We start from the raw sequence: 144,179 nt of genomic DNA, 5'->3' as shown, positions 1-144,179 counted from the left end.
AAGGCCTTATTTGCGCACAGACTGGCAAACCTGGTAAGGAGGGCTTTAAACTAGGTTCGACGGGGACAGGTGAGCAAAGCCCACAGGTAAGTGGGGAACAAGACCTGGGAGATGGGTTGGAAACAGGAGGGAGCACGGGCTATAATGGCAGAGAGGAAGGAGGGTCAGGGCAAAGCTGGGAGGCAAAATCAAACCAGTATCTTAGATGCCTTTATACAAATGCAAGAAGTTTGGGTAATAAGCAGGAAGAACTGGAAGTGCTAATAAATAAATACAGCTATGACATTATTGGCATTACTGAAACTTGGTGGGATAATACACACGACTGGAATGTTGGTGTGGATGGGTATAGTTTGCTCAGGAAGGATAGACAGGGGAAAAAGGGAGGAGGTGTTGCCTTATATATTAAAAATGTACACACTTGGACTGAGGTGGAGATGGACATAGGAGACGGAAGGGTGGAGAGTCTCTGGGTTAGGCTAAAAGGGGTAAAAAACACAGGTGATGTCGTGCTGGGAGTCTACTACAGGCCACCTAATCAGGCGGAAGAGGTGGATGAGGCTTTTTTCAAACAACTAACAAAATCATCCAAAGCCCAAGATTTGGTGGTGATGGGGGACTTCAACTATCCAGATATATGTTGGGACAATAACACCGCGGGGCACAGACTATCCAATAAGTTCCTGGACTGCATTGCAGACAACTTTTTATTTCAGAAAGTTGAAAAAGCTACTAGGGGGGAAGCTGTTCTAGACTTGATTTTAACAAATAGGGAGGAACTTGTTGAGAATTTGAAAGTAGAAGGAAGCTTGGGTGAAAGTGATCATGAAATCATAGAATTTGCAATTCTAAGGAAGGGTAGAAGGGAGTACAGAAGAATAGAGACAATGGATTTCAGGAAGGCGGATTTTGGTAAGCTCAGAGAGCTGATAGGCAAGGTCCCATGGGAATTAAGACTGAGGGGGAAAACAACTGAGGAAAGTTGGCAGTTTTTCAAAGGGACGCTATTAAGGGCCCAAAAGCAAGTTATTCCGATGGTTAGGAAAGATAGAAAATGTGGCAAAAGACCACCTTGGCTTACCCTTGAGATCTTGCGTGACCTACAAAATAAAAAGGCGTCATATAAAAAATGGAAACTAGGTCAGATCACGAAGGATGAATATAGGCAAATAACACAGGAATGCAGAGGCAAGATTAGAAAAGCAAAGGCACAAAATGAACTCAAACTAGCTATGGGAATAAAGGGAAACAAGAAGACTTTTTATCAATACATTAGAAGCAAGAGGAAGACTAAGGACAGGGTAGGCCCACTGCTCAATGAGGAGGGGGTAACAGTAACGGGAGACTTGGAAATGGCAGAGATGCTTAATGACTTCTTTGTTTCGGTCTTCACTGAGAAGTCTGAAGGAATGTCTAGTATAGTGAATGCTTACGGGAAGAGGGTAGATTTAGAAGAGAAAATAAGGAAAGAGCAAGTAAAAAATCACTTAGAAAAGTTAGATGCCTGCAAGTCACCAGGGCCTGATGAAATGCATCCTAGAATACTCAAGGAGTTAATAGAAGAGGTATCTGAGCCTCTAGCTATTATCTTTGGGAAATCATGGGAGACGGAGGAGATTCCAGAAGACTGGAAGGGGGCAAATATAGTGCCCATCTATAAAAAGGGAAATAAAAACAACCCAGGAAACTACAGACCAGTTAGTCTAACTTCTGTGCCAGGGAAGATAATGGAGCAGGTAATCAAAGAAATCATCTGCAAACACTTGGAAGGTGGTAAGGTGATAGGGAATAGCCAGCATGGATTTGTAAAGAACAAATCGTGTCAAACTAATCTGATAACGTTCTTTGATAGGATAACGAGCCTTGTGGATAAGGGAGAAGCGGTGGATGTGATATATCTAGACTTCAGTAAGGCATTTGATACAGTCTCGCATGATATTCTTATAGATAAGCTAGGAAAGTACAATTTAGATGGGGCTACTATAAGGTGGGTGCATAACTGGCTGGATAACCGTACTCAGAGAGTAGTTGTTAATGGCTCCCAATCCTGCTGGAAAGGTATAACAAGTGGGGTTCCGCAGGGTTCTGTTTTGGGACCGGTTCTGTTCAATATCTTCATCAACGATTTAGATGTTGGCATAGAAAGTACGCTTATTAAGTTTGCGGACAATACCAAACTGGGAGGGATTGCAACTGCTTTGGAGGACAGGGTCAAAATTCAAAATGATCTGGACAAGTTGGAGAAATGGTCTGAGGTAAACAGGATGAAGTTCAATAAAGATAAATGCAAAGTGCTCCACTTAGGAAGGAACAATCAGTTTCACACATACAGAATGGGAAGAAACTGTCTAGGAAGGAGTATGGCAGAAAGAGATCTAGGGGTCATAGTGGACGACAAGCTTAATATGAGTCAACAGTGTGATACTGTTGCAAAAAAAGCAAACGTGATTCTGGGATGCATTAACAGGTGTGTTGTAAACAAGACACGAGAAGTCATTCTTCCGCTTTACTCTGCGCTGGTTAGGCCTCAACTGGAGCATTGTGTCCAGTTCTGGGCACCGCATTTCAAGAAAGATGTGGAGAAATTGGAGAGGGTCCAGAGAAGAGCAACAAGAATGATTAAAGGTCTTGAGAACATGACCTATGAAGGAAGGCTGAAGGAATTGGGTTTGTTTAGTTTGGAAAAGAGAAGACTGAGAGGGGACATGATAGCAGTTTTCAGGTATCTAAAAGGGTGTCATCAGGAGGAGGGAGAAAACTTGTTCACCTTAGCCTCCAATGATAGAACAAGAAGCAATGGGCTTAAACTGCAGCAAGGGAGATTTAGGTTGGACATTAGGAAAAAGTTCCTAACTGTCAGGGTAGTTAAACACTGGAATAGATTGCCAAGGGATGTTGTGGAATCTCCATCTCTGGAGATATTTAAGAGTAGGTTAGATAAATGTCTATCAGGGATGGTCTAGACAGTATTTGGTCCTGCCATGAGGGCAAGGGACTGGACTCGATGACCTCTCGAGGTCCCTTCCAGTTCTAGAGTCTATGAGTCTATGAGTCTATGACCTTGAAATTGACCAAAACAGACTGTGAAGTTGGTAGGGCGCTACTGATGAGGTGGGTATCAATGACTGAAGAAAGACAGCAAAGCTCATCTGATTTGAACTCATTAGCTATCAGATACACACCCACACCCCTTTATCCAGTTCATACTTATTTCAATAATGTTGTACTCTGCAAAAAAAAAAAGTCATTGGTGATGAGACGGGAAAGGTAAAGTCATCAAAATAGTTGTTTCACAAAATTACAAAGTTTCTATAGAAAGTTTTATTATTTATATACCAGTAGCACCTAGAGGCCCCAACCAAGGTCAGAATCTCATTGTAGTAGCTGGTGTACATAATGCTTAGTAACTCTCCCTGTCCTGGAGAGTTTGCAATCTAAAAAAGATAACACAAAAAGAACATATGATAATCCTCATTTTACAGATGAGGAACTGTGGCAGAGAGATTAAGTGACTTCCCCAAATACACACATGGAATCCAGATCCCATGGCTCCCAGTCCAATAAATTAAGCATAAGATCATCCTTTCTTTCTCAGCTGTAATTTATCCTTCAAATTGGGGTGGAAGGTAGGGAAATACTGTGTAAATATTGTCCCTTTCTCCAAACAGCTCAATCCTGCTATCAACATTATTTTATATGTAGAGTGCGGAAAACTTTAAGGGATAAAAGAATATAAATTTCTGCCCACTGTAAAATTCAGAAAAAGTGAAAAAGAATTTAGTTTCAAATAAAGTAAGCTCACACTGTATCATGCTACAAATAAATAAAAAGTACTGCTGGCCATTTGTTAAAATGGACCAAACTTGAACTCCCTGGACTGCTCCATAAAGTTACATGGATCTCTAAAAACAAATATAAATTAGCCTTAATATAAATATAAATGAAATAGGAATATATACTGATCTATGAAAAGGTTTTCATTCTCACACTTATGCAGGAAGGTAAAACAAATTCAGAAAAATAGGATGTTCTCCCCAGAGCCATAATTTATTACACTGAAAAATATTAAGAAATTCAGACTAGGTTTCAAAGTAATGTATGTAAAAAGAATTCAAGAAGTACCAGTTCAACTGTGGGTTGGGACCTCAAAGTGGACCACCACTCTGTTTTAACAGGTTCACCGGGGCTGGCATTAGACTTGCTGGGGTCCGAGGCCAAAGCCGAAGCCCGAGCCTCACCACCCAGGGCCGAAGCCGAAGTCTGAGGCAGAGTTCTGGCTTTGGCTTCAGCCTTGTGTGGTGGGACTTAGGCTACAGGCTCCTTGCCTGGGGCTGAAGCTCTAGGGCTTGGGCTTTGGCCATTCCACCTGGGGCACCAGAGCTAGGGCTTTGGCCCCTCTGCCTGGGGCAGCAGGGCTTGGGCAGACTCAGGCTTCGGTCCCCCGCTTCCTGGTAGTGATTTTTGTTGTCAGAAGAGGGTCAAGGTGCAATGAAGTTTGAGAACCCCTGAATTAGATCAACACCTGCAGCAGAAAGCCTAGAGAAGGGGCTGAAGCTATCGGGATTCCCACCATTGAATATATAAGCAACTTGGCACTTTTCATTTACACCATCTACAGGTATAAGAGTGGGCACTAATAGAGAACACTGTCATAGGATGTAGAACACTTCAAATTTTACTCCAAAAAACTTATTTTCATGGCAACTTGGTAAGGACAGCAGTCATGAAAATGTACAACAGCCATTTCATACTCTATACCTGGAGACTGGCAATTAAACTCCTTTGTCTTCAGGATTGATAAGAGTACTAAATAAATGCTCACCATCTTTAGCATACAAATGGTGGTCCAAGGATTAATGAAATTAACTCATTTATTAACTGTGCTGGTCATAGCTACCGCAGATCTCTCTTAGGACAAACAGAGCATCTCAGTATCTAAACACAAAACAAAGAATGAGCAAACAGTATTGCCGTAACATTTACAATGCAGAGTTTGAATACAAAAGAAACAATAGACTCCATAAAAGAGAACGTAAAATGATATTCTTCAGCAGAATGCCTTAATGACAACCACATTAGGTTTAGCATCTGCAAGTCAGCATTAAAGGCTCAGCCCAGATGCGCTGAGAAGCATGTTGCATAGCCAAATCTGTGGTGAAGACAAGAGTGACATCACAACTGAAGATAACTGCTGTAAGCAGTAAACTGAGAAAACTTCTTAGACTAAATATATACTGTGAACATAACACACAGGAAGAAAGACACTTGATAATGTTACAACTTCAGTTTTTATGAAGGCCTGGTCTACCCTACGTATTTAAACCGAATGTAGCAGCGTTAAACCAATTTAACCCTGCACCCGTCCACAAAACGAAGCCCTTTATATCGATATAAAGGGCTCTTTAAACCGATTTCTGTACTCCTCCCCAACGAGAGAAGTAGCGCTGAAATCGGTATTGCCATGTCGGATTAGGGTTAGTGTGGCCGCAAATTGACGGTATTGGCCTCCGGGCGATATCTCACAGTGCACCATTGTGACCGCTCTGGAAAGCAATCTGAACTCGGATGCACTGGCCAGGTAGACAGGAAAAGCCCCGCGAACTTTTGAATTTCATTTCCTGTTTGCCCAGCGTGGAGCTCTGATCAGCACGGGTGGCGATGCAGTCCCAAATCCAAAAAGAGCTCCAGCATGGACTGTACAGGAGATACTGGATCTGATCGCTGTATAGGGAGACAAATCTGTTCTATCAGAGCTCCGTTACAGAAGACGAAATGACAAAGCATTTGAAAAAATCTCCAGGCTATGATAGACAGAGGCCACAGCACAGTGCTGCGTGACAAGCGTAACAGAAAGCCAAAGAATCAAATGGATGCTCATGGAGGGAGGGAGGGGGTACTGAGGACTCCAGCTATCCCCCAGTCCCCCACAGTCTCTGAAAAGTATTTGCATTCTTGGCTGAGCTCCCAATGGCTGAAGGGTCAAAAACATTTTCCCAGGTGTTTCAGGGTATATGTCATCAATTTACACTCTTCCCCCATCGAAAGAAAAGGGAAAAAAAAACGTTTCTCACCTTTTTTCAGTGTCACCCTGTGACTACTGCATGCTGCTGGTAGACGGGGTGCTGCAGCGCTGAACACCAGCATCCCCTTCCCGGTGGTAGACGGTACAATATGACTGCTATCCATCGTCATCATCAGCCCGTGAGTGCTCCTGGCTGGCCTCGGTAAGGTCTGCCGGGGGCACCTGGGTAAAAATGGGAATGACTCCCGGTCATTCCCGACAGACGGTACAGAACGGCTGGTAACCGTCCTCATCATAGAGCTCAGCCTCCAGTTGCTATCAGCTCCCCCCCTTTCATGTCTAAAGAAAAGATTCTGTACTCCCTGGCCTATCATAGCACCTGGAAGCTTCCTCCCCCTCATTTTACCTCACTAAAAAGTCAGTGTTTCTTATTCCTGAATTCTTTATTACATCATCACACAAATGAGGGGACACTGCCACGGTAGCCCAGGAGGGTTGGGGGAGGAGGGAAGCAACGAGTGGGGTTGTTGCAGGGGCACCCCCTAGAATGGCATGCAGCTCATCATTTCTGCGGGATGTCTGGGGCTCTGACAAGGAGTGGCTGTGCTCTCTGGTTCTCTAGTACACTTGCCCCATATTCTAGGCAGGACTGACTCTTAATTTTAGACAAACCATAAAGAAGGGAATGACCCGGGAAGTCATTCCCATTTTTGTCCATGAACGCCCGGCCGACCTCAGCGAGGCCAGCTAGGAGCACCCATGACAGCAGCAGACGGTACAAAACAACTGATAACCGTCATCTCATCACCAATTTACAATGGCAGACGGTGCAATAGGGATGGTAACCGTCTCTGCTATCTTGCAAAGGCAAATGAATGCTGCTGTGTAGCACTGCAGTACCACGTCTGTCAGCAGCATCTAGTACACATACGGTGACAGTGACAAGGCAAAATGGGCTCCATGGTTGCCATGCTATGGCGTCTGCCAGGGCAATCCAGGGAAAAAGGGTGCGAAATGATTGTCTGCCATTGCTTTCACAGAGGAAGGATTCAGTGACAACATTTACCCAGAATCACCTGTGACACTGTTTCTGCATTGGGATCTCAAGCCAGAATTCCAATGGGCGGGGGAGACTGTGGGAACTATGGGATAGCTACGAGATAGCTACCCACAGTGCAACGCTCCGGAAATCGACGCTAGCCTCGGTACATGGACGCACACCGCCGAATTAATGTGCTTAGTGTGGCCGCATGCATTCGACTTTATACAATCTGTTTTACAAAACCAGTTTATGTAAAATCGGAATAATCCCGTAGTGTAGATATACCCGAACAGTGCTGCTTTAGGCGAAATATTTAACTATAGTGGGCAGGGTGGATGGGGGAAGACAGAGAAACTGAATTTCTCTTAAAGTTATGACTAGAAATTCTGTTTTGATCATGTACTTTCTACTGTGCTCTGTCTCCTGTCAGTATCGTGTATTCTTCAATGAAGATTTGTTCACCTCTAGTCTGCCCTGTGATGTGATTTCAGGACTATATTAGATACAATTTTAGGACTCAAGTATCAGAGGGGTAGCCGTGTTAGTCTGGATCTGTAAAAGCAGCAAAGAATCCTGTGGCACCTTATAGACTAACAGATGTTTTGGAGCATGAGCTTTCGTGGGTGAATACCCACTTCTTCAGATGCATCTGAAGAAGTGGGTATTCACCCACGAAAGCTCATGCTCCAAAACATCTGTTAGTCTATAAGGTGCCACAGGATTCTTTGCTAATTTTAGGACTGCATCAGATTAGGATTGTTTCAAACTGGTAAATAAATTCTGTTCTCAGGAGCCAAAATATCTTACCGCGTTATAGGTAAAACCATGTTACCGTGTTATATCAAACTTGCTTTGATCCACCGGAGTGCACAGCTCCTCCTCCCCCCGGAGCACTGCTTTACCGCATTATATCCGAATTCGTGTTATATCGAGGTAGAGATGTATTGATATAGCTTTTAGACTATGCAAAATCTTAGGTATCACTGCATGCTGATTTGTGCCCTGTCTTAATCAAATAATAAAGCATCCCTGTGTATGGACAGAAACAGCTGATTTACAAACAAACAGCTCCTCCTAATAATGCCACTTCTGCTGCTTGAGACACGTTGCGGTTGATGCTTCTGCACCTCTCTGAGCAGTAACTCAAGGAATGGATTTCATAACTGCACAATTCAGTAAGAAAAAGCTCCATTTCAACAAACTTCATGAGAAAAGGAAACTCTTTTCATGGATACTTTGTCACTAGAGTCTTAAGGAGGCACCACTGACATTTTTTAAAGTCACACAACTTAAAAAATATCTGAAAAGGTTTAATCGTTATAAGTTACGTTTGTTTACTTTGTGCATATGACAGCACTTTATGTATAGTCCGTTTGGCATGTTATTGATATGCATCTTTCACAGAGGAAGAGAAAAGAAAAGCATTTTTTAAAACAGATCATTTTCTTGTAAAAATAATGCATATTGGCAGGGGAAGGTTTAATATTTTTAACACATTTAATGAAATGTACTAGAGTTCTAATCAATTGCATTTGTTGTTGTATTGTTATGAAACAAGATCCACTACTCTGCTGATATTCTAGCTGGCATAACTGAATATTATATACACAAGAAATCTCAGTGGTCTATGGCTTTTACTTTCTACTATCTATGCAGTTATGCATGATTATTTTTTTACTTGTCTGCTGATGAAAGAAAGAGATCTAATATACTGGAGAAATTGTTCAAAAACTACTACTGCTTGCAAAAGTTAATACTTCTCCTTCCCCTGTAATGCAAGCATGGGTTACAGGTAGTATAAGTTTTGGCCAGGTTCATAGATTCATATTAATAACTTCCACGGCCAGAAGGGACCATTGTGATCATCTAATTTGACCTCCTCTCTAATACAGGCCAGAGAATGTGCCCAAAATAATTCCTAAAGCAGATCTTTTAGAAAAATTTCTAATCTTGATTTAAAAATTTTCAATGATGGAGGATCCATCACAACCCTGGGTAAATTGTTCAACAGTTCATTACTCTCACTGTTAATAATTTATGCCTACTTTCCAGTCTGAATTTGTCCATCTTCAACTTCGAGCCACTAGATCATATTACACCTTTATCTACTTCACTGAAGAGCCAATTAATATTTGTTAACTATGTAGATACTTATAGACTAATCAAGTCATCCCTTAACCTTCTCTTTGTTAAACTAAATAGATTCAGCTCTTTCGTTCTATCACTGTAAGGCATGTTTCCTAATCCTTTAATCATTCTTGTGGCTCTTCTCTGAATTACTAGACTGGGGCCTAAATCCACCCATTATTCATCAAGAAACCTACTTTTTAATTTATGGCAGAATTGAATACAATCAGCTAAATGTTCTGACCTTCATTTTTATTCACAGCCTCTTGTAAAAGGGAATGTGACAAATTATCTCATTGATATAATCAAAACACCACAATTACTAGTGAGGAGACCATTCCATGTAAACAACTGTTTTAGATGTTCAAAATGTTCTCAGACATTTCTGTTTCAGTCTGAAATGTTTGGCCTTAGATCAAACCTGAAATTGTTTTTTTTTAACTGTGAAGAAAATCCTCCAGCTGCTTTTTAGCTAGGCAAGTATGAAAAGAGCACTCGTCTGCATCAAAAAGTTTTCTGAATGTTGTTTTACATAGGGATCCCCTATACACTGGTTTCCTTACTAATCTGAATATGCACTAGCCTGCAAGTGTGTTCAAACTTCCTGACATCTGATCTGTTTCAGAGCTTGAAGGGATTCTAGAGGACTTCACATGAAGGAGACAGACAGATATGAGTGAGGGGTATCCAGCAGTTTTAAAGACCTGCATATGTTTCTGGATATGGTGAAAATAAGGCATAGAAACATTAAGTAACTTGTTCAAGGTTATTCCATGAGTTCTGCCAGAAAACCCAGGTCTCCAGATTTTTAAGACTTGTATTTAGTCCATTAGACAACAGCAGTCCAGTAAACAGTATCTATATTCTTTAAAGATCTTGGTCCTGTTACTAAGAGGGAGCACAGTGCAGTGCCCTTACCCTGCCAATATAACCCTCCACCATGAGGCATATAGAATTCTAAAGTCCATGCTACGACAAATTGAAAAAAATCATATTGCAAATATAGAAGCACATAATGAGATGGAAAGACTATCGGGGTCAGAAGAAGTTTTATAGAGAGAGAGGAAATAATTTATGGTTGAGCTGGTCTGAACATATTTGCTCTCACCTGGTTGTGAAAGCTACAGAAAACTGGGTTTGGTCTGAATTTCAACAAGATGACATTTTAAAAAATGAATACGTAGATCATTAATGTCTTCTGTGTACTGCCCTATTGCTTAAAGGCCTCTAAAAGAACTTATGTTTAACACAAATTTGATTTGCCTTTAGCTCAATATGTAACCTTATTGCTTTGGGATGCAGAGACCTCTGGTTCAGTTTCTTGCTGGAATGGAAAAACCACCAATATAACTAAGCCTTTGTTTGTTATTTAAGTTTTTTGGCTCCAATCCTGCTTCCACTGAAGTCAGTGGGAGTAGAACTTGGCACTTGGATACCCTTTTTCCAATGTGTAATCCGTAGTTTCTCTTTTCTTTTTTTCCCTTTTATTTTCCTTTTAAAAAAAAGGGATAATTCAAAGAAAGGTACTATATTAATTGAATGTTAAAGTTGAAAGTTTAAATGCATAAAAATGAGGGAAAATAAAAATTAATGTAATCACCATATAGACATAAAGGCATACCTCTATCAGATTATTCAGTAATATAAAGCATCATCTAAGCACAAAGAAACCAACAATGCTGCTGTGAGAATTTAATTCTATAAATACTTGAACTGGGTGTTAAAATTCTCAGCCGAAACCTTCATTAACTTGTGGGTTTTTTTAATTTAACAACATTATTTGGGAAAATCTCATCAAGCAGAAACACAATTCAGAACAATACAATTTAGAAGGAAACTAATGCACTTAACTAAGCTCTATTGTTATAGGATTTTTTTATCAAGTATAATCTGAAACTGAATGCAGCACCACAAACAATAAATAGAAACATAGTTCTGTCAGTGGTGCTGGGACCATTTTTATAGTAGAGGTGCTGAGAGACATTGAACCAAACTGTAAACCGTGCATAGGACGGAAACCACTTCAAGCCAGTGGGTGCACCAGTACCCCTAGTTCCAGTACCTATGAGTTCTATATATTGTTTCCTTAATATTATGCAATAATCCATCAACCTGCAAATAAAAGTAAATGCCTGGTATAAAGGGGTCAGATTTTAAGATCCCTACTCTGTACTAATTTCTTCACTATGTGAATAGAAATGTGGTTGTGTTCTGGTGCCTTGAAAGATGTTTTCTATTTTTTAAACTAAGAGCAAGGAAAAAATCTCTCTCCTTTTTTTTTTTTTTTTTTGGTTAGCTCATATCTGACATGTTTGAGTGATCGCACTCTCTTTTCAGAGGCAGCTGCTTACATAGCAGCTGCTTCTGATGAGTGAGAGTACTATCAACACCAAGGCAGAGGCACAGTCAGTAACTCTGTAACCTCCCTCTCTCCCTGGCATTTTCAAGCTTTTTACAACATAGTTCACAGACTGCTAAGCTACATGAATCTTTGCAAGATTGACAGAAAGTCAGTTTTTCCATCTCTCCAAACAGTCTCTCTGGTTAGAAATGTTCTTCTAACAGATCTGCTCTAGAAATTGTTTTGGGGAAGTTCTATGGACTGTGTTAGACAAGAGGTCATAATGGTCCCTTCTGTCCTTGCAATCCATTAAATAAGCTGAAATTTCAAGATCATCTACTGTAAATAAAAGCATTCTTTACATATCAGCCAAGAAAGTCAAATATAAACCATGAACGACATTCTAAGATTTTCTAGGTCTGAGGATTCTTTTGTTAGTTTTTTATTGACTGCACATCTATTACCACCTCATTGCTTTCATGCTTGTGTAGCTTAATTGCATGGGAACACTCAGATACTCAAAGTTAAACTTCCTGTCCCAAACAGGAGTTCTGCAACAATTACTGTTCTGTGTGAAATTTTACAGTTAACTTATTCAATCATAAATTCATTTACTCGTTAAGACTGATCTGCTGAGAGTTATTACAAGCTAAGTTAAGTTGATAGACTCCATTAAAGTGCAGTACTGTCATGGAATTTGTGATCTTAACTGTAGTGCCTGTGATGGATACCAATTACGTTGCCATTTTCCACAAAAAGTCTGCATGACATAGAAGTTATTATGAATGACTGATAAGATCACTGAATATTTTACATCATGATTTTTCAAACGATTCATCTCTAATCATGGAGTGAGCAGAACTACTTATCTCTTATATTATGATCTACTGTATGCGGGAGAGTCAGACTAAATCAGTCAACTCTCATCAGTATGAGCTAATTATTGATGCTTGTGGAAGTTGGCATCTCTCCTCACTATTGTAGGATGCTTGATCATTTTAACCATCTCCCCTTCAGAAGCAATAGCCAACTCACTGGGAAAGAAAGCCTCTTTTCCAGACAGTAAATTTTTATTTATGTATTTATTTTTGATATCACATTAGCTGTGAGCTCATTTAGTTGCCTCCATGTTCAGTTCCTTATGGAGTTACTTGTACAGATACATATTAACATTACAGGATTTGGTAAGGTCAAAAGGAGTATACCACTATGTCAGAGTCTGCTATTTGTGGAAATAGTTAATTTCTGAGAGAAAAAGAGTATGAAGAAATAAAATTACTTCACCCAGATATTACTGCATATAAGAATTTTAAAAACAAACCAAAAAGCATTCTGAAATCACCAAATTATTTACATTTTTGTTATGAACTCTATTTTTACCACTATCTAGAAAACTGGAAGAAACAAATAATAATAGAACTCTCTTCTGTACTTAACTGAGGCCACTGCAGTAAATATGAGAGGGTAGAGCCCAGCTCACACATTCCATACAGATTTAATGCTCTTATTACATGAAGCCAACTCTCAAACACTGTGATTGCTAATTTTCTTCATTACAGAAAAATAATACAAACAATGCTAGTAAAATTTGGAAGACATTTACAAATATATCAAATGTTTGAGTTCTACTGCCTACAAGTAACTCAGAACTTCATGATGCATTCATTAGAACAGCCCCGCTCAAAGCAAGCACTGCCTCAGTTAAACTCACGTCATTACTTCAATGAGATGACCAGGAATAACAGAGGGTAGAATATTATGCCTAAATAACAAGGGTGAAAGTTCTGATCTCCTTAAAGTCAGTGACAAAACTCCCATTGACTCTCGCTGGCCCAGGATGTCACCCCAGACTCTTACTATGCCTTTTCTAAACCTTTTATTTGTACTCACCAACCATGTGACTTACAGAAGGTTAGGAAGCCAAGATCTAGGCCTCAAAAGTAGAGACTTAAAAGTTAAGCTCCTAAGTCCTTATTTAGGCACATGGGAGAAAGCAAAACCATAGCAGTTAAAAAGCTTAACTTAATTTAAGGCTTAATCAACAATAACATAAGTAAAGCAAAGTGATCATAAAGCTATCTTGCTCTTTACCCAGTTCTGGTGCGCAAACAGGCTGTTTTATCTTCATCAACTCCATGTTGGTTTGATCTGGTGAGGGGCCTGCACTGCTCCACAACTCCTCCTTTTTTAAACATGCATCCTTTATACATCTTGTCTTGTAACATTACACTGGTGCAAATTATGAAAACTACCTAACCCTATAAATATTCTATTCAAGAAATATTTTCCTACGCACTAACCCAAAATCCTTTTAATGGATGCATTTTTACCTAACCTGATAAAACTCTAATTGGTACCTCCCTATCTTTATTAGTCATTGCTATCCTCCTCCTTACTCATTTTCATTGCTTTCATGTATTTCATTATTTCTTACAACAGTTGTCTTATTCTTACTTATCCGTTTCTTGTTTGGAGTGTTGTTGTAACTGTATTGGTCGTAGGTTATTAGAGAGACAAAATGGGTGAGGCAATCTCTTTTATTGGACCAGCTTCTGTTGGTGGAGTAGACAAGCTTATGACCTTGAAGTTACTGGCTGGCTAGTTTTGCACAGTCAATATCCATCCTCCTTAATGTGTCAGACCAGTGAGATCTACACCTGGCTATTAAATCACATATTTGTCTGATTTGTTTTGGCCTGTTAATTACACAGACAAAGAATCCACGGTAGATAAGACACAAACCAACTCTCTGATTTTCACAACATTTGAAATTGTTTTAGTAGAGTTTTAAAAGCTGTATCAACAAATACTTACACACAGCAGAAAAGTTCCCTTTTATATATTTAAGAATGCTATAATAAAATATATCTACTTCTCTAACATTATTTTTAGGGCTATCAAATGATATTAAAAATTGCATTTAATCACAAGATTAAAAAATAGTCACAATTAATCACAGTTTTAATTGTATTGTTAAACAATAATAGAATACCAATTTAAATTTATTATAAATATTTTGGATGTTTTTCTACATTTTCACATATATTGATTTCAATTACCGAATAAAAAGTTTACAATGCTCACATATTATTTTTATTTAAAATATTTGCACTGTAAAAAGATAAACAAAAGAAATAGTATTTTTCAATTAATCTCATACAAGTCCACTGGCTTCTACTTCTTGTTCAGCCAATTGTTAAGACAATCAAGTTTGTTTACATTTACAGGAGATAATGCTGCCAGCTTCTTATTTACAATGACACCTGAAAGCGAGAATAGGCATTCGTGTGGCACTGTTGTAGCCAGTGTTGTAAGGTATTTACGTGCCAGATATGTTAAACATTTGTGTGCCCCTTCATGCTTCGACTTGTAGGCTCTAAAGCAGGGGTAAGCAACCTGCGGCATGCAAGCTGATTTTCAGTGGCACCCACACTGCCCAGGTCCTGGCCACCGGGCTGGGCGGCTCTGCATTTTAATTTAATTTTAAATGAAGCTTCTTACACATTTTAAAAACCTTATTTACTTTACATACAACAATAGTTTAGTTATATATTATAGACTTATAGAAAGACCTTCTAAAAACATTTAAATGTATTACTGGCACACAAAACCTTAAATTAGAGCGAATAAATGAAGACTCGGCACACCACTTCTGAAAGATTGCTGACCCCTGCTTTAAAGTTTTTTGTTTTGGTTTTGAGTGCAGTTATGTTAAGAAAAATTCTACATTTGTACATTGCACTACAGTACTTGTATGAGCTGAATTGAAAAATACTGTTTCTTTTGTTTAGCTTCTTTTACAGTGCAAATATTTTAAATAAAAATAGAGTACTGCACACTTTGTATTTTGTCAAGTATTCACCCATGAAAGCTCATGCTCCAATACATCTGTTAGTCTATAAGGTATCACAGGGCTCTTTGCTGCTTTTGTATTTTGTGTTGTAACTGAAATCAATATATTTGAAAATGTATTATAAATATTTTAGAATGTTTTTCTACATTTAAATCGTTATTTTTATTAACAGTGCGATTAATCGCAACTATTTTTTAAATCTAGTTAATTTGTTTTGCATCAAACACATGCATTAACTGCGATTAATTGATAGCCCTAATCTATTTAGCACAGTTCATTAAACATATCTTTACACACAAAAAAAGGCTGATTTTCCAGGTGCTGAGCAGCCAGAAGCTCCCATTCACTTTTGAAAATGAGGCCCATTACTTTCTGTGCCTAAATAAAGACTTAAGCTCCTAACTTTACACTCTATTTTTTAGAATTTTGGCCAGGGCTTTATACCAGGCTCATCACCTATGACTCTGGTACCTGCTCCATAAAGCTCACCACATAAACAGCAGTTGTATCTAAATATGTGTTGTACAGTCCTCTCCCTTAAGAGATATTTCCACACAGTCAGAGGTCTTTGCTTAGGGAATGGAAACAGACTGGACGTTGGCAGATGGCGATACACCTTGTCCCCCTATAACCCTGTATAAACTGGAAAAGATAATAGAGCTCCAACAAGGGTCTAAGGGCACATGTCGTTCTGGGACTGACATGCTTTGAGGACTTGGACAAGTCACAACTGCTGTTCTTCATTCTCACCATCAATAAAACACACATAAGTGATATTTAGATATCCATCTACTGCACAAAGGCGTTGTGAAGATTAGTTAAAGCACAATATAAGTGCTAAATGTTAGTATAAGCACTTAAATACAAAGGTGATCAGTGCCTTAGTAATACCCATAACATATATGTAGTCACAACAGCTCTGTAGCGTGGCTCTGAAACCACTGGCTCTTTTCATATAAACCAGGGGTAGGCAACCTATGGCACGCGTGCTGCCTTGATTTTCAGTGGCACTCACAATGCCCAGGTCCTGGCCATTGGTGATAGACAAATGTCCACAGGAATCAAGAGTTAATGTAAACCTCATATTTGCAAAATCAAGCCAGAAATCTTGTGAGAAAATATTCTGGGACCTCCTGTTTCAGACGGAACTAGAAATATTGCAAAAACACTCTCTCATGGTATTTTTTTCCATTTCCAGTCAGAGCTAGAAAAGACAGATGAAGGGGAAAAAAATAATGAGAGGAAAGGAGGTTAAGTAAACTAAATGTATCTAAACTACAAGAAGGTTAATTTTAATGTAGGTTCAGGTAAGTTTTATTCTACATGACCTGGCTCCCCCATCCGAAGTCTATGTGAGATGCTTTGCCGATTTTCCAGTAACCTACAACCACATCCAGAGGGTCCCCTTGAAGATGTGTATTTGTTCTATGGCCTGCATTAATTTTAAGTGGTGGAATATGTGACAAAGCTCCTCCTCTACCTTGGTGGGTCCTGCGCTTATTGGCAGATTTGCTCACCGCAGCGATCTTCCCCACAGTCTGGATCAACTCCTCCTGTGTCTGATCAGGAATTAGGAGGTTTGGGGGGAACCCGGGCCTGCCCTCTACTCAGGGTTCCAGCCCAGGGCCCTGTGGATTGCAGCTGTCTATAGGGCCTCTTGTAACAGCTGCATGACAGCTACAACTCCCTGGGCTACTTCCCCATGGCCTCCTCCAAACACCTTCTTTAGCCTCACTACAGGACCTTCCTCCTGGTGTCTGAAAACACCTGTACTCCTCCAGCAGCACAGCCTCTCACTCTCAGCTCCTTGTGCCTCTTGCTCCCAGCTCCTCACACTCACTTCCTCTCCTCTAGCTCCTCCCCACCTGACTGGAGTGAGCTCCTTTTTAAACCCAGGTGCCCTGATTAGCCTGCCTTGATTGGCTCCAGGTGATCTAATCAGCCTGTCTGCCTTAATTGGTTCTAGCAAGTTCTTAATTACTCTAGTGCAGCCCCTGCTCTGGTCACTCAGGGAACAGAAAACTGCTCACCCAGTGACCAGTATATTTGCCCTCTACCAAACTCCTGTACCCCACTGGTTTGAGTCTGTCACAAATAATATTTTGTTGAAAAGTAAATCCAAATGTTTTAAAGTAACATTCACTATCAGCTTTATAGTTACAGCTGTTTATAGATTTGGCAATATTTTAAAATACAGAAAAATGTGCTTCTCTCTTTTTTTGTTCTAGGTTAAATTATATCCATGAGATAGATGGAAACATCTAATATAGAAAATCCTGAAGAAACATTTTTTTATTTGTTTGTTATCAGGAAACAGTCATCGCCTGGAAAGAGAGGCTTTTAGATGGAATTGGAGATGGCACAATGATTAATTCATCACTTTTTGAGTTGTGAAGAACCAGGTTTGAATCGGTCTGAGATTCCAAATAAACTATGGTTGGTAGTCTCTGCAGATTTTGGCAGCAAGAACATTACGCCAATGACTAAAGTGGACAATATTCCCACTGACAGAAAGCTTTTGTATAATTTAAATCCAAGAGAAGAGGAATTCTATAAGAATACCGCCTCACCGCTTACAACAGAGAGGTGACCAACCTTCATTCATACATACCAGGCTCTTGGTCTAGCCTTAAACAGTACAGGCCTAGCTTCACGTAAGTGACTTGCCTCATTTCTTAGTGCACATAACTGGGAAGGTTAAGTTGTAAATAGGGGCCTGACAAATGGTACATTGCAGTCAGGCGGTCTGTGCTAAGATAAACAGCAACACCCTGATGCTAGGGACTATGGACAAGGTAAACTTGGAATGTAAAGGTCAAGTTCCATGTGAATGGCACATGGACAGAGCATGCTGTACAGGAATTGGTTCCTGCAGCATGACGAAGCCAATCAAAAAATGTGTGATTTAACGTATAGAAAATGAAATGTAATGTGTAAATGTATATAAAGAAAGAGGTTGTCTGTGTAACTTTGGATGTGTGGTACACCCGATACCCACACCCTAAGTTTGAGTCTGATCAACTCAGCATAGGTTTGTTGTATGCCAAATAAAGGAACCTGAGTCGAACTGAGTGTTTTGGATCCCAGAACTGGACAAGGTGTTCTGGATAAGCTGAGTGGCGAAGGTCTCAGAGAAAATCCCAACGCATGGTTTAACAGAGTTGCCAAGCTGCTCCAATTTGCTTCTCCATATAAAGAGAAGAACTTCTTAACACATAGATGGAGAAGTATTACAGGAGTTGTCCAGGTTATTAGAACCATATTTTTGATCATGGATTTTCATTATTGCCCATTTACATTATTGTCAGAGTCGGCTGCCACCAGAGCACCCTCCTGTGGCCTGAGGTTGCTCTGCAGGCCCACTGCTGTCAATATTCCTCTTTTTCATGGCTCCCCAACGAAACTCAACACAGATCAGTTACCCCTGAGGGCAGAGATGAAGGCACTGAGAGTCTCCTCCAAACTACTGCCAGGGTTTCTGTCTCTGGCAATCCCTCCCTTTCTCTGCAGTTCCTCCCAATCTCTGAGCTCCACTCATCACTTCCACTTCCTGCTATTATTTACAGGGAGAGAAGTGATTTGACTCGGGTGTGCCTCTTCAGTAACCAGGGTTGTCTGGGCCAAGGCCTTTGGCCATAAAAGGTACAATTACAGGTACTGTTACAATTATCGTCACTGAAAACATACTTAAACAGAAAACATTTTAAATTCTACAGTGCTAAGTAGGGCTTTCCCCTGAGTAGTGACACACACAAGGCATATCTGCTGACATCTGTCCGCAGCAAGGTTACAATGGTATGGTCATACATACTATACATTCTTATTTCTTGTAAAGATGTGGATGGCTAGAAACTTATCTCTGGCCCTACTATCCTATGTAAAACAACTTTGCCTAATACAATTTGAGAAGAGAACAAGACAGCCATCTAGAGGGCAAGCAAAGGAAATTATCCTCCCTAATTCACAAGTGATCCCACTAGAACAGTGGCCCTCAAGTTATACCTCACTTAAAACCTACTTGCTTACAAAATCTGACATAAAAATACAAAAATGTCACAGCACACTATTACTGAAAAATTGTTTACTTTTTCATTTTTATCATCTAAATATAAAATAAATCAATTGGAATATAAAATATTGTACTTACATTTCAGTGTCTATAGTATATAGAGCAGTATAAAGTTATTGTCTGTATGAAATTTTAGTTTCATACTGACTTCTCTAGTGCTTTTTAGTTAGCCTGTTGTAAACCTAGGCAGATATCTAGAAGAGTTGATGTACCCCCGGAAGACCTCTGAGTACCCCCAAGGGTATGTGTACCCTGATTGAGAACCACAGCAATAGGAGCACAATTCACAACTGAAAAAGATTAACAAGACTAAGCAGAAGCAGCATTAATGTGCTAATCCCATTTGAAAGATTTTAAGAGGAATCCTACAAGTCTTTTTTTTTCTTTTTAATAGAAGTTAAGGTAAACAACTTTCAAGCTGCCAGTATTTTTCTATTTCATTTTACAAACCTTACCTGCTATGTTTAAATAAATTGTTTGATACCTCTCAGTATACGTGTTAAAAGTCAAACTACAAAGTAATTGCAGAAAACCTAGTTTGAAATATCTAGAGCTATAATTGTACACATTATAAAATACTGTGAAAGAAAAAATAAAGATCTAACAAAAAGAAATATGAGGGAATTCACTCAGCTTTGGTATCCATTTTTAAAAGTGTATAAGAGAATGGAAAATTTAAAGAATATCATCATTAGCTATACAAATAATTAAAGTAATTTCTAAATGATCTTGACAGATTCCCTGAATAAACACTTAACATAAACACTTTTTAAAACAACTCAAACATTTTAAACAAGCTTAATTAGTATACAAAAGTGAGTAGATGCTCCACAGTCAATGGCGCTAGGAATTATCATAGAAACACTGAACATTTTTAATTAGATGCTTTACTATCTTTTTTTGGATTCCCCTCAGCACCTCTGCACCAACCCAAGTAAGAGGACTACTTAGTAATACATGACTCTTCTAAAATAATCTGCAGCAAAACCTTGCAATGAATCCATCCCTGTGATACAGCTCAAAATATTGGGGCCCACATGTCTAAGGGTTCACGCCTTGGAAGACTGTGTCAGTAACCAAATAATAGTTTTAACAGGTCATAGCTAGGTGTGTAAAACGGTTCTTTGTAGCATTCAACAATCAAGAAAACATTATATCAGATTTACACAAAAGCTTGCAAACTTATACATAGTTTAAAACATATGTACATTGCTGGGAGGGAGGATTGTACATTAACATTTTAAAGGTTTATTTGCATTTAGTTATTAATGTATAAGATAGTAAGAAAAAACAGATAATATAGTAAACATAAGGAAGAATTTTTCAGCTTTCACTCACAGGTCGTTTATTGTAAAAAGAAGCAACTGGATCCCTGGATGACCACCTCAGCAGAGAGGTTACAGGCTTAATAGACTAAGTGCTGAAACCCCAGGTCACTGCAGAGCTGAAATGAAGCACAGCACTGGTGGCAGTGGCAGGTGTATGGGAATCTTCACAGCTGCTTTCTAGCCTTACCTATCCAGTCTACCAGACTGTTAATTTGGCACCCTTCAAACAGGATTAAATCAAGTGAATTTCATTTATTTAAATGAGAAGATTCTTCTCTCTCATTTACTGGTAAATTGTAGAAAATAGATTGTGCAGGAAATGGTTTCTTTGGGTAATATTTAAATGCAAGATGAACTGTCATCAAAAAGGAAAAAAATCTAAAAAATTATATAGGGTTCAGTGGATATTACCTGCTCAGGTGCCAAAAATCTTTAATTTCTAAAACAGTGTTGTCCTAACATGGACAATTATAATGGGTTTAACACTATTTGAGCCAAAGTGCTGTGGCTCTCTCTCAGAGAGAAAATGTTTTAACAGATAGTCTCCAAAGGAGGCAGCCAAACTGAATACAGTAAAAAATAGCTTCATAAAGGCTCCGACAGACACACATCCATGTAATGGACAACACTTTGCAAACAAAAAACAAATTATAAAAAAGAAACTGACTCAGAGGTGTAAAGTGAAATGATAGGCATCTGACTGAAAAGGATGTTAGAGTAATACTTTACACACACAATAAAAAAACCTCACTTATGTGCGCATTATGTATGTGTATGTAAGATTTTAACCGGTTAGTCATTAAACAGAGCAAACTGGGTTATGCTTCTCAGTTAATTAATGCTCCTTTAAATCTTATTTTAATATCTGTAATGCCTTTTTAAAAATACGGAACATCAAAGGTACCTTTTAAGTTACTTTCCAAGGTAATCTTTTGCTTGTTCAGAGTTTGTGACCTATGGTTCCCCTTCGCCTAGCACATTTGGGGCTCATTTTAAGTTCATTTCATGTACACTAATCACATTTGTTACACTTGACAGTAGTTTACTAGAAAATTCATAGTCTTGTGGATTAAAATTATATTTATACTTCTCAGTTTTTAATCCACACTATACAAATATTTAGCTTACATTTGAGATAAATTATCCATAGAATGATCTAATTTCACTATCAAAACTGAAGAAAGCAAAACTACAGAACAGCTGGTGAACTCTGATATGGCATCTGTTTGAATGGGACACCTCAAAAACAAAGCATACATACATAAGAGACTTGTGCAACCATAATGCCAATCTTTCTTTGCAAATATAATTTTTAAAAAACAATAAAAATCTTAAAAGCCCATTGTATTAATCACTGCTTTATATAGTAAGTTATGTCTGTCAAATGCATAACGTGCGTTTAGTTTCTCACTGACGTTACTGCATGAGAATCTAAACTTTCATTCAATAATAAGTGGGGGTGGAGTGGGGTGCGGGATTTCTAGCCCTCATGGTGGTAGAGAAAATCCTGAAAACATGGTGTGGGTGTATTCTAAAGGTTATGAAACTAAAAGACAAAATTAAAAGAACACCTCATTTATATATTTATTTTAATATGATTTTTAGGACCTATCTCACGACCTTTGAACAGCTGGTTTTGGCAGTGCTGACATTACTGATGTTGAAGTGTCATCCATGCTTTGCAAACATATGGTACATATAGGTCCTCATAATTTTTAGAGAGTATATTTTACCTTAAAGACAGTTATTGAACAATAGCACTAATTCCAGACATTCACAGGAGATTAAATTTTATACAACAACAATGCACTTAAATCATCACCCAAAATGCTAATCAAACCCAACCCTTTTATGAAATTCACAGTAGTATGGCTCACTCTTACCTGTTAATGTTTATGCACTTTCACCTCCTGGGCAAACTAGGAAATGCAAACATATAAGCTGATCTACTGTGAGAGTGGCTCTTTTGAAGAATTTCTGGTACATTCAAAATAAGAAAGTTCATGTGAATCAAAGGGATGCAGGGAAGCACCATCTAACTTCCTGTGTACTTATATAAGCCAAAACTTTCTAAACTATTTAAGTTCACCCATCCCCAGTATTAATCCACCAATCAGTATTGAAAAGAAAATACTTAGATCAAAAGAAAATTTTAACATACAATCAGAAAATTACGGTCCAACACAATTTTCACATGAAGTTTTCCCTGCTCATAGAAAACAGTTGAATTTAATCAAAAGTATATCAAAATCTTATACTGTACTGCATAATCCAACAACATATTATCATTAACAGATGATTAAATAAGTCATAACAAAACACCTTTGCAGAGATATGAAATTAAAAAAAACACACCAATTTTGTTTGTCTTCCCCTATAAAAACACTTCCACTCAGACTTCTGTAGCAGGAAAAACTCAGTTTTATGCCCGGATTTATGTGAATTTATTTAGATCTCTTTTATTTTTATTTTTTTTAAATTAAGAGCTACAATTAAGAGCTATAACTTGCAAGCCAGCATCAGCTATTTTTCAGATTCTAGAATTGGACTGAAATGAACATATTGCATGTTCATTCAAAATCACATTTTAGTTTATTTTTATTTAGTTAGTTACATGTTTCTAGGAATACTTTATGCCTATGTATTAAAGTTCAATTTGTAATATTATACACTTTGACAAGGGGTCTTCTACATTCTAGAAGCTACATGACACAAGGGAAAGGTGAGAAAAAGGCATACAAAATAAGGGACTCAATTCTATTCTCAATTTCTCCGAAAGCCAATTAAAACAAGAAACTTAAGAGGAATATATAATAAAGTAATCATTCTATTATTTGTTTATTAACTCACAGCTGGAGATGGTAGTTTTATGTTGGTAAAACAAACACTTTTAAAAACTAATTAAAAATGTGTCACATTTAGATAAGGGGAATGTTCCAACCTACAATACTGACAAATGAAGATTTTAAAGGACAAAACACTTCAGGCCTTACTCAGTCTGAACTCTCACACCGGTTAGCAGGAGCCTTGACTAGGTAAGAACTGAAGGTTCAGACCCATAATTAGGAACAAAGCAATCTGTAGTATCAGGGTATGGCTACATTTGAAATTTCAAAGCGCTGCCGCGGCAGCGCTTTGAAGTGTGAGTGTGGTCGGAGCGCCAGCGCTGGGAGAGAGCTCTCCCAGCGCTGCACATAAACCACATCCCTTACGGGTGTAGTTTGCAGCGCTGGGAGCCATGCTCCCAGCGCTGCGGCACGGATTACACTGAGGCCTTACAGCGCTGTATCTTGCAGTGCTCAGGGGGATGTTTTTTCACACCCCCGAGCGCGAAAGTTGCAGCGCTGTAAAGTGCCAGTGTAGCCAAGGCCTCAGTAACACAAATAAGATGTTGGTCATCTGTTCCCACTTCTCTAAAACTGCCACTGGGTGCACCACAAAATACAGCACAAGAAGAGACATAACTACAAGGAGAGCGAGTTCGGGCTTGGCTACACTGGAGAGTTGCAGTGCTGGTGGTGGGTTTACAGCACTGCAACTTACTCACCATCCACACTTGCAAGGCACATACAGCGCTGCATCTCCCTGGCGGCAGTGCTGGCTGTACTCCTCCTCTGCCTGGGGTATAAGGATTGCAGAGCTGGTGATGCAGTCCTGCTCTGCAAGTGTGGCCACCAAAAGTGCTGTAATTGGCCTCCGAGGTATTCGGAGGTATCCCAGAATGCCTGTTCAGCCACTCTGCTGTTTTGTTGTGAACTCCAGGCTCCCAGAGCTGCTTATCTAAAAAGCAAACACAGCTCATTTGCTAGAGCAGAGGCAGGGGGATTTCTTTGGAATGTTCACAGTTTGCTTGAAGAGAGAAGCAACACGCGGGGGGTGGAATCCGTTTTGGAGCAGCTGCTTATCTGGTCTGAAGGCTATTTGCATTTAGTGAATAAGAGAGGGGTGGGGGAAGATATCGAAACTTTTAAAATGATTGAAGATTGGTGCTGTGTATCTTCCAGTCCTTAGAACTTGCAAGGCAGGGAGCTGACACAGTGTCAGCTCCAACAATCCACTCTGTCTCCCCCACGCTCCCTGTAACACTCCACCCCACCCCCCTCTTTTGAAAAGCACGTTGCAGCCTCTTGAACGCTGGGATAGCTGCCCATAATGCAGCACTCCCAACAGCGCTGCAAATGTGGCCACGCTGCAGCGCTGGTAGCTGTCAGTGTGGCCACACTGCAGCGCTTTCCCTACACAGCTGTACGAAGACAGCTGTAACTCCCAGCGCTGTACAGCTGTAAGTGTAGCCATACCCTAAAAGACCAACTGTGGCCATGGCTACACTGGCACTTTACAGCGCTGCAACTTTCGCGCTCAGGGGTGTGAAAAAACACCCCCGAGCGCTGCAAGATACAGCGCTGTAAAGCCTCAATGTAATCAGTGCTGCAGCGCTGGGAGCGCGGCTCCCAGCGCTGCAAGCTACACCCGTAAGGGATGTGGTTTACGTGCAGCGCTGGGAGAGCTCTCTCCCAGCACTGGTGCTCCGACTACATTCACACTTCAAAGCGCTGCTGCGCTCCCGCAGCGCTGCCATGGCAGCGCTTTGAAATTTCAAGTGTAGCCATACTCTGTGGCTTTAGTTCCTCTAGGCAGCTCATTAGTAATATGATGCATAAACCATCAAGTAGCCCATAGGGGTAGGAGCTATGACTTGTGCAATTTATGCATGCAAGTGACCACTGTCACATTTCTTGCTGGTGAGGTCCAGAATTACAGTCCTAGTAATGAGTAGCTATTTCTAGACACATCAGAGAACTGAACAGTTTTAGGGTCTAGTGGCCTTTGGGAAGGGAACGCTGTGTAAAATTTTCTGCTCATGCCCCCAGATCAATTGCTGGCATTATGGAAGCTTAGTGTAATTTTATTAGTATTGCTGCTTTCAAGCAGATGTTACAGACCAATAAATAAAATGAGGAGATGAAAGAGAAAAAAGTATTAGTCCCACAGAGTATGGAGAGAACTTCTCTAGAGTCTGATATCAGATTTAGAACTTGCTTGACTTGCCAAGACCAGAAACATTCACAAGTTTTCTCTTGTTCCCAGCAAGTTTCTCTTTTTTCCCCTCTCACTTTCTCTTCACCTACTATCTTTTCAGAGAGCTAAAAATTCTAAAAATAGTGAGAACATTGTGACTACAGCAAACTCTGTGTTTTAAGCTTACTGCAGGTACCCAGTCCATTTATTTTTAAAGGCATAAGGTCAAATATATATGCAAACTCTCTTACTTCTCATGCCATTTCCGTAACACTGACAAAAGAATTTATAAAAACAAATTCCTACTATATAGTCCAGAATAAAAGAATAATGTATAGAAGATTGTATTCATTCTGAAGTAACATTTCCCTTAATTTCTGGATTCCTGTATGAAGCTAAAACATGCTTCCTACCTTGCCTGTGTTTCATTTCAGAGAGCTGAAACACATAGGGTCTGCTTACTGATACTAGCAAGATATAATTGTTGCACTAAGCCCAGAAATGCTTTAGAGCTTCTTTTTACTGGTCTTCTAATGATGACCTCTTCCTTAAATTTGTGATGGTTTCAACTGGCTTTTCAATCTTCTGTGTAGCTATAAAAGGGAAAACACCTCCTCCTAACCCCATTAGGATGAAAGCTGAGGATTTTATTATTCATTTTTAATAGGAAGAAGCTAAAACTCCCTCAAGAAGTGTAAAAGGTAGGTTCTTGATATATCAGATACTGAGAGGTTGCTACAAAGTCATGCCTTTCCTAGACAGTCTGATAAAGAGCATACTTTGTAAGAAAAAGAAGTTGTCTTTTTCCCCCTCGTTTTTAAACAAAATATAATTAAAATTCAATTTGATAGGCCTAGTTTTATTCACTCTTGTTAGTCTGCTGCACAGTATTTAAACAGAGGATGTACCATAAACCTAAAATACAGCACAATGTTCAGGCCAACACATTGTCTCATGATAACTGTCTATTAAACAGTAACATCACACTACATAAAGGTAACTAAATATAACATATCCCTCCAGCATTCTGCAGTTCATAATTGCAAGAATGACACTGTCTGCAGCAGGGGTTTTGTCCAAAAGACATTAAAATCAATATTAGTATCAAACACCATCTGGCAAAGGAGACTGCAAACTGGAGCAAAAACTAACTGAAAACCTGGTCAGCATAGTGGCTAACTGGCAATAAAAGGAGATTTCAAGAAATGCTGCCCTGTAGCTGTTACGGAAGAAGGTGATGGTCTGAGATGTTGAAGCACAGAGCACTGTCTAAGCACTGGGCATTGTCTGAATCCTTTTTTTCCTCAGCCAGGGGTTGCATCCCTCAGAGGAGTCATGAACGGCATAAGGCACTGAAACTTAAAGATTTATTAGAATCTGAGGCAGAAAAAAAAACCTCAGTCCCCAGTCATCCTTACCCTTCAAGTATTTTCTGTCATCTTCTTGAAACGCACACAAACAAATTATATAAAAAAGAGTATCATTATCATTTGATTCACTTTTTAGTAAGGGCGAGTGAACACTTTTTACTTTAAATAATGAATCGCCAATCTGAAAATGTTGAGAAATACTGGCCTAGAGTCAAAGTCATAAGCAGAGTATGGGCAAAGCATTAGAGTAGCTTAATCTCTCCATGTGTAAAAGAAAAAGAAAAAAACACAAACAAGAAAAAATCCAAGTCTAACTCTACTGACTATTGTTATATGGCAATTCCATTAAAAAGCAACAGAGTCCTGTGGCACCTTATAGACTAACAGAAGTATTGGAGCATAAACTTTCCTGAAATACATGGGTATTCACCCATGAAAGCTCATGTTCCAATACTTCCATTAGTCTATAAGGTGTCACAGGACTATCTCGCTTTTTAAGATCCAGACAAACACGGCTATCCCTCTGATACTTAATTCCATTAACTTAAGTATACATAGGCCAATTACAATTTTATCAAAGAAAACATATAGATTAACAAAACCAAATAGTTACAAAAATGTGCGCCTACATTTAGCTCCATACATGCATACTAGGCACATAACTAAGTGGTCTAGTTTTCATAAGCCCTGAGTACCCGGTAGCTCCTATTAACTGCAGTGATCAGTCAGGGGAGGTGCTTGAGTCGGAGACCTTCGCTGTAAGGAAGAGGTTTTTGGAAGGCCATTCTCCAAAAGAAGCCTCTATGAGTTTGAAACCCTTGGTTCACCATAGCCTATAACCCAGTCACATTATCTGGTTATGTCCCAGGCATTTGAGAAGGGGATGATCTGTAGGAGCCTAGGGGCAGAGGGGAAACAAGCAGTCATTGTTATATGGGATAGAGTTGGGAAACCGCCAATGTCAATTGTTGTTTGCAGTGTTGTTATAGCCATGCTGGTCCCAGGTTATTAGAGAGACAAAAGTGGGTGAGGTAAAGTCTTTTATTGGATCAACTTCTGCTGGTGAAAGAGACAAGCTTTCAAGCTCCTTCTCCAGATGAGTTTCAAAAGAGCTCTGTGTAACTTGAAAGCTTGTCTCTGTCACCAGCAGAAGTCGATTCACACAATGCACAGTCAAACTGTGGAATTCCTTGCCAGAGGGTTTTGCGAAGGCCAAGACTATAAAAGCATTCCAAAAAGAACTAGATAAGTTCATGAAGGATATGTCCATCGATGGCTATTAGCCGGGATGGACAGGGATGGTGTCCCTAGCCTCTGTTTGCCAGAAGCTGGGAATGGGTGACAAAAGATGGATCAATTGATGATTACCTGTTCTGTTCATTCCCTCTGAGGCACCTGGCATTGGCCACTGTCAGAAGACAGGATACTGGGCTAGATGGACCTTTGGTCTGACCCAGTATGGCTGTTCTTATGATTCAATAAAAGATATAACTTCACTCACTTTGTCTCTCTTATGTCAATTGTTGTAGGACAGACCCGTTAATGGAATTACAGTAGAACCTCAGAGTTACGAACACCAGAGTTACAAACTGACCAGTTAACCACATACCTCATTTGGAACCAGAAGTACACATAGGAAGCAGCAGGGACAACAAAAAAAAATAAATAAAGCAATACAGTACACTGTGTTAAACGTAAACTACTAAAAAAAAAAAAAAGGAAAACTGCATTTTTCTTCTGCATAATAAAGTTTCAAAAGTGTATTAAGTCAATGTTCAATTGTAAACTTTTGAAAGGACAACCATAACATTTTGTTCGGAGATACAACCTCCATTCCCGAGGTTCTACTGTACATTGTTTATAAATTTGAAAGAATATTTTTAAGAAAGTATCAGTTGCTAGAAGATGGTCAGCAACATCACAAGATTAAGGGGCCTGATCCCTGGTACCCATCACCGTGGTAAGAACAGAGAGATCAGACAGGGTATAGCTGAGATTTTCTCTTTTCACTTAGAATTTTTCCATTACATGGAACTCTCACAACAGTAAGGTGTCAGGCTCCACAGCAGCTCTCACCAAGCATCGCAAACAAGTACAGAAGAACTTCAAAATGACTGAGTCATACTGTACTCCAAATTCAGCCACTAAGTGCTGGGAATTCCAAGTGTCCAAAGAGCATTTTCCCTGTATTCACCCACCCTCCATCATGGCATGTGCTCACAAATATCCAGTAGATAAATATTTTCTGACTGCTACTCAGAAATATTTAGCTCAGTGAACAGAGACAATCTTCATGCTATCTGGGATGCATCCAGAATTAGAAAACAGCCGTTTTTTCTGTGTATTTGTACACTAGATTGTAGGAAGTATTTCGTAATTTGTTGTGTAACTAAACATTGGGCTATATTTCATTTGTTCTACTTATTTAATATAGCTGACATTTTCATTCTGAGATTAACATGGTCATAACTATGTTGAAAATTATGGCGTAAATTATAAACTATAGTAACTTTATTTACTTTTTTTTAAAGTACCATAAAATTATTCTCAGGCAGGACCTAATCAATGTTATAGACTAAAAATATGCCACTCTGCATGAAGCTATAAAAAGATTAATGTACTTTTTTTTGGCAAGAAATTAGTAGCTTAATGAAGTGGATAAAAACGCTGTCACAATTTTTATTGGCTCTAAATTGCATAGTAGTGGAAGTACAGTAAGTGCCTAACACATAATGACATAATGAGTCATGACTTGAGCTGGAAGGCTAATTTGCCCTTAACTGACACAAAACCAGGGAATTAACATCACAGTAGTTTCAAGCCAATATAAGATGCATTATTTAATTTCATAGCAGGTTTTAAACAGAACTGTTAAATGTAGAAATATTGATCTATTCTTCTGTGAAATTATGGAATTGGTTTTTTTTTTAAATGTACATCTTAAATTCTTGCTGCTGCAATGACATCTCTTTTCACAGCATCATGTGTTACAAGTGTATTCAACACGCCAAGTTTGGATATGAACAGTCCCTGTGCATCAGTCATTCAGACTTAAGAGGGTTTGCTCAAAAACAAAAAACAAACTAATGCTAAGTTTATGAAGTGAATACTATCAAATATCTGTGAGTCTGTTATAAACAACTTCACGCCAAAGACTATCACTTGAAAGATACCATATGTGAACAAAAGCACACTTATGAGCCAAAAAGTGATAACTTTCAAAATAAGAAAACATCTTGTTGAACAATTGATGGGAAAAGGAAAAACGGACAGCAAAGGAGCTGAACTTCCAAGTAATAAAGCAGCAAGTGACATTTGGTTATATAAACTGTGTCTCGGGCCTCAATGATGTTTCTTATTTAAAACTTTTTTATTCACAATCTACTGCCTAACTGAATCTGGGAAGGGTCTATGAATACTAAAGCAAGGGCATCTGGATTCTGTATTCGTATGTCTATCACAGAGCTCTCTTCTGTTTTACAATGGGTGCATCATTATAAAATTGCTATTTATAAAGGTGCACAACTGGAGATAGAGATATAATAGCTGACACCATATATAGATAGATAGCATGGGTTTCATTCAGGACTTATCTGCTACACCAAGTTACGAACCACTATTTGAGTTTACATCTGGCTTAAGTCACAAGTAAAATTAGCAGTTTTTTCATCCTAGCACATAGTGGGCATTTGTCCACACATAAAAAACCAAATAGTGCAGCATGAGTGGCAATGAAACTCAGGACCAGTCAAGAACTGGAATGACAAAGGGTTTAAACAAGTCCAGACTGAGATGTGCTAAACATACCTGTGGTTGTGGGGGGAAGAGCTTGACAGACTTACCTTATTCTAGGTAATATTACAACTTCTAGACTTTAAAGCAGGGGTAGGCAACCTATGGCACGTGCGCCGAAGGCAGCATGCGAACTGATTTTCAGTGGCACTCCCCCTGCCCGGATCCTGGCCACCGATCCAAGGGGCTCTGCATTTTAATTTAATTTTAAATGAAGCTTCTTAAAAATTTTAAAAAAACTTTATTTACTTTACATATAACAATAGTTTAGTTATATATTATAGACATATAGAAAGAGACCTTCTAAAAATGTTCAAATATATTACCAGCACGTGAAACCTTAAATTAGAGTGAATAAATGAAGACTCGGCACACCACTTCTGAAAGGTTGCTGAACCCTGCTTTAAAGAGCATAAAATTCACTCATTTAAAATACTACATATGCATTTTGTACCTTTAGAGCGCCTGATCCTGTAAACACTTGTGCAGAGAAGTAACTATTCTTGCAAGTAGTCCATCCACTTACTTGTGTCTTCATTTATGGCCCAGTTATCTCATACTCCTTTGCAGAAAGATGTTTGTTGAATCACTTACAAGGATTCTGACAAAAACACCCAGTAACAGAAGCTTGAATAAAATGGTCCAGAATAACTTACAGAATTTTAGACATAACATTAATGTTAATGGGGAAAAACCTTTCCGAATACAAATGTATAGCACAGATCAAATGTCTGTTTCTAATGTGCCCATTATCAAGCTGTCTGAGTTCGCTGCCCCCACGGACATTCTCTCTCATTCATAGTTTGTATTCAGTTCAAAACGCAATAGTGCACCTTCTGTCTATAGAATTTTCTCTTCACTGGTAGCCTTAGAAAAATGTGTTCCTGTTTACACATACAGTAAAAGAGAATAAAAGCTTACAAGTTATGGGAGTTACTTGCAGTTGCAGAACAAGGGTGATGAGACATGTTCAGCACAAGGAACTGTGTTGGGATCTCTAGGCCATCTAAATGCTTTGTGTCTCCTTTTATAATGCAGAGTAAAAAAGCCTAACATGATGGATACTAAGAAAAAACTTTTCTTAGGCAGAACTCTATATTAGGGATGCCAAGCTATTTAAAAGGTCAATCACACAATTAATCGCTCTGTTAAACAATAGAATACCATTTATTTAAGGTTTTTTGGATGTTTTCTACATTTTCAAATATATTGATTTCAATTACAACACAGAATACAAAGTGTGCAGTGCTCACTTTATATTTTTTATTACAAATATTTTCACTGTAAAAAATAAATAGTATTTTTCAATTCACTTAATACAAGTACTGCGTGCAGTCTCTTTATCATGAAAGTAGAACTTACAAATGTAGAATTATGTACAAAAACAACCTGCAAAAACAACCTGCATTCAAAAATAAAACATAAAACTTTAGCACCTACAAGTCCACTCAGTCCTATTTCTTGTTCAGCCAATCAAGTTTGTTTACATTTACAGGAGATAATGCTGCCCACTTCTTGATTACACTGTCACCTGAAAGTGAGAACAGGTGTTCGCATGGCACTGTTATAGCTGGCATCACAAGATATTTACGTGCCAGATGCAATAAAGATTTATATGCCCTTTTATGATTCACCCACCATGGTGTCCCTAGCCTCTGTTTGTCAAAGGGTGGAGATGGATGGCAGGAGAGAGATCACTTGATCATTACTTGTTAGGTTCACTCCCTCTGGGCACCTGGCATTGGCCACTGTCGGGAGACAGGATACTGGGCTGGATAGACCTTTGATCTGACCCAGTATAGCCATTCGTATAGCCGTTCTTATGTTCTTATTCCAGAGGACGTTTCCGTGCTGATGACAGATTCTGCTCAATAACATCCAAAGTAGTGTGGCCTGATGCATGTTCATTTTCATCATCTAAGTTAGATGACACCAACAAAAAGATTTTCTTTTTTTTTTGATGGTTCGAGTTCTGTAGTTTCTGCATCAGACTGGTACTCTTTTAAGACTTCTGAAAACATGCTCCGCACCTCATCCCTCTCAGATTTTGGAAGGCACTTCAGATTCTTAAACCTTGGGTCGAGTGCTGTAGCTATCTCACATTCATACCTTCTTGCATTTTGTCAAATCTGTAGTGAAAGTGGTCTTAAATCAAACAACATGTGCTGGGTCGGCATCCAAAACTGCCATAACATGAAATATATGGCAGAATGTGCGTAAAACAGAGCAGGAGACATATAATTCTCCCCCAAGGAGTTCAGCCACAAATTTAATTAATGCATTATTTTTTAATGAGTGTCATTGGCATGGAAGCATGTCCTCTGGAATGGTGGCCACAGCATACGAATGTTTAACATACCTGGCATGTAAATACCTAGCAATGCCTGCTACAACAGTGCCATGCAAACACCTGTTCTCATTTTCAGGTGACGTTGTCAATAAGAAGTAGGCAGCATTATCTCCCGTAAAAGTAAACAAACTTGTTGGTCTCACTCATTGTCTGAAAAAGAAGTAGGACTGAGTGGACTTGTAGGCTCTAAAGTGTTACATTGTTTTGTTTTTGAGTGCAGTTATGTAACAAGAAAATCTACATTTGTAAGTTGCACTTTCAGGATAGGGATTGCACTACAGTACTTGTATGATGTGAATTGAAAAATACTATTTCTTTTATCATTTTTACAGTGCAAATATTTGTAATAAAATAAAATACTGTGAACACTATACACTTTGTATTCTGTGTTGTAAATTGAAATCAAATATTTGAAAATGCAGGAAAAACATCCCAAATATTTAATAAATTTCAATTGGTATTCTATTGTGTAACAGTGCAATTAAAACTGCAATTAATCATGATTAAAAATTTTTAATTGCAATTAATTTTGAGTTAATCGCAAGTTATCTGCGATTAATCAACAGACCTACTTTATATACACGTATACTGTGCTTGCGATCGTCTCTGACAAAGAAGTTGTCTGTAGCAATGTAAGTTGCTATAAGTGATCGAGTGCCATTTCCTCCTTGCCAAATCATGTGAAATTTCCCGATACTATACATCATAAATTCTTAACCCTTAGAGTGATTTTTCTCCTACCTGAGAGATGACCAACTCTGAAGAGTTTTGTGGAAGCCAGTAGGTGGTATAGGCTGAAGATCATGGAAGACTTCTGGCAAATGGGAATCAGGCTGGGTAAAGATGCACTCCAACACCTTCTCAGCTTCCATAAAACCCACCTCTTTCTCTATTCTCCTAAGATGACCCCACACTCCCACCATCTTCTCTTGCTACCAGATTTGAATCCTCAGGGTGAAAACTCGCCAGAAGGGGTGGAGAGGGAAGGAGAAGGGAGGTGTGCTGGGATTCAGGCAAATGGATGAGAAGGTACTGGAATGGAAAATAACATCAAGGTGGCAGGGCTAGTGAAGAGCAGCAATAGGCACTTGGCCCAGGGTAGGGAATGAGCAGTAACCAATAATCATAGAGAAAGGTCCTGGAAATAATTTTATTCAGCTGCACTGTTCTAAGGATCAACATAGGCACTGAGGAAAAAACTTACAGACAGTGCTGATCTGATCTTTTGGTACATCAGCTTAGTGTGCAGATGGCACTGAGAAAATCAACTTGATGTAGAAAGCGAAGGAGGACAACCTAAAAAACAAAACAAACCAAACCAAACTTACTGGAAAACTCAGACATACTACAATAGTGCCATCTAGTGAGAGAACAAGGAACAGCAAGAATAACTCCTCAATCAAAGCAATAGTGTACATCAACTGGAAATAGTTAGAAAACCTAAGACAAATATTTCCCATCATGGACAAAAACTGGAATTATAAAAGGTTGTATCAGTGATTTTTAAGAATTTGGTGGAAGGTCAGGGGTATGGAGGGAATGGAAAGTTATATAAATCAAAATAAGGTCCCTTTGAATTTGAAGAGTAGTCATCTATGCCTTTCTGCAGGCACACTTAAAGAGATGGGTGGACGGTGAAACTGTGGATTTTTTTTAAATAAAATGAGACAAGGACATGCATTCCAACAAGAGGACTTTGACAGATGTTTATATTATGAAATACTCAGACTGACAGGACCCTTTTCAACAGACAACTTTGTAAAGCCAATGAGGTCTTAAACTCAGAGCAGGAGGCTAGAACTCCTGAGTTTTTATCCCAGCTCTTACACTGACTAGATGTATGCCTTTAGTAAATCAACTTCTCTGAGTCAGTTTCCTTACAAGGGTGAGGGTCCAAACAAGGGTTGGGGTGAAGGCACAGATAGTCAGATACCACATCTCTCTCAGTGTGTTGCGAGGATTAAATATTTGTACAATGCTTTGAACTTGCCAAGTGTGATGTAAGTGATTAGAATTATTAGTAAAACAAACATATGTGATGGCTGCTACTGTCAAAACTTAAGTGTAAATACTGCACTTTAGAATTAAGTACTGCAGAAATGGATTAGGATGAAAGGCAGCAGTTCTGGCCACCAGATGGCCAAAGCAATTGCTAGAATTCTGTATAGTAGATTTTAAAAAAATAAAACAAAAAAAAAAATCACAAAATCAATGCTACAGTAGTAATGAACAATAAATATGTGGGCAACCAGCAAACATCAGTCAGAATATACAGGCAGTAAACATATCAGGTATATTATATCAGCAGCAATAATCATTTAATGCAGGTGCACACAGTATTTAGCACCCAGACACAAATACATGCCAGATAAGTATATTTGCTCTTTAGACTCCACATAAGGAAAAGGCAAACTGCTGTTTTTTCTAGTTCTTAGTGTCCTTGTTGCAGGTTCCTTTCAGCCTCATTAGTGAATGCAGGCCCCAAGCACACTCATTTAATTCTCTCTATTAAGTCCTCTCCGTTGTTTGCTTATAATTTACTACCAAGCAGCGTCAATAATTCAGAATTCTGGTCGCCTAACATTGTCTTGTGCCATTCCATAATATGGAATATGGAATATGGTGGCTGAATTTAACACTCTGAACACCAGGAAATATAATCTTAACTTCGTGTCTCCCACATCACACACCCCTTGCAACCTCAACTCCTAAGCCTTTGAGCAATGCCCAAACCCATGCCTGTCAGATATCACAAGACCGTAATTCTCCTAGACTCTTTGTAATATTGGCTGCACTTGAGGCAAAACTTCCTAAAGAAGCCCCTACAGAAAGCAGGCTGACTGAAGTAACGTGCACACCAAATAGTCTCAGAAATCTGCCAATGGCAGGACTTTAACTCATACTATTTGGTGGTGCACAGGTTTAAGGTTTATGGCTTGGTTCTCTAAACCACGAAGTGCGTCTGGAAGTGTCTGAATTCCTCTACACCATAAGATGCTACAACATACCAGACTTGAGAGAGCACATGCACAAATTGCACATGAAGTCTCAGGGCACATGCACAAATCACTCTCTGACATGCATCCTGGATGAGTGCCAATTTACAGAGCTGGGAAGACCCTCTAATAGCTTCTCTGATGAAACTGGATGCTGGGCACTAGCAGAGATCAACGCTAAACAAGTAATCTCAGTTTAGCATAGATCAGTCCCATAATTTGAGCCACAAATCTGTGCAAACACCCCCCCCCCCAAAAAAAAGATACATTTTACTGACAGGTCCTTCTATGTCCAGAACCCCTTGATCAAATGCTAACCCTGCCTGAGATCCTGAGGCGGCACACCACTTTACAAGGCACATGAATTTAAATTAAAGCACTCTGAAAAGTGTTGTAACAAAAAGCTCTCCTCAGTGTTAATTAGAGATGCTAGCCCTCCTCCATAATTCTGAGACTTCCCTGTTATTCCTATACAAGCAGGGCTGCTTCTGCAATTTCTGATGCCGTGTAAGAATTTACAGGTATCTGGGAGGAGCCCCATTTCTATAGACTCTACCACTTTTGTCCAAAAACACATCAGACCTTCCAACTACATTAAAAAGCCTCCACCCCACACACTTTTCCTAAGGCCACATCTACACTACAGCATAAAATTGAAATTATTAAAACTGGTTTTATAAAATCGATTTTACGCGTCCACACTAGGGCACATTAATTCGGTGGTGTGCGTCCATGGTCCTAGGCTACCATCGATTTCCGGAGCGGTGCACTCTGGGTAGCTCAGTAAAAGAATGAGTCCAATAACTTCGATTTCCGTCCACACTAACGCTAAATCGATATAGTAATATCGATTTTAGGGTTACTCCTGTTGTTGGGGAGGAGTACAGAAATCGATTTTAAGAGCCCTTAAAATCGATTTAAAGTGCCTTGTAGTGTGGAGGCTGTTTAAATCGATTTAACTGTGTAGTGTGGACCAGGCCTAAAACAGGCATCTCTCTCATTCTTGTGTATTGCTACCAACCTCACAGCTGCACTCGCTTCAGCCTAAGTACCATGTACTCCTGTTCTTTTTGCGGAACCATGTTGGTGTATCCTCCCTTCTTCCCAATCTTTTAATATATTTTTTCCACCCCTGCTCTCACAACTCAAATGCACTCTCTTTTACTCCATCCAGCCCCTTTTTTGTACTATACACCCTGGTGATCCTGGCTTCAAGTCCAGCTGCTCTTGAAGCCTCACCCGCTCCTCTGCCCTAATAAATGCAAAGCAAAAGTGACAACTCACCTTAGAAGCCTGTTTTCATCTTCCTGTTGGGGCAGGCCAGCAAATCTCCGATTGTCTCTTTCCCATCACTTCCAGCAGGGATGCCTCCTGCCTTCAGTCAGTGGGAATCCCCAGGTTAGTGCCCAGGCTGCAGACCTGCCAAGATTCGGGCTGCTCTGTCCATGCATGGAGCTCCCTAGGCCCTGAACAGAGGGACCCTGGGCCTATTCCCCACATCCAAGGATGAGAGGCAGGAAGGCCCTTCCCCAGGGAGCCCCCCTCTCGGGAGGCCTCGGGGCACATGGAGCAGGAGTCTGGGTCTCCTGGCGTGGGGAGACACAGGGCAGGTGCCAGAGTGGCTTGGCAAGCAGCTCCCCTCACCTGCTCTTTCTGGGAGCCAGCACAGGAAACAGAGACCAGGGAGGGGGAGGTCAGGCAAAGGGCACTTGCTCAATGGCAGAGCAGACTCCCTTCGCCTCTGGTGGTGGGGAGGAGGTACTACAGGCAGGAAGTCCTGATGCTAAAAGCATGGGGATCATACCAGTGTCTGATGCTTGGCATCTCTCCAAGAGCACAAAACAGGGGCACCTTTACATGCCTCAAGGTTATCCAGCATGCTAAAACACTCAGTGAATTAAAACACTCCGGCCTTGTCTGTGTCGCAGCTTCCCTCACTGGTTACACCACTACTGAGGCTCACAGTTCTCCTGGTGCACAAACCTCAGAGGGCTGTTTTGCTTGCAAAACATAGTTCAGGGTGTTACATTCCATGATGGGTCAGGGGAATGAAGCAGCAGCTCCCTTGGCCTCCTTCCTCAGGGTGTCAGACTTCTTGTGGGTTAGAATGGTAGTTCCTAAGCACAGCAGGCTGTTTGTTATCTTGCAGAAAGAGAGATGGGAGCTAGAAAACAGAAAGCCAACAAACAGGGCAGTTGGAGTGAGGGAGGCCCAAAAACCTGCAAAACCAAGATGGCAAACAGGTTGGCTTAATTTACACTTTGATTGGAGAAGTCCACTGCCTGTATGTAATGTTACAGAAATTGTTGAAGTTTGTATTGCACATTAGTAAAGTAGATAGAAACCATGGAGGAAGGGAAGGATGTGATACTCTCATGACCGGCCTCTTATGCTAATAGTTCAGGTATACAGAGTGGGAGACTAGGTTGATCAGCAAGGAGAGCCTAGAATGACCTCAAAAGGCTGACAGCACCCAGCATATTGAACAAATTGGCTCATATCAATTTAGAAATATTATGTGGCCTAACACCCTTAAAAAGAAAATGCACACACTAACGTGAACACTATAATGGAGGTCTCATGGAAATTAGATCTGGAGTGTAATCTTGTGGATAAGGCACTGGAGTGGGACTCAGGAGATATAGATTAAATTCTCACCTCTGTCAGAGACTGCCTCTTGACCTTAAGCATGTCACTTCACCTCTGTACACCCCAGTTCCCCATTTATAAAATGGAGAAAAGGATTTTTCTTTCTACCACCCTTTTTCTCTTTTATCTATTAATCCTGTATGGTCTTTGGGGCAGGCACTGTCTCTTACATGGCACATATTACATTAGGGACTTTAGGCACTAAAGAAAGTTAATTCAACAGCAGCTTTTTTTCTCTTTTTATATTTATTTTTGACAGCTCCTCCACCTCTCTCTCCAACCAAGCATTAGATTGAGTCTCAGAGGTTTTTAAAAGGTGTTGTACACTCATTTATCCTCCAGCTGTCTACCTGCCTTTTCCTCCCTCATGCTCCTCCAGCTGTCCTATCTTCTCCATTTTCCTATTTCTTTTACCATTCTGTGACTCAATTTAATCCACCTGGCAAAGAATTATACACTAGCTCCTAGTCAGTCATTAGAAACCAAATGGTCTACAAACTTCTAAAAGCAGGGCTTGAAATTCAGGAAAAAGGTACCTACCATTAAATACAAAGCAATTAATCACAACAGCATCATCATTCCACAAACCCAAGGTATCTGTCCCATGTAGTCTGATTGTTCTATTTTCTTTCCCCCTCTACCCCTTGTAGAACTTTAGGACTTTTCCCCTGCAAGCATCTGTAAATCCTCTGTTACCCTGCAGTTTCCCTACATGGCATCTGTCAAGAAAATACAATTTAAAAAGACAAAACAAAACATGAAGCACAATCCAAGCTTCACTTTTCTTCCAGTCTCTCCTCCCCCATCCCTGTGGAGGTACTCCAGTCCCATTTTTTATGTATTCTCCCTTTTTTTAATTGGAGCAGCATCTCAATCCCCTTGTTTTCTGTCACATTGTTCCTCCTCAGTGCTGTTGCTTCCCCAACCTTTGTTCTGCAAGATTTCTTACTGCAGCAAGCCCGTGATGGGGAGAGATGTTGGTTCCCAGAATGGGGGAAATGGAAACATTTTCTTCCTTCACATTGGGGAAGATATTGTTAATGCAGGCAGAAAGTCAGACTACTCGCATTATAACTAAAGGAACTGCAGTTCTAGAAGGAACCAGGGCAGCCACTTGCTCAGAAGCAATCCTATTAAGCCTGTAGAGTTGCTGGACTTGTAGAGTGAGGCTGGGCTTACGGAAAATACATTCCTGAATTATCTGACAGCAGCAAGAGAACTTTTGGAGCATCTGAGATTAGCACAGGCATATGCTTTTTGTATATTTTAGCAGGAAATGGGTGATTTTATTTTCTTTGATACATTTATTATGCCAAACTACATTTCACCATCTTGGATAATTAAATACCTGAGTATATTCAAGAGCTCAGTTACAATTCTTACAGCCTAAGGAAAGGGGGACAGGACTAGAGAGCAACAGAATTCTATGTGCAATTTTAGATGTTTTAGTCTTATCAGCTCTGAGTAAGAGTAAACGAACTGATTTAAGCAACACCTCCACGCTGACAAACATGTTTTAGAAAGGTTGGCATTTTTTTTCTTTATTAGTTATTAACTCAGAAGTTCACTTTACTTTAATAAAGCACCCTTTCTTCTCTATTAGGTCCAGTTAATTTTGACAGTTAACTTTAATAGAAGCAGTGTTTACTCTCAAAGGAGGGTGCTAGTAATAAGTTCGTTGTCATCTCACTTTATTTGTGCAGTAAGGTGGAGAGATCAAAAACATCTCTCTGCTTCCACTGTTGAGAGACCAGCAAACACCCTGGAATGATATCTGCTACCATGCTCCACTGCTGGTTAAGTGGGCTGCAAAGTCTGACCATATGCACACACCACAGTAATACCGATGATGGATTATGCTGTAGGGCTCTGCTGCCCGTCAAACCACTTACACATTATTTTTTGGAGTTAACTGCACCCCCCCCCCCCCCGCAACTGCAATTCTATTGTCAACATGCACCCAATATGATTTTGGCTGTATGTTTAGAAACTTACTAAGGAGCCTAATCTAATCGACTCCCACCGTCCCTGATTTGAATGGGCTTTGAAACAGATCCCTTTATAAAAATGCACGCTGGGTGCAACATCCCTGAAGTTATGAGACAAGGTAAACGTCATATGCCAGATAAACACTCACTGGAGTAAATGCATTTACTTATACACATTTTTAACAGTTCAGGGAAAAGGGGTTCTCTGCCCTTGACAATTTGCAGAAATCATTCAAGTCACATTTAAGTATATAGAACTTCATATATATATACACATTTTACAGTGGGCACTTGTATGTTTAAAAGTCACTGGACCAGTTGAGTACACAAAGCATTGGGTATTAGGGAGAACGAACTGAAGGGAACAGGGAGAGGACTTACCACTCATTACATGACAGATAAAGTTACACACTATGGAAGTCTGAAGTTATCAATAAATTAGATTAACAAATTCACATATGCTGGTTTTCATACTATGGAAACTGTTGAAAAGATCAAGGAGACACTCAGTATTTAAGTAGGTCTGATGCAAAAACAGTATCATAAGCTGTTTATTCTGGAGGGGTATCAGTACAGGAAATGCTCAAACTGCCACTCTCATGGTCATGTGTGTCAATGCCATTGGAAATCAATTTTCCATTCCTACATAGATTGTGCTTATTGCCCCATCCTCTAAATTAGAATGGGATGAACTGTAGAAAATCCAGACTCCTGACATCAAAAAGTGAAGGATTTAAGGTGTTCCCTCCCCCCACCCCCCCAGGAAAGTAGCTTTGACAAGTATAAAAATGTTATTTTAAGTGTCAGATATTAGGCGAGACATTTAAATCGCTCTCATCACTGGGGCTGAGTAATCAATTCAAGGTTGAGAATGTTTTAATTTAAGCCTCTTCAGATAAAAGCACAGTGATAGGTGATGTTTCTTGCATTTATCTTCTTTTCAAATATGGTGAGAAATAGTGAAAAAAATGCTATCTGAAGCTAGGAAGGTAACTTGTCTAGAACAAAGCTACAGCTCAGTCTTAACTGGACTGGAACAAATGAGAGCAGGCAAACCTTGGCCTTACCTCCATTTACCAAGATAAGCAATTTTCTGGGATATTCTGAAGAGCAATGTAAGTACATCAAAAGGAATTTTATGGAATGTTTGGGTTTTTACTAAAGTTATAGGCCACAGACCTTTACAAAGCAAGAAGCATGAATTTAAGATGTTTCTACATAGTATCCACACCACTAACTTCTTTGAAAGGCAAAAGGTTCAACTTAAAGAAAACTGGATATTTTACAGAAAACTAAAAATGAAGATGAGCAAACCACGGCAGTAACCCACATTACACTCAAGCATTTGTAAGCGCCACCAAAAGGGACATTTCTCCCATTTATATTATATCCGCGCTCTTAAAATAGGACTTTGAACAGGAAACGCCACCATGATCAGGCTAAAGCTGGTTTTCAGTTGACAATTCTAACTCCACCGAACTTCAGATGTTTTATAGTAGTTTCAGTAGTTCAACATCAGTTAACAGGCTGCTCTTCCAAAGTTAGTGTTGCTCTTCTCTTGTGGAACACACACACACACCCCAGACTAAGACAGTACTCTTATCCTGTTCTACAAAGTTAAACTTTGGAGTGAAGAGCTAGTAAAAGTTGGTCCAACCAGTTTTTAATCTTCACCTAGACTGCATTTCTAGGTGTGCCATTGTGAGTCACTGCTTTCAAGTGTGGGGTGGTTGCTTGATTGCAGGTTCTATGGGAGACAACACCTACTTCAAAGACTTCATGAATAGCTTTGCGAAAACAATGGAAGTTGTAGTCTATCAAACCTGGGGGAGAGAAGAGGTAAAAAAGGTTCTTCAGTTCAGTATCTCAAATACCCAATGAAACTTAAGTTAGCATAAAGTACTTGTTTAATTTAAGAGATTTCTGAGCAGTGAAAGACCTTGTATAAATCAAAGGAGTCAGAGTAAGTTATCGTGCAGAATATTTAATGAATAGTGCCAATATTTATTTACGCTGTTTCACTTTTTAGTATGTAAAGGCATCTGTTAGGAAAGTACAATAAAAATATGCCAAAACAGAAGATCATGACGGAGTTGAGAATCTACCTAAGAATCCTTCAAGGACCTGTTTCAAGCCACTGTCACTTGTAAAGCTGTCTTCCTCACCAATGTTAGATCTGTTTGGTCACTATTTCAGCATTGCTATTTGCAAAAAAAAGCGTTAGCAGTGATTTTTAGCAACTACTAGTAAAAAGATCTTATATGTCAGAGTTTACAAGCAGCCACAGAGGTTGAATAAAATGATGAACAGTGTAGGAAAAGGAATCATGTAAAATTAAATATGGCCAGAAACAATAGTAAAGTAGAACCTCAGTTACAAACAGACCAGTCAACCACACACTTCATCTGGAGCCGGAACTATGCAGTCAGGCTTCAGCAGAGGCCAAAAAAATTAACGGAATGTTTAAAGATTTGACAAGGTAAGGAAACTGTTTCTGTGCTTGTTTCATTTAAATTTAGAGGTTAAAAAGCAACATTTTTCTTCTGCATAGTAAAGTTTCAAAGCTATATTAAGTCACTGTTCAGTTGTAAATGTCTGAAAGAACCACTATAATGTTTTGCTCAGAATATCAAAGATTTCAGAGTTACGAACATCCATTCCTGAGGTGTTCATAACTGAGGTTCTACGGTACACTACAAAAGCAGTATTAGGGATGGAATTGAACTCCTATTCAGTAAATGATGTTGTGAAAACTGTTTAAATCTACGTTCAGATCAAAAGGCTCAAATTGGAGTAAGAACAAAGAACCACTAACCTTCGTAATTATTTTCTAGCATAAATACCCTTACACTATTATAAGTGAATATTAAACAGTAGCTCCTACTGATGTTTTTCCTCCGTGTGTTGCTTCAACTGATGTAGTTGTTACAGATGCAAAATTACTCAGCCAAAAGTTAGGCTATCCAGCCCTTATATTAGTGGGAGCAGAGATCAGAATTAAAACTAATTTATTTCCACATACTGCAGAGAGAATGAGATGTCTTCACACTCATCTCTTTTGGAAGAAAAAAGTTAACTCAGAACGGAAGGCACAAAGATATCCAAGGTTTATCTTATCTGAAGGACACTAATGATGGTCAAGTTGCAAATCATTTTTAATTAGACCTTCAGTTGCTTCATAAATCAACATAAAAGATCTTAAGTGACAAAATGCTTTTTCCTTTAAAAAAAAAAAAAAAAAGCTGTCAGTCAGTCAAAGTGCTTACCTTTGCGCTCAAAGCTTTCTTCTCTAAGAATGCAGACAAGTGCCAGAAACTTTGTCACTTCCTTTAAATATAGGACAGTTGTATTATTGAGTTTGATAATCGCCATAGACTCTTTATCATAAGCACTTCCACTGCCATCTTCCTTTAAACTACAATAATGAAACAATGGACTATTCAATATACACTGACAATTTAGATAGCTTTTCAGAAAAAGAACACTCTGTGAATGCCCTACCCCACATGGCTTTATATGAGAACGAAACATGAAAAAAAGAGTAGTAACTCAGCAGCAAATACATTTAGCAAACCCTGATACACTTATCTCAAACCAGATGTGGGCACAACATTTCCTTAATGTCAAATTAGCAACATTAAAATCATACCTCCAATCAATATCCAGTTAAGAGAGTAGGTTTGAAGCTAAGCATTTCATTTTACCTTTGTATTAGGGAGATAAGGTGGTCACGTCTTCATAGTTAAGGTTGCCATTCAGATCCATCAGCTACCTGTAACTTTGGCTAAAACTAGTTTGGTATCAAAATTGCTAGTTTCACTTAGTCAAAGAAAATTGGTCAAAATGCAAGTTCAAACATGAAAATATTGAATTTTGTCTCACTGGCTCCTCAATCAAAGGCTGCTTATTACTACCCTTTAAACATACCATTAGTTAAATCTTATACACAGGCTACAGTTGAAGAAGTTGTGTTGTAATTAAATAATAATTGACATATAAGTGTGTGGTGACTACAGAGAAAAGTACAGCAAGGAAAGATTAAGTTTTAAGACCTTGTGAGGACATGCAGAATTATTTCACTGTCTCACCCTGATAATTAAACCAGATGGGCCTCAGAACCAACACAAGAGAAAGGGCTAAATATGTCCCTGCCTCTAGCTTTCTTGTCTCAGAGCCAAGAAGTCTCAGAGAAGTCCTATGAAGAAACTGCTTTAGAGGAAATTTAGGCAAGAATATATGGAGAATTGTTCACAAGTACAGCCCTGCCTCACAACTGCTTCTTGCATTTAAGCCACAGAATAAATGCATCTCTCATGAAAGGCTGAAGAAAGGAGTTTGGACATGACTACTGGAAGTGTGGTATGGGAAACAGCATAGGACCCCACTTGGTCTGTTAGAATTCCCGCCCACCCCCACAGCTTATACAGCATAGGGTCCTTCTACAGTCAAAAGAGCTTCCTTTAGCTCAAGTAGTAGAGGCCTGTGCTCTGAAATGAAATACCAGGGTTTTAACCCTGTATTTACAGAGGATTAAGGTTGGTTAATTTGTAGGAATGAATTCACTGCAGAATAGCACTCAAATGTGTTTTCCTGTATGAAAAAAAAGACTGTGTAGGGTTACAGATAATTAAAGGTTACACTCATGGAACTACTCATTAGCAGCCATCACTACAGAGCTGCAACTATAATTCCATGATAAAGTTCAAGTTTAACATCCTCTAATTTATCCCTGGAAAAAAGTATTTTCAGGCATAAAATTGCATATTTGTAACACACTGTATACAGTTAGATCTTATAAAGTCTAGAGTACAGGCCAACTTAAACTACTAGTGGCTTTGCCATCACAACCTACTAATTTGGTATAGCAAAGCACACTTTAAAAGTCTTCCGAATATCAGGCCACTGAGCACATCAACTTCACTAGAAACTGCTGGGTGTTGGATGCTCAGAACTCCTGAAAACCAGACCACTTATTTGGGAGTCTAAATATAGACTTACAAAATTAATGTCTGATCCTTGTTTATGGAACTCTTGTGCCTATATTATGGAAAAAGAGACAGTTAAGGGAAGGAAAATGAAGATATTCAAGTATTTAGTTACCTTAAAATGGCAATGTAATTAGTTAAAGGAGCTGAAATGAAGAAGGTGTAATGTGTTGATACATTAGAATTATAATGAAACCTGGATGTCAATTTAAAGGCAAGTGATTAAGAAAGCTGCAGTTAAGTTTTAGTTGTGTGTACTTTTACCCCTTAGTGTTTAGCAACAGCAGGTATGTACTCCAGAATATACTTCGTTTACTCTTCTCTGTTGAAAGTATTTAGAGCAGTGGTGTCCTCCACCCAGCCCACTTGCTGTATCTATATGTGGCCTTGCATGACAAATTCGGGTTCTACAATATCTCACTTTTAATTTAAAAGCAGGGAAGTCTCTTGACCCCCACAGTTGCAAAGAAACCCCTGTGTCAAATTGGGGAAGTTAACTCATGCAACACTGTCTTCCTGGTTGTATAATAACTAAGAAAGTGAACACCCCCTGCCTGACAGTTAGTCTTGTGTATTAACTCAAGTCTACTGAAAACATAAAAAGCCAGAATTAACTATTTAACTGCTTCACTGTTCAGTGGGTGGAATGGGTAGGGAGTAGGAATCTGGAGTTGTGGCATGGAAGGAAATCCAAAGGGGAAAAAAAATAAAGAGCGAAACAAACAGGATAGAGGATATAGAAGAAAAAAAGAGGGGCAGAAGCAGTGGTCCTATCTGTGAGCCCATTTTCCCATAATGGATGCTGAATGTAATAAGGTACTGAAAGAAATACTGTATTCTATTTGTTCTACATAAAACTTCACATTGACACCAGAGGAAGATCCATCAAGGATTGACAATGTTATTTATACCTCACCGCTTGGGTCATAATTAAGAATGGAATTCAGCCTTCTCCATGAGTTTTACACCATTGAGTGAGAGGGTATTTCCAAGCAGATATTGATACAGACTAAAAAGACATCATATCCATAGTTGCATTAGGGAAGCAGGGAGGGATAGCTCAGTGGTTTGAGCATTGGCCTGCTAAACCCAGGGTTGTGAGTTCAATCCTTGAGGGGGCCATTTAGGGAACTGGGGCTAAAAAAACCTCTCTGGGAATTTGTCCTGCTTTGAGCAGGGGGTTGGACTAGATGATCTCCTGAGGTCCCTTCCAACTCTGATATTCTATGATTAGGGCCATATTCTGGTTGTGAGTCAAGAGAAGCTGAAGCACACACTGCAGCAGTATATGTTCCACCTCTGGAGGAAAGAATGAATCTTATTGCTCTAGCAACCACTCTGAGGCAGTGAGACATCCATTAGATAGCACCTAGATGGTGAGTTTAGACTAGGCTGCAGAGGAAACAGTGTTCAGTCTGCCTTCATCAGAAAGATGTTAACCAAGGCGGAGCCTGACTTGCTCAAAGTAACTTCCCCCAGTCAGAACCTTTTGAATCAGTGTAGTTTCATTGCATTGTTAATTAGTGCTCATTAGGAAAGTGCATAAGAACAGGGGTGGATGGTATTGAATTTGTAGGTCTTTGTACAGCACTCATCACCAAGCATTACAGATATTAATGGATTTACACTCAACACCACTGAGGCAAAAATGTATTATTCACATTTTAAAAGGTAGAGGCTGGGGCTTAGAGAAGTTAAGGTCAGAGAGGTCTGTGGCAGACTGAAAAATCTCTGATCTGCACAACCCAGTCCTGCTGCTGAACCAGAATACCATATTTCCTCTCTAAATGGACCAGAGAAGCAGCTCTATAGTCCACTTCACCCTGTAGCTAAGGGGGCTGACATGTTTACATGAAGCTTGCAGTTCTCATCTACCATTTTATAGAGCTTATCTTAAGACAACTCTCTAAAAGGATTTGTCGTCACTTACCCATATATACAAGACACATCAATCACTACATCGATCATGTCACAGCACAGCTCATATGATTGCATGTCCACAGGGGAACTGTCTGTCGCAATGTAGATTTTGCTGACTACATCAAAGAGAAAGGCTTTTTCAATGCCTGAATTCTTCAAAAAGAAAGAATTGGAGATGCATACTGAGTCATCAGAACATCTAAATGTTAAGAAGTCTTGTGTAAAATTCATAGTTTCACATTTAAGAGCATGAAAAACAAAATTTCAATTACTCAGAAGGACCAAAATGAGATTAAGATTTGAACAGTTTCCATAGTCTCCAGAGATTCTGTACAGGGCACTGCATCAGCCTGGAAACCTGTTAGCTAGCTGCATTTTGCTAACTGAATCATCAATGTTGCAGTTTAGCTGATAGAAAATATAATGATGAATGATTTGCCTTAGAAGTTACCAAAAAAATTTTTAAAACCCCCACTACTTATCAGTTCATGAGTTTTTACGGTTAATAAAGACTAAATTTCACTACAATTTCCCCAAAGCCCTATCTGACAATTACTTCTCTACTTTCTAAAGAATTTTTCCTCTTCAATGAGATGCTGCACATGTGCAAATGCCAATAAACTAGCCCTATCCACGACTTGAATTCAGTAATGAAAGCTGAAGGACAAATATTACTATGAACAAAATATATGCAGCAGTGTTGTGGCGTGTCAGTCCCAGGATATCGGAGGGACAAGGTGAGAGGTAAGCTCTTTTTGGACCAACTTCTGTTGATGAACGAGACAAGCTTTTGAGCTACACAGAGCTCTTCAAGTGAAGAAGTAATTTAGGCAGTGGCAAATACTTTCTATAGACTGAAGTCTACTCCTACACAGTTGACTCTCTCTGTAGGTAGCAATCACACCATAAGTAGCCCAAATGATGTAGGGAATGGACATTCTGATGGGAAAGAGAGGGCAATTAAAATCAGCTACCATATTTGTGATTGCATGAAGAGTATCAGATATTACAGAAGTTAACAACATCAGAGAATGCTGAAGCTATCATATGTCCCTAACAGTCACTTCTTCGAGAATATTCTGACTGGATGACCTAGGGTGCATGTACGCATACTGAAAGTCCACCAAATGCCTACCACAAGCAGTAAACAGGTTCAAATGAGTGCAATATAGATTTCAGACTATTTATGAACCAAAATAAGCGTTTATTGTAGCCTTTCCTCAGGTAGTTTGTATGCCACATCTTCCCAATTTGGGCACGTATCCAGGACATCTCTCTGAAGATTATTCACTGCCCACTTCCTTAAGTTTATACTCCATGTTCTATTCTTCAAAAGTGTTAACACAGCTCCCTTCCAACCTACACCTCCATTCTTATCCCTTCATCTGGCTAGGTTCCTACAGAGCCATATCAACATGATATCCAAGCACTTCCTTGTCTCCTGCTATACAGCATGAATAAGTGAGCATACACACACTCTTCACTCATTTCCTTATCATATGGGCTTTTTTCAAGTTGCACCTATGATAATCTCTTAATGTTTGCCATACACACAGTCCTCCTCATCCAAACCCTTATGTCATCTTTCCACTCTACTATTCTGCTTCCTCTCAGAGGTTATTTTCAGGAAATTAAAAAGAAATGTCAGTGTAATCAACAGAAACAGCAACACTATCTCTAGCAAGTAATGCCCCCCATGAGCAGTTTTCCCTTCCTGACACTGTGCAATTATCTGTAATTGACTAAAACCAGGTCTATGCTATAAACTTTCACCAGCATAGTTATGTCAGTGAGGAGTATAATGCGATGCGATGCGATTTGTGACTAACATAGCTGTGCCAGTAAAAACCCTTAGTGTAGATGCAGTTATACCATCAGTGTGCTTTTGCTGGCACAGCTTATTTCACTGGTAAGGGTGCAAGAGGAGCCTGGAATACGCTAAATCCGCAAAAAGCACAATTTTGCCAGTATAAACTATTTGAAAATATATGCTGTAGTGTACTTTTAAACTAAGTTTAGTAACTAAAAAGGAATCACATTGCACTTACTGATATAAAGATATTTAGTAGGTTTTCCAAAGTTGGCAGTTGTGGAATGAGTTTTTGTACCACCTTACTGAAGGCTTCAAATATTGAATGATCATAGATACTGGTCAAATAAAAGCTGTGGGTTTAAAAACAAAAAATATCCAATCATAAAGTGTAAATCGGTGCTGCAATAAATTGTCAAAGTTGAAAATCCTAACATTTGAACTCAATTGTTTTATCCAACACCACTCTGCTTCTACAGAAATGAGAAGGCATTTACAGAGTTATTGGAGTATGCATGCGATGATCTCCCACGAAAGCAGAGCAGAGAGAGACAGACAGAGGTTTGGGCATGGTTTTCACAGTATCTTTTGCTAGCAGTACCACAATCTCTAGCAGAGAGCTATTAAAAATGTGTTAAAAGGCCCAGGCCACTCCCTTTCAGAGATTTAAATTTTATAAAAACTTCCTGTTTTCTGCCACCTCCACTTAGGTCATGTCTACAGTGAGATGGGGTTAGAACCAGTGACAATTTTTTTTTTTAGTATTTCCTCAGAGTAGAGATGAGGAAAGAAAGAAAAATAGACATTGACCCCAATGTACTCTCAGACAGAACAATTTAAACAATTAGATATCAATAAGCAAATGACAGCCCATCAACCATGACTAGTTAGCAGGAACCATGAGTAAAGAAGAAAGAAAAAAAGTGAGTTACACAGACACGAAAAAAATGCTTTAATACTTGATGGAGCCAAAACTTGCAATGTACAATACAACCGAAATTTAAATTAGCATGGAATTGGCAAACAAAATAAAGCTAGGATCATGTATCACAAATTATATTTTCTTTTTTGACAACTCATTTAATTTTAATTAAATGCTTAGTTCTATATCAGTGAATGTTCTATGGTGTATTTTGGTAAGACTGAAGTAGTCTTTGTAATCTTAGTATCAAAGTGTGGACAAGACCTCATTAGAGTCCCTCGTATTAAATCTGATGAGAAATGAAAGAAAAAATAGTCAGTTTCATTTACACAGTTGTGAGATGGATAGAAATTTTGACATGTAAAACTCACCTAAGATGAAGTTTTTCAAGCCCAGCATCTGCAAGATCATCATTGGCTCTCTGATGAATATCCCTTTGAGTTTCTATTTTATGGTCATCTGACAGACCATCAACTTTATGAATAAAAACCTCAAAGTTCATCTCTGGATTGACTTTGTAGGCTTTAGAAACTGTAATGTGGAGTCTTGTTAAAGCTTCCATGTAGTCATCCTGTATATCAGTGTAGACAGGGGTTAGTGTCACAGCTGTTAGCCAATTAACTGATCTTCCTTTGCTATCCCCCTTCTATTCCACTCTTTGCACACGTACAAACAAACATTTTATTTCCACCTTTGAATAGAAGCATGGAAGAAACAAGCAGGTTTGGAAAAACAGAAATCCAGGTAGTAAATTCTAAATCCTGTCACCTTTAAAGAGGATTAGATCTCATTCACAACATAAATGCACTCAAAACAAACAAACAAAAAAAAACACACCAAAAAAAAAAAACAAACCACATGACAACAGGGATATAAACTCTACTCCTGGGGGAATTCTGCACCACTGTGCATTAGCACAATTTATGTCCCCCACAGATTTCTTTGCTTCCCCATAGAAAAATGACTTTTGATGGACAAACAAAGGGAAGCCACAAGAGAGGTTATGTGACCCTTCACAGTAGTATGTTTTGGGGGTCCAGGGCAGCCACCAGAGAGATAAATCATTGTGGGGCAGGGGGTGGGACTGGGAAAGACCCATCTGCTGGTGCTAACCCTGTGCCAAGCTCAGCTGCTAGTCCCAGCTGGATTGGGGAGGATGGGACTTCCTCTTCCCCTGCACAGCATCCAGAGCCATGTCAGACCTACCTCCAGATTTCTCCCCCAGCTGCAGGAAGCTCTGCAAATCCCACCCCCTGCCCCGAACTTCCTGCAACCATTGCTCCTCAGATGCATGGGGAAGGAATCACTGTAGAGGGAGCTGCTCCCCCATCCACCCAGTCCCTGTGCATCCCCTTCATACCCAGACCCTTCCACCAAGCCTCATGCCCACACACTCAGAACCCTCCCAATGAGCCCCACTCTCCCTGCACCTGGAGCAACCCAATGAGCCACCTGCACCTGGATCTCCACCCCATTGAGCCCTATTTCCCCAGCATTTGCCCCCCCCATACCCAGACACACACTCTGCTGAGCCTGAGCCACCTTTACCCAGACCCCCCTGCAATCTCTCATTACTGTTGCACCCAGATCCCACTCCTGCACTTGGGGATCCCCCACTAAGCCACCCACACCCAGATTGCGCCACACAGAACCCCTCTCAACCCACACCTGTATCCCCCCTCACACTAAGCCCCTCCACACTTGGATTCTGCCTTGCTGAGCCTGCCTGCCTACACCTGACAAGGAAGGGCAGGGTCCTGGGGTGCCTCTGGTCCAGACCCAGTCCTTGTGCTTTGTCAGGGTTGGGTGCAGCCTCTCTGCTGAGTCCATGTCCCAGGGGGCAGCTGCACTGTGATCTCCCATCTCTGTGAAGCTAGTGGTCTGTGCTCCCCAATGCCATGCCGGAGCCTCCACATTTATTTGACAAATAAAATTTGCAGAACTTTGCAGAATTTTAAAATATTGCGCACAGAATTTTTAGGCACAGAACACCCCCAGGAGTAACATGCTCAAGGGTGTCAGCCAAACACTAAAAACTAAGACAGAGGATACTGGACTATACTGACTCTCTGGTTTGGTCTATTACAGGGGTCAGCAACCTTTCAGAAGTGGTGTGCCGAGCCTTCATTTATTCACTCCAATTTAAGGTTTCGCATACCAGTAATACATTTTAATGTTTTTAGAAGGTATCTTTCTATAAGTCTATAATATATAACTAAACTACTGTATGTAAAGTAAATAAGGTTTTTAAATGTTTAAGATGCTTCATTTAAAATTAAATTAAAATGCAGAGCCCCCTGGATCGGTGTCCAGGATCCCGGCAGGGTGAGTGCCACTGAAAATCAGCTCGCATGCCGCCTTCGGCACGCATGCCATAGGTTGCCTATCCCTGATCTAGTACAACAATTCCTATATCCATTAAAGCGACTAAGCTATGAAAGTAAGGGGCCAGTATCAAAAGTAAGCTCAGGTTTACAGAAAAAAAACAAAAAAAAAAAGTGATTGGTTCTAGCCAGTGTTAGATTTTAATTTGTAAGAAAGGTATTTAAACAGTCACCAGTCCTGTCCACATCAAATAGAAAGAAAACACTCCACCATTATTAGCTATTTATATCTACCTGTGCATCAATTACATATATCAGTGCCCCTGTGCCTCTGAAAATCATCTCATAATCAAATGTTGGGTCAAAAAAGTCCATTTGTCCAGGAAAATCCCATATCTGGAAATTCACGAAGGAACTGTTGGATATGTCATCTTTGTAAATCTTGTTGGTACTCTCCAAAAACAGGGTCTCATTGGGAGACATTTTATGAAACACCACCTGTTCAAGGGAAAGTGAAGACTGATTGTCAAATCTTCAAAAGCCAAAAATCAAGTTAAGGATGCTGCCTCTCTCTCAGAATGAGCAGAAAAAGTAATAATGACCAGAGGATAAAGCCACGCAGTCAGTATGCAACTTGCCAGTGACATACAGAGTCTCAGAATGGAAGAAAAGCTTTAAAAACACATAGCAAATATTGTTTATTTTATCTGATGAAGGAAATTAACCTAAAGTTAAGTTGCACTAACTAGTTTTTCAATTATGTGGCTTTTACAAGACTGAATTATCCCATCCCCCACTCAGCAGAAGACAAGTTGCTTCTATTCCCACTGTATTACTGTAATACAGTGCTCCGAGGTCATCCGTGTACTGCCACTGTAACTGGGACGCTATAACCATCTTGTGGTTGTGGCCATGTAATATTACAAGTCTTTGGTTCTGGAAGTGTTCCCACTTTTCATTTCAGTGAGATAATTAAAACTTGGGCACCTTAACTAAGGCCTTGGCTGCACTGGAGAGTTGCAGCACTGGTAGTGGCTTTATAGCACTGCAACTTACTCCCCGTCCACACTGGCAAGGCACTTACAGCGCTGTATCTCCCTGGCTACAGCGCTGGTTGTACTCCACATGGACGAGAGGAATAAAGAACTGGTGCTGCAGCGCTGGAGTGCCAGTGTAAACAGTGATTAATCTTACTACGCTGTAACTGACCTCCGGAATTTTCCCATAATGCTTTTAACTAAATAACTCTGTTTTGTTATGATGCCTCTCTTTGTTTTGCTGTGAACTCTGGGTTCTTGGAGATGCTCATCTAAAAACAAACACAGCAATTGTTTGCTCAAGCAGAGAATGTCCACAGCAAGTGTTTGCTTGAGGGGGGAGTCCCTCGGAGCAGCTGCTTATCTGGTCTGAAGGCTATTTGCATTTAAGAGTGAAAGAGAGGGGTGGGGGAAGTGGCCAGAATTTGCAAGGCAGGGGGCTGATACAGTGTCAGCTCCAAAAATCCACACTCTCTCTCCCCCCCCCATGCTCCCTGTCACACTCCACCCCACCCCCGTCTTTTGAAAAGCATGTTGCAGCCACTTGAACACTAGAATAGCTGCCCATAATGCACCACTCCCCACACTGCTGCAAGTGTGCAGCGCTGGTAGCTGTCAGTGTGGCCACACTGCACCACTTTCCCTACACAGCTGTACGAAGATAGCTTTTACTCCCAGTACTGTACAGCTGCTAGTGTAGTCAAACCCTAAGGTGTTACTTCCACTCCAGTATGAACTTTACAAAATCAGAAACAACTTGTTCTAAAGCTGCGATAAAAATTAATATTTTCTTAACAGATTTCCCAGTTTTAGAGACGCCCTCCCCAAAGGAAAAAAAAAAAAAGAAATCACAAGAGCTGTAGTTAGTCTAACTGAAATAAGGTTAGGACAATAAACACCACAACAAATCATTTGCCTTGCTTACTGACAGATTTGAGAACTGCTGGCCCCATTCCCCTCAAGAATAAGTCTAGAACAAACATCTGAAAGAGAAGGGGGCAATTTTCAAGTTGCAGTTAGTGAACAACATAGTGGCAGCACTAGCAGTAATTATTTATACCATAGTAATCTCCAAAGACCCCCAACTGAGATTGGAGCCCAATATAATCAGTGCTGTATGAATTGAAAAGAAAAACATTCCCTGCCCCAAGATAGCCTACTGCTAAAGACAGCAGCTCTAGTAGCACAAATTATACAACATAACTGCATGTTCAACCCCACAAGTCATTTATAACCGAACAATTAAGTGGCTTAATAGTTAAGTATAGGAAAAAGAATATGATTTACATAGCACCTTTTGCAAGAATCAAGATTTTTTGAATGAGCTTCACTTACCTTCAAAAATGAGTCATCTCTGAGGCAGAATACAGCAATCACTGTAACAGAACCAATACCACAACACAATAGCTTCAGGACAAGTTAAGAACAGCATGTTTAATTGCTACACAGCAAAATATAGGTGCGTACAAGTAATTACTCAAGTTAAGTTTTAAGATCATTAGGATTAAAGCCTGCTCTTTCAAAAACAGCCAGGAGAGCCTTAAATACTAAGAGCAGACAGGGCCAAACTTCAACCTTGAAAGGTAGGCCTTTTATCAGCATGATCCCCACGCAGTGCTGACCCAGAGACCTGGTCCTGGAATGGAGCAGACATCTAAAAAAAGCTGCTGCCACAGAAGAACCATCATATAGTAGAACAGGGAACTTTCAGTCAGACCACCTGAATTTTATTCCTACTAGTGACTTGACATGTGACACTAGACAAGCCACCTAAACTCCAGCTCATTTTACCCAATACTGGTAAAACAGTAGTATCCAAATATTCAAAGTGTGGCAAGAATTTTGAAAAAATTTACACGGTCACAAAAAGAGTGGAAAGTTACATAAATCTATCACAAGATCTCTCTCAAAAACAGATATTTGTGAGATTTCGGCTTGAGAGATTTCAAGACAGAATATGAAAACGGGCCCTTTTCAGTTTTAGATACAGTCCAGAACTAGAAAATTTAAAGTTACAATTCCAAGATAGGAACTCAGGGATGTGACAAAATTTGCAAAAAGCAAGGCCTGGTCTACACTACAGAGTTAGGTCAATGTAAGGCACTTGACATCAACCTAACTAACTTTACTCTATACTACAACATTACTTCTGACGGTATAAGTTGCCTGTGACACCAACTTAATAATTCCATCTTCATGACAGGAGTAGTGCTTAGGCTGAGGTAGTTATGGCAAATGAGTGTTTGTAGACGCTGCATTACTTACATTGCCTGTTGGCTGTCAGCTCATGGCAGGAGGCACCTCCCCACCCTGAGCTGTCAGTCCACCACATTACCCCACTTAAATCAGTGCAAACACTGCTTGTAAGGATGCACAACACTGGTAGAAGGAAAGTAGTATGGACATTGAAACTTCTTCTTTAAAAAAAAGAAGAGTAGCAGCCGCATTAATCTGTATCTGCAAAAGACAAAAAAAACCCACACACCAAACAGGAGTACTTGTGGCACTTTAGAGACTAACAAATTTATTTGAGCATAAGCTTTCGTGGGCTACAGCCCACTTCATCAGATGCACAGAATGGAACATATAGTAAGGAGATTATATATACACATACATAAAAGAACATGAAAAGTGGGCATTGCCCTACTAACTCTAAGAGGCTAATCAAGAGAAAAAAAAAACTTTTGTAGTGATAATCAAGATAACCCATTTCGGACAGTACGACAAGGTGTGAGGATACTTAACATGGGGAAACAGATTCAATGTGTGTAATGGCTCAGCCATTCCCAGTCTCTATTCAAGCCTAAATTAATGATATCTAGTTTACATATTAATTCAAGTTCAGCAGTTTCTCACTGGAGTCTGTTTTTGAAGTTTGTCTGTTACTGAGTGACCAGAGAGGTTAAAGTGTTCTCCTACTGGTTTCTGAATATTATGATTCCTGATGTCAGATGTGTGTCCATTTATTCTTTTGCATAGAGACTGTCTGGTTTGGCCAATGTACATGGCAGAGGGGCATTGCTGGCACATGATGGCATATCACATTGGTAGATGTGCAGGTGAACGAGCCCCTGATGGCATGGCTGATGTGATTAGGTCCTATGATGATGTCACTTGAATAGATGTGGACATAGTTGGCATCAGGCTTTGCTGCAAGGATAGGTTCCTGGGTTACTGTTTTTGTTCTGTGGTGTGTGGTTGCTGGTAAGTATTTGCTTCAGGTTGGGAGGCTGTCTGTAAGCAAGGACAGGTCTGTCTCCCAAGATTCGTGAGAGTGAGGCCATGTCTACACTACAGCATAAAATCGAAATTATTAAAACCGGTTTTATAAAACTGGTTTTATAAAATCGATTTTATGCGTCCACATTAGGGCACATTAATTCGGTGGTGTGCGTCCATGGTCCTAGGCTACCATCGATTTCCGGAGCGGTGCACTCTGGGTAGCTCAGTAAAAGAATGAGACCAATAACTTCGATTTCCGTCCACACTAACCCTAAATCGATATAGTAATATCGATTTTAGGGTTACTCCTCTCGTTGGGGAGGAGTACAGAAATCGATTTTAAGAGCCCTTAAAATCGATTAAAAGTGCCTTGTAGTGTGGACGGGTACAGCGTTAAATCGATTTAACGCTGTAGTGTGGACCAGGCCTGAGGGATCATATTTCAGGATAGGTTATAGATCTTTGATGATGCACTGGAGAGGTTTTAGTTGGGGGCTGAAGGTGACCGATAGTGGCGTTCTATTATTTTCTTTGTTGGGCCTGTCCTGTGACTTCTGGGTACTCTTCTGGCTCTGTCAACCTGTTTTTTCCATTTCAGCATGTGGGTATTGTAGTTTTAAGAATGCATGATAGAGATCCTGTAGATGCTTGTCTCTGTCTGAGGGATTGGAGCAAATGCAGTTGTACCTTAGAGCTTGGCTGTAGACAATGGATCGTGTGGTGTGTCCTGGATGGAAGCTGGAGGCCTGTAGGTAAGTATAGTAGTCAGTAGGTTTCTGGTATACAGTGGTATTTATGTGACCAACGCTTATTAGCACAGTGATGTCCAGGACTACTCGTGTGGATTGGTCTAGGCTTAGGTTGATGGTGGGATGGAAATTGTTGAAATCACAGTGGAATTCCTCAAGGGCTTCTTTTCCATGGGTCCAGATGATGAAGATGTCATCAAGCACAAGTAGAGCGGAGGCATTAGGGGGCGAGAGCTGAGAAAGCGTTGTTCTAAGTCCGTCATAAAAATGTTGGCATACTGTGGGGTATATATTGTCCCCAAATGTGAAATAGTTGTGGGTGAGGACAAAGTCAAAGTTCAGCCACCAGGTCTGCAGTGACATTATTGGAGATACTGTTCCTGATAGCTTGTAGTTCATCTGTCTGAGGAATGTTGGTGTAGAGGGCTTCTACATCCATAGTGGCCAGGACGGTGTTTTCAGGAAAATCACTAATGGATTGTAGTTTCCTCAGGAAGTCAGTGGTGTCTCAAAGATAGCTGGGAGTGCTGATAGCATAGGGCCTGAGGAGAGAGTCCACATAGCCAGACAATCCTGCAGTTAGGGTGCCAATGCCTGAGATGATGGGGAGTCCAAGATTTCCAGATCTTGGGTAGCAAATAGAATACCCCAGGTTGGGGTTCTAGGCATGTGTTTGTACAGATCTGTTCCTGTGCTTTTTCAGGGAGTTTCTTGAGCAGATTATGTAGTTTCTTTTGGTACTCCTCAGTGGGATCAGAGGATAATAGCCAGTAGAATGTGGTGTTAGAGAACAGCCTAGCAGCCTCTTGTTTATATTTCAACTTATTCATGATGATGACAGCACCTCCTGTGTCAGCCTTTTTGATTATGATGTCAGAGGTGTTCCTGAGACTGTTGATGGCATTGTATTCAGCACAGCTGAGGTTATGGGGCAAATGACATTCCTTTTGCTTCTGAAAAGGTGGAATCTATTAGAAGTTCAGTCTGTTGTTTCGACTTTCAGGAGAAGTCCAAGCAGAATCCGTTTTTTTTGTAATGCTGGCAAGGAGGATTCTGTGGGTTAGTATGTTGTTCCGAGGTGGGTTAGAAATATTCTTTGAGTCAGAGACGTCGAAAGCAGGATTCTAGGTCACTGCAGAACTGTATCATGTTCACGGGTCTGGAGGGACAAAAGGAGAGGTCCCGAGATAGCCTGACAGAAGAGTCTGTCCTAACAGTATAGCTGGAAAGATTAACAACACAGTAATTACTGCAGTGGCTATATATCAACCTAACTAAGGTCGACTGAATTCTGTAGGCGAGACAAGCCCCAAGATTACTCAGTTTAATCAAGTCTGGAGAAACCTGACAAGCTTCAGAGGGACCTGACAACAGCGACCTAGCAACAGGAAAGCAGTTTAAATTCACTGTTAACAAATGCAAAGCAATGGATATTGGAAGGAATAATTTGAATGATTTACACACCTTACCGAGCTACAAGTTAACTCAGACAAAAAAAAAAAAAAGCCAGACTTGGGTATCGTTGTGGGCAGTTCAATGAAGATTTGATAGATACGCATCAGTCAAAATGCAGCAAACAGATGGGCAACAAGAATGACAGACAACTAAAACTTAAGAAAACTTTCATAGGAAGAGACAGGGACTGTTTAGAATTGAGATGAATCAGAGGACACAACAATGAAACAATGTCAGAGAAAGCAAGCTATCAGGCACTGCTGTTCAGTTTACAAACAATAAGCAAAAGGGGGATAATTAAATTGATCTAAATAAATAATTTCACATAGTTCACAATTTACCTACATCACTCACAACCACAAGATACTGATAAGTCCAAGTACTTAGTAGGGTTCACAAACAGACTGAATGGTTATACAGATAACAAGAATATCCAGTTATAATAGCAAAAATTAAAGAGCTCGGGAAAGAATATCTAAACCCTTCAGGACATCATCTAAGTATTGGAGGTTAGGACAAAGCTTTTCCTGTGGATAGATTATTCCATAACTGCCTACTAAAAGGTTTCTTGCATCTTCTCCAAAAGCATTACATATCAGCCACTGCTAGATACAGGGACTGGACTGTGCTGACAACACAGGTATGGCAACTCCTATCAAGAAGACTATCATTGGGCCACAGCCAACAGGAGGTGCAGCACTAGCTATATATTAGGACTAGATAGCCAATTAATCAGGGAATACCACTAGCTATAAGCAATGCTCCAAAGAATATGGCTGTCCACAATTTCATGGAGTCCAGAGCTGGCTTTTGTCTATTGATTCTTATTGTGCTTCTCAGCAGCCATCCACAACCTTTTCTTCTAGTTTCTTGGGTCCCCTTGTACCACACCACAGAGTCTGAAAAATCCCCTTGCCCACATCAAGTAGGAATCTTTTCCAAGCAACAGTCATCAGCTTGTCTACAATGCTACCCCACACCAACAGAGGGCTCTGCACATGGGATAGGATTCACAGGGACTCACAACACTCCATAAGGCAGTGGTTATCAAAAATTCTGGGGACCCAGCTGAAGAAAATTGTTGATGCTCGCGACCCAGTGGAGCTGGGGATGAGGGGTTTGGGAGGGGGCTTTGGGCTAAGGTAGGGAGTTGGGGTGCAGGAAGGGATCAGGGCTCTGGGGTGGGGGTGCAGGCTCTGGGCTGGGGCCAGGGATGAGAGGCTTGGGGTGCAGGAAGGGGTTTCAGGTTTGGGGAGCTCAGGGCTGAGGCTGGGGATTGGAGCACAGACTTACCTCCAGTGGCTCCTGGTCAGAGGAGCAGCCAGGGTGCAGAGGCAGGCTTCCCGCCTGTCCTGGCACCACAGCCTATGCTGCACCCCGGAGGCAGCCAGCAGAAGGTCCAGTTCCTCGACAGAGGCGCGCAAGGTGCTCCGCACAGCTCTTGCCTGCAGGTGTCCCGGTCAGCGGTGCTGACAAGAGTGACCCAGTGCCTTACGTGCTGCCACTCAGTACTGGATCGCAACCCGAACTTTGAAAAACACTGCCAGAAGGCTTATTAGATCCTTCCATATACAGCACTCAGCTGGATGGGGTAGTACTGGGGGATTCTCAGTTCAAGAGTCCTCTGCTAGGGTGGCAGATAGAGACCTTCACTGGACTGCAAGCACTTCAGCTCCATGTTCCCTGTTTATTGAGCAGGCTAGGAGCTGCAAGCGGAAGACTGTATGGGGGACAAATGACCTCCTCCCATTCCAGCAGAAAGCAGCACTGTGTGAGGCCCAGCATGAATACGATTGCCAGACAAGCATGCAGAAGTCATGAGTCAAGCCCCTTCCCTCCCCCCCCCCCAAATCATGAGATTAGTTTAATCATGAAATTAAAAAAATCTTCCAAGTGTATTATTTTAAATCTGCCTTCTGGACTTCTTATCTTTAGGGTTCACTTTTTCCAGTATTTCTCCACAACCACGAACCAGAAACTTTTGTTAAAAACCTCCAAGTCCAGGGCTTTAAACGTTTACATATCTGGTGACGGCAGCATTATTTTGGAGCTCCAAGCTGAGTCTGTGTCTGACTGAGAATATCACCATCATCGGTGATCCCTCAATTCAGGGATGATTTGTACCAGATTTACATATGGGTCATGAGATGACTCAGGAGTCTGATCCTGGAACCACAGATCCACCCACAGTAGGTGCAGACATTTCCTGGTGGGTCAGCTGCCTGCTGGGAGAAAGTTCTCTCTTTTTCCTTCCTGCTCTCCTTCAGCTCTGAGGGGACAGCACTTCTCCCCAAAGCTGGCCACTGCCTGATAGAGAATGTAATGCCATTGAGATAAGTTGGTGGCTTGCTCTTCCCAGCTTCTGATGTCCATATCAGTTTTCTTGAGATGCATTGTCAGTGTGTCTTTGTAGCATTTCCTCTGACCACCATGGGATCTCAGACCATGGGCAAGCTGAAAGTAGAGGACTTGTTTTGGGAAGTGAGGGCCTGGCATCCACACACAACATCAAGCCTAGCAGAGTTGGTGCATGAGGTTATACTGTCACCCAAGCACTCAAGATGGAGGAGAAAGGGAATAAACCTAAGAGAGTAGGCAGAAAGAAGGGTGGCCCAGCAGACCATTGAATTTCATGCTATTGGGAAGGCTTGTCCCTTTGGCTGACAGACATTGAGAACAGTTATCAAGGCTTGACCAGAAAAATCAGATTATTGTTCAGATTGCTACTGCCATAGCAATGCTCTACATTACAATACTCTGACACCTCTTTACAACGGGGGGGGGGAGGGGAGAGAGGGGGGGTCACAGAAAAGGGCTTAGCAAGGAAAGCTATGTGTAGACTCTGAAGACCTGCAGGCAAAAATTGAGGATCACTGTAACACCGCTGCATTTTTCTAAAATTAGATTTCTATTTTGAAGCTCATCACAATGACCTTGACAGGCAGAATGCCCTAGCAGCCCTATGAAGCTTAACAGCAAGTCTAACACATTGCTGTCATTCGTTGATGTATTCACCACCCAAAAGTGTCCATCTTTCGCTTTGCCTCAAAGAAGCAAATCATCCAGAAGATCTAATTATGCTTTTGCCCCATAGATAAATAAAATCTGAGTAGCTCTCAAAAATGTTAAAAAGAACTAGAGGCTTGTCTGAACTGGCAATTTTAGTCACAACAATGCAGATTCATCACCCTGATGTGGCTTATCCTATTTTCAAATCAACATGTAGATAAAAATCTCAGAAACATCTGCCGGTTTCATTTCCTGAGACACACCTTGGTTTTGCGGAGAAAACACCTATGCATCGGGAATAAAAAAGGCTGTAGCCCAAACTCAAAGTGAAGCATACATCTCTGCAGACAGAATATGCATTTTTGGGAAATAAGAACCTTCTTATTCAACTTCTCTATATGCTGCTGCTTGAAAAAGAAGAAGTTGCCTACTAACATGTACAAAGCAGAGAGAGAAGTTCTCGTTAGAAACAAGCCACATAAAGGAATCAAGACAGTGCAGGTGGCACTTACCCCCAGCGAGAGGGACAAGCAACCAGTGCCACCCTCTCGCCCGCTGGGCTGCCAGCCTGCTAAGCAGTTAGTTAAAAGGGAACGGACCCCTGCGAAGATAGATAAACCGGAGGACCAAGCAAGCTCAGGGGCCATTTCAATGCACAAGAGCAAGTACACCAGAAGCGCCTATATAACCAGTGTCAAGGCCTGAACTGCTACTCAGAGAAGGGTTCTCAAAATTCGGGTGCCTAATTTATGGTGCGGGAGATAAAGGGAGGAGGCGAGAATCGAAGTGAAGGTACAAATACAGCAGCTACATCTTAGCCCCTAGAGCCCTCTACCCACGAAGAGCCCCTGTATGCTCCCCCCCTCCCAGCCTCACCTTCTGGATAGACGATTTCCCGCTGCGCCGCAGCCCCATGAGTAGAATACGGGGCTTGGAATCCGCACCGCCTGGGCCGCCCCCAGCCACACCCGGGACGCCACTGCTTCCACCAGGGCCGGAGCCCCCCTCCAGTTCCGCCTCCTCCTCTTCTCCGTAGCCGAAGTCCTTGGGGAACGAATCCGACGCGCCAAAACTGCCCCCGATTAAAGCTGGCTCCTCAGTCCCCCCCGCCGGGCCCGACCCCCCAAACTGCAGCGCCATCCCCACAGGCCACCCGCTCCAGCACTACGGACCCCACCAACCCTCGCTCTCACTCCGCCTAGGGCGGGATGGAAGGAACCCCCGAGTCCTGCCGCGTTCATGCAACCTAACTTGCCTCCGCGCCGATTGGCCTAACCTGACAATCGTGAGTTTTGATTGGCTGGGGCCAGCAGGGTAGCCTGATTCTGATCAGGTGATAAGTCACCTGATTATACCGCTTCACGTGACAGAGGGAGGTCGGGAGGGGCCATATAGCTGAGAGTCCATTCCCCAGGGGGACACGCCCCACGGAGATGGACCACACCCTGCAAGGAAGGAGGCGGTGCCTGGATGGGGCCAGATGGATGCACCAAAAACCGGCAGGGCAGGGGAGCCTAAGACTAGAGATCGAGACTCGCTTCCGGCTGCTAGGTAAGGATGGGAGGGTTGTAATAACTGCCAATTTGGGGGCTACAATGGTACAAGGCACAACACTCCTCCCGACAATCCAGTCTAAGGCGACCTGCTACCTGAACACCTCTGCTCCCTCCCCAACCTACCTTATGAACACAGTGAACGAAATCACCCTATTAATGTAGAAGTAGCTTAACTTTGTCTGCGAATTAGGGTTGCCAACCCTCTAAGATTGTCCCGGAGTCTCCATGATTTAAATATTAATGTTTAATTAAAGATTGTCACATGATTAAATCTCCAGGAATTTATCCAAAGTTGGCAACCTTACAGAGAATACCAACAACATCTCAGCTGATTTACCAAATGAACTCCCAACCTACATCATTTGTCAGCCAGATAAAAGTGATAGCATGTGTGGTAAACGGATGACAATCCCAGCCTATAATATGGTGTAGCTAGCCATGGAGACTGCCAGCATTTATCACCTTAACTTCATCCATTCCTCACATCTTGTCCCTTCACGTATAGTTCATTAAACATGTATTTATAGATTGTCATTGGTGGGTTTTTTGCTGTGCAACGTAATCAAGCCTCACATTTGTAAATAGCAAGGAATAGAACTCACCTTTCAGCTAATATGAAAAGCAATATTTAATCTTATACAATTTAACTCATTTTTAATACTGCTACTGAAATATCCACTGTACTTCAAGCACTTTGTGCTAAATGAAGCTTAATGTTAGCCTGTTCTGAAAGGTGTAACATTCAAATCACATGAGTTAACTCCTTCAAAAAGCTTATAAAAAGTTATGTTTAGAACTCTACAGAAGAATGTTTGCAGATTACCTTAAGAATCATAAGGCCTGTTTTCATAGAATTGTAGAACTGGAAGGGACCTTGAAAGGTCATAGAGGCCAGTCCCCTGCACTCATGGCAAGACTAAATACTATCTAGACCAGTGGTCCTAGATCTTCCAGTCAATGACCATCTCCGTGGGCTGACTCCCTACCCCTGCACACTGCTCCTGCCTGCAAGCACCACCCCCGCAGCTCCCATTAGCCAGGAGAGCTACAGACCAAGTGCTTGCAGAGGGGCAGCACACAGAGCCACATTTCCCCCATCCCCAGGGGCACGTTGGCTCCTTCTGGGAGCGGTGTGGAGCCAAGGAGCCTACCTTAGCCTTGCTGTGCCCGCCACCGCTCAGAAGCCACCGCAGGTAAGTGCTGCCCAGAGGGAGGCTGCACCTCAACCCCCAGCCCTGAGCCCCCCTCCTGGAGCCAGCACCTCATGCCCCCTCCTGCACCACAGCCCTGACCCCCTCCCAGAGCCAGCACCATGTACCTCCTCTGGTATCCCAACACTCTGCCCCAGCCTGGAGCCCCCTCCTGCACCCAAACTCCCTCCCAGAGCCTGCACCCCAACATTCTGCCCCACGCTCAGCACAGAGCACCCTCCCATTCTGCCCCACGCTCAGCCCAAAGCCCGTACCCCCTCCTGAACCCCAACCCCCTACCCCAGCCCAATGAAAGTGATTTTGGATGGGGATGGAGTGAATGGGGCAAGGCTTTGGGGAAGGGGCAGGGTAGATCCTGGGTTGTCTTTAGATTCAAAAAGTGATCTTGGGTGTAAAAAAGTTGGAGACCACTGATCTAGGCCATCCTTGTCAGGTGTTTGTCTACCCTGCTCTTAAAAATCTCCAAGGGTGGAGATTCCACAACTTCCCTAGGCAATTCATGTAGTTGTAAGATGGTTACCAACATATTGCATGAAATGTTTCAAGATATTTATATCCAAAAAAAGTCAAGACAGTAAACTTCTGATGAAGCCCTTTATTCAGTTAAGTAACCAAAAGGTGAAAGCATTCTTATTCACCACGCTTCTCTTCTGGAGGTGGTTCATACTGAGACAGCTGTAGAATTAAAAAAGGAGTGATTTTGTTAGCTATAGAAGGTGTAAAAAAAACAAAACTCTGAAGGTATATTACCCCAACAGGAGAGAGAAGTAATTGTTTTATAGCAACCTTTATTCTACAAATAGGTCCACTTATTTTCAAAGACTACAAGCATACCCAGTAAATTTTTTTTTGTGGGGGTGAGGGGGAAGAGAAAACACAATGCATTGTGCAAAAATGCAGCTATGGGGGGGGGGCTTTTAAAGGTGCAGGGCAGGATTTTCAAAAAGTTCTTAAGTGACTTTTAAAGTCAGGAGATTTCAGTACACAAGATCCATTAAATGCTTTTGACAGTTTTTCCCACTGACAAATATTTAAATTTCTTACTTTAAAGAAGAGAGGGTTTTACATTGTGATTGCCCAATACTGGCTACTCATGAGTTAGTATTGGGAAGAATGAGTGTCCTACATTCTTGTATGCTGTACTGAAATATGCTGGAGTAAAATGGTCTGACTGCCACCACTAGGATGGGTATTAGCTATTCATGAGACTATTCCAAGGAGTAAAGTTTAAAATGGAGGACAAACCTACCATCAGAACCTTAATCAACAATTCACACTGATTTAGTGATAATTTGGCCACTTAAAATGCGTATCTAAAATTGGAGAATTCAGAGTGTATGTATAAAAATTAAGTAGCTGCAGACCAAGTAGATTTCATCAGAGCCTTTGAAAAGAATCCCTGACATAGGTAAGGTTATGAAAGTAAATATTAGAATATCTAGAATTTGCCATTCAGTATTAATTTTGCATTTAAAATGTTTCATTTACGGGTTAGAAATTCCTAGCCTGATCGAAATATTCATCTGGCATTTACAATAATGTTGGATTAAATTTATCACAGTGTGCTGCCAGCAACAGCTGCTGAAAAGGTGCTTCATGACTTTTGCACACCAAGCTAGCTACAAAATAAAACATCTGGACTGGATCTTAGTCAAGTTTTGTTTTTCAGTTAATTGCGTGTACTGTTCTTCTGCCCATAACAAGAGAATCAGATTAGCAGGTTTTCTCCTGTGCAGAGAGGTCTTTACACAGGTACCCAGCTGAAAAGGGCAACTTGCTAGTTACTTAAACTTGTTACAGTTCTTAATGGAAAGGGAAAATAAATGTTTCCTCTTTAATGCTCTGCATGCTAAAAGAGTAATGAAGGAAGTAGATTAGAACACAATTTTGCGCACAATCCTCTCATGTACAAGTTGTTCTGCTGCCTTTCAGAAACCCAACAAAACTCAAAGACCCAGGGAAATGGGTGACTGTTCAGGACAAAAAAGACAGATGGAACAAAAGAAGTAAAGTGCATAAACAGTAGATAGGAGGGGAGAAGAGAGAGTACTAATCAATAGGGAGAAACATTTCAGAGATACAGAGGAAGGATACAAGGAAATGAGAGCAGAAAAACTGATGGTCCTAATGACACTGAATCATTCTTGATTTCCCCCAACAAACTTGGTTACTGCCTGAGGGCAGACTCTTGCGCCGTTTCACAGAGTTGTGGCATATGGCCCAAAACTCCAACTCTGGCCCACACACTAAGGTATAATTCGGCCCTCATTACTGAATGAGTTTATCAGATCTCTTTCATAGGGAAGTCTCCCTTCTTCTAAAGTCAGATTACTCTCATTTTAAGCCATCCGTGACAAAAAAAAATGCCTGCAAGATGCAATAACTGCATCCTTCCTCCCCACACAACTTATCTAATTTTTTCCCCCTCAAGGAAGCATTCCCATTTTAACCCAAGCCAGGACCATTTAGGTAAGCATGACAGCTTGATTCAGCAGAATGTTCAAGTCAAATACTTATAGCCTTTTTACTGTAAAACAAATGTGGACAAGAGTGATCAAGTGGATATAGTGTACCTGAACTTTCAGAAAGCCTCTGACCTGGTCCCTTACCAAAGGCTCTTAAGCAAACTAAGCAGTCATGGGATAAGAGGAAAGGTCCTCTCATGGATCAGCAACTGGTTAAAAGGCAGATAAAGGATAGGAATAAATGGCCAGTTTTCAGAATGGAGAGAGGTAAATACTAGCATCCCCCTCCCACTCCCCCTCCCCCTCCTCCAGTGACATTACTGGGACCAGTGCTGTTCAACATATTCATCAATGATTTGGAAAAAGGAGTAAACAGTGAGGCAGCAACATTTGCACGATACAAAATTACTCATGATAGTTAAGTCCAAAGCTGACTGTGAAGAGTTACAAAGGCCTCTCACAAAACTGAGTGAGTGGGCAACAAAATGGCACATGACATTCAGAGCAGATAAATACAAAGTAATGCATATTGGAAAACAATCCCAACTATACATACAAAACCATGGGTTCCAAATTAACTGCTGCCACTCAAGAAAGTCGTTGTGGATAGATCTCTGAAAATATCACTCAATGTGCAGCAGCAGCAGGGGGAAAAAAAAAAGCTAACAGAATACTAGGAACCATTAGGAAAGGGAAAAATAAGACAAAATATAACACCACTATAAAAATCCATGGTACACCCAGACCTTGAATACTGTTGCAGTTCTGGTTGCCCCATCTCAAAGAAGATATAGAAGAAATAGAAAAAGCAACAAAAATGATTAAGGGTATGGGACAGCTTTCATACGAAGAGATATGAAGAAGACTGGGATTGTTCAGCCTGGAAAAGGCAACTAAGAGGGGATATGATAGAGGTCTATAAAATCATGAATGGTGTGTAGACAGTGAATTGGGAAGTGTTATTTACCCCTTCACATAACACAAGAACCAGGGATCACCTGTCGAAATTAATAAGCAGCAGGTTTAAAACACACCACAGACAGTACTACTTCATACAAACACACAGTCAACCTCTGGAACTTGTTGCCACCGGATGTTGTGAAGGCTAAAATATAACTAGGTTCAAAAAAGGATTCAATAAGAGGATGGAGAATAGGTCCATCAATGGCTATTAGCCAATGATCAGGGATGCAACCCCATGCTCTGGATGTCCCTAAGCCCCTGACTGCCAGATATTGGGACCGGACAACAGGATATGGGTCATTTGATAATTGCTGTTCATTTCCTTTGAGGCATCTAGCATTGGCCACTGTCAAAAGACAAGATACTGGGCTAGATGGACCACTGGTCTGACCCACTGTGGCCATTCTTATGCATATATGTCTTGACAGCAAATTTAATGGCGGGATCATTAATGGGACCAACGTGTTTATTGTTAAGTAGGTGTTTTCTGGACCAACTGATGGACAAATAGTGCTTTTGTTCTATTGTGGAACTACCACTGATAATATATGGTGTATACTAAGATAGCAGTTTGCAGGATTCAGGCCTCTTTGTGGGCAGTTCCATAATCCATGTAGAAAAGCTTGCATGATCAAAAGTTGTAGAAGGTAAAACACAGTATGTAGTAACTAGTCATTTGGTAAGTAAAGTTACTGTAGCAAACAGCATCACTGCGTGGGAAAAAGTATGTCACACTTTCAGAACCAGCACTGTTTCTACCCCTCGTTTATGTGGCTATTTGCATGTGCGGTTATGGATCAGTATAACTATGGTAACTGTACAATGAGTTATTTGAAAACCTGTCTCAAATATAATTTGGTTTAAGAACAGACGCCCTACTGAGATAGCTGAGAGGTGCAGACAGTCTGTATACCCAAAACGATGACTCTGCCTTAGTTTACACTCAGGTTCCATTCAGAAGGTTTTCACAGTCAGAAAACTAGAGGTATTTTAAACTAGAGGTAAACATTGTATTTTGCATACACATAAAGGCCTCCAGTGGGTCAGATCCTGTGAGGTGTAGAACCCATTAACCTAATAGGTCTCTTCCACCTTGAATTTATATTCTATAAGAAGCCTTTGCAGTTAGCATCTTTAAAATGTTAAAGCAGCAAAGAGTCCTGTGGCACCTTAAAGACTAACAGGAGTATTGGAGCACAAGCTTTCGTGGGTGAATACCCACTTTGTTGGATGCATTAAAATGTTGTAATCTGTTGGAGAATCATCATCTAGGTTGATTTTTACACCATTTTTAAAAGAAGTTAATTCTATCGTTTCCACTCAATTTTACTTAAGTTTGGTACTTGTACTGGTTTCCCATGGCTTTTAAAGAAAATTAAGAAAAAGAAACTGAGTTGTTAGTCATTTTAGAACATGAAAAGTGTTCTTTTCAATTGTGTGACCCCTCACCAAGAGCCTGAGACTTGCACGAAGTGACACTGCATTATCACAGATGAATACTGACTATTGATACGGTAACTAATACCAGTGTATGTGTCTTTCATTTACATTTTAAGAATATACAGCAATGGAGACTCTTCAATATTTACCTTTGCTTTTAGTTTTTTGTTTTCTTCCAACACAGCTTCGTATTTTTCTTTCATCTCTGCCACTTCCAGGCGAAGGGCCTCTACTTCTGGATTTTCTGGAGCTGCGGCTCCTATATGATGCTTCAGAAAGCTAATAAAAGTTAAGTGTTTCTTCACTTAAAAATAATAGCCTGAATTTGAATAAACTACATTACTAGTAGAGAAAAATATAATGGCAGACTGGGACAAGGTACACCAGATGTCAGTTTAAAAAAATTCTGTTTGGCTTTTTTCTTAACAGAAGGTGGCAACATGGCTGTCTGCAGGCCCTTTAAAAACACAAGGAAGGAGAACAGCAAGGTTTACTTAGCTTGTGAAGAAGACTGAGAAGGGCACTATTATAAAATAAAAGCTGAAAGATGCTCCTTTTACCTTCTCCCACAACATAAGAACAAGAGAATACTAAATAGTAAGGCAGAAAATTTTAGACAGTAATTACTTTTGTGTAGTAAGCCCTCATAATTCACTGAGGCAGGAGGTCAAAGAGGAAGCCTGGCAAGATTAAGAAGAACTAGAGAGTTGTCAGCACTAAACATTCTATTCTAGCAGTTATGCAAAATACACTGTTCCAAACTAAGCAGTACACCTGCAAATAAAAGGGAGGCATTCCTAGGTAAGTAGCCTTATAGAAAACATTTAATACTGAAAGGAAGGCAAAGGACTATTAAACATAAGCCTCTGCACAAAACAAAATACAACAATCGAACAACAAAAAACAACCTGGGTTAGATAAGCCAAAAGCCTCAGGCTGTTGGTAGAAAGGACTTTATCATGCAGGAGTTAAATTTCCAGTTCTCTATTGTACTTGGTTGACTGAGTGCCATTTCCCTAAAATTGCTACTGTTATTATTTAATATGGAAATAACATATTTTGTTTACTCTATATAATATGGAGACAAACAAAGTATCTGCCTTGGACTATGCTTCCATTTTTTGCCTCACACCTGTCTGAAATCAATTCACAGAAGGAAGAAAAAGGATACTCCAGTGCACTGTTTGGTTTTTCTGGCTCTTCATATAGGGCTACCAACACTGTAAATAAAAAGCATCCAACAGTTGAAAGCAGAAGACACCCCAAATTGTTCAATTTCTTAAATGTGCACCAATAGTCAAAGGTAATACATATGAGACAAAAAAAAATTACTTCCAGATTAGTATTCTAAAAGTGATGTTTCACTAATTTAAAAACGTTCACATACAAAAGATATTTTGACTATAATAAAAGCTAGGACAATGAACAGGTATTAGTGATTATACAGAGTATTACTGAGAGACACATGTGCATTCAACATAAGTTTTGCCAGTTATGTAGCTGGAATTATTTTGAATAAGCTTTTTTCAACAATTCTTTAATAACTGTAAAGCTAAATATTTGCACTAAATTCTGTATTTAAATAAACACAAACATTGCAAGTGACTTTCAAGCAGTTATATTTTTCCATAAACTGATCAAATTAATAGCTATTTAATAATAGTTCCAGGATATATACATTCTCTACCAGTAAAGTAGTTGCCTACTATCATATTTGTTACTTATCTGAAGTAATCTACACTACAGTTTACAATCAACATAAAGTACGTTGCTCAGGAGAGTGAATTAGCCATCCCCCTGAGCAACATAATTTATGCCCATTTAAGCGCTGGTGTGGACAGCACTGTGTCAGCCAGAGAGCTTCTCTTACCGATATAGGTACCACCACTTGGAGAGGGATGGAGTAATGAAGCCAACTGGAGACCTCTCTCCCGTTATCTCAGAGCAGCTGCACTAGAGACCTTACGCTCTCTAGTGTAGCCAGAGAGAGAATCTCCTTTACTAAGTTTGGAAAAGTCAATATTTTCCTCCATCACCAGGCCTCCTTTACTGGGGGGCCAGCAGGAAACACAAATTGCACCCACCTGCTGCTTTGTTTCTAGCGTGGAAGCAAGAATCCTAAATGTCTCAAGAATGCAGTTGCACTCTTACAGTCCCACACTTGGCTCCTCCATCACCCATCTATATGTTGTGCTCATCTGCAGGAGAACTCACAGTGTTACATTGAGTATGGTACTCAATAACTAATATTTTGAGTTAACGCAGATGTGCAAAGACAACCACCTGGCACGAACTTCTGAAGTATTAATTGTTCAATGCTTTGTTGACTGAATCCTCAAAAGAGCCTGAGCCACCAGTTCTCCTGTTTGATTAATACTTAGATTTCTGAACTTGGAATGAAGCCAAAATGAATACAATTTATCACTGTCAGTATGTCTGCAGTTGAGGATTTTTTGTTTTTAAACTGATTTGTGACTGGGAATAGAATACCATTGTTGTAGGTACCAAGTTAATGTATTGGCAAGTTAGCCAACACATCTTAACTTGCTAGCCTGGATATTCTCAAGACTCGTTCATGTAATTTTGGACTCCGAAACTTCCCTTCCAGGACAACTGTGTAAGCTACTCGAGTTCACTGTCAGTTAACTGAAGAGTAGCTATATCCTTTTAGACTAGTTTGTTAGTAAGCAACAACAGCTTTAGAGCCACCAAATGGAGCACATTGATTTATCTGAAAGTGGCAAAAACACTAACTTCAGCTAAACTTACTCACATTAAAAAGACTGCATGTGGAGTGAAGTGTCCTCCACACTCTAAATATGTATTCACCATGGAGTGATGAAACTGAGTAATAGTAAGCTGATCTGCACTCACACCATGTTTCTTAAATGAAAAGACGGAATGTATGTGCAATTTAGCTCCATTCTAAAACATTCACTATCATCTGAAACTTTGTACAGTGGTAGAATATCCCTACCAACTGTGGGACAAACCAAAGTGTATTGAGTCTCCAGATGCTCCATTTTACGCAACAGTTTTGACCTAAATGCTATGGCAGCACTTAATAAAGCAATTAAACAGAGATTACTTGCTTTCATTTTCATTCAAGGAGAAAATATAAGCTAACTAGAAATATATAAAACAAATGTTTAATATATTAGAAACAAAAAATAAAGAATGGAAAGCTATGAGAACACTTTCTATAATACCCTTTGAATTAGTGTATATATCCCATCCAAAAACGAACAAGAAGAATGTTAAGGTTGCACAGTTTAACTTGCAACCTTGACTGTATATTTGTGAAAATGTATTCTGACACAGCCTTTAATTACATAAGACTATTCCTGAAACTCAAGATACCATATGTTTTCTACAAGCTTAAGTATGCACATGCAGGATTTTGTGATATGTTTTCATTAGCATAATGCCTATTTTCTCTCTGACAGACTTTTGTTATGCACCACTATATTTGCATAGTCTTTTCACTAGGCACTTATGACAAAAATAAGGAGAGGGGAGAAGCATCAGGACTAATTTTGCCATTACAGACACAAAAAAACCACAAACAAAAGAAAAAACATGCACGATTTATAGGCTAAGGAACAGCTGAGGAAGTGGATATTTATGCAGTTACAAAACTAAAGAGTATATAAAAATATTTAATTCTCTCTCAAGTTATTTGTATATTGTTTGACTTTCTTAGATTGTGAGCTATACAGGTGATGAGGGCAGGATAAAAACCAACACAGAATTTCTACTGAAGTTGTCAGATTTTCTGTTTGTTCATTCAGTATTTAACCCAGTGGCACCCCAATCCAGATATGGTGATTTGGGTACTTCCACAACTCAGATTATAGCCAGCGCTGGTAATTAGACATATGGGTACGGTTGCTTAATATTTTCCATTGAGAGACTCTTTCGTCAAAAACTTAAGTTAAAAGTAATTACATTTGGACATCTTATGAGTTGTACTTTTTAATTAGCTCTGGGAGGGTGTTTGGTGCAGGAGGGGGGCTCCAGGCTTGGGCAGAGTGTTGGGGTGCAGGACAGGGTGAGGAGTGTGGGTGCTGGGAGGGAGTTTGGTGCAGGAGAGGGCTCAGGGCTTAAGCAGGGGGTTTGGGTGCAGGAGGGGGTGCTTGGTGCAGGTTCCAGCCAGGCAACACATACCACAGGTAGCTTCCAGTCAGCAGCACAGCAGGGTTTAGGCAGGCTGCCTGCCTGCCATGGCCCCATGCTGCTCCTGGAAGTGCCTGCCTGCTGGCACATCTGTACAGCCCCAGGCAGGGGGGAGGGAGGTGGCTCCGGGGGCAGGCATGGAGACATGCATCCCAGGGGCTGCAGAGATGTGCCTGAGTCCCACTGTGCCGGATCAAACTCGGCTCCTCGAGTGATTCGCCTGGAGTAGTGCTAGGGCGAGCTTGGAGGGACTTGGGGCCATTCAGTCAGGATCGGAGGCAACTTTTAGTGGCCAAGAGATCGCGATCGACTGGCAGAGGCTCTAGGATCGACCAGTTGATCGCGATCAAGGGGTTGGTGACAACTGATTTAAATAATGGCATAGAGAGTACGCTTAGAAAGTCTGCAGACAGTACCATGCTGGAGAGGTTGTAAGTGCTTTGGACGATAGGATTAAAATTCAAAATGATCTGGACAAACTGCAGAGATGGTCTGAAGTAAATAGGATGAAATTCAATAAGGACAAATGCAAAGTACTGCACTTAGGAAGGAACATAACAATCAGTTGCACACATACAAAATGGGAAATGACTGTCTAGCAAGGAGTACTGCTGAAAAGGATCTGGGATCATAGTGGACCACAGGCTAAATATGAGTCAACAGTGTAACGCTGCTGCATAAAAACCATACATCATTCTGGAATGTATTAGCAGGAGTTTGTAAGCAAGACATTAGAAGTAATTCTTCTGCTCGACTCTGTGCTGATTAGGACTCAGCTGGAGTACTGTGTCCAGTTCTAGATGCCACATTTTAGGAAGGATATGGACAAATTGGAAAGAATCCAGAGAAGAGTGACAAAAATGATTAAAGGTCTAGAAAACATGACCTCTAGTGGAAGACTGAAAAAAAATGGGTTTGTTTAGTCTGGAAAAGAGAAGACAGAGGGGATATGATAACAGTTTTCAAGTACATAAATGCTGTTACAAGGAGGAGGGAGAAAAATTGTTTTTCTTAACCTCTGAGGATAGGACAAGAAGCAATGGGCATAAATTGCAGTAAGGATGGTTTAGGTTGGACATTAGGACAAACTTCCCAACTGTCAGGGTGGTTAAGCACTGGAATAAATTGCCTAGGGAGGTTGTGGAATCTTCATCATTGTCTAACCTGCTCTTAAATATCTCCAAGCACCTCTCAGGGATTGTCTAAATAATACTTAGTCCTGCACGTGCAGGGGACTGGACTAGATGACCTCTCAAGGTCCCTTCCAGTCCTATGATTCTATGAAGCAGATATGACTGAACTCTAAATAGGTCAGAGGGATAGACCCCAGGGAGGTAGAGGATTTGTTCTTGTGCCAATGGTGGCACAAGAACAAGTGGATATAAACTGGCCTTTAACAAATTTAAACTTGAAATTAGATGAAGGTTTCTAACCAGAGGAATGAAGTTCTGGTACAGCCTTACAAGAGAAGTAGTAGTAGTAGCAAAAAAACCTTAACTTGTTTCAAAACTGAGCTTGATAAGTTTATTGAGGGGATAGTATGATGAGGTAACCTAAAATGGCACATGGCCCATCTGTGTCTGCTATTAGCAAATATCTCCAACAGGCAGAGATGAGGCACTAAATGGGGAGAATTCTTTCCTAGTAGTCTGACTAGTGGGTCTTCCCCACATGCTCAGAGTCTAACTGATCACTTTATTTGGGGTCAGGAGGAATTTTCGCATATGAAAGTGGCAGAGAGCCTGAGAGAGGGGAGGTTTCACCTTCTAATGGGGCATGGGGCACAGGTCACGAGTTTGAACTACAGTAAACAGTGGATTCTGTAACTTTTTTAAATCAAGATTTGAGGACTGCTGAAACTCAGACAGAGGTTATAGGCCTATTGCAGGAGTGAGTGGCTGAGGTTCTGTGGTCTGCGATGTGCAGGTTGTCATACTAGATTATCATGATTGTCCCTTCTGGCCTTGAAAGCTATACAAATGCTACCTGCCTTTAATGCACAGGGGCAAGGACAGAATAGCAATGGGATGGGTGGGGAGGCTTGATAGCAGCAGAGTGGGAGAGGGGCAGGAACCAGAGAGCACAGACAAAGACAGGGTACAGGCAAAGGAAAAGTGTTTAGAACTAGAAGCATATTCCCCATCAAAACATAGAATTGAACCCAGGATTATCAAATAGCTTCAGAAAAACTAGCAAAGCGTGTCTCATCCCTCTCTAGTGGTTAGTCCATACAGATTAACAACCTACTGCTGCTATCAGTTGCTCCATTAGCTTGGGAGAGGTTTCTGCAGTGGACCTAGAGCAGGGGCAGGTAAACTCTTTGGCCTGGGGGCCACACTGGGTTTCAGAAATTGCATGGAGGGACGGTTAGGGGAGGCTGTGCCTCCCCAAACAGGCAGGCATCACTCAGCCCCCGATCCGACCCCCCCCGCCTTCTTGCCCCTGACAGCCCCCCCTCAGACTCCTGCCCCATCGAATCCCCCTGCTCCCTGTCCCCTAACTGCCCCCCACCGCCCCATCCAACCCCCTTCTCCTTCCTGACTGCCCCCCCTCGGACCCCCGCCCCAGCCAACCACCCCTTCTCCCTGTCCACCCCTGGAACCCCCACCCCTGACTACCTCCCATCACCCCATCCAACCCCTCCTCTCCTTCCTGATTGCTCCACCTGGGACCCCTGCCCCATCCAACTACCCTATTCCCTGCCTTCTGACCGCTCCGACCCCTATCCACACCCCCAGCCCCTGACCACCCCCCGAACTCCCCTGCCCTCTATCCAACCCCCCTCCCCCACTCTTTGCCCCCTTATGGTGCTGCCTGGAGCACCGGTGGTTGGCAGCACAGCTGCACCATGACAGGGAGCTGCACCGCACAGCACAGTGCACCGGGTCGGGTCGGGTCAGGCCAGGCTCTGCAGCTGCGCTGCCCCAGAAGCTCGCCACCCAGAGCATTGTGCCAGTGGCGCAGTGAGCTGAGGCTGCAAGGGAGGGGCCAGGGGTCAGCCTTCCACGCCAGGAACTCAGGGGCCAACCTAGAGATCACAAACCTGCTAACAATCCATATGAGGATCAATATGATTCCACAAGATGGAATTTGGTTAGTTTTTGTTTCTAAATGTGTAATTAAATAAAAAATATATGTTAAAGGAATGTTCTGATTGCAGAGAAGTGTCAGGATTAAGGCTGCTTGTGCCCCTTTTTTGCATACAGGAAGATCTGGATGACCTTGGAAACTGGACTAATAGTAATAAGATGAAATTTAATAGTGAAAAGTGCAAGGTCATGAATTTAGCAATTAATAACAAGATTTTTGGTTATAAACTGGAGACACATCAGTTGGAAGTAACAGGGGAGGAGAAAGACCTTGGCGTTTTTGTGATCACAGGATGATTATGAGCCACCAATGTGATATGACAGTTAAAGCTAATGCAGTTTTGGAATGCATCAGGCGAGGTATTTCCAGTAAAGATCAGGAGGTGTTAGTACAGTTATACAAGACACTGGTGAGACCTCATCTGGAATTGTGTGTGCAGTTCTGGTCTCCCATGTTTAAGAAGGATGAATTCAAACTGAAACAGGTACAGAGAAGCGCTACTAGGATGGTCTGAGAAATAGAAAACCGGTCTTATGAAAGGAGACTCAAAAAGCTTGGCTTGTTTACCCTAACCAAAAGAAGGCTGAAGGGAAATATGATTGCCTTCTATAAATATATCAGAGGAATAAATACCAGAGAGGGAGAGGAATTATTTAAGCTCAAAGTACCAATGTGGACACAAGAACAAATGGATATAAACTGGACACTAGGAAGTTTAGACTTGAAATTAGAAGGTTTCTAACCATCAGAGGAGTGAAGTTCTGGAACAACCTTCCAAGGGGAGTAATGGGGGCAAAAGACATATCTGGCTTCAAGACTAAGCTTGATAAATTTGTGGAGGGGATGGTATGATGAGATAGCCTAATTCTGGCAATTAATTGATCTTTGATTATTAGCAGGTAAATATGCCCAATGGTCTGTGATGGGATGGGATCTGAGTTACTACAGAGAATTCTTTCCTGGATGCTGGCTGGTGTCTCTTGCCCACATGCTCAGGGTTTAACTAATCGCTATATTTGGGGTCATGAAGGAATTTTTGTCCAGGGTAGAATGGCAGAGGCCCTGGAGGTTTTTTGCCTTCCTCTGCGGTGTGGGGCATGGGTCACTTGTTGGAGGATCCTCTGCACCTCGGGGTCTTTAAGCCATGATTTGAGGACTTCAGTAACTCAGACATAGGTTAGGGGTTTGTTACAGAAGTGGGTGGGTGAGATTCTGTGGCCTGCATTGTGCAGGAGCTCAGACTAGATGATCATAATGGTCCCTTCTGACCTTAAGTCTAAAGTGTGTCATGCACATAGTTACATGATCACATACTTTTTTTCACCCTACAAGATTTCTGACTCATTCATTGCACCAGGAATCAAACAGAACCGTGTAGCGAATGAGGCTTTTGTCTAAAAGAACCTTGCTTCCTTTGTTGTAGAGGCTGAATGTTGTGGAGCAAATAAAGCAGAGAATTATAGGGAGAAAAAAGATAGTCTCATGGTTACAGACCTTGAATGCCACCCTGAAGAACTGAATGTTATGCTTGCTTCTGCAATGCTGAACAAGTCACTTAAACCAAAACGCACAGGTGCCCACTGTGTGGAATGAGTACCAGGGATCGAGGCCAATGGGTCAAAGTTGCAGAAGTGGGGTGTGCTCAACGCTACAACTGAAATCAAGTAGAACTTTGCTTTGAATATATAAAGTGCTACAGAAATAGTAAATACGCTGAAAAAAAATAAGGCCTCAAGTACCTTAAGTCCTGACCCACAGGATTCTCAACAAGGGCTACTGGTCACCTACCACCTGACAATACTGGGCGGCGAGGGTGCACGGAGAGGAGCTGCTAGAGAAAGGCCCTGCCACCACTTGCTGTGGGCACAAGGGTAAGAGAACACGGACCTTTGCTCCCCGCGCGGCGCAGGGGAGCATTTACCTTCCCCCACGCTGGGGGCAGCGACACGGAGCTGTTTACCTTTGGTGAGCGTGTCCAGCACTCCGGATTTCTCCAGGTAGCGGCGGAACTGCTCTCGCTTAGAGTCCGTGGCCTGAGGGAAGGATGGGAACAACGTTAGCGCGGGGCAGAGCGGTCCGGGGTCGGCGAGCCGGCTTCGCCCGGGCCTGTCTGAGAAGGGCGCAGAGGCAGCCAGCGGGATACCGAGACTCCTCGATGGAGGAGCGGGGACCAAGAGAGGGCGGTAGGTTCCGGGAAGAAGTTGCAGTCCCGCACCTTGTAATGCGCCATCCGCACCCCCTCCGCTCTGACGACTGGGCCGCGCTTGCGCCCTAGGCCTTTTACGGGAGGGAGGGGAAGACTCGCAGCGTTCCATCAGCTACCATGGAGACGGGAATGCTAACTCACGGCCCTGCCCCTCCCCCACCGTCTTTTTGACATCCTTCCTTGGGCCTTTCCGTGATCTGTATCTGCTCCACTCTTCTCACCCACTTCCGCACCTTCTCCCGCCTTCCCACCGCAGGCCCTGCCCAGCCCCTTTCCCGGCCTGGCCACTCAGCTCCCTTCTCCCGCCTTCCTTCAGGCCCTGCCCAGCCCCCTTCCCCCGCCTGGCCACTCAGCTCCATTCTCCCCTCAGGCCGTACCCAGCTCCCTTCTCCTCGACGCCCGCCTGGCCACTCAGCTCCCTTCTCCCGCCTTCCCCCAGGCCCTGCCCAGCCCCCTTCCCCCGCCTGGCCACTCAGCTCCATTCTCCCGCCTTCCCACCGCAGGCCCTGCCCAGTCCCCTTCTCCCTGCCCCTCAGCTCCCTTCTCCCCTCAGGCCGTGCCCACCCCCCTGGCCACTCAGCTCCCTTCTCCCGCCTTCCCTCAGGCCCTGTCCAGCTCAGCCCCCTTCTCCCCGCCGCCCACTTGGCCAGTCTATCCCCCGGTCAGCTGCCTGTGGCCGAAGCCATTCCCACCCAGTTACCGGCGTGTTAGTCACTCCACGCTGAGACCACCCTGTGGGGCGCTGTGCTCATGGTGCCCCGTGGTTGCGCTCGGAGCGGGAAGGCCAGGTGCTGCCCGGTGTAAAAGTAAGTGCTGGGATACAGCGTCATACAAGTTGCTGCACAGACCCACTGGCTCTGCTGCTACATGGTATGTAAGTCACTGCAGTGGCCAGAGCCTGCAGGACCGGCGCTAGGGGTTTGAGCGCCCTAGGCGGATGGCAATTTTGCCACCCCGCGCGCTGGTCCAGCGGCTCCGGTGGAGCTGCCGCAATGGTGCCTGCGGAGGGTGCGGTGCTCCGTGGCTTCGTTACAGCTGCCGCAGTGATGCCTGCGACCGGTCCACTGGAGCCGCGTGAGCAGCCGACCGTCCGCAGGCACGACTGCGGCAGCTCCACCGGAGCCACCTGCTGCCCCCTCGGGCAAAACGGTGCCCACCAATTATTCTGGTGCCCTAGGCGATTGCCTAGGCTGCCTAAATGGTAGCGCTGGCCCTGAGAGTCTGATAGATGCTCGGTGCTACGCAGTATCCCTGCCAGTGTCAGGGGGCTGCATGTTAGATATGCCCGGCGGCCGCCACTTTGTATCACTGCCAGGGCAGGGGAGCATAAGTTCCTGTCTTGCCTTCTTTAATTCTTCATGATGGGGAAGAAAGCTACAGTACAGTGATCTGAAAAGAAAAGAAGGCGAGGTCCTGTGTGTTTGCTATGGAGTATCTAACAGATTTGCTGCTCAGAATATAAACTGCCCACGAGTGTAAAGGGCTTGTCTACACAGGGAAATTATTGCAAAATAAGCTAGAGCAGTGGTTTTCAACCAAGGGTATGTGTACCCGCTGTGGGTACACAGAAGTCTTCCAGGCCGTGTGTTTACTTGTTTACGCAAGGGCAGCTCTAGGGATTTTGCCGCCCCAAGCACGGCAGGCAGGCTGCCTTCGGTGGTTTGTCTGCGGAGGATCCGCTGGTCCTATGAAGCTGCGGGATCAGCGGACCCTGCGCAGGCAAGCCGCTGGAGGCAGCCTGCCTGCTGCCCTAGCAGCGCCGGCAGAGCACCTCTCCCTCCGTGGCTTGCCGCCCCAAGCATGCGCTTGGCGTGCTGGGGCCTGGAGCCTCCCCTGTGTCTACATCAGTATTTCTCAACCTGGGGTGAGGAGGTGCGTCAATGGATTTAGGGGGGCTGCAAGCAAGGCAGTTGCCTGGCACTCTACACCACAGGGAGCCCGGTGAAGCCAAGTTATACGCTTTAGCCCCAGGCAGTGGATCTCAGGCTTCAGACTCCTGAATGGGATACAGTGATCAGGAAAGGTTGAGATTAGAATCAATGAGCTACAGTGTGAATTTACAATGCAGTAGCTAGTCCATACTGACTCCCTGTGTGGACATTTATTCTTAGGGCCCTACCAAAATCACAGACATGAAAAATGTGTCACAGAAGAATTACTTGTGTTTTGCTTACAATACTCCTGCTAATATATCCCAGAATGATGTTTGCTTTTTTTGCAACAGTGTTACACTGTTAACTCTCATTAAGCTTGTGATCCACTATGATTCCCAGATCCCTTTCTGCAGTACTCCTTCCTAGGCCGTCATTTCCCATTTTGTATGTGTGCAACTGATTGTTCCTTCCTAAATGGAATACTTTGCATTTGTCCTTATTGAATTTCATCGTATTTACTTCAGATCATTTCTGCAGTTTGTCCAGATCATTTTGAATTTTAATCCTATCTTTCAAAGCACTTGCAACCCCTCCCAGGTTGGTATCGTCCACAAACTTTGTAAGTGTACTCTCTATGCCATTATCTAAATCATTGATGAATATATTGAACAGAACCGGACCTAGAACCAATCCTTGCAGGACCCCACTCATTGTGCCCTTCCAGCATAACTGTGAACCACTGATAACTACTCTCTGCGAATGATTTTCCAACCAGTTATGCACCCACCTTATAGTAGCTCCCTCTAGGTTATATTTCCCTAGTTTGTTTATGAGAAGTTCTTGTGAGACAGTATCAAAAGCCTTACTAAAGTCAAGCTATACCACATCTATCGCTTTCCCCCATCCACAAGGCTTGTTACCCTCTCAAAGAAAGCTATCAGGTTGGTTTGATGCAATTTGTTCTTGACAAATCCATGCTGACTGTTATTTATCACCTTATCTTCTAGGTGTTTGCAAATTTATTGCTTATGTACTCCATTATCTTTCCAGGTACAGACATTAAGCTGACTGGTCTGTAATTCTCTGGGTTGTCCTTATTTCTCTTTTTATAGATGGGCACTATATTTGCCCTTTTTCCAGGCATGTCCTACTTTCTTATTGTCCCTCCATTAAACTTCGCTCTGAACCATTTAGTTATGTTGTTGCATTTAAGACTTAATATTTTACTAACCTTGATTTTTAGGCTTTTGTAGGACATCTTTGGATTAAACTGTGGTTCCTATTTTCTGTAGTCATTTATAAATCATCAATGAACTGAAATGTAAAGAAAACATCAAACAAAAGTAATATTAATGTAAAACATTTTTTAACTAATAGTACAATTCAGGATGCAAAAGTTTTTGAGTAATAATTCAACTTTCACTTACTCATAGTTTTCTCCAGCAGGGCTTAAATTCTCGTAGGATATGTCTACACTGCAGCTGGGAGGTGAGAGTCCCAGCCTGGGTACATGGACTTGAACTAGCTCAGCTCAAGATAGCATACTAAAAATAGTAAAAGCAGCAAAGAATCCTGTGGCACCTTATAGACTAACAGACGTTTTGGAGCATGAGCTTTCGTGGGTGAATACCCACTTCGTCAGATGTTGCATCTGACGAAGTGGGTATTCACCCACGAAAGCTCATGCTCCAAAACGTCTGTTAGTCTATAAGGTGCCACAGGATTCTTTGCTGCTTTTACAGATCCAAACTAACATGGCTACCCCTCTGATACTAAAAATAGTAGTGTGGGCATAGTGGGACATATTCGTATATAAGATAAATTATTTAATTGGCATCACAGAGGCTTTGTGGGCAGGGCTGGCTTTAGCAAGTGCGGGGCCCAATTCGAACAGTTTCGATGGGGCCCCGGCAGGGATGACTTAAAAAGAAAAAAACCAAAAAAAAAACCAAAACCCCTTTCATTTCTTCCATGTATTATTTACTTTCTATGACTGTATACATAATAACAAAATTATATATTACATACATTACATCATATTGTATATGGCTCTTTTCTTACTCCCACTTGGGTACTTTCTACCAATATCTCTTAATCTCTTGCCCATATTGACAGAAGTCACCATATTCTAAAAGAATATTAATTATAGATTTTCACTTTCATATTAGGAAAATAATTTATGTTTCGATAGTTGTACAACTGATTTTCTTCAATAATGTTTATTTTATGCCTCCTCTTTCCCCTCAGCACCGCCCGCCTCACAGAAACAAACCCTCCTTCCTCAGCGCCACCCTGTCAAAACAGCTGTGGGCCAAAGAGGAAGGTTTGGGGGGAGGGGAAGAGAAACGGCACACATAGGCAAAAAGAAGTATTCCATTCTATTCATCCGAAGAAGTGGGCTGTAGCCCATGAAAGCTTATGTTGAAATAAATTTGTTAGTCTCTAAGGTGCCACAATTACTCCTGTTCTTTTTGCAGATACAGACTAACACGGCTGCTACTCTGAAACCTGGCACACACAGAGTGACCAGATCACAGCAGTAAAATAGGACCCACCCCCTCCCCACTCGGCCCCACCATCACACCCCTGTTCACACCCTAGTCCCCCGCTGACTTGCTGCGTTCCTCCTAGTCAGTCCCCCACCCACCACTCGCCTCCTTTCACTTTCTCCCTCCCCTGCCAGAAACCCCCATGCCTGCCCCTAGAACCCCTGCTGGCTCACTGCTTGCGTCTTTGCCCACCTGCTGCTTGCCCACCCGCTTGCCCCCGACTCGCCGCTGCACCCCCCCCCGAGTATATAGCCTCATTGAGAGACCCAGGGGTCACTATATTACTGCACACAGCAGTCAATGCAGTTGTAGATAAATCTCTGCATTATGCATTTTTGTATAACTTTTACATGACTTTGTATTGAACCTTGGTAATTTGTTATAGCGGGCCCCTAAGGTAGTATATAAGGTAAAAGAAAAATGTCCTTTTGCTAGAAGTAGAATAAGATCTTTCCTCCACTTTGTAATCAGTTGCCCTATTGAATGAATGAGATGTGAATGAGGAAGGTGTGGAAGGCAGGCACCTTCAGACAGCTGCAACCCTTGGAGAGGGGCTGGGAGCCAGACCAAGGAGCTTTGCCCAGGGCTCAGTGGGATGGAATTTGGGTGCTGGGTGCAGGCTCCGGGCTGGGGCACGGGGTGGGGTGCAGGAAGGGTGGAGGGGTGCAGGCTCTGGGAGGGAGTGTGGAGGGGTGGGTGCAGGCTTTGGGACAGAGTTTGGGAGCTTGAGGGGGGTGCTGGGGGGAAGGGACTGCCATGTGGCTTCCTTCCTCCCCTGATGCCCCTCATCATAGCCTCAGTGGGGGATGGAGCTGCCCCTTCCCCAGTGTTTGCAGGAGTGGTGGCTGGGGGAAAACCCAGTCAAACTCTGGTTTTACTCTTTTGCTGATGGGTCACTTAAACCCCTTACAAACTCCTTCCCGCCTCTCTCACTCTCCTTTTCTACTGGGCTTGTTTGATCTTTTCGGTGGAGCCAGATGAAAACCACAAACTCCAGTGAAAGCAACAGGCTGGAAGACTAGACTGAACCCACCACCCAGCCAAGTCCATCCCAGAGCCCAGGACTGAGGTCAATGTCCCCCAACCCCCAGGCCACCTGTTTCCACTCCTGGCCTCTCCCAGCGCTGCCAGTGATTCTGTGTGGCTGCATCGGGTGGGATTTCAAGCGGACCCCTCAACCCCCCGCTAAATTCACCTGTTTTGCAACCACTCTGCACCAAAACCACCTTCCTTCCCTGCCCTAGAGCTGCTGGATGGTTCGAAAGCTGAGCTGGGCATTTGATTGATCTTGAATATTATCATGCCCCCACCCAAAAAACCTTAATATCCACACAGCTTTGGGGGGGCTATTCGCCCCCCCCCCCCGCCGGTCTATTTTATTGTTGCAGGACAAATGAAGGAGCCATAGTTTAATGGAAATATTCAGCCCCTACAGCGGTCTTGCAGCAGGGAAAACAGAGTTGATGGGAAGGGAACTGGTTTGGATAGGAGCCCCCATCCCCTTCCTTTGCAAAATAGTTTGGAGAGGGAATCAGATCACGCTGTGCCTCAGTTTCCCCTTCTGCAGGGAGATGGAGGGGAGATAAAAGTCTCAGCCTGCCGTGCCATGTTGCAGACCTTTCGCATTCTCCTCTCACTGTATTTGATTTCCTCCTCCAAACCTCCCTCTCTCTCTCACCTGGAGTTCACAGCACTAAGTACCGGCTGGGGGCTTTTTTTGTTCTCCCACTGAATGACAGCAGATGCACCAGTAACTTTACTAGGTAGAAGTTTAGTGACCACATTAGGGCCATAGCCTCCCCACTCCCAGCATTGGGCCAACTGCCTTCATCATTTTCCTGTTTGCTTGTATTGTTATTGATGGCAGATCTGATATGGATTGAGGCGTGTATATAGACCTGCCTTTGCAGGCTCAGTCCTGGCCAAGCATTCGAAATAAATTGCCCTGAGTTTCAGAAGCACTGATAACCTTAGAGTTCCCTCAGACATCGGGGAACTGCTGGTGCTCAGCATCTCTGAAAATCAGGCCCAGAAGGACACTGACACCTCTGCCTTGGGCCAGAGCTCTCTGAGTAACGGACTTCAGCAGCAATTGGCGTGGGGCAGAGTAAAGCAACCAGGATGGTCATGAAGGAGGCTGGAATTCTGTCCTTGCCTCACACCCGTGGGGAAGACAGGCCTTCAGACACCCCCTCCCGCCTGCATTGCACTTTCCAGCCCAGGAGCAAGCAGGGCCGGCTCTGGCATTTTTGCCACCCCAAGCAACAAAAAAAAAGGGAGGGCGAGTGGCAAAGCAGGGGAGGGGGAATACAGCACAGCTGGAGCGGCAAAGCAGGGGGGAAAAAATGGAGTGGCAAAGCGGGGGGAGGGACAAAACAAAAAAACGACGCGGCTGGAGCGGCAAAGTGGCGGTGGGGGGGGACGGCGCGGCTGGCAAAGCAGGGAAAAAAACAAAACAAAAAAACCCTACAGGGTGGCCAGAGCCAGGGGGCAGGGGGACTCCCCATGCTGCAGACGTGCAGCGGAGTGCGCGCCCAGTCTAATGGGGGGAGGAGGAGAGAGAGAAGGGGGGCAGCCAGAGCTTCAGCGGGACGCTCGCCCGGCAGCCCCAATCGCCGTGCCGCCTGCCAGGAGGACTCTGCGCCACCCCCGTCGGCTCGGAGGAAAGGACGCAGGCTTCCCTGCCGAGTTTGCTGCAGGGCAGTCCCCTCCTCTGCCCCTTACAGGGAGGCCGGATCAGGGAACAAAAAAAAAAAACCTGCCATGCTGCCCCGTAGAATCTGCCGCCCCAAGCAGGCGCTTGCTCGGCTGGTGCCTGGAGCCAGCCCTGGGAGCAAGGGACCATTTCACACCTTAGCACTGGGGGGGAGCTGAAGCCCAGAATGGGGACGTAACTTGCCTGAAGTCATCCAGTGAGTTGATGCCAGAGTGGAGAATAGAAGCCAGATCCCGACTCCCAGCTCTGTGCTCTGATCCCCAAAACAGCCCTTTCCAGATCCATGGGGGGTGGGGGCAAGAGGGACTCTAGCCACGTGAAGGAGACCCAAGGCCATTTATTTTCATTAAATATGTCGACTAAATATTGAAATTAATAAATTTTCAAGATGAACATGTATTAATTCTAATGAACAATGCCACATTATGCAGTATTCATTTTTATAAGTTTATAACAAGCGAAGCTTCGGGGGGAGAAAAGAGGGGGACGCAAGGTGGAAGTTTCGCCTAAGGTGCAAAATATCCTTGCATTGGCCCTGCTTTCAGACATATGTTTCTATAATCTTAAAGGCCTGATCGAAAGCCCATTGAGGTCAATTGAAACGTTCTTATTGATTTCAGTATTCTTTGGATCAGATCTCAAACATGGTTTCACAAGACTTAAATGCAATGCTTTCCTCCGCTATATAAAAAAAAAATCATTCCCATATGAACACACAAATAGATGAACTTTGACACTTGAGATGGAAATAGTGTTCGCTTCAATATGATCATGACCAGGTTTGAATAATAATTTGAATTAATATTAATGAAGTTATACATGACTGAAATATCTCCACCACTGTGGGGAGTAGGTTTCAGCTGGAGAGCTCCATGCAGGAGGAACCAAAGAATTATGCACACTCAAATACCTTGCAAAAAACAGTGCTTTGCCCTCAGTTTCACCATCTTTAAAATGGGGATAATATATATCTCCTTTGTAAAGTGCTTTGCGGTATACTGATGAAAGGCATTATAAAATCCAGAAATCATTATTAATCATTAGCAGAACTAGGACAACATACTGGATGTGAAGATAACACCCATATTTTATTGTTGGGTCTTTCAACAATTTCTGTTGCATTCTGCCATATTCTGCAAATTCTTAAGTTTTAATGTTAGCTAAATTTCATGTTTGTTTTTCTATTGAAAAGATACTGTCATTACTATAAAAGCAGCAAAGAATCCTGTGGCACCTTATAGACTAACAGACGTTTTGGAGCATGAGCTTTCGTGGGTGAATACCCACTTCCTCAGATGCATGCTCCAAAACGTCTGTTAGTCTATAAGGTGCCACAGGATTCTTTGCTGCTTTTACAGATCCAGACTAACACGGCTACCCCTCTGATACTTGTCATTACTATGTGACACATTCTTGCAGTAAACTATCTCCAAACAGAAGCAGCAGGATATAAATTCTTTAACAGACTTCTGCATAATTCAGTGAACTGAGATATTAAGTTCAAAGCCCAATCGGAACCATTTAAAAAGTAACATTATTGCTATTTATGTATTATTTATACAGTGCAAAAGGAGTGCATTAAGCAGAGGCATTTTTTCTTTTAAAAATCAGAAAACTGAATGCAAAACACATACATTATTGCAAATATAAGTATTCCCAATTAAAATTTTAAAAGTCAGAAAATGCAAAAGTTAAGATTACTACATGATTGTTAATGGAACATATTACACATCCTGTATATGGTAAGGTAGTTATTTAGGAATATCAATAGAATAACATACAACTATGTATTTACCTCAGATGCTAAAGTGATAGACACCAAAGAAAAGCCTAAGGTAGATAGATTTAACAAGATACACAAGAATAGTAAATACTTCACCATGTGCAACATGCCTAATGTTAAAAGAAAAATGACTTTTCAATTTCCTAGCTTTTGTTTTTTTTTTTCCTTGTTTTAACCTTGATGTTGCACTATCAGTTATGGAAATATTGCTCAAAACTGTGAATTTAACTCAAGGAGGCACAGAGGAAAGCGTGTGTGGCCTGTTCTAGGGGTGAAAGAGCAGAGCAGTTGTCCTGGGCACCAATTGTCCTGGGCGCTGTATCACCACTTGGCTTTTCCAGTTTTTTTTTTTTTTCGGGGGGGGGAGGGTTGTTGCTTTGCTTTTGTTTTTTCGATGCTCCATTGCTTAGGCAGAGAGGGTGCTGAAAACATTTCCCACCCTGGCCAGCCAAACAACTGGGGCTGCTCCCTGGGAGCATGCAGGCTACGTGGAATAGTGCTCACTTCTCCCTATCCTCACATAAACCCTTTTATATTTCACAGGTGCTTCGTGGAATGTGGGTTCCACAGATCTAGAGAGGGGGCAGTGGAGGTCCATTCTTTTCAGTATTTTCCCACTAAAACAAAACAAACAGAAAATACATGTTCTCCATCTCTGATGTGGAACTCCCACTAAGGTGCTTTTCAGAGGGAACTGCAGCAAGCAAATGTATCCCTGTCAGCACAGTCCCCCTGGCATGGAGCTATGTGGGAGTGAGGCTGAAAAGAGGCAATGAAGAGGCACAAGGCCTCCACACAAAAGTGGCTCCTGTCTCCATCACTTCTTCCCTCCGCCCCCCCCAAAAAAAAATTGCAGTGATCTATAGATTTTTGAGGCTGAACTTGGATGGACTTGATACAGGAATTACTGGGTTAAATTAAAAGTTACTTTGACATCTGTTTGCTTTAGGAACAGGAAAGATATTGAGGATATCTGCTCTATTAGATTTTAAGTCATCTTAATAATTATCTGCTCTATTAGATTTAATAAAAAGATGACAAAATCCAATAGAGCAAATAATTTTTTATTATCAATTTCTCATTTTAGGAGTTCTTAACTACTGCACAAGGGTGCATAGTTCTTTGCATTACCTCCATGAAAGCGCTGATGAAAGTTGATTAACGTAACTACAATTACAAATAGGTATAATTCATGTGACAGTGTCCAATAATGCCACTGTGTCCCAAAGTGCTCATTCATGTAACATATAGGTAAGGTAACAAACTCTTAGATCTGAAGATCAGAGGGAGCACGCCTGCTGCTGGCATTACTTGCCAATGACATTCGCCGAGAAGGAGAGAAAGCCTGAGGACTTTCACAATTTCTGCTCTGTTTGGATTCTGAGCTCAGCTCACTTAGAGAATCAGGAGCGTCTGGTCTGCCAATTTTTCTTAGGTCAGTCTTGGAAAGGTCTTGGGTTCTGTTTCCACTTAAGTTGTCTTGTCCTCGGTTGCTGCTCATGGAAGGAGAATCTGTTGGAGACCCTTCACTCTCAACTACTGTAGAGCAGTTCCATGGGGAACTGACTCCACAAAGCTTTCGAGCACAGTTAATTGAAATAGGAGAAGTCATATCAGGTTGCAATGAACTTCCAGGTGGCAGTTCAGCTAGGCTTCCCAAGTACAGACCTGAAGCAGCAACTAGATTAGAATGCATGCCACTGAGGCAATGTTTCTTTTCATCTTGTTGCTGACTACCATTAATCTCTGTCCCAAATACCTTGCTTAAGCCTTCATTATTATTTGAGCTGGTATTTCGAGGATGACGGTCCAAAGTATTAGACGTTTGCATCTCATCTGGCAATTTACTTTCTTTTTCATCATGCATGTGATTGTTGCTATTTTCAGTATGGTTGTTTTTAACAGATTGGAATGCAGAAGATGAATTTTGAACATCATGGCCTGCCATGTAAGTTTGTTTTTCTATTAACATTGTATAACTACTAGGGGCAGAAGGGAGAGTTTTTTGTGGAGTTGCGGATGTTCCCATACAAGGGTGGGGTATTACAGAGTTTTTCTTGGATTTACTTACATAGAAATCATCAAAGTCATCCCTGTTTTTATCAGGTCCACAAAGTCCCTTTTTAATTTTTTTGACCCCTAGATGGACAATTTCTAAGATGTTTAAAAACAATGATACAATTGCTATTGATTGCATAAATAACAGGAACACTGTCTTTTCTGTTGGTCTTGATATAAAGCAGTCAACTATGTTTGGACATGGCTCTCTCTGACATTTATAAAGAGGATTGAGCTGAAAACCATAAAGAAGATATTGGCCAATCATAAACGCAACTTCAACTGCAGATCTAGTAAAAATATGTATCACATAAGTGCAGAGCAAGGAGCCTCTCAGGGGTGCTTTGTTGAGCTTTCTTTGCTCCAGTTGCCGGAGTTCTCGCTCCAGTCTTTTCCGATCTTCAGTCATTTCTAGTTCAGTTCCTTCAAGTTCCATTCTTACTTGTGCCTTCTTCTTTTGTCTCTCTTTTTCTAAGGCTCTTAGTCTGTATAAAGCATGGCCCATATAGACCAAGGAAGGTGAAGATACAAATATAACTTGCAAGACCCAGTATCTTATGAGAGAGATAGGAAAGGCCTGGTCGTAGCAAACATTTCTGCAGCCAGGTTGCTCTGTATTGCATATGAATTCTGACTGCTCATCATTCCAGACATCTTCAGCTGCCACACCTAGGACAAGCATTCGAAATATGAAAAGGATAGTTAACCAGACCTTTCCAATAATAGTGGAATGAATGTGGACCTCCTCCAAGATGCCTCCAAGAAAATTCCAGTCTCCCATGGTTACTCTGCCATCTTAGCACTAAAGGCCATGAAAGATAAACATAAGATATTGTCACAGTTGCAGCCCTTCTATACTATATTACACAAAAGCTGACACTGATTCTCTCACATTCAAAACATAGTAACCAAGCTCATAAAGAGCATCACTCTTTCATTAACAGCTGAGATTTTAATATCTCAGGTACAACATTAATACAGTGATGTTTTCTAGCTTTTTTTCTTCAAATTAAAAATAAAAATTACCTTAGTAGGGCCCAGATCTTACGTGGTACTAAGCATCCTCAGTTTCCATTGAAGTCAATGGAAGTTTAGGTGCTTGGACCTTTGCAGAATTGGGTCCTTACTGAGGTTATTAAAGTCTAGTAGATATGCCTTTAATAATTAGTTAATATCTAAAGTAAGTATAGAAAAAATCTCAAATCTACATAAATTGTATACTGGGGAATGTTACTTCTGAACTTTCTTGGATATTGCTTATGCCTACCAAGGCACATAACAGAGAAATCAGAAGAGCTACGAAGAGGGTTGAAAGCCACAAAATCAGGAAGCTTTTAGCTAGTATAAATAAACGTCAAACATAGTATACTGGATTTAAAAGAAACCTGCAGTGATTAGTTATACTTCCTTTGATTAGTTATAGTTCCCTTGATAGTTAATAAAACATTATTATTTAGTGAATATGTTTAATGGATTTTTCAGAACATTTTCTAGAAATACCTGTCACTGTCCCATTAGGCTGATAGCTAAGAATGACCTCTCAGATGGATTTTTTTTTTAGAAGTTATGCTTCTCAGCAGTAGCTTCACCCTGAAGAAGCCTGGAATAGTATGCATGGCTTCTCTTCACATACCAGAGCTATTATTTTCTAAAAGTCGTTTGACCTGAAAAACAGCTCTGGGTGGCTCAAAAGCTTGTCTCTCTCACCAGAAAAAGTTGGTCCAATAAAAGATATTACCTCTGTCATGTGGACCATTGTCATTTATGGTGAAAGGCAAATCACTCATGTAAAGCCTAAACAAACAGGATTTACAAAGGATTTTCACAAGCGACCTACAAAGATTTGGTGAGGCCCAGTGGTCTCACCCATGCCCTTCCTTCATCTCACTAGGAACCATCTCCCACATGCTCTGTGGAGACAGCCACTGTGGCACACCGCTCCATTGCATTCAAAGGACTGTGGAACCCTTTTATGGCTTCTTTGTAGTCTTGTTATCCTACATCATAGATATGCCAAAGCAGTATCACTGTGCCTTGGATTGTGCACTCTTGTGAAGGCTACTAGACTTTCCTTCTGTATGAGTAAATAGGTGAAGACATTTTCAGGTCCTGGTTTTCAGAATTGTTGAGCACCAACAACTGCAGCTGAAGTCAATGGGAGTTGCAGTTTTTCAAGTACATCAGAAAATCTGGCCCCCACTGACTGTCTCACACAGTGAAGGTTTATTTATTATTATACTAATAATTATACCATAATTTCAGATAGATCTCCTTTGCTCAGTTACATTAGTATCTGATATAAATATTACATATAATCAGTGAATAAGTGGTACATAATGAGAACTGTGGTCATGGTTTATTAAAATAAATATTTTAAGTAAAAATATACTGAAAAACTGCCAGCACTTGCTTAAATGTTTATAGTAAAATAAAGTTTAAAGCTGGTAATATTTCCATTAAATCACAAGACTTGCATTTAGTACAGAGAGGTGTTTTTGCTGCTTTCTGTTTTACAGTGAAATATCCTGAAAATACCTGATAGGATTATTTATATTTTTTAACATATGTATTGAATATTATGCAATATGTTGACAAAGATAAGCTGTTTTACTGTGTTTTTGTAGGAATAAAAGATAAGTAATTATGCTGATAGCATTAATGTAAAATATGCTGCAAGTATAATTTAATAGGCTCCTGTTATACTAAAAACACTTGTAGTAACACGGGTGCAGGAGATATTTTATACAGTAAGCGAGCCTGCTAGAGGTAAACAATATAATTTTAATTGGTTATTAACTGGATGAAAGAAATACCAATAATTAAAACATACCTTTCTTGACTAAAATGTGCCAAGTAAGAACACTATGGTATCCAATAAAAAGTCACATCCTCTGTCATCTTTCAGCCGTCTCAGAGATTTTCCAAAACACCAAAGAGAGCTTCTTCCACTGCTGGAGGATTTAATGGAGTTCAAGCCTTGTGCATTGAACTTATAGTCAGGAAAAAAATCAATTTGTTGTTCAGTCTGCTGTGGCTTCTAGCAAAATTTAACTATGACCAAAATTAACCTGATGCAATGAAACAAACTTTCCCAATAGCCAGAAATGCAAAACTCTAGGAGTCTAGGCTCCTTCCCTCTTCCTCCCCCAGCCCCATATTTTTTTTTTTTTTTTTTTTGGTAATTCAGGACAACCTTAGTCCTCGAGAGAAAAATAAACTATTTCTTTTATAGTTTTTTTTAAATCATATTGCATTTATACTGCATGTGTTGACTCTGTCTCCAACAAGTTATTTCCAGTTTAAATGATCCAACACTGCTAATTTAAAACAACTATATATTTTACTCATAGAGAGGCAAATACTGAGGGGTCTGGATATAGACAAATTCAAATTCATTAGACCTGGTGGGAGTTTGTCCAAGTAAGAACTGCTGGACAACCAAGTATTTGAATGCCCAGGCTATGGAAAGACCAACAGGAGGGGCTTATCAGTGGGGAAGAGTATTTTACCAGGCTCCCCTTTTGGAGTTTTCTTCCAGAGTCTCCCATCAGAGGGGTAGGGTTTGACCTCAAGAAGAAGCAGTGGGTCCAAATTCCATCTGTGAGTCTCGGCAGATCCCTTGGAGGCCATCAGTGGTTGGCACAACATTAAAAATGTAGGCAGAGACAGAAGGCACAGGATCACTGGTGCAGAAGCTCTATGCCTCCACATCCTTGGGAACCTGCTGGTTTTCTTGACAGTGCAGCTCCATTAGTTCTGGGGACAGTGGTGGCTGATCTTCCCACACAGAAGACTTGCATGCAGCATGGATTTCCATGTGTACAAATATAAGGAAATGATCAGTCTCTGAGTAAGGCGCTCAGGGCCTTGCCTATAGGCTTTTAACACCTTTGGTCAAAATTCTGTCATTTTAATAACCAAATTTAAAGATTATCTTTAATCTCAGAGGAGTAAGGAAGAGCAATATTATTGTTATATATAGTGCCAGACACCAAAGTTGATTATTTTTTAGGAAACTTGCTTGTTTTCACGTGTGTTGGAAATTCTGATGGATCTCTGTGGCTACACAAGCACAACTGTGGCACAGAAAGGGTCTGACTGGTTCTCTTAACTAAGAGGGCTATCTGAGATTCAATTTAAAAAAAAACAACACACATTCTAGAAAATAAAGTTATCATTCAATTGCAGATGATTCATTCCTTATAACTGGTGAGCAATATCATCTTTCAGGTTTTATATATATGTATAAACACTATTTTTATAAGGCAATTCAGCCTTATTTACTTGGTGGAATGGTAGTCTGGACCTAATGATGTGAGTATTTACATTTATTTTCCTGGGGTCTTGTGACAGGATTGCCTCTGCAGCATCCCCTTGTGGCCCATAAGGGCACAATACCCAATTGTTGGTCTGCGTCACTGTCTCTATGAGGTTTAAGGTAGTAGTGCTCTGGCGTTCTGCCCAGGCACATTTCAGTCCTACCCCTTTTAGAATGTTACGGTCCAAGTGAAATCAGTAAACAAACCAAAAGCCACAACTCAAAACAAGGTCATCTGACATACCTTTGAGGGGATCCTGCCTCAAAAGTCTGTGCTTCCACTGATCCCTATGGGTCTGATCATCCCTACTTGACAGGGACTTATCTGTTCAGCAATCTAAATGTCTGGGCTGCAACCAGGCTTCTCTTCCATCAAGAGAAGCAGAGCTCTGCTTTCTTTCCTGGTCAGCCCTGAGCTAGGCTGAGGCCTGGTCTAATCTACAGAGTTAAATCAACACAAGATCGCTTATGTCAACCTAATTATGTCAGCGTGTATGCTAGAATGCTGCTTCTGTTGAAGTAAGGCCCCTCCTGCACTGATTACATAACTCCACTTCCATGAGAGGTGCAGCACATATGCTGATGTAGTTAGGGTGACACAGTGACTGTGTAGACACTGGGTTACTTACATCACCTGTTGGCTGTTATCCCTGAGTGGATTGCTGGAGACCCCCCACCCCTGGCTGACAACCTAAGCTGTCAGCTGGGCGCAGGCTCACAGCTGGGCTCCGCCCCAGTGCTGATACCCCAGAGATGCTGGGCTTCCACTGTCAGTGTCCCACAATGCTCCACTTCAACTGGTGGAAGGACTCCTGGTGAGGATGTGCACCACTGACAGAAGGAGCAGGTGTGGCCACAAACCACCACTTTAATTACTGTGGTGGCTCTATGTCGACTTACCGTAAGTGGACTTAATTTTATAGTGTAGGCAAGCCCTCAGTCCCATCCTTTTAACTCCCCTCTCCATGCCTGACATATGCTACAGGTGTAGGGGGACAGGGCCAACTGAGACCACAGGCTCTCCTTAACCATCTCATGGCCAATGTGGGGGGTCTCTGCCCCATCACAGAACAGTTCATCAAAACACATTTACTTGGGCATATATCTCTTTGGATTTATTCATTCCTTGATATTCATCACTGTATAAATATAAAGCTATGGCCATTAAAGCATTAAATTTAGGCTGAATTTCAATCTGTTCACATATATAGGTGGCAAACACTCAGCTTGACTGTACAAAAGCTACATGTGCAAATACTAAGTTCTGTATAACTTAAAACAATGCAGCATCAGTCAGAACCCTACAGTCACCTTCTCAACCGCCTTACAAAGCCAAGATAACAAACCAACACCCTCCTCCTCTGCCCCCTCCCACAATGTGTTACCTTATCTTTTCCAGCTCTGTTCTTCTCATCCTTTCACCTTATGCTCCTTCCTTCCCTCCTCCTTTCTTGTCAGTGTACTATTTACCTCTTTAGAAGCAAATTGGTCTTTTTACTGTCTCTATTTATTCCCCTTTGCCTCGTTGGCCAGGTCAGTATTTTTATTTTTAAACGTTCAAGTCATTATCATTCCACCTTGGTCTTCAGGTGCAGCAACAATGAAACTCATGCAACCAAGAGTTGGATTTGGTCTGTAAACAGGAAAGAGGAGAAAAGAGCTCCCCTTTCCTCAATACTGCAGCTTACCCCCATGTTAACACCATGTACCTGGAGTTCCAATGTACTAAACATAACATATTTAAATACATTGTTCAACTGTAAAAGTTATATATAAATTATATAAACACAAGAAGGCTGGGTCACTCCAGTACATTAGGAGCAACTACCTTTCTTCAGGACCATCTATATCTATACACAGACCCTCCAGCTCCATAACTGCTCACATGGGAAAGCCTTATTGTTTGTTTGTTTTGTTTTTTAAGAATCCTCAGCTTCATACGCTTTGCCTCACATCAGTTTGCCTCCTGCTGCAGAGAAGTCCTGACAATCAGGTAAACCCTTTTTGTCTTAGTGATGATCATAAATCTTCATGAGATATGCTAAAAAAACTGAGGTATCAAGAGGCAAAACAACTTATGCAAGGTCACAAAGAATCTGTAGCAGAACTGGGAATAGAACCCAAATACGCCTCATTCCCAGTCCTAGTGCCTTAAGCACAAGATTATATTGCCACTCTGCAGAGGCTGATAGACAGGGAGAGCTGGCAGCTGTTGGAGCAGAGATTGCATCCTCTGTGTAGGCAGTCTGCCTTCAAGTTAACAGAGAGACTACTTTTTAACAAATACTTCTCTCATAAGAGTCTCACAAGGACAGAAGGATTTCAGAGCCCAACATCTCATGAGTAAATCACTCGTTGGCAGAGTTAGAACTGTTGGGGCATACCTAGACTTTAAACTGAGGCCATTACAATGTCCTGAAGGGGTATGTGTGTGGGAGTCTCTCTCTGAAATATTGTTTTCAAAGCACTTAAATATGTTGGGCCAAGTAGACTCAACTCTATTTCCATTTCCAATTCTAACTCTATTTCCAACTCTGTTTTGGAAAAGATGGTATCTTCGGGCTCTTGCCTTCAGAAACACTCATATTTAGCAGATTGATGCAAAAATGTATCTTTTTTTTTCCTTAAAATCTATGGAACAGGAAAAAATAAAATTTGTCAGTTTTGTATACAATGCTTTTTCCTGCAGCTGGCCAGGTCAGAACAGTGCCCCAATGTGGTGTATCGCTAAGCAAGCCTGGAAACATGTAACTGCACTATTAGAACAATATAGTTGAGACCTGTAATATGGTATCTGGCAATACAATTCTACTTTGTTTTAGGCCCATCAGTTCATTGTAAAATCACAGAATAAATTTCTGATACAAATGGTGCCATGAACGGGGTAAGTAAGCTTCCTGTGCTGAAACCCATGAACCACTAATCAATAGCCTGTCATTCTGGCACAGAGTATCAATCAATCGGTCATGTCCGATTTCATAGTTAAATGAAACCTTGTCCCAATGTAATCAGTCATTCCTACAAGCACCAGAAAGTCCCTGTGACACTTTTCTGGTTTAACCAGGATATGCAGGGTGAGCTGCTACCCCCTGCTTATAATGTGAAGGAGTCTTGTCTGTGCCCACCAAGGGAAATGCTCTCAAAGCTACCAGCTGCAGGCAACACAAACACTGTCTCCATTCCAGGCTTGCACAAACCCTGCTTTTTTCCTAGGCACAGTAGAAATTTACATACCCCACATGGTTACACTCATGTGCCCTGTCCCTTACACTGCAGACACCTGCAATGTACACCAATCCACTCCACCATGGAAGCAGTGAACCTGACTTTACCAGCTTCACCTTAGTTCAACACTCTCTCCTTAGGACAAGACACTTAGACATGTCTGTAGTAAAACCAAATTTAAATGTATTTAATAATGCTTGAGTTAAAGATTCAAATAGATTCAAGTAAAAGGATTTGGAAATATAAGATTACAAGTAAAAGAAAAAAAGAAAAAATCCAGAACCTATACTTACTAACATATTACTTCCCTGTCTAATAAAGTGTTTCTCACCCAATGGTCAGTCCATACAGCACTTGTCCAGTCCAGAAAGCTGAAATCCACTTTTCATGACACTCATGCTGGCAGAGTATCTTGTCTGTAATGGATAAAATTTTGTGTCCTTTTTCATTCTCTTATACAGTGCCAGACTTTTCTCTCTCTTCATAATCAGAGTATTTAATTAACTTCAGCTCAATCCTCATGGCCTCACATTCAGTCTTTTTTATGTGGGGGAGGGGAAAGAGGGAAGCTGGGTTCTTTTATCTTTGTCAAAGCTCAAGCTTGCATCTGCTGTGAACTATACAAACAGGGCTGGGCAGGGTCAACAGATGTTAACTGTTCTCAGTGTTGAGTCAGCCCCACACCAATGTGATTATAGTTCAGGGTAAACATATTGTTCGGTTAGGGCTCTATAGTACAAACTGATCACCAAACTAAAATACACTACAGCTTTGTTCTATACAGCACAATTCATACAAATGGTATGCCAAATGCTTATGGAGATAACCAGTAAAAGATAGTTGACAAGATGTGATGTAATTAGAACACCAAGACATACTTAAATTGGTAATTAAGTTTTAATTGTAAGCTCTTTGGGATACTGTTATGTACTATGTTTGTAAAGTGCCAGGCACAAAGGGGCCCTCACCTATTTGACCGGAGGATGCTACTGTTATATAAACATTAAATAATAATGCCACTAATAAGGAAAAGTAAGTTGAGAGGTGCAGTCAAGGATGAAGGGAGATTTTAGGATAGAATGGGCCCTAGTAGAATTTAGGGCGGTCAATTAATTGCAGTTGATGCATGCAATTAATGCAGAACAAATTTACTAGATTTAAAAAATAGTCACAATCAGTTTTAATTGCTCTGTTAATAACAGAATACGAATGTACATTTATTATAAATACTTTGGATGTTTTTCTACATTTTCAATATATTGATTTCAATTACAACACGGAATATAAAGTTTACAATGTAACCTATTTTTATTTTTGATTACAAATATTTGCACTGAAAAAAAAGAAAAACAAATGTATTTTTCAATCCACCTCATACAAGTCCACTCAGTCTTACTTCTTGTTCAGCCAATAGCTAAGACAAACAAGTTTGTTTACATTTACAGGAGATAATGCTGCCCCCTTCTTATTTATGATGTCACCTGAAAGTGAGAACAGGGGTTCGCATGGCACTATTGTAGCTGGCTTTGCAAGTTATTACTTGCCAGATACGCTAAACATTCATATGCTCCTTCATGCTTCAACTTGTAGGCTCTAAAGCTTTACAATGTTTTGTTTTTGACTGCAGTTATGTAAAAGAAATTCTACATTTGTAAGTTGCACTTGCACGATACTGTGAGATGAATTGAAAAATACTAGTTTTTTAATCTTTTTTTAGTGTAAATATTTGTAATCAAAATAATATAAAGTGAGCACTGTATACTTTGTATTTTGTATTGTAGTTGAAACCAATATATCTGAAAATGTCAAAAAATCCAAAATATTTATAATAAATGTAACTTGGCATTCTATTATTGTTTAACAATGCATTTAAAACTACATTTAATCACAACTTTTTTTTTAATCTGATGGTTGAGATTTTTTTGTAATCGTCTGCCAGCCCTACTAGCATACAATTTAATAGGAAACAGTTTCAGTTTGTGGGGTTTCTCCTGAATTCTTCAGTAAAGAGTGCTTGGTTTAACTATTTACAATTACTATAGTTCATATTCTATAGCAAGTTTGCCCCCTCCCCAACACACCTGGCCTGAAGAAACGGTGCCAAACAGCAGCTAGTCTCAACAGGGTGAGGTGCCTCATTTCAGTAGCACAAACCTCGTAACTGAAGGATTCCAGAAGGAGAAGCTGGTCAGAGAGTACTTCACACTGGAGTCTCAAACTATCCCTGTCTTTTGTGGACAAAAGCTCTCCCTCCACCCCAGCATAATGGCCCATTGTATACTCTTCAAAACACTAGAAAAATAACTTCCCCTCATGTGCTATCCACTTAGGAACAAATAATGGAAGTGTAATGTAGAACCAGTATGGTGATGTCCAGGTCCAAACAGGCTAACCATGAAGGATGTCATGGCCATGCTAACTAGATATGCCTGAGCAAGAAGTGGTTTTACTATGTAACCCTCACTGAGTAAGAAATAAATTTTGTTCACCACAAAGGCAAAGGCTCATTCTTTCCAAACACGAAGAGTAAGCACTTGGAGCCATGTTATGACTCAATGGGAAACAGCAGTTGATAGAAACATAGTCAAAACATATGCAGGAAAAAGAATCTGGACTTATGGCAAAATTGCTGTCAGCCCTCACACAGATGACCAACATCTAACAAATGGTCTACACAATTCTCTGTTGAACTATTTGAATTTTATTCAGGTGAGGGGCACAGAGCACCCCTTTTGGGAAGATGCATTTATCTCTCTTTTTTTTTTTTTACTTTCTTTTTGCCCCATGTTCAGTTGTTGAAGCTGTAAGTGAGGGGAAGAAGATCTGCAGCTTCATGATGCATCAACTAATTTTAAACTCCAGTGACCTAGAGATGAACAACTATGTATTCACTTTGCAAGTCCAAGTCACCTTAACCAGTTTTTACCTTTTTGATATAAAAGCTTATCAGACTGTATCAGATACAATTTAAAATTAAAAACTATAAACCACATTGTCCTCATGGAAAAATATTTCTAAAACCAAGAGCTTTTAATTCTTAATCATCAATAGTATGTGCTTTAGAGACAATATTGATTTTTATTTTCTACTGTATTTTGTCTGACCTACAGTGACCATCTAAATGAATAGAAGCACAAATAACCCCAGAGGATGCATGAGTTTTCTTATGGCTGGGAACATTCCTGTCACTTTCTTTGTTGTTCTGGTAAATTTGTAACATTTAAAAAGTATAACTATTGATATGTATGGATATGCATAGAGAGCAAGTATGTATAAAACCAGAGGTACCACATTCCTCCCCTCCCCCACAATTGTTTTTAGATCAGTTCACAAAGCCTGAGGTAACTGCTGATTGGTAGTGAACATTTCTGTGTTTCTGCTTACATAAGCACTGTTTGCAAAAATTGGGTTTGTCCTTCAGATCATCCAAAAGGTCTATAATTCTTCCACAAATCAGAGTTGTTTACTAGTTAGCACAGATTTGGCTACTCTTCATATCTCCTCTTTCTGTGAAAAAGAGCCACAATAAAGAAAGCAGGAAGCCCTTGTATACTTTGTACTCATTAAATGCATAAATTCTCAAAGAAAATTACAGAACAGTGTGCAAGTTATTTAGAAATTTGCTCCAGTAAGTGGACAAAGTCAAGTCACCAAAATGTAAAGAGTCACATCTTTACCAGTAGAAAATTATTAAAGCATGGAGGTCTCAGCATCATATGGGTAAGTCACTATTCTTAAACAAGGAGAAAGTGGCAAATGAAATAGTATCAATTGATGTCAAAGAGGAATAGGTGGGCTCCACAATCTACAATGAATTTTTTCCTTCCAGGAGAAAGAAGGAAGCCAAGTTGGGGGCACTTTCAGAGTGGCTGTTATAGAGGTAGGTAGCTGGGAACCCGGACAATCAGTCTACATCAGGTGCAGCTGTGTTAACTATACTCATCCTCAATAGTTTAGGGAAATTCTCTAATATTTGAAGAGAGAAATTCAGAGCAAAGGGAAATCCTAAATCAGACGAGTCCAGATTAAGATCAAAATCAAGTTACAATGAAAACCATTATCTGTTTAAGCATGTTTTAATTGATAATGGTAGAAGCACAAAACTGCTTTTCCTCAGACAGATGTAGCGTCATGGTTTTGCAAGACTGCATGGAATGCATTGTGTAGTCCACTTTTTGCCCAATCATTGTTCTAGACTCCAGAATTCCATTAAAAGTGTATGTAACCCTCAGGTTGTAAAAATAACTTTGAAATATGAATCAAATGTAATTTGAAGTGTTGTCTTCCTCATTCTACAAACAAACCAATAGCTCTGACAAGTGTCCCCTTTATCTCACTAGGATAACAAGTCTGGATCATAATGGCAATTAAGATGTCAACAACTCTTTCAGTGCTGATAACTTTAGCATAAACATCTAGAGAATGTTCCTGTTCCACAACCACAAACTAGCTTCCATGCCTCCTCAGATGTGTAAACCAAGCTGCCAAAACATCCAACTTCTAGCAATGTGCTGCATTATCAATATATAACTGCGCAGCACACTGAAGACTGCACAATGTAAAATAAAGTTTAATATAAAGATGATGACAATCAGTACAGCAGCATCTTCATGTTCACATTTTTTTTGGCACATAAAACCTGCAATGCTGGAACAGACCAGTGGTCCATCATGTTTTGTACCCTGTCTCTAACAGTGGTCACTTCTGAGTACTTCAGAAGAAGATGCAAGAAACCCTGAAGAAGGCAGTTTTGAAAAACTTGTCCACAATAGTATAAGTCGTCATTCCTGTAAAATCTCTTTTTTTTTAAATGAATGGAGCTGCCACTGAATTTCCGGGCTGTTGAAGCAGAATGTCACAAAATTCAGAGACATTGCAGCAGACTGGACTTACAGCCTGCGTCCAAGTACCTGAGGCTTTGATTATACATGACAAAGATCAAGAATCATCACACTTGCTACTCAACTGTAAAAAATTGACACCATAATTTTTTTCTCTAAAAGAATTCTTTATTGTGCTGATCAACATTTTTCTTCTCGTTTTGAGGTTAGAAAGCTGGTATAGGAAGAAGTAATTTCTTTCAAATTAATATTACTGAATCATGCCACATAAGCTCAAAACAAAAGCTGCATTAATTATTCCAAAGCAACCAGGAACCCTTGATGTTTATTTAATTTAACAGTATAAAAAACAATAGAAAATAGAAAAGGTTACATATGATTTTGAAAAGGTAATATTTTAATAACTATATTTCATTTCTGGGATAGGATAACCATAAAAATGACGGTATAATGCTTTAAAAATTAAAGTCTGTACACAACCATTATTAAAAAAAGCAACAGTTATGGAGTCCCTTTGTAGGTATAAAACTGTAATTTTTCTTTTTTTTAAGTTGTTTTCCTGATGATTTAAGTGTTTCTTTTGTGGGTGGTGCAGTTTAGTTTGCTGGTGAAAGAAAGATATTGAAAAATACAGCAAACACCAGAAAGACTAAATAAGCAACAATGGAGATCCAAAATCTTGGATCTTTTGTAAAGTTCTCATCAAAGCAGCTGAAAATGACATAACCTATTGACATTCCAGCTAGGCCACCAGCAATGTGAGCCACAAAGGACACCTTAAGAGAAAAAGAAGTAAACTGTTAAGTTACATTTTAAGACTGAGGAATACCAGCACTTCTGTAACATTATTCATCCAAGGATTTGAAATCACTTATAAATATTATTTTAGCTTTAACACATGCCTATGAGATAGGTAAAGGATACTTAGGGATCATTAGTATTTAAATGTAGCTACTCTGATGGAAGGCAGTAGCTGTTTAATAGTGTACAGCTACATATCAAATTAAAACTGTAGGTATGAATCTAGGGAGGTAGAATTAAATTATTCAGAACTGGGAATTTGGCTAGAATTTGGATATACTTTTATGAAGAGAGTCATGACATCTTTGACCGCTGTTTTATGCTTCATCCAAAATATGCATGTCCCTAATGCCATGCTGGGACATTCCTTCAGAACTGACTCTAAGGGAACATGGTTCCCTACTGATTCGCTAAAAGTCAGTGTGCACAGTATATAGAAATTCCTTGGAGGTTTCCAGTTTAGAGTGTGACCAAGCCCAACCCTGCTTAACTTGAGATATGAAAAGTCACAGTGTAAGGTGGCATGGCTGTAGGTGATATACAAAAATACTCAGGATGAGCAGGAAAGTTATAGATGTAAAGCACTGAGTTACCACAGTGATTAGTGCAGTATGAAAACCTAGATGAAAGAGAGAAGAAAATTAGATATATTAGATAGAACTGAGGTAAGAATGCATCATGAAATACACACACACACACAAACACTTTTTCTTGCATCATCAGGATGGCCACAAATGATCGCTATGTCATGTCTACTTCCTTGTTATCAGAGTAATTGAGTATTAAAGAGAGGTCCAGGAATAGTGTGTTAATCTGTGCTCCCGCTGCTGTTTGTGCAGCCAGGTACTGGGTCACAGTAGAACAAGACTGATTACTTCTCAGAAAGAGAGGAGATTTTGAATATTATAATAGAAGAGATTTCTAACCAGATCATAAAATGCCATAGTCCAAAATACAGATTTAGTTTGACAATATACCTGTAGCACTGCCCAACTACTACAAATGGAGTTTTAAAGTTAGTAGGTAAATTTAATACTTAAGGAAATAAGAGATTAATGTAGCTGGCAAGAGAGACATCAGAGCAAGCAGATGTCATGTTAGCTTCAAGTGTGTGTGGAATATATGTATGTTGTCACTCAATGTTGATGCCAACAAGCCTGCTATCCAGTCCCAGGTGTCTAGCAGAGTTTGCTAATCACAAATTGTGAGTTACATGTATAATGTAAATAACATTGTCTATAACTGAAATGCAGCTATTTGAATCAGAAATAACTGACTTAATGTAGTCCATGCTGTCATTTCATTGTCGAATTATCAGTGACTCTTGAGACAAAGATATTCATGTATAGCACTGTCAGTTAATAGTTTAAATTGAGCTACATAATGGGGGCAAATATAACATGTCCCTGCCCCAAATAATTTAAGGGCAAGGTTGAGAACAACAAATATCTTATGTCATAATCAGGATTTCAGTGTAAGTCTGTAGGGGTGAAAGTACATTAGTCCATTCTGTCCCAGTGAAGTTCTTGAACAATAAGAAGTCTACATCTGAACAGGTTCACTGACAATGTCCCTCAGACCTCTTTCATTTGGCCTTATTTTCCCTTTTTATATTTCTCCTGGGGGAATCTAATCCATCACCTCTATGCTGATGTCTTTCACATCTACCTCGCCATCTCCACTCAGTCACACCATCTCCAGCTGTGTCTCCAATATTTCCTTTTGGATATATTGCAATCAGCTTGAACTCAACATGAAGAAAATTGAACTTAGTCTTCTTTCTATCACTGTGGACAATATCACCATCCTCCCTGTCCTCAAAGAATTAATCTCAGTGTGGTTTTCAACTCCTCTGTTCTCTTCTCTGCAACATGGATGCTATCAATAAATTCTACCAATTTTGTCTCTTCAACATCTTCAGAATCCACCTGTTCCTCTATTCCCACACTCCAAACCCTTGACCATGTCAGTCAAGTCTCACTTCACCTGTGGCAGCCTTTCTGACCTCATCTCTCACACCCCTCAATTGTTTCAAAGTATTCTGTAAAAATCACCACTGCTACTACCACATCTGTCCCTTCTTTAAGTCTCTTAGTGGTTTTCTCACCTTCCACATTAAATTCAAACTCCTTGTCTGTTTTTCAGGCTTCTGCCTTCTGGGCTCCCTCCTTGCTCCTGGCTACCTCTCTTCTATTCTTCTCCATGCCTATGCTCAAGATGTGTGCCTAGGCATGTCCTAATTTCCTTCCTGCTTTATACCATGTGCCCCTACGTTAACAGAACAGTATTCCTGACCTGGTTTACCACTCCTTCAACCTCTCTTCCACCACACCCCTTCCTCCCCACACCATTCTTCATAAAAATTTATTTATGGGGCCTGTGCTATTTATTACAATTTAAATAGTTCAAGGGCAGTGCCCTTGTCTGCCATTTGTTCCGAAAGATGTGTGTGCTGTCCATGCTCAAATACATAGTAATTTTTAAACACAACTATACTTCTCTTAGTATGCCCATTGTGATTAAGCAATAGACAGCAAGGGATACATGTCTTGCTTTACTTACTCTGAGTTTAACATAGCCCCGCAGTTATCTTAATCAGTAGTAAGTTACCTGCAAGAATTACTACACAAGTACATTGACAGTATAATGGAGAAATCTACATGCCATGCTTTATTCCATAAAGATAGTATTTTATTAAATATGCAGCCTGTTTCATGGCTGGATACAGCTTCTACAAGGAAAGAAGTCTTTAAAATATACCAAAAATCTTGGTCTCAGACAGAGGTAACAGCTTATTACAATGTATATAGATAATATAATAAGCACCCATCCCAGCTTGGGATGCCTATACATTATCTAAGTTAACAAAGGTATCTTCAACTTTTTATAAGCCAAGTAGCTGGGAGGACAAATTTAATCAGAAAAATGTGAATGATAATTGGGAACCATCAAAGAACACCTAACTAGATGCCCAAAAAGTCACAATCCCACAACTGAGGAAGAAGGCTCCTGGTTTAGAGGGGAAATGAAGGCAGCTATAAAAAAAGTAATAAATGGAACAAATGGAAAGCTGATAGTAAATGAATATAATTCAGAAGTTAGGAACTGTAGAAAATTGAAAGGGAAGTAAAGGGACACAGAAATCTATGGCTAACAGAAGTAAGGACAGTAAGAAGGAATTTTTTAAATATATTACAAACAAAAAAGTTCTGACAATGGTATTGGACCACTACTAGATAGAAATGGTAGAATTAATACAGAAAAGTCAGAAGTGGTCAATAAATATTTCTGTTCTGTATTTGGGAAAAAACATGATATTCTCATCATATGGTGATAACAGTCTTTCCATTCTATTAGTATCTCTGGAAATGATAAACAGAAGCTACTAATATTAGACATTTTAAAATCAGCAGGTCCAGATAACTTGCATCCAAGAGATTTAACAAAGCCATCTGAGGAGCTCCCTGGACCGTTGATTTTCAGTAAGTCTTGGAGCACCAGGGAAGTTCCAGAAGACTGGAAGAAAGGTAATGTTGTGCCAATGTTTAAAAAGAGTAAACAGGGTAACTTGGGTAATTATAGGCTTGTCAAACTGATATCGATCTTGATCAAGATAATGGAGTGGCTGATACAGGACTCAATTAATAAAGAATTGAAGGAGAGTAATGTAATGAATGAAAATCAACAAGGGTTTATGGAAAATAGATCCTGAAAAAACTAATTTACATATTTTTATGAGATTATAAATTTGGTTGATAAAGGCAATAGTGTCGACTTACTACGCATAAACTTCTGGAAGGCATTTGATGAGACATTTTGATTAAAAACTACAACGATATAGAATTAACATGCCATACATTAAAAAGACTAAAAATTGGCTCAAAATTTAGTTGCAAAGGAATCATCATTAAGCGGATCTGTTTCCAGTGGGGTCCCTCAGGGATCACTTCTTGGTCCTACACAATTTAACATTTTTTTCCAGTGACCTGGGAGAAAATACAACGTCACTGATAAAGTTTGCAGATGACACAAAAGTTGGGGAAGTTGTAAATAATGAAGAGGACAGGTCTCCAATTCAGAGCAAGCTGGATCACTTGGTAAACTGGGCACAAGCAAACAATATGTGTTTTAATATGGGTAAATGTACACATGAAAGAACAAAGAATGTAGGCCATACTTACACAATGGGGGACTATCCTGGAAAGCAGTGATACTGAAAAAGATTTGGGTGTCATGGTGGATAATCAGCTAAACATGAGCTCCCAGTGTGACGCTGTGGCCAAAAGATGTGATCCAGGGAAATCTCAAGTAGAAGTAGAGAGGTTATTTTACATCTGTATTTGGCACTGGTGCAACCATCGCTGGAATATTATCCAGTTCTGGCGTCCACAATTTGAGAAGGATGTTGATAAAATTGGAGAGGGTTTAGAGAAGAGCCACGAGAATGATTAAGGATTAGAAAACATACCTTACAGTGATCAATAGATAGACTGCAGGAGCTCAATCTTAACAAAAAGAAGGTTAAGGGGTGACTTGATTACACTCTAAGTATCTACATGGGGAACAAATATTTAATAATTGGCTCTTCAATCTAGCAGAAAAAGGTATAACACAATCAAACAGCTGGAAGTTGAAGCTAGACAAGTTCAGACTGGAAATAAGGTGTACATTTTTGACACAGAAAGTAATTTAACCATTGCAACAATTTACAAAAAAGTTATGGTGGATTCTCCATCACTGAAAATATTTAAATCAAGATCGGATGTTTTTTCTAGCAATTATTCTGGGAAGTTCTCTGGCCTGTGTTACACAGGAGATCAGATTATGTGACCACAATGGTCCCTTCTGACTTAGAATTTATTACTCTATGAAAAAAACAGTTTACCTTCTCTCATAAGAATGTTAGAATGGCTATACGGGGTCAGACCAATGGTTCATCTACACCAGTGTCCTGTCTTCTGACAGTGATCACTACCAGATGCTTCAGAGGGAATGAACAAGGCAATTATTGAGTAATCTATCCCCCGTCATCCAGTCTCATCTTCTGGCAGTCAGAGGGTTAGGGATCCCCAGAGCATGGCGTTGAGTCCCTGACCATCTTGACTAATAGCCATTGTTGGGCCTATCCTTCATGAATTTACCTAATTCTTCTTTGAACCTAGTCATAATTTTGGCTTTCACAACATCCACCAGCAACAAGTTCCACAGGTTGACTGCATGTTGTATGAAGAATTATTTTCTTAAATTTTTTTTTTAAAGCTGCTGCCTATTAATTTCACTGCATGAGCGCTGGTTCTTGTGTTATGTGAAGGGATAAAAAACACTTTCCTATTCACTTTCTCCACACCATTCATGATTTTGTAGACCTTTATCATATCCCCTCTTAAGTCATCTCTCTCCTAAACTGAATAATCCCAGTCTTTTTTCTCTCTCCTAATGTGAAAGCTATTCCATACCCATTATCATATTTGTTGCCCTTCTCTGTACTTTTTCCATTTCTAATATACCTTTTTGAGATGGGGAAACCAGAACATCATGCAGTATTCAAGATGTGGGCATACTATGGATTTATATAATGGCATTATGATATTTTCCATCTTATTATCTCTCCCTTTCCTAATGGGTCCTAACATTCTGTTAGCTTTTTTGACTGCCACTGTATATTGAGCTGATGTTTACAGAGAACTATCCATGATGACTCAAAGTTCAGCTTCTTGAATGGTAATAACTAATTTAGACCCCATCATTTTGTATATATAGTTGGGATTATGTGCCATTCTGTTTCTTGGTGCAACAGGAATCACCACAATCTTTCAATATTTAAAACAATATTTTTCTACTAAATTCCAATACTTAATACTGAGGTTTAATCTAAGGTCTAGTAGAGCATTAGTTATAATTTATCCAAGCTATTTTACTGAAGTCTGTACTTACTTGAGGCCCATTCACAGGAGCAATAAATCTTCTGTACACAGCAAATCCCATATCAGTTCCAACTAAGAAAACACAATTATCATAAAATTGTTCATTCAGATTGACAAGACATTTCAGAAACAAATCCAAATAATGGGTGTAAGTTACAACATCATATGTCTTCTAGTGGCATCTACAAAGAGATCATATCACCACAATTGAAGCAGTCACTTTTGGAGTGAAATGCAGGAGCTAGTAAAATAAAAATCTGCTTTCAGCCACGGGATGCCAACTCCTATTGACTTCAGTACCACCCTTCTAACAGAGCAAAATTTAGCTAGAATTTTATCAAGCACCATACATACATAGCTGTGGCACTACACAGTATTTAAAAGCACAAAGCAACACTAAATAGTTTAAGGCTCAGATCAGTTTACATTACAATTTAACCTAACCCCAATTTACATTTACTTTGTGGTTTCAGCAAACTGAATAATATGCAACTGATACCTTCCTGACTATTAGTATTTTGGACTCCAAATGGGCATTCGTTTTTGTACCATGTAATACTAGGTGTCTTGCATAGTTTTTATCCTCACATACATACTAGGTAGGATTAAAATTACCTATAATCCCGATGAGGAGCAATCTGAAGACTCCAAACAAAGGAATCATTTCTCTGAAGTTCTTGGAGAGAAAAAATAAACAATTAAGCTATATAATTATACACATGGACTTGTACATGCATACACATACACAAACAGTCCATTTAGGTATATTAATATACTCTAACACCCTACATTTCTATAGTGCCTTTCAAACAATCACAAAGCATTTTACTAAGGAGAGTCAGTATCATTCTCCCCACTTTACAGATGAGGAAACTGAGGCACAGAAAGTGGCATGCCCAAACTCCAACAACAAGGAGCTTAATCCACTAGACCACTGCTATTATCACCTTTCACAGTCTTCCTTATTTTATAATGAAAACATATGTCCTTTTATATGCCTTTTGGTGATAAAAATTAATTAAAAAGAAGATGCAATCTGTGTACTGTCAGCCCTTTGAGAATGATTATCCAGCAAAGCAATGTTTTTGCCTTATCCAAAGGATACCAATTTTTAGAGCCTCTCATGCCTTGGTGGTGGAGACTCAATGCTATTTGCTGAACCAGGCCCCCTCTTTGTTTACTTGAAAACTCTGGTGATATGAACTCTTTAATGTATCATTTATAATTCATACTGCCTGTGATCACACAGAAAAGAAAGGTTTGACTGCTGACTGAACTTCTTAAGAGAAGATTTGCTGAAGAACTGATGTTTCCATGAACTAATGTTTAGCAATGTTTAGAATTAAAAGACTAGGACCCACCTTTGGTGACTGATTAAACTAAATCATTTTTTAAAAAGCCACCCAATATACAGTCAGCTTCTCTGACACTAGAGATCACTGAAGCCAAGATCTTAATTAGCAAACAAAAATATGTTTAGTTGCAGTTAAGGTTATGTAGCAGGACACTTCATCTGAAATCTTAAAAGAAAGAAACTAACATTACTGGGAAAGACCTTTGCACTCCTTTCCACCTTTGTTTTCCCTACAACATTAGTGATAATGCTCCCCAACACTCCATACGGTTTTCACTTCCATCTCCCATAGGCACCAAAAAATCAGTATGTACCCCAGCTTCATAAAACTTGCATTCCAATGCCAAACCTTAACAGAGACCTCATGTGCTTTTACATTGATTATACTGACAGACCAGAACATCTGATTGTCACACATTCCAAGCATTTGGGAAGTTATTCTGGCTAAACAATGCTGAGCACCAAGATTTTACGTTAGACTATAAGTTTGATTAAGCTGGGGTTTGTATTGCTTTTTGGTATATGTGGGAGATAGACATAAAAGATTAATAAAATAAAGGTTTAAAGTTCCTGTTAAGATGAACTACTGCACCCAAAATGAGATCAATACAATTAGATATTTACATGAATATATAGCCAAAATTATTTTTAAAAGGGATATACAAACCCTCATGCTTCAGGGCATCAGTCAAGTTCTAACTGAAGCCCTAGAGTTTAGGGGTTTTTTTGTTTTTGTTTTTTGTTTGTTTGCAGCTTATTCCATAATTGTTCACTATGGCGTTTCTTGTACTTCTGAATCATCTGATTTTGGCCACTAGCTGAGACAGAATACTGCACTACATGGGATCACAAACGGCAGTTTCTATAGTGTAATATCACTTTGGCTGAAAAATGATGTCAACTGCTAAATTCACTTTTTCCTCTTTTAATAGCACAAAAAGCATCTATGAAGCTTTGATTTCTCAAGGACAGACACAGTTTGTTCGGCATATATGTATGTGGGAGTTGCATTTTCCTTACACAAATAAGATTGATCCAAAAGTGAATAAAGATCCACAAAGAATCTGTTTTTTTTCAGTGCATTTCTGATTGTTTCCTTACCACTAAAACATTCATAAAGTATCCTCCAATGAGAGCATAGACTCCTCCTGAAGCCCCTACGAGAGCCTGGAGGGGATCACAGACTGAGCTAGCCAAGGAACCTGAAAAGACAGAAATGTCCTTAGAACTAGAGTCCTAATGGAAACTTTAAGATGACATTTTCTGGACCCTATATCAATAGAAGCTAAAGATCACAACTGAAATTACAGGAGATTGACAGACATATTAGAAACTGGGGAAAGAAAGAAAACAGGAAGAAAAAAAGGCCAATTAAAGTTTTACCTACACCAATGTGATGCTGTCATGGTATAATTCCCCACTCTGAACCTTAGTGTCCAAAAGATGGGGTACCAGCATGAATTCCTCTAAGCTCAATTACCAGCTTAGTACTTGTAGCGCTGCCACCAACCAGGAATTCCAGTGCCTGGTACACTCTGGTCCCCCCAAAACCTTGCCTGGGGACCCCCAAGATCCAGACCCTCTGGATCTTAACACAAGGAAAGTAAACCCTTTCCCTCACCGTTGCCTCTCCCAGACTTCCCCTCCCTGGGTTACCCTGGAAGATTACTGTGATTCAAACTCCTTGAATCTTAAAACAGAGAGGAAAATTCACCTTCCCCCCTCCTTCTCTCTCTCCCTCCCAGACTCTCCCTGAGAGAGAAAGTAATCCTAACACAGACAGAAATTAACCTCTCTCTCCCCCTTCCCTCCTTTCTCCCCACCAAGTCCCTGGTGGATCCAGACCCAGTCCCCTGGGGTCTCACCAGAATAAAAAAACCAATCAGGTTCTTAAACAAGAAAAGCTTTTAATTAAAGAAAGAAAAAACAGTAAAAATTATCTTTGTAAATTTAAGATGGAATATGTTACAGGGTCTTTCAGCTATAGACATTGGGAATACCCTCCCAGCCTAAGTATAAAAGTACAAATTAAAATCCTTTCAGCAAAATACAAATTTGAACTCCTTCCAGCCAAATACACATTTGCAAATAAAGAAAACAAACATAAGCCTAACTCGCTTTATCTACCTAGTACTTACTATTCTGAACATATAAGAGACTGTATCAGAGAGACTGGAGAGAAACCTGGTTGCACATCTGGTCATTCTCAGAACCCAGAGAGAACAACCAAAAACTAACAGCACACACAAAAACTTCCCTCCCTCAAGATCTGAAAGTATCCTGTCCCCTGATTGGTCCTCTGGTCAGGTGACAGCCAGGCTCACTGAACTTGTTAACCCTTTACAGTCAAAACAGACATGAAGTACTCCTGTTCTATTAACCCTTAACTATCTGTTTATGACAGATGCGGACATGAAAAAGGCTAATGCAGTCCTAGGATGCACCAGGTGAGGTATTTCCCGTAGACACACAGAAGTGTTAGTAGTGTTATACTGATAAATCCTCATCTGCAATAGTGTGTGCAATTCTGGTCTCCCATCTTTAAGAAAGATTAATTCAAACTGGAACAGGTGCAGAAAAGGGCTACAAGGAATAGATAACCAACCTTATGAGAGGAGACTCAAAGAGGTTGGCTTGTTAAGCCTAACCAAATGAAGGCTGAAGGGAGATATGATTACTCTGTATAAAGACATCAGAGGGATAAATACCAGGGAGGGAGAGGAGTTATTTAAGTTAAGCACCAATGTAGACACAAGAACAAATGGATATAAACTGGCCATAAACATGTTTAGGCTCAAAATCAGATGAAGGTTTCTAACCTTCGGAGGAGTGAAGTTCTGAAACAACTTCCAAGGTGAGCAATGGGGGAAAAAGCCTAACTGGTATCAAGACTGAGCTTGATAAGATTATGGAAGGGATAGTAGGATGAGACTGCCCACAATGGCACGTAGCAAATCTCCAACTGCTAGCAGCAAATATCTCCAATGGCTGGTGATGGGACACTAGATAGGGAGGGCTCTGAGTTACTACAGAGAATTCTTTCCCTGGTGTCTGGCTGGTGAGTCTTGCCCACATGCTCAGGGTCTAACTGATCACCATATTTGGAGTTGGGAAGGAATTTCCTATGAGTCAGATTGGCAGAGACCCTGGGGTTTTTCACCTTCTCTGCAGCATGGGGCACAGGTCACTTGGAGGTTAAAACTAGTGTAAATGGCGGATTCTCAGACATGCTTCTGCCCCCTGGCCCTGACTCCAGCTGTGGCTGTGGCAGGGACGGGAGAGACTCCTCTCCCTCAGCCCCAACTCCAGGACTATAATGGGGACAGGCTCCTCTCCCTCGGCCCCAGCCCCTATTTTTTAAGGAAGATCCTGTGTTACAGCAATTAAATGTTTCTATTCTTTGTTCTGTGGTGCCTCTGTTTACACAATTTATGGGGATAAGCAGTATTTTATCTGCCAAAAATATATACCTTATTGAGTCTGATCTACATCCTGAACCAAGATTTATAGAAAACCATGAAATACCACACATTACTACCTTTAACCAAAGAAAAATACCTTCAAGACATCATACAGTTTTCATTTCATTTGGGTGAGGAATCTCACTTTAGGTTCAGCTTTACACTGCCAGCCACCAGATTAAATTCTGAGCAAAGGGAATTGCAACCTGAAATATGGGTTGCACATTATAGGATTTCATTTTTTTCTGCTCTTCAGAAAAGCCTGTTATGTGCATAAGACTTCAGTCTATGCATTTGCAATAGTGATAAGGAAGCCGTTCTAATATGATACACTTGAAGGGTCAAATCCTCAGCTAGTGTAAACAGAAGTAGTCCCACTGACTTCGTCGCTGCTGTACACCAGCGGAGGATTTGGCCCTAAATGTCAGATTCCAGGAAATCTTTATAGTCCCCTTTACAGATATATATATATATATATAAAGTTTTTTGTTTCTACCGGTGGCATACATCGAGACATTACCTTGATATTGGTGCTGCACATAACAAAATTAATTCTGCACATGAATGGAAAAATTAGAGGGAACATTGCTCCAGACCTATGAATGGCCTCTTAATGGACACTGCAATTGTACGATGATCTCCCAGCTGAAGCTATGCTTTGAGGATACGATAAAACTCAGAATGCAGTTCCATCTGAATGCATGAGAATACAGAGGTTTGAGAATTTTTGCAATAACTGCCATTAGACTAAACCCTTATACTCAACATTTTATAATGTCCCCTGAGAAAGGAATTGTTCTACCTTTCATCAGTAGAAACTTGTCAATAAAAAGTTATATTTATAAATCATAGTGATTTGTTAATATGCATGTCTTATCATTCAACAGGAATTTAGCAGCCTTAATAGGGAAGTAGTAAAACAAGCACCAGAAGTGGTAACCAAGCATTACACTTAGAATTAGAAGCAGTAGGGAGGAGACAAGTCTTGTTTTCTTGGTGATGGAGTAAGATTACAGAGGAACAATGTTGTTGCTTCTTTCATTTTACTTTATTTAGAATTAACAGAAGCTCTGTTAATTCTAAGGGTATGTCTATACTATCTGCCGGATTGGCAGGTAGTGTTCAATGTATCGGGGATCGATTTATTGCGTCTCGTCTGGATGCAATAAATCGGTCCGCTAATCCATGCCCGTACTCCACCTCAGCAGGAGTAAGCAGCGTTGACGGGGCAGCCGCGCCAGTCGACTCACTGCCGTGAGGACAGCCAGGTAAGTCAAACTAAGATACTTCAACTTCAGCTACGGAAACAGTGTAGCTGAAGTTGCGTATCTTAGTTCGAACCTCCCTGCTAGTGTAGCCCAAGCCTGACTGAAGACGGCAACAATAACCAACTTCAAGATGTGCTTTTACAGGAACAATATCTGTGCCTATTTTCTAGAGCCCATAAACTGGAGACTTTAGAATGCAGAATAATAAAAACAGTTTACTATTTCCATTGATAATTAATTCAATTTACTTATTCATTTCAAAGATGTTAATTGTAAAATACTGCCCACTAACAGTTGGTATGAATTTATATTTCTGTATGGATGAATTAGAGTGTTAAAAAACTGGAAGGGAGAATGGCTATAAAGTTGAAAGAAACAACTGAGTGGAGCGGAGTGGAACATAGGATTGTTTTCTAGTATGTTATTATGGTAAAAGTTTGGAGTCCAGATATTCTGTGCACCAAGAGAACTGGTTATGTTACACAATCCAGTATACCAACCACTTTGATTGTCCTGTTCAGGAAAGGGGATGTAGCAATAATATACATTGATTTTCTGATACAGACAGTTCTCCATTTAAGCTTACCCATTTCCCATTACACACTGACCTCCAATCACTCCTGCAAGATACACGAGACTAACCCGATGCCCTTTATGAACCATTTCCAAGGGGATCCCCAAAATAAGTTGCAGACAGAGATTTCCTAAAATGTGTTGAATGCTGCAAGGAAAAAGATGTTGATAATTGAAAATCAAAATTTTAATTAACAAACATTTAAAGTTTTCTCAAACTATAGTTAATACATAATAAAATGGCACCCTAGCACCCTGGGGGCATGCTTTATTTCTACAGCCAAAATAACTTTTTAAAAAGTTAGTAAGACAAAATAAAAGCTGTTATAAATTATATACTCAAATAACTCAAAATAAGTAAGCCTTACTTTTTAGGGGGTGGAGACAGGGCTATGCATTTGGATCTGGAAGGCCAGAGTCTGCATATAAGTCAAACTAAGGCACTCCGGTGGAAAGGCAGAACTGGACTACAGATTATGAACAACAGGTCTCAAAAACAAACAAACAAACAAACAAAAACGTAAAACATGGCCATACTGGGTCAGACCCGTGGTCCATCTACCCAATATCCTGTCTTATGACAGGCCAGTGCCAGATGCATTAGAGGGAATGAACAGATCAGAGCAATTATCAAGTGATCCATTCCCTGTCGTGCCATCCCAGCTTCTGGCAGTCAGAGGTCTAGGGACACTCAAAGAATGGGGTTGCAGCCTTGACCCTCTTGGCTAATAATCATTGATGGACCTGTCCTCCATGAACTTATTTAATTCTTTTTTGAACCCAGTTGTACTTTTGGACCCTAGCAATGAGTTCCACAGATTGATTGCACATTGGGTGAAGAAGTATTTTCTTATGTTTGTTTTAAAGCTGCTGCCTATTAATTTTATGGGGTGACCCCTAGTTCTTGTGTTATGTGAAGGAGTAAATAACATTTCCTTATTCACTTTCTCCACACTACTCATGATATTTTAGACATCTATCTTATCTCCCCTTAGTCATCTCTTTTCAAAGCTCAACAGTTCCAGTCTGTTTAATCTCTCCTCATATGGAAGCTGTTCCTTGCCTTTAATAATTTTTGTTGCCCTTCTTTGTACCTTTTCAGGTAGGATTAAAACTATACTACAGCCATGCTATCTATACTACCTTGTACTGATCTCGCAAACTAAACACTGATGGATTAGGTCAGATTTTGAAATGGAGAGTGACACCTCACTGCTGCAGGAAGTGGTGCTGGCAGTTCACTAGATGGAACTCGTCATTACTGACCCTGTCATGGGGCGCTGCCCTTGAACATGGTCCTTTTTATGGCCCTGCAGGTTCATTGCCTCTAGCACCAACTCAGGTTATTTCAATTAATTACCTAGACTGGTAAACCAATATCACCTTTGTGGGAGTCTGATTTATTAACTTTTCTACAGCATGTAACTCACTTCTGAGTTGAAGTTCATGTCCCTTGTGGGTCCATGTAAGAGTCCCTATAGACTTTTTGCTCCTGTTCAGGAGGTCCCAGCCCTCCTCCCAAGGCTGAGTGATATTTTCAAGTTTCTCTCCTTAAAACTGCAGCCTTCCATTCTCCTCCTTTGAGCTGGGTTATAATTTAGGACAGCTGTAGGGCCTTATCAACTTTCAGCTGGCCCCTTACCCCAATTAGTCGTCAGGCTCAGAGGGTGCAGCAGGCAGTGCTCTCCTGCTGTTGTCTGCCCTGTTATCAGGGAAGAGGCAGCATACTAGTCCCCTTCTTCCACCTCATACCCAGTTGGTTGGGTGAGAGAGGAGCCTTGTCTTGCCCACTCTGCAAGGCTCCTGATCCAAGGCCCTTAAAGAAACAGTAATAAAATTTCTCCCAAACATTATTTATTCCTGGGACTGCTTCCTCTCCACAAATACCTCTTATTTCTTATGTCTTAGTCTATATCAAAACCTCCCAAAATATTATAAGGGCCATGCCATGTGACTGGGGTGGGCTCACAACGAGGCACCACTACCTTTAAAGGGGACAGCCTACCATGATGCAGATCCTACTGCCCCAGTACGGTGCCCAGAAGCATCATCCTGCAGACAAGTCTTAAGACTAGGGTCCTGACCACATGATCTTTATAAATCTTACAAGGTAAAATCTTCCATTTTCCTAAATGAATACATAAATTTTGGACACAGACTGAGATTTTCAGAGGAACCTAATGGAATGACACCTAACTCTCTTTGGCTTCTCTGAAAAACCTGTTTAGAACATAAGAATGGCCAGACTGGGTCAGACCAAAGATCCATCTAGCCTGTATCCTGTCTTCCAAAATGGCCAATGCCAGGTACTTCGGAGAGAATGAACAGAACAGGTAATCAGCAAGTGATCCATCCCGTTGCCCATTCTCAGCTTCTGGCAAACAGAGGCTAGGGACATTATCCTTGCCCATCCTGGCTAATAGCCATTGATGGACCTATCCTCCATGAACTTATCTCGTTCTTGTTTGACCGTGTTATAGTCTTAGCCTTCACAACATCCTCTGGCAAAGAGTTCCACAGGTTGACTGTTTGTAGAGTCCACTGTTACATTACTTACCCAGCATGCACTAGCATATATGAAATGAATCTCCAAGCTTCTTCCCTCTTGTCAGGCCTATAAATAAAGGGACTGTTCCAGACACCTGTATCCAGCGTGATCCACTGTTTCTGGGGCTTCCAAACAGCATAATAAATGAATACAGCCAACTGGAAACAATGAGAGACTTTAACAACTTCTACAACGATTTCGAATTACGAAATATAAATAATTTTCCACCAATAATCCCAAAATCCTTGCTATATAATTGTCTCATGGCAGATTTCAAACCTTCTATATACAGAAATGCATAATTTCGCTAACATACAACTATGTGTGAAATGGTCAGAACACACATTGGAAACAACAAGGATAGAGATGCAAAAGCAAGCACTCAAATTAGGAAATACCAGATTTAAAGGAGTTCTTGCCACTGTGCATGTTCTTTAATCCCACTGACTTCAATGGATTTTAATGATATGCCTGAGTATTCTGCTGAATCAGGATCTGAATGATAGAGCAGTACAGTAACTCCTCACAAAGTCGTCCCAGTTAACGTTGTCTCGTTGCTGATCAATTAGAGAACATGCTGTTGTAAAGCTGCGCAATGCTCCCTTATAATTTGTTTGGTAGCCACCTGCTTGGCCACTGCTTGCAGAAAGAGCAGTCCATTGGAGCTAGCTGGAGGGGGCTTGGAACCAGGTTGGACCGGCAGCACCCCATCAGCTCCCTGCTTCCCTAAATTCCCTGTCCGGCAGCCACCCAGCAGGCTATCAATTGCTGTGCAGCTCAGCTGTACCTCCCCGCACTGTCCTGTGCTTCTCCTGCCTCTGCCTTGGAGCTGCTCCCAGGAGCCTCCTGCTTGCTAAGCAGAGGGGGGAAGGGGGAGGGGTGCTAATATCAGGGTGTCTCCCTCCCCCCACTCCTGTATCTTATCTCCAAAGCAGTGGAGGGGGGGACACCAGTATGGAGGGAGCTTGCTGGCAGCAGCTGTTGTCTCAACTTGCTGATCTACTTAAAAAAGGCAATGTACTTAGAGTGGGGTCATCATTCTTAAAGGAGCAACGCGCGTCTCTCTCTCACACACATGGTGTGTGTGTCTGTCTCTCTGCCATGCTGTCTCCACTCCCTCCATTTGTGCTGCCTTAGAGAGTGTGAGGCTACATTAACAACAATGTGTTAGGAGAGCTAGTTCATCATTTATCAGTAAGGCATTCCCTGGGAAATATCCCATACTCTTCTACCCTCTGACTTCACCACCACAGCCAAGCTTCACAATCATCATTATTGTGTACAGTATTAAATTGTTTGTTTAAAACTTATACTGTGTATATATATTATATAAAATAAAGTCTTTTGTTTGACGAAATTTTTTTATCTCAATCTTAACCCCCACATTTATATTAATTCTTATGGGGAAATTGGATTAGCTTAATATCGTTTCGGTTAAAGTAGCATTTTTCAGGAACATAACTACAATGTTAAGTGAGGAGTTACTGCACTGTAGAACAAGAAGTTTGTGATAATGTAACTAGAAACTGAAACCTGATCAATATGCACAAAGGGGCAGAGTTAAGGTTGCACAGGCAACCTCAGTCCTAGCATTGCCTAATGTTCAAATGCCTGGTTTTCCAACTCAAACATTCTTTTCACACAGGAAATAACATACAAACACTGGACTTTAAAAAAAGAAAATTGAAAAAATGAAGAAATTCCATCATATATTTGCTAGACCATAGAGAACAAGTCAGGATTCCTGGTTCTTTTCTAGGCACTGGGTATGCAGGACTTCATAACCAAAATACAATTTGGCCTACACTTTCAGTGAGATAGTTGGATTAAGTGGCTGAAACTGGAGTCTGCCACAGAGATCTCTATTTTATCAGCATTTCTGCCAGAAGTGAGCTTGTGAAATGTCTAAGATCCTTAGTTACTTCACATATAAAATGGGGGAATAATACTTGCTAGGGATATGAGGTCTTGCTGGATAAAGATTGAGAAGTGGACAATTAATAACCAATCAGCAGAAGAGGCAAGACTAAAACTCCTGGGCTCACAGCCTAGTTGTATCTTCCCTTGGCCAAAGGATATTTTGACTGGGGAGGACAGTGAGGTCATCAAATTTGGGAACATAAGAACAGCCATCCTGGGTCAGACCAAAGGTCCATCTAGCTCAGTATCTTGTCTTCCAACAATGGCCAATGCCAGGTGCCCCAGGGGGAATGAACAGAGCAGGAAATCATCAAGTGATCCATTCCCAGCTTCTGGCAAACAGAGGCTAGGAACACCATCCCTGTCCATCCTGGCTAATAGCTATTGATGGACCTATCCCCCATGAACTTATCTAGTTCTTTTTTGGCCTTCACAACATCCTCTGGCAAGGAGTTCCACAGGTTGACTGTACACTGTGTAAAAACATACTTCCTTTTGTTTGTTTTAAACCTGCTGCCTATTAATTTCATTTGGTGACCCTTAGTTCTTGTGTTATGAGGAGGAGTAAATAACACTTCCTTATTTACTTTCTCCACATCAGTCATGATTTCACAGAGCTCCATCATATCCCCCCTTAGCCATCTCTTTTCCAAGCTGAAAAGTCCCAGTTTCATTAATCTGTCCTCATATGGCAGCCGTTCCATACTCCTAATAATTTTTGTTGCCCTTTTCTGAACCTTTTCCAATTCCAATATATCTTTTTTGAGACGGAGTGATTACATCTGCACACAATATTCAAGATGTGGGTGTACCATGGATTTATATAGAGGCAATATGATATTTTCTGTCTTATTATCGATCCCTTTCTTAATGATTCCCAACATTCTGTTCGCTTTTTTGACTGCTGCTGCACATTGAGTGGATGTTTTCAGAGAACTATCCACAATGACTCCAAGATCTCTTTCTTGAGTGGTAACAGCCAATTTAGACCCCCATCATTTTATATGTATAGTTGGGATTATATTTTCCAATGTGCATATTTTACATTTATCAACATTGAATTTCATCTACCATTTTGTTGCCTAGTCACTCACTTTGAGAGATTCTTTTGTAGCTCTTCGCAGTCTGCCTGGGACTTAACTATCTTGAGCAATTTTGTATCATCTGCAAATTTTGCCCCCTCACTGCTTACCCCTTTTTCCAGATCATTTATAAATATACTAAATAGGACTGGGCCCAGTACAGATCCCTGGGGGACACCACTATTTACCTCTCTCCATTCTGAAAAGTGACCATTTATTCCTACCCTTTGTTTCCTATTTTTTAACCAGTTACCAATCCATGAGAGGACCTTCCCTCTTATCCCATGATAGCTTACTTTGCTTAAAAGCCTTTGGTGAGGGACCTTGTGAAGGCTTTCTGAAAATCTAAGTACACTATATCTACTGGATACCCCTTGTCCACATGCTTGTTGACCCCTTAAAAGAACTCTAGTAGAGCACATGCAGTTCAGTTTAGGATTTTAAGAAACGTAATCACCAAGCGTAAAACAAGTTCTGCTGCGCATGTGCCAGTAGCAACTTTAAGAAGCTCTTAAACTGGCCAAATGTGGATTTTCATAGGGTTAGGACACTTCTGGACTGTCCCCTGCAAAATAGTTTATTTCTCCACTAAGCTCATTCTGATGTTGAACCATTTTTGCTCAAATATTTAAAAAAATTCAACATGAAACAGAAACCAGAGATGGAAGATTTCAGCCTGCATGGTTAAAATTTGCCAGACTTAACAAGGAACTGAAATATAGGGTATTATAGTGGTGCAATATGGACTTCATATGTGCAATGAATGAGAAAGAAGTTACTAAATGGAAGATAATCAAGAAGTTAAAAATGCTCAATTCAGTATGTTTTATGATCACATGCAAACTCCAGTGCTGAACAACAGACAAGAAGCCCGTGATCTAAAGTGAAACAACTGCAATTTGTATAATCTAAATCCCAGTTTGACTGTTGTTCCTGTAAACTAATAGCATTCAATGAAAGACAAGTGCAAACATTTACAATGTTACCAGGTAAGAACTCTTACCTCAGCTATACTAATGGAAATGATGAAGAGAGGAGGAGGGATACAGTTTGCTCTTTCCAGGTAGGTTCCTCTGGCATTTTCGGGAAGCATCCACTTGGAAATGGACTCATGGATCTTGTCACAACTAGTACAAACTCTAGAGTTTCTTGCATTGTTCTCCTTCTCTTCCTCCTCACCAGACATATCCGTGTTCATCTTCTCCATCTCCATATTACTTACTCGGAAAAGGCCAAATACTTAGGAATTGCAAAAACCTGTTCCATCAAACAGACAGGTTTTACTGTTTTACACACAATCAGCACAACATTCAGATGACTGGTACATTTTATAAGAATAATCTCTAGCACTATGATGACAAACTTACACATCACCTTTCATCCAGAAAGGTTCCCCAAAGCACTTTACAAACTTTATCAATCACTCCACCTATTGTCTAACAGCACAATGCAACACTACCCAACAATTAAGACAGAACTGAAGACTCTTGCTTCCAGGTAACATTACAGAGGAATGTAAGGTAAGCACAATACAACTAACTAAAAATTGACTTTGGCTAGGACTACATGGCTAAAAATCCCTATTTTTAGGGGAGGGAAAACCATCATGAACTCTTTAATGACCCATTCAATTACCTCAAACTATATGCAAAAGTAGCAGCAATTTGCATCCTCTACAGCTCTGGAGGCAGTATCCCTGACCCCTTCCATTTGGGATTCATAGGGTGAAACGGAAGCAGCTTTATTTATGGCTTCAAAGGATATTGCCTGGAAATGCACTGAATCAAGTCTCTCCCCCTGTATGCTATACCAGCCAGGTCCAGACCACTGCTGGGGACTGTCGTCAGCTACTGTCACTACTGGGGTCTCTGGAGTCCCACAACCTAGGTTCTGCCAGTGTAGGTCTGGCCCTTTCTGTTTTTTCAGATATACTCTATTGATTTCTTTTCTATTAGATAGATTGCTTAAATGGAGACAGTCACCTTGAAATGTAGTCAATTAAAATACACTAACATTGCTTCTGTGCTACACCCATCCCCCAAATATCTCTGTCAATTTTGTGGTTTTACAGTTACAAAATATTTCTCTCCAGTTGATGTGTGAAAGACACACAAAGGAGAGGTGGGGAATGGTAAAAATGATTGTACAAATGTGCTGTCAGATGCACAATGTAAATGCACTTTCAAAAAGGAAATATCTCTATAATCTTTTAGACAGCCATTTTAAGTGTTACTTGTAACAATAGTAGGCAAAAAGTTGAGTGTCCCTTTATTTAGTTGTAATTCAGTAACTTGCAGACAGAAGCGTTTAATACAATTTCCCTCAGACATGCTTCTCAGCTGTCCCTGATTTTGCAAATATTTTTGTCCTCACCTTGATCCAAAAAGAAACCAGTCACATAAAAATAATGTTCCAGAAAGTAATTGCTTATCTTTGGTTTTTTTCTACTATTAAAGACAAGCACTAGATCAAAGCACAGCAACAGAAACATCAATTACACACTCTTTACTAGAAAGTCTCTGACCTAGGCCATGTCTACACTACTAATTTTTGTTGACAAAAGTGATGGCAACAACCAAAAGTCGACATAACAGAAATTGGAATCTCATGTTCACACTTGCTCCCTTGGTCAGCAGATCGCATCCACAATGGGGGCACCATCGACAATGTAAGCATTGCACTGTGGGTACCTATCCTACAGTCCAGCTTGACAACTTCTGTCGCTAGGTGTGTGGGAAGGCAGAGAGGAAGGTGATCAGGAACAGTCAACATGAATTCACCACGGGCAAGTCATGCCTGACCCACCTGATTGCCTTCTATGATGAGATAACTGGTTCTGTGGATATGGGGAAAATGGTGGATGTGATATATCTTGACTTTAGCAAAGCTTTTGATATGGTCTCCCACAGTATTCTTGCCAGCAAGTTAAAGAAGTATGCATTGGATGAATGGACTATAAGGTGGATAGAAAGCTGGCTAAATTGTCGGGCTCAACGGGTAGTGATCAAAGGCTCGATGTCTAGTTGGCAGCCAGTATCAAGGGGAGTGCCCCAGGGATCAGTCCTGGGGCCGGTTTTGTTCAACATCTTTATTAATGATCTGGATGATGTGATGAATTGCACCCTCAGCAATTTCGCAGGTGACACTAAGCTGGGGGGAGAGGTAGATATGCTGGAGGATAGGGATAGGGTCCAGAGTGACCTAGACAAATTGGAGGGTTGTGCCAAAAGAAATCTGATGAAATTCAACAAGGACAAGTGCAGAGTCCTGCACTCAGGAAGGAAGAATCCCATGCACTGCTACAGGCTTGGGACCGAGTAGCTAAGCAACAGTTCTGCAGAAAAGGACCTGGGGATTACAGTGGATGAGAAGCTGGATATGAGTCAGCAGTGTGCCCTTGTTGCCAAGAAGGCCAACGGCATGTTGGGCTGTACTAGTAGGAATCCTGCCAGCAGTTCGAGGGAAGTGATTATTCCCTTCTATTTGGCATTGGTGAGGCCACACCTGGAGTACTGTGTCCAATTTTGGTCCCCCCACTACAGAAGGGATGTGGACAAATTGAAGAGAGTCCAGCGGAGGGCAACGAAAATGATTAGGGGACTGGGGCACATGACTTATGAGGAGAGGCTGAGGGAACTGGGGTTACTTAGTCTGCAGAAGAGAATAGTGAGGGGGGATTTGATAGCCTTCAACTGCCTGAAGGAGGGTTCCAAAGAGGATGAAGCTCATCTGTTTTCAGTGGTGGCAGATGACAGAACAAGAAGCAATGGTCTCAAGTTGCAGTGGGGAAAGTCTAGGTTGAATATTAGGAAACACTATTTCACTAGGAGGGTGGTGAAGCACTGGAATGGGTTACCTAGAGAGGTGGTGGAATCTCCATTCTTAAAGGTTTTTAAGGCCCAGCTTGACAAAGCCCTGGCTGGGATGATTTAGTTGGTGTTGGTCCGGCTTTGAGCAGGGGATTGGACTAGACCTCCTGAGGTCTCTTCCAACCCTAATATTATATGACTCTATGATCATGGCACTTCTTAGGACCAGGCTAAATGCCCCGTGATACATTGCTTTGTGTCCCAGCAATCCATGGACTTCTGGCTCTCTTTCGTGGCATTTTTGCAGCAGCCATTCTCTGCTGAGCACCTCAGCATCTTTGTGGGAAGGGATGGGTCCTGCACTGCTCTCTTATGCTCTGTTAACTGTCATGAAGACATTGTGGATGGTAGTGCAGTTAATCAAGTTCCTAGCTGAAGAAGACTTGCAGATGCCTGACCTTCTGCATGACATGGATTGGAGCAACTTTAGATTGTTCTTGGCATTCACAGAGCAGCTGCATAGGGAAGACTGTCGTTTTTGGGCTCAAAAAACAAGCACTGAATTGTGGGATTGAATCATCATGAAGGTGTGGAATGAAAAATAATGGCTACAGAACTTTTGGATGCTGAAAGCCACCTTCCTGGAACTGTGCGCGGTGCTTGCCCCAGACCTGAGGCGCAAGGACACCAGGATGAGAGCTGCCCTCTTGGTATAGAAGCATATGGCAATCACTGTGTGGAAGCTGGCCACTCCAGACTGCTACCCAGTTGGTCATGAATCAATTTGGAGTGGGGAATTGACCGCTGGGGCTGTGTTAATGGAAGCGCGCAGGGCAATCAATCGCATGCTGTTACGGAGGACTGTGACGCTGGGAAATGTACGTGAAATAGTGTATGGCTTTGCAGAAATAGGGTTCCCTTATTGTGATGGGGCAGTAGATGGCACACATATTCCAATTTTGGCACCAGACTACCTTGCGACAGAGTATATCAATAGGAAAGAGTACTTTTCTGTGGTGTTGCAGGCGCTTGTGGATCACTGACAGCGTTTCACTGACATCAACATGGGGTGGTCTGGGAAGGTGTATCTCCAGGAACACGGGCCTAAACAGAAAGCTACAAGCAGGGGACTTTCTTTCCAAATGAGATGTTCAACATCTCAACATCACCCTAAGCCGTGGCTCATGAAACCTTACACGGGACACCTGCACAGCAGTAAGGAATGGTTCAGCAACAGGCTGAGTAGGTGCTGGATGACAGTTGAATGTGCACTTGGCAGATTAAAGGCACGCTGGCAATGCCTTTATGGCAGGCTAGACCTTAATGAGGATAATATTCACATGGTCATAGCCACGTGCTGTATGTTGTATAATCTCTGTGAAGCTAAGGGTGAAAGGTTTGCTCAGGGGTGGAGTGCTGAAACAGACCACTTGGCTGCTGATTTTGAGCAGGCAGATACCAGGGCTGTCAGAGGAACTCAGAGGGGGGCAGTTAGAATCAGGGAGACTTTGAGGCAGCACTTTGACAATGAGCACCAACATGGTATATCTCTGTCACAGGTGCTAGTTTTCCTAGGACGCAATGGTGTCATTTTGGGCCTTATATTCCTGTAAGACAATGATAATAACGCCTGTGCATGTATTGGTAGTGCCTGCAATCTCAATTTTTAGAAAAAAATAAAACAGGTGATTCACTATTAAAGAACTTTGATTTTATTGAACAAGAAACAGCACATGCAAATGCCTTATGGGAAAGGAGGAACCAGGAAAAGACAGAATTTCACAACTGTGTGCAAGTCCAGTTATCATTGTGAAAGTTGTCCAAAGGGGCAAAGTGAAAGAGGGACTGATCTGCTCTGTCTACAGCACTTAAGGACTGTAGCATCTACATTTGCTCCCCTATTACTTGAATCATCCTCTCAGTTGCGTCCTTAAACGCTTGATTCTTTTCTGTCCTGTTGTTCGGCTTCCCAGCACTCCTTATGTTCCCTTTTTTCTGCACTGAAGCCCTGCAATACCTCCCAGAACATGTCTTCTTTGCTGCATCTTGGGTGCTTTCTTATCTGGTGGAGAAGCTCGGAAGGGGTGTGTGGGGTGTTCCTGAAGGCCACATCTGGTGAAGTACAGGGGACAATGCACAGAAGTGGGATTGTTAAATTCATGCACACTATTGTAATATTTCAGTTAAATTCACCTTTTGCAACATTGCAATCACTTTTTCACTGACTATAGCCAGGCACGCACCTCCATGAACAGCCAAGGCATGGTGAGTGTTGCGGGGAGAGGTTGTTCCACATGGGGAAAAGAGCACACACTCTCTGCAAGGCTCATGGTGCAGCAGTCTATGGAAAAAGATCTAAAATTCTCCCCGACTTTTCCACAGGCAGGGGTCATTCTAGCAGACATCTCACTGCTAAGGGCAAGCAGGGAAACAAGGGTACATCTACTTCATGCTTGTGACTTCTGTCCTGCTCCATATGCTGCAGGCCTATGTGCCGCTTTGGTCCCAGCACAAGTGATTGTCAAATGGTGCAGGAAAGTTTCCTACAATGGAGGAAGGAACAAAGCTGCTCTGCCACAGAACCTTCAGCAGAAAATTACTGAGTTCTTACTAATTTTGTAGTGTACACATACCCTCAGTCTTACCTCTTTTTAAAAAACAACAAAATGGTGCTCCAGCAGCAGAGCAATCCCTAGCCAAAGCTGAAATTTTACTTCAGTAGTAACTCCAAGCATTAATGACAACTACTGACATACTAAAAGACACGTTATAGTATCCAGATGATCCTAAGAGAATGTACTTCAAATTACTGACTCTGATCTAGCTTGTGGGATAGGAGTGGTAAACAGACTATAGGCATACGGTATTTTTAAATGTGTTTCTCAGACACTGGATAGGTCCAACTACCACTGTAGTAAAGCAGCTGTCTACAGTGTAATGTAAATTTAAGAAAATATGATCTCTTTATGGCCAATTTTTTTTTAAATAAAAAACTCCTCTCCACCCACTTTTCAATCTCCTTTCACCAAAACCACTGTTAGTTTATCTGGGCTGCATTTGTTATGGGTTTCTAGTCTAGATTTTACATGTTCTTTTAATATTGCCAATGGAATGTCTTTGTGGTACTGGCACTGAACAAAAGCAACTGCAGGACCCTAGAACGCTGACAGTTTTTTTAGAAATACTAGCCATTATAATTACAAACCCACGAACTTCATTCAACAAGCACTCTGCGGCTGTACCCGCTGAAAGGATATGTTTAGACTGGAAGCGCTGTGACATGGCTATTTCAGAGGAATGTTCTTCAGCCTCACGGCACATCCCTTAGAGGCTCTCTGTGCAGGAGCCGTTTTTACAGGTCTTAGCTCATAGAGAGCCGAGATGACTCGCTTCTCCCCAGCCAGAGGCTGGTGCTTGGCCCCGAGCGGAGGCAGAGACTCTGTCCCCTCAACGGCCTGGGCAGCTTTTCCCCCCACGAAGCGTTTCTGGGGAGTTTCAGGTCAAGAAGCTGAACCAAGTAAAGTCACCGAAGTTGAATTCCAGCCCGGCCCGCGAGGCTCAGCGACACTCAAGGGCTCCCCGCGGGGGGCAAGGCGCCAAGTTACCTCATGGCTCACGGACTCGCACCGACTTCCAGACAGAACTACCACGGCGCCCACACCGCTGCAGCCGGTCCGCCCCCGCGCCAGCCCCCTCCTCGCGCTGCCCCGGCCCCGGCACTCGGCTCCGGCCTACCTGCCTGCTCCGAGTTCCTCCAAGTCTCTGCGCCAGCCCCTCCTACTTCTGCAGAGCAGCCTCAGCCCCGGAGCCGCTCCCCGGCCCGCCCTGCTGGCAGCCCCAGGAGGAGCCTCCCTCAGCGGCATTCCCGGGGCGGGCAGCCTCCGACACGCCCTCGCAATGAAAGGGCCGGGCTGCCCGCCCCAGTCCAGCCAAACTGCATCCACCGCCAGCCTCGGTCCCCTCAGCCCAGGGCTGGATTAGCGCAGGGGCTCTAGGGGCTGCAGCCAGGGGCTTGGGCTAAGCGGGGGCCGCAGGCTGGAGCTGGCCAGCGACAAGTGTCCACACTGCGAGCAGGACAGCGGCCCCTACGCGAGGGGTGTTCAGGTACTGCCCCCGCCCCTAGCGCCGGCTCCGCAGCTCCCATTGGCGGGGTACAGCAGCCAATGGGAGCTGCGAGGTGAGCGCCTGCCCGCATGGGCACCATACACCGTGCAGAATGGCCTGCGCCCTCTGCCGAGGGGCTGGATAGGCTGGCTGTCTGGGGAAGAAGAGCAACAGGACCATGGGCAGGCAGGGAGGGATCCTGCCTTAGCCCTGCTGCACCGCTGACCAGGAGCAGCCACTCCCACTCCTGCATCCCAACCCCCTACCCCAGCCTTGAGACTCCTCCTGCACCCCAACCTCCTGTCCCATCCCTGGCCTCACCCCAGAATCCCCCCTCAGCTGGCACTACACCTCTTCCCATATCCCAATCCCCTGTCTGAGCCCAATCATCCACTCCAAACCCCCAGGGGCCCCACAAAATCTAATAGCCCCAGGCCCACAGGAGAGTTAATCCAGCTCTGCTGCAGGGCACCAACAGAGTGGTAGCACCATCGTTCTGTGCCTTCCATCAGACCCCAGGTATCCCTAATTCAAAATTGGATTGCTACCTAAATTTTCCCAGGATCATCCTTTTTTTTTTGAGGTAGGTGTTCTGGGAAATCCAGGGGGGTGCTCAGTACACTCTGTTGGCTGTCCAGTTTTACTGGCTCAGGATCATTGCAGAGGTCCTGATTTTTTTGTACCTTCGAGGTGGCAACTTTAATCCCAAATCTCACCACTTCCCTATCTTCCCTGAGCATATTCCTCTCAAACTACCTCAACCCCTCCCATCCCCACTGAAGTGTCAATCCTTGTCAGGTCCTTCCATCCCCAATCCCTCTATTCCAATACCCCATTTTCCTCTACCATGGGCACCCACACCCTTATCCTCAATATCCCCAGGCCCTCCCCATCCCGTACCTCCCATTAACAATCCTCCCCACACTCCAATCACCCCCAAATTCCTATCCCAATCCTTCCCCAGGCCCATTTATCTCTCCTGCTTCCCCCATCTTGACACACCATGTTCCCAATCCCCCAGGCACCCCCACAGCCTAATCTTCCAAGACACTCCCCCATTCCCACCAGGAACTCTCACTCCCTAAACCCTTGCATCCCATCCTGCTTCCCGTATTAACCTGGGAACCCCAAATCCTTCATGCTTTCCAGGCATCCATATTCCCCCACCCTTATCTATCCATCCCAAAATCCCATAGTCAATGCCTCTGAGGATGACGACTACATTCCCTTCTAGGGGGAGAAATCCCAGGGTTCCCCACATTAGCCCTTCTACCTTGTATTGCAAAGGAGCTGTAGTGTTCTCCAGCCTCCCTCTCCCATCAGCCATTGTGGGGTCTATGCTGGGGCTTCCCATTTCAAGGGCAAGGGTGGTGTGAGGCCAGAAGCGGAAGTTGCTGTGGCTGTCTGTGCCTTGAGCAGGTGGCATCACAATTAGAAAAAAGTCAGAGGAGCAGGTAGCGCCCATGCCACCAATGGGAGGTGCTGAGGGGGCCCTGGTCTCATGGGAGAGATGTGCTGTGTCTGCCACAGCAGTCCTCAGTACATCACTCAAATTGTAGTTAGGATGACCATACATCTAATTTTGGCTGGGACAGTCCCTGTTGCCCCAACTTTTTGTTTGTTTGTTTGTTGTTTTTTTTTTTTGCAAAAATGGGCATTTGTCCCATTTGCTCTTGCCAACTTGACCAGTTGGCAAGAGCAAACAGGACAAATGCCCACTCTTGCCAAAAATGTGGAGGGTGTGGTGTGAAGGAACATATGGGGGCGGTGAGTGGAGATGCCAGCCCCATGCAGCAGGGAGGCAGGGCTGGGGGGTAGAGGCAGTGTTCCAGCATGTAGGAGGCAGACAGGATTCCAGCACCGAGCAACAGCCTCACACGGGGATGGGAAGCAGGACGGATTCCAGAGATCAGCAACAGCCTCATGCAGGGGTGGAGAGTGCTCCGGTGAGTAGCTGGGAGTGTCCCATTTTCCCTTTGGGAAATATGGTCACCCATCTCCAGCTGGCCATGATGCAGCAGAGAATCGCACATCCCTAATCCTCCTGATTAGGGGTTAGGTTTAGGGTCAGGATTAGGGGTTGAGTGAGGGTTTAGGGTTGGGGTTAGGGGTCAGGGTTTAGGGTTGGGTTAGGGTCAGGGTGAGGGGTAGGGGATGGGGTAGGAGAGGGTGTAGGGTGAGGGTGGGGGTGAGGGTTATGGGTAGGTTAGGGCTGGGTTAGAGGTTAGGGTCAAGGTCGGGTCAGGGGTTGAGGGAGGTGGAGGGGGAGTTCTAGGGTTAGGGTTTGGGGTTAGGGGTTTGGGGTTAGGGTTTAGAGTTAGGGGTTGGGGTTACAGTTTGGGTAGCGGTTAGGAGTAGGGGTCAGGGTTAGGGGTTGGGGTTAGGGTTAGGTCAGGGTTAGGATAGGGTTACGGTTTAGGGTTAGAGTTCGGGTTAGCTTCAGGTTGGGGTGAGGGTTAAGGGTTGGGGTGGGGTAAGGGTAGGGTTAGGGTTTAGGGTGAGAGTGAGGGGTTATGGTAGGGTTAGGGTCAGGTTTAGGGTTTTGGGTTAGGGTTAGGGGGTTGGAGTGAGGATGAGGGTAGGGGTTGGGGTGAGGGTGGGGGTGGAGGTTCGAGTGAGGGGTAGGTGTTACGGGTTAGGGTGGGGGTATGGTTAGGGTTAGAGGTTAGGGTAAGGGTTGGGGTGAGGGGTAGAGTTAGGGTGAGGGGTAGCATTAGGGGTTAGGGGTAGGGTGGGGGTGAGGGTGGGGTTAGGGTTCAGGATTAGGGGTAGAGGTCAGGGTTAGGTTAGGGTTGGGTTAGGGGTTAGGGTGACATCAGGGTAGGGGTCGAGGGGGAGGGGGAGGTTTAGGGTTCAGGGTAGGGTTGGGGTTGGGGTTAGGGGTTTGGGTTAGTTAGGTTAGGGTTAAGGGGTTAGGGTTAGCTTAGGGTTGGGGTGAGGGTGAGGGTTAAGGGTTAGGGGTAAGGGTGAGGGGTTAGGGTAGGATTAGAGTTAGGATCAGGGTCAGGTTTAGGGTTTTGAGTTAGGGGGTTAGGGTGAGGGGTAGGGGTTACGGGTTGGGATGGGGGTGAGGTTAGGTTTAGGAGTTAGGGTAAGGGTTGGGGTCAGGGTGAGGGTAAGGGGTAGGTTTTAGGGTGAGGGTTAAGGGTTAGGGTCAGGGTCAGAGTGAGGGGTTACAGTTAGGGGTTAGGGTTATGGTTAGGGTAGGGTTGGGCTGGGGTTAGGGTTAGTGGTTCGGATTAGGGGTTAGAGTTAGGGGTAGGGGTAGGGTGAGGATTAGGGTTAGGGTTCCGATGGGTAGGGAACTTGGAGCTAGGGTTAGGGTTTCTATGGGTTGGGCGCCCCGCCCTAGAGCTAGGGGTCCTATAGGTAGGGCTCCCCACCCTAGGGTTAGGGTTCCTCAGGGTAGGGCCTTTGGAGCGAGGGTTAGGGTTCGTATGGATAGGGCTTCCCGCCCTAGGGTTAGAGTTCCTATGGGTAGGGCACCTGTGTCATAAACAGATAGCTAAGGGTTAATGTCTCTTTCACCTGAAGCACCTGACCAGAGGACCAATCAGGAAACCGGATTTTTTCAACTTTGGGTGGAGGGAATTTTGTGTCTGAGGTCTTTGTTGTCTGTCTGCCTGCTTCTCTGAGCTTTGGAGAAGTAGTTTCTGCTTTCTAGTCTTCTGTTTCTAAGTGTAAGGACCAAGAGATCGGATAGTAAGTTATATGGTTTCTTTTCTTTGGTATTTGCATGAATATAAGTGCTGGAGTGCTTTGATTTGTATTCTTTTTGAATAAGGCTGTTTATTCAATATTCTTTTAAGCAATTGACCCTGTATTTTGTCACCTTAATACAGAGAGACCATTTGTATGTATTTTTCATATCATAACCTTAGTCCCAGATTTGGACCTTAGCGTCCAAAATATGGGGGTTAGCATGAAAACCTCCAAGCTTAGTTACCAGCTTGGACCTGGTACTTGCTGCCACCACCCAAAAAATTAGAGTGTTTTGGGGCACTCTGGTCCCCCTGAAAAACCTTCCCTGGGGACCCCAAGACCCAAATCCCTTGAGTCTCACAACAAAGGGAAATAATCCTTTTTCCCTTCCCCCTTCCAGGTGCTCCTGGAGAGATACACAGACACAAGCTCTGTGAATCCAAACAGAGTGACTCCCCCTCTCCGTTCCCAGTCCTGGAAACAAAAGCACTTTCCTCTTCACCTAGAGGGAATGCAAAATCAGGCTAGCAAATCCAACACTCACAGATCTCCCCCTGAATTCTTCCTCCCACCAATTCCCTGGTGAGTACAGACTCAATTTCCCTGAAATTTCCCAGAAAAGAAAACTCCAACAGGTCTTAAAAGAAAGCTTTATATAAAAAAGAAAGAAAAAATACATACAAATGGTCTCTGTATTAAGGTGACAAAATACAGGGTCAATTGCTTAAAAGAATATTGAATAAACAGCCTTATTCAAAAAGAATACAAATCAAAGCACTCCAGCACTTATATTCATGCAAATACCAAAGAAAAGAAACCATATAACTTACTATCTGATCTCTTGGTCCTTACACTTAGAAACAGAAGACTAGAAAGCAGAAACTACTTCTCCAAAGCTCAGAGAAGCAGGCAGACAGACAACAAAGACCTCAGACACAAAATTCCCTCCACCCAAAGTTGAAAAAATCCGGTTTCCTGATTGGTCCTCTGGTCAGGTGCTTCAGGTGAAAGAGACATTAACCCTTAGCTATCTGTTTATGACAACCTGGAGCTAGGGTTAGGGTTCCTATGGGTTGGGCGCCCCTCCCTTGGGTTAGGGTTCTTACGGGTAGGGCCCTTGGAGCTAGGGTTAGGGTTTCTATGGATAGGGCTTCCCGTCCTAGGGTTAGTGTTCCTAAGAGTAGGTCACCTGGAGCTACGGTTAGGGTTCCTGTGGGTAGGGCGCCCCACCCTATGGTTAGGGTTCCTATGGGTAGAGCACTTGGAGCTAAGGTTAGGAGTCCTATGGGTAGGGCGCCCCGCCCTAGAGTTAGGGTTCCTAACGGTAGGGAACTTGGAGCTAGAGTTATGGTTCCTATGGGTAGGGCGCCCCATCCTATGGTTAGGGTTCCTATGGGTTAGGCCCTTGGAGGTAGGGTTAGGGTTCCTATTGGTGAGCCTTTCCGCCCTACGGTTAGGGTTCCTAAGGGTAAGGCACTTAGAGCTAGGGTTACGTTTCTTATGCGTGGGGCTTCCTGCCCTAAGATTAGGGTTCCTGAGAGCAAGGCACTTGGAGCTAGAGTTAGGGTTACTAAGGGTAGGGCACTTGGAGCTAGGGTTAGGGTTCCTATGGGTTGGGCTCCCTGCCCTAGAGTTAGGGTTCCTAAGGGTAGGGCCCTTGGGGTTAGGGTTAGGGTTAGGGTTGTGGTTGGGGTTAGGGTCAGGGGTGAGGTTAGGGGTTGGGGTTGGGGTGAGGGTTGGTTAGGGTTTAGGGTTAGGGTGAGGCGTCAGGGTTGGGTTAGGGGTTAGGGATTAGGGTTAGGGTCTGGGTCAGGGTAGGGGTTAGGGTAGGGTTATGTTAGGGTTCGGGTTTAGGATTTGGGTTAGGGTTAGGGTTTAGGGTGAGGGTGAGGGTCAGGAATCAGGGTCTGGGGTTCTGTTCCACTAGGCCGGCAGCGGGCTGTGCAGGGCCGGCGGCCAGTACCCCAGCCCAGCAGTGGGCTGAGCCGCTAAGCCCACTGCTGCTGAGGGATTCCATCCACCGGCTCTTGCAGCCGGGATTCCGGCTGCTGGACCGAGGTCCCGGCCCTGCCCACATACAGCGGGTACCTACCTTCTCCCTGGTTCTGGCCCATTCTCTTTCTCTCTCTGCACTGAGCTGAGGGTGGGAGTGGACCGAGCACAGGGCTGGGGGTGAAGGGTCTGGCCAGGAGCTAGAATGAGGGAAGGGGCTCAGGGTTGGGGCAGGAGGTCTGGGTGTGGGGGCACTTACCTGGGCAGCTCCTATTTGGAGTGAGGGGTGCAGGTGGGAATGTGGGGGGGGCTGCAGGAGCTCCTGTTTGGTGCTCAGGGTGGGGATGCAGATGTGCCGGGTGCATGGGATGTGGGGGGTGTGTGCAAGAGTCAGGGCAGAGGACTGGGGGCATGTGAGGGGGGTGCAGGTATCAGGGCAGGGGGGACTGGGTATATGTGGGGGTGACAGAGTCAGGGCTGGGGTCGTGGTTGGGTGAAGGAGTCAACGGAGGGCTGGGTGTGTATGAGGGAGGTACAGGACCCAGGGCAGGGGCCTGGGTGACTGCCCCCCTCAGAACGCCCCTGCTCCTTGTCCCCTGACTACCCCCTCCTGGGACCCCTGCCCCTAACTGCCCCCCCAGGACCCTATCCCCTATCTAAGCCTCCCTGTTCTTGTCCCCTGACTGCCCCCCTAGGAGCCTACCCCCTACCTGTCTTCTGACTGCCTCAACCCTTATCCACACCCCTGCCCCCGACAGGACCCCCAGAAATCCTGACCCATACAACCCTCCCCCTGCTCCCTGCCTGCCGCAACCCCTCTCCACACCCCTGCCTCCTGACTGCCCCCCAAAACTCCTGACTCATCCAACCCCCCCAGCTCCTTGTCCCCTGACCACCCCCTCCAAAGATCACCCCCACTGTAACGGCCCCCCCAAGACCCTCCTTGCTCCCTGTCCCCTGACCCCTATCCAGCCCCCACTCCCTGACAGACCCCGGAATTTCCATGCCTCATCCACCCCCTGCTCTCTACTGCCTCCAGAGACCCCAACCCCTAGCCACCCCCCCGGGATCCCACCCCCTACCCTGCTCCCTGTCTCCTGACTGCCTCCACCCCTAGACCCCTTACCATGAGCCTCCAAGCAGAGCCAGCCTATGCTGCCCCGCGGGAGCGCACAGCCCCGCCCTTCAGAATGCTGCGCGTGGCGGCCGGGCTCCGGACAGCGGGGAGCGTCTGTCCCTCCCCGCAGAGCCAAACGCTGCCCCGCGGGAGCGCACAGCCCCACCCCTCAGAATGCTGCGTGCGGTGGCAGGAATCGGGGGAGGGGAGAAGGCGAGGGAGGGGCCGGCGGCCTGCTGTGCTCGGCCCCGCGCTCCAGCCCGGGAGTGCGGACCCTGCGGCTTGCTGTGCTGGCAGGATTTTTAATGGCACACTGGAGTCCCGGCAGGCAGCCGCGTGCCATTAAAGATCAGCTCGCGTAACATCTATGGCACGCAGCCGACCCCTGACCTAGTGTCTCTGGCCTGGTCCACACTAAGCTGTTAAACCGATTTTAACAGCGTTAAATCGATTTAACGCTGCACCCGTCCACACTACACTGCTCTTTATATCGATTTAAAGGGCTCTTTAAATCGATTTCTGTACTCCTACAAAATGAGAGGAGTAACACTAAAATCGATATTACTATATCGATTTAGGGTTAGTGTGGATGCAAATTGACGTTATTGGCCTCATTCTTTTACAGTAGCTACCCACAGTGCACCGCTCCAGAAATCGATGCTAGCCTCGGACCACGGACACACACCACCGAATCAATGTGCCTAGTGTGGACGTGCACAATCGACTTTATAATATCTGTTTTATAAAATCAGTTTAAGCTAATTCGAATTTATCCTGTAGTGTAGACGTACCCTCTGTTGCTGCATGAGGGAAATAACTACTGACACCCTGTGGCCACGCAAAGCATTTCCCTCACAGACCAACAGTGACACCATGTGGCCACACAGAGTAATGCACAGAGCATTTCCCTCACAGAGCTACAGTGACACCGTGTGGCTACGCAGGGTAATGCACAGAGCATTACCTGCATGGAGCAACAGTGACACCGTGTGGCTACACAGGGTAATGCACAGAGCATTTCCTGCATGGAGCAACAGTGACACCGTGTGACCATGCAGAGTAATGCACAGAGTATTTCCTGCATGGAGCAACAGTGACACTGTGTGGCCACGCAGGGTAATGCACAGAGCATTTCTCTCACGTAGCAACAGTGACACCGTGTGGCTACGCAGGTTAATACACAGAGCATTTCCTGCACAGAGCAACAGTGACACCGTGTGGCCACGCAGAGTAATGCACAGAGCATTTCTCTCACATAGCAACAGTGACACCATGTGGCTACGCAGGTTAATGCACAGAGCATTTCCTGCACAGAGCAACAGTGACACTGTGTGGCCACACAGGGTAATGCACAAAGCATTTCTCTCATGTAGCAACAGTGACACCGTGTGGCCACACAGGGTAATGCACAGAGCATTTCTCTCACGTAGCAACAGTGACACCGTGTGGCTACGCAGGTTAATACACAGAGCATTTCCTGCACAGAGCAACAGTGACACTGTGTGGCCACACAGGGTAATGCACAAAGCATTTCTCTCATGTAGCAACAGTGACACCGTGTGGCCATGCAGGGTAATGCACAGAGCATTTCCCGCATGGAGCAACAGTGACACCGTGTGACCATGCAGGGTAATGCACAGAGTATTTCCTGCATGGAGCAACAGTGACACCGTGTGGCCACGCAGGGTAATGCACAGAGCATTTCTCTCATGTAGCAACAGTGACACCGTGTGGCCATGCAGGGTAATGCACAGAGCATTTCCCTCACAGAGCAACACTGACACCGTGTGGCCACACAGGGTAATCACAAAACATTTCACTCATGGAGCAAGAGTGACACTGGGTGCTGTGATACAGCAGGGCCAGAGAGCAGAAAGAGGGTTGTAGATGGGAGATATAAAAGCCCTAGGATGATCTTTCTCTCTCTGTCTCTGTCCTTGCCTTTCCTTGTGCCTTCTACCTTCATAGGACACGGGCAGCTGTGCTATAGGTGCATCCCCACAGGCTAGGTCTCAAAAGCTATGAACAAGTAGGAGGGGACGAAAATCATGCAGGATAGTGGGTGCGAGAGTGGAGGCAGGTACTGGAAGATGTCGTGCACCTATACTGTTTTTGTCAGTGATGGCTCTTCCATAGGTGGTTAGCTGTTCTTGCGGAGGGCTGCTCCAGGCTAGCAGAGCAGCACCAGACAGAGTAGGAGCATCTGGAGGAAGCAGACGTACCCAATCTAGCTGTTTTGCTTTGCAGTGGAGCTGAGGAGCGATCTTGTAATGTTGGAGGAGCAGGTGCGTGATATTTCTCTATACAGTATCTGCAGAGTGAAGTGCCTTGTGGAGAGCAGAGAGATGTTTTATCCCTGGGATGGGTCCTGGGGAAGGTCCAGCTCTGCCTGTGGCTGGTAGTGGTCTGGGATTGTCCCTTTCCTGAAGGGCTGTAGCTTCTTAGGAGTGATGAGCATTTTAGGCCCTGGCTGGGCTGGAGAGGAATAGAGAAGGGGGCCCCAATGACCAGCAGTCAGTGATGTGTGTGTGTCCATTTTTCTTCCATGCCTCAGTGCTGGCCTAGCTTACAAGTGTTCTCTCTTTCTCTTTTCAGTTCCTACTGAGACTGGTCTCTGCCACAGGTTGGCCAATCTCTCATCTGACCAAAGAAGTAGTGGCCACCCTGAGCCCATCCCTAGGGATGGAAACCGGACAGTAATCTGCAGAGTAAGAGCAAATGGAAATTTTCTGAAGTTCAGTATTGAGGGAGGGCTGCAAATACTTGTCTCAGTGGAGAGAATTTGTGAGTATGAGGAAGGCCCCTGAGGAAAGGCCTCTACATCTCATGGGGACACAATAAGCTCAGGGGAATCCTTTGTGCCCTGTCAAGGGGTTGTCAGGTGCTATGGAGTCTTCCTGAAATGCAGTAACCCTTTGTGGAGAGCCAGGAAGGTGACTACAGGTGCTAAGTTTGCCTCCTTCCTGTGTGTGTATCTCTGCTCTCATATGTTGGCCAACATGCTCTATGTGTGTCTGCCTCTCCTTGTACTGTCTCCTTGCATAGAACATGGGCAATGGTTCATGCTCTCTGGCTTGGTCTGGAGAGTCTGTATCCCACTAGGGCATTGGGAGGAGGAAGAGAAGCATGATGGGTATTAGATTCTCCATTGGTAGTGGTGTGGGGTGACTGTGGGAGTTGACTTTGACTCTGTTCATCAAGTGGGGCTAATGTACAGTGGATGGGAGAGGGAGGGCAGCATCTCAGACACCAGTAGAACTTGGGGCAGTGATGGCTCCTGCTTGGGTTACATGTTGTCTTTGCAGAGGGATCGTCCAGGAGCCACAGCCAGAGGAGAAACTGGAAGAAATGAACCTGAGCAGCCTGGACATCCTTGTAAGCAGAGATGAACAGTCCTCAGCTTTCTGCCTTCCACATAACTGGCTGTAAGTAAGCGGTCAGTGCTTGGAATTCCTCATCCATTCTCGCTCCAGTTTTGTGCTGAGGCGCTGAACATCCTCGTTGAATGTGGTGCTGTGTGGGATTAAAGCTGGGGAAGGGACCAGAGTCTCAGTTGCCAACTTTCACTAGGTAAATAAGCACCCCGACTTTCATAATAAGCCAAAAATCAAGCTAATCCCATTTCAAAACAATTCCGAAGCAAGCCAATCCCTTGGAACCCCAACACTCTGTGCGACTAAATCTCCCATTGCAAGTAATCAGAGACTGTGGTGGGCCCCCTGTACACCCCTGACTCTCTTCCCTCTTTACCCCTGCGTGCCCCCAATTGCTGGGAGCCAACCAAAAAAAAAAAGCAGTCAGAAACTACAGCAAACAACAACCTACAAGCCAAAAACTAGCCAAAAAGCAACTTGCAAGCCAGTTAGGCCAGAAACATGACCAATTTCTGCATATTTTTCTGCAGGTTTGGCATTTCTGACCGGAGTCTGCTATGCAGCGTGAGTATTTAAGGTGTCATTGCAAGGGGCGTTTTGTACTTTTAGTCCTAAAGATGTAATGGAAAGATGGTTGAGGGCGGAGGCCTACCATGTCGGGGAGGTGAAAAGAAGAGCCTACAAGACATTGCCTCCTGAGAGGGTAGAGTATTTCTTTTTCCCCTTGTGGTGGGTTTAGTTGCAAAGGAAAAGAATTCACGTGTCAGAGTCCACTGTGCTCATGCGATGGAAGGGGAGCAAGAGCGCTGAGACCGCAAGGATTGTAGATGGAAGGCTTTTGCGCGGCATCGGGGAGTGGAACAGTCATCTCTGTCAGTGAGATAAGTGTCTGGTTTGGTGGTTCCTCTGCTCACGGCCCACCTCGCTCCTGGTAGGGGCGCCCTGTTAGCTAGGGCTGAGTTTGTAAGAAAAGGTTCCTGACTAGTGGTTATGAGGGAGACAAGGTCCCCATTTTCAGAAGCTGCTCAGTTCTCTGGCCAGGGGAGGTGTGTCCTCTGCAGCAGAAAGTTGGATCCAGGAGGATGACTCCAAATTGCGAGTTACTTGCCTTCCTCCCACGTTTTTCTGTCTCTCTCCTCCAATGTGTTGGCCAACACACACTCGGTCGGTCTGTCTGTCTGTCTGTCTGTCTCTCTCTCTGTCCTTGCCTCACCTTGTGCTGTCTCCCTTCGTAGCACACAGGCAGGTGTGGTAGGTATGCATCCCCACAGGCTAGGTCTTGGGAGCTATGAACAAATAAGGGACTGAAGTGACGCAGGGCAGTGGGCGCTAGAGTACAGTGGTGACTGTGGGTGTTGACTGAGTCTCTGCTCTAATGGGGCTGATGTGGATGGGATAGGAGAGGGAGGCAGGGATGAGGGAAAGGTTTTACACACCAATTGAATTTTGTGTAGTGATGGCTCTTGTTTGGCTTATTTGCTGCGCTTGCAGCAGAATCATCCAGGAGCAGCAGTTGGGGGAGAAATTGGCAGATGTGGACATGAGCAGCCTGAACATACTTCTAAGCAGACATGAACTGTCCTCAGCTTTCTGCCTCCTGCTTAACTGTCTGTGAGTAAGCCGTCAGTGCTTTGAATTCCTCATCTGTACTTGCCGTAGTTCTCTTCACAGGCTGTGTGCTTCCTTGTTGGGTACGGGGCTATGTGAGATTAGGGCTGAAACTCCTCACCAGAGAATGTTGTGAAGGCCAAGACAAAAATTGGGTTCAAAAAAGAACAAGGCAAATCCATGGAGGGTTGGTCCATCAATGGCTGTTAGTCAGGACGAGCAGGGATAGTGTCTCTAGCCCCTTCAGCTTTTCAGGCTGCTTAGCCTCTCCCCCGGCACATAGGACTGAGGGAAACAGTACCGAAGGGGGAGTCTCTCTGCTTTACTTGGGCAGGGTTTCCTTCCTCTGGTCCTCTACAGAACAGTAAAACTCCTCCAAACTCTATGCAGCTCTACTTCCCTCACCCCTGCTTCAGTCAGAAAGGGAATTTTATTAGGTCTTTGTTGGGGCCTTAATTGGGTCTAGGTTCTCCAGTTACCCTGTAGTAACCTTTCCCTAGTCCACAGGGAATAAAGCCTTGACCATCCTAGGGCTTTTATATCTCCCATCTACAACCCTCTTTCTGCTCTCTGGCCCTGCTGTATCACAGCACCCAGTGTCACTCTTGCTCCATGAGTGAAATGTTTTGTGATTACCCTGTGTGGCCACATGGTGTCAGTGTTGCTCTGTGAGGGAAATGCTCTGTGCATTAAACTGCGTGGCCACATGGAGTCACTGTTGCTCCATGCAGGAAATCCTCAGTGCATTACCCTGTGTGGCCACACGGTGTCATTGTAGCTCCATGCAGGAAATGCTCTGTGCATTATTCTGCGTGGCCACACGGTGTCACTGCTGCTCTATTAGAAAGATGCTCTGTGCATTACCCTGTGTGGCCACACAGTGTCACTGTTGCTCCGTGAAAGAAATCATTAGTGCATTACCCTGCATCATCACACGGTGTCACTGTTGCTCTGTGAGAGAGATGTTCAGGACATTAGCCTGCATGGCCACATGGTGTCAGTGTTGCTCTGTGAGAGACACGCTTTGTGTATTACCCCACGTGGCCACACAGTGTCACTGTTGCTCCTTGCAAGAAATCCTTAGTGAATTACCCTGCATGACCACACGGTGTCACGCTTGGTCTTTGAGAGAGATGCTCTGTACATGACCCTGTGTGGCCACATGGTGTCACTGTTTCTCCATGCAGGAAATCCTTAGTGCATTACCCCGCGTGGCCACACGGAGTAACTGTTGCTCCATGCAGGAAATGCTTTGTGCATTATCCTGCATGGGCACACTGTGTCACTGTTGCTGTATGAGAGGTGCTCTGTGCATTACCGTGTGTGGCCTCACGGTGTCACTGTTGCTCTGTGAGGGAAATGCTCTGTGCATTACTCTGTGTTGCCACACAGTGTCACTGTTGAGGCATGCAAGAGATCCTTAGTGCATGACCCTGCGTGGCCACACGGTGTAACTGTTGCTCTATGAGAGAGATAATCTCTGCATACCCTGCATGACCACACGGTGTCACTGTTGCTCTGTGAAAGAGATGATCTGTGCATACCCTGAGTGACCACACGGTGTCACTGTTGCTCTGTGAGAGAGATGCTCTGTGCATTAGCCTGTGTGGCCTCACGGGGTCACTGTTGCTCCATGCAGGAAATCCTTAGTGCATTATCCTGCATGGCCACACAGTGTCACTGTTGCTCTGAGACGGACATACTCTGTGCATTACCCCACATGCCCACACGGTGTCACTCTTGCTCTGTGAGGGAAATGGTCTGTGCATTACCCCTCGTGGCCACACGGTTTCGGTGTTGCTCCATGCAGGAAATCCTTAGTGCATTAACTTGCGTGGCCTCACGGTGTCACTGTAGCTCCATGCAGGAAATGCTCTGTTCATTACCCTGCGTGGCCACACGATGTCGTTGTTCCTCTATGCTGGAAATCCTTAGTGCATTACCCTGTGTGGCAACAAGGTGTCACTGTTGATCTATGAGGGAAATGCTCTGTGCATTAAGCTGTGTAGCAGCACGGTTTCCTTGTTTCTCTATGAGAGAGATGGTCTGTGCGTTACTCTGCGTGGCCACACAGTGTCACTGTATCTGCACTCAGGAAATGCTCTGTGCATTACCCCACTTGGCCACACAGTGTCATTGTTGCTCCATGCAGGAAATCCTTAGTACATTACCCTGCGTGGCCACACAGTGTCATTGTAGCTCCATGCAGGAAATGCTGTGTGCATTACGCTGCCTGGTCACACGGTGTCATTGTTGCTCTGAGGGAAATGTTCTGTGCATTACCTCACATGGCCACATGGTGTCACTGTTGCTCTCTGAGGGAGATGTTCTGCAGATTACCCCACGTGGCCACACAGTGTCACTGTTTCTCCATGCAGGATATCCTTAGTGTATTACCATGCGTGGCCACACAGTGTAACTGTATCTCCATGCAGGAAATGCTCTGTGCATCACCCTGCGTGGCCACACGGTGTCACTGTAGCTCTATGCAGGAAATGCTTTGTGCATTACCCCACGTAGCAACACGGTGTCAATGTTTCTCTGTGAGAGAGATTGTCTGTGTATTACCCTGCATGTCACTGTATCTCCATGCACCAAATGCTCTGTGCATTACCCTGCTTGGCATCACGGTGTTGCTGTTGCTCTATGAGGAAATGCTCTGTGCATTACCCCACGTGGCCACACGGTGTCA

General features: G+C 42.4%; 4 protein-coding genes and 2 long non-coding RNA genes across 10 annotated transcripts; 1 reads left to right on the top strand and 5 right to left on the bottom strand.

Annotated features, from left to right (window-relative positions):
- Positions 1–31,456: 31,456 nt before the first annotated feature.
- On the bottom strand, positions 31,457–38,028 carry LOC127039278 (uncharacterized). The gene is made up of 3 exons (XR_007770933.1): positions 37,594–38,028; positions 34,518–34,609; positions 31,457–31,564 (listed from the first exon to the last, which is right to left on the bottom strand). It is a non-coding gene; the product is annotated as an uncharacterized LOC127039278 (long non-coding RNA).
- A 3,430-nt stretch (positions 38,029–41,458) lies between these two features.
- On the bottom strand, positions 41,459–63,609 carry RRAGC (Ras related GTP binding C). 2 transcript variants are annotated; one of them, XM_050932660.1, is made up of 8 exons: positions 63,256–63,609; positions 53,202–53,405; positions 50,955–51,154; positions 49,900–50,014; positions 47,862–48,004; positions 45,945–45,983; positions 44,213–44,361; positions 41,459–42,769 (listed from the first exon to the last, which is right to left on the bottom strand). In XM_050932660.1, the coding sequence occupies exons 1-8, from the start codon at positions 63,517–63,519 to the stop codon at positions 42,621–42,623; spliced, it is 1,263 nt and encodes a 420-aa protein (XP_050788617.1). In that variant the 5' UTR covers positions 63,520–63,609; the 3' UTR covers positions 41,459–42,620. The 2 variants fall into 2 exon arrangements, with proteins under 2 accessions (XP_050788617.1, XP_050788618.1); XM_050932661.1 differs by lacking the exon at positions 45,945–45,983.
- Positions 63,610–65,726: 2,117 nt separating this feature from the next.
- MYCBP (MYC binding protein) lies at positions 65,727–79,748 on the bottom strand. Of its 2 annotated transcripts, none has more exons than XM_050932665.1 (5): positions 79,496–79,746; positions 79,241–79,313; positions 71,186–71,234; positions 70,164–70,293; positions 65,727–65,821 (listed from the first exon to the last, which is right to left on the bottom strand). In XM_050932665.1, the coding sequence occupies exons 1-5, from the start codon at positions 79,508–79,510 to the stop codon at positions 65,777–65,779; spliced, it is 312 nt and encodes a 103-aa protein (XP_050788622.1). In that variant the 5' UTR covers positions 79,511–79,746; the 3' UTR covers positions 65,727–65,776. The 2 variants fall into 2 exon arrangements, with proteins under 2 accessions (XP_050788622.1, XP_050788623.1); XM_050932666.1 differs by lacking the exon at positions 65,727–65,821 and adding an exon at positions 67,723–67,820 and having other exon boundaries at positions 79,496–79,748.
- Positions 79,749–80,055: 307 nt separating this feature from the next.
- Positions 80,056–101,812, top strand: LOC127039271 (uncharacterized). The gene is made up of 3 exons (XR_007770931.1): positions 80,056–80,292; positions 97,607–97,668; positions 101,120–101,812. It is a non-coding gene; the product is annotated as an uncharacterized LOC127039271 (long non-coding RNA).
- GJA9 (gap junction protein alpha 9) lies at positions 88,276–91,570 on the bottom strand. Its single transcript, XM_050932659.1, has one exon. It carries the CDS (start codon positions 91,245–91,247, stop codon positions 89,676–89,678), a length of 1,572 nt encoding a protein of 523 aa, XP_050788616.1. The 5' UTR covers positions 91,248–91,570; the 3' UTR covers positions 88,276–89,675.
- A 1,371-nt stretch (positions 101,813–103,183) lies between the features above and the next one.
- Positions 103,184–129,281, bottom strand: RHBDL2 (rhomboid like 2). 3 transcript variants are annotated; one of them, XM_050932664.1, is made up of 9 exons: positions 129,196–129,281; positions 122,785–123,038; positions 118,789–118,937; positions 116,267–116,379; positions 112,031–112,131; positions 110,191–110,251; positions 109,586–109,647; positions 108,120–108,156; positions 107,128–107,167 (listed from the first exon to the last, which is right to left on the bottom strand). In XM_050932664.1, the coding sequence occupies exons 2-8, from the start codon at positions 122,992–122,994 to the stop codon at positions 108,130–108,132; spliced, it is 723 nt and encodes a 240-aa protein (XP_050788621.1). In that variant the 5' UTR covers positions 122,995–123,038; positions 129,196–129,281; the 3' UTR covers positions 107,128–107,167; positions 108,120–108,129. The 3 variants fall into 3 exon arrangements, with proteins under 3 accessions (XP_050788619.1, XP_050788620.1, XP_050788621.1); XM_050932662.1 differs by lacking the exons at positions 107,128–107,167; positions 108,120–108,156 and adding an exon at positions 103,184–103,626; XM_050932663.1 differs by having other exon boundaries at positions 107,077–108,156.
- Between the last annotated feature and the right edge of the window lie 14,898 nt (positions 129,282–144,179).

The sequence above is a fragment of the Gopherus flavomarginatus genome, chromosome 22 (assembly GCF_025201925.1).
Source record: "Gopherus flavomarginatus isolate rGopFla2 chromosome 22, rGopFla2.mat.asm, whole genome shotgun sequence".
Lineage (NCBI taxonomy): Eukaryota > Metazoa > Chordata > Testudines > Testudinidae > Gopherus > Gopherus flavomarginatus.
The sequence above is the reverse complement of the archived record's forward strand: the minus strand, read 5'-3'. Positions and strand labels throughout refer to the sequence as shown.

Bases quoted from the DNA above. Each gene is read 5' to 3' on its own strand.
- RRAGC (XM_050932660.1), bottom strand. From the start codon at position 63,519: ATGGCGCTGCAGTTTGGGGGGTCGGGCCCGGCGGGGGGGACTGAGGAG. The intron at 45,984-47,861 runs GTAAGTGACGAC...TCCATAATATAG, and splicing joins GATGTGTCTTGTATATATGG to GCACAAGAGTTCCATAAACA. The intron at 42,770-44,212 runs GTAAGCACTTTG...TCTCTCCCCCAG, and splicing joins AGAAAGCTTTGAGCGCAAAG to GTTTGATAGACTACAACTTC.
- MYCBP (XM_050932665.1), bottom strand. The intron at 70,294-71,185 runs GTATCCTTTTTC...AACTTTTATTAG, and splicing joins AAACCAAACAGTGCACTGGA to CTTTCTGAAGCATCATATAG. The intron at 65,822-70,163 runs GTAAATATTGAA...TTAATTCTACAG, and splicing joins ACAAAAAACTAAAAGCAAAG to CTGTCTCAGTATGAACCACC.
- GJA9 (XM_050932659.1), bottom strand. From the start codon at position 91,247: ATGGGAGACTGGAATTTTCTTGGAGGCATCTTGGAGGAGGTCCACATT.
- RHBDL2 (XM_050932662.1), bottom strand. From the start codon at position 122,994: ATGGAGATGGAGAAGATGAACACGGATATGTCTGGTGAGGAGGAAGAG. The intron at 109,648-110,190 runs GTAATTTTAATC...GTGTTTTCTTAG, and splicing joins GCTCCTCATCGGGATTATAG to TTGGAACTGATATGGGATTT. The intron at 103,627-109,585 runs GTAAGTACAGAC...TTTTCTCTTAAG, and splicing joins CTCCTGTGAATGGGCCTCAA to GTGTCCTTTGTGGCTCACAT.